Here is a 144,179-nt window from a genome sequence, read left to right as displayed (position 1 = left end):
ATCATGTTTTTAAATTTATTATGCCATGCTCATGCTCAATTTGCTAATTTTTCTCCCTCTTTTTATATCAACAAAAGGATAAATCGAAAGAAATATTATGCAAAGGTGCTAAGGACCAAAAAAATTTGCATTTAGATTGCAATAACAAAGTCCATAATCCAGCATATATTTCAATCATAACATGGTCATCCATCATTCAGCATGTCAAAAAAATATATATAACTTAATCCAACATCACCATGTGAACTAAGATGATCAAGAGAAAACAAATAAAAGAGCTAAGCAAAAAAGAATAATAGTGTCAAACATTTCAACCCAGTTTAGTGTTTGGTTTCAGAAAATTCTTTTGTATATGAATATCAAAATTCATATGGCTTTCCAAATCTCAATACTTTATAAGTTAAGCCTTGTACAATCCAAGTTTTCTTGATTTGTGGCCAACAATACCATTTTTTATTCATTTTTTTTTTCAATATTATAGTCAATAATAAGCTCATAAACTCTTCTTTAAGTTTATCATACCTTATATCAGTCTATGCATTATATTCTCAATCTCTAATATAATAGACATATTTGTTAATAATTTATGTTTTAATCATTTATCTACTATTCGAGCACATTTATAGTCATCACTAAATCTCTTTTTGAATTAGCTACCATAAATCATGTAGGCTATGGAGGCATCCCTTTTCATTTTAGTATAGATTTAACTTTATTAATTCCTAAAAAGGAAATGACTATTCTATGGAGTCCTTGGTTTGTAAATTAGGCTTTCATCTTGGTACCCATACTTTCTTGGTGCAGATAGTTTAACAAGATACATTTCTTTTACTTTCAAAACTTGTTTAGTTTTCACATCCTTTCTCTTTAATGGGCATTCAAACTTTATGTGTCTCTTCTTCTTACATAGGAAGCATATGGTGTGAGTATAAGCATTTGAGGAGGTTCTAGCATAGCCTCTGGAGGCTTTTGCAAAGTACCCTATGTAGAGGTTCTTTTTCCTTGTGTTTTCTACTCCATTGAATCCTATACCTTCTTTATCCAAAGACATTCTTTGTGATTTAATCATTTTATCAAAGTTCTCCTTTCCTTTAGTGAAGTTGTAAATTATTTTATTTTGATCCTCAATTTTTCTTTCAAGGCAAAGTATTTCTGAATCTTTTATTCCTTTGCAGTTTACTAATAAATAATAATAATTTGTATGGAAAAATCACTGCTTTAGTTTATTCCCTTACCTGGGTACTGAGAAAAGCCCCTATAAACTCTGGTCTCACACCCGTAGGATTTCCTATTCAACACCCTGAAATCGAAAACTCGTAGAACTAAACTTCAGTATTTTCATGTGAATATCATTTCCTATAACTGCAGAAAGACCAAATTTGGCTTAAGAAACCTTACCTCAACTCAGGGATGATTTTCAACGGAGTTCCACCGACGATCCGCTCCGGCAGATTTGGAAAGAACTTCCCCAAGAGCGTCATGGTGGCCTCAGATCATCGATCTGGTGAGCGACGGAGCCGAAATCAAAGAGAGAGGAGAGAGAGAGAGAGAGAGAGAGAGAGAGAGAGAGAGAGAGAGAGAGTGAGAGATTTCTTAATTTCTACTTTAAAAATCTGAGTTTTGCTATTTATAGGACCGGATTCATCAACGAGACATATCACCTCGTCGACGAGTCCTGTAGAAAGTTCGTCGACAAACATGTACCTTCGTCGACAAATTTTAGACTTTCCCAAAATCTTCTCTCGGTAACGTCTCGTCGACAAAACTTGGCTTTGTCGACAAGACTCTCTTATACCCTCGTCGACAAATCCCCTGTGTTCGTCGATGAGGCCCTGATGAATTCCCTCGGTTAATACTCCCAAAGTGCAATGTCGTCGATGAAGTCGACTGTCTCCTTCTGTTACTATTTACATTTCCCTTCCTCTTTATTATTTCAATACCATTATTATTATTCGGGTCATCACAAAAACAGCTGAAAGATGCTGGGTAAAATAGGTGAAAGATGTTGGGTATGAAATGAAATGAAATGAAAATGAAAATGAAATGTGAATTGTGAACAATGTAAAATGGTAAAGAGTCTCGTAAAGTGAAATAAAGTGAAAAGAAAAGGATGGAAACATAAACAGTGGAGAAATGCAGAATAAAGGCAAACAAAATAATGTATTATGGTATTATCAGTATTTATGCTAGTAGAACATGTTATGTTTGGACGAGGCAAACTCTTCGCCCAAGGGCTTGCTGAGAAAGACGAGTGCCCTGATTGTATCAGGTGTAGCAGTAGGCTGCATAACGTGTTAGGGCAGAAGGAAACTACTTGTATGGGCAGGTAGATTTCCCTATTCTTGGGAGCCTTCGCTAGTAAACTTTTGGTATGAACTGTGTGAGTACGAGATTAATTTATCACTTAAGGGGTTACTGAGTAAGGTGAGTGCCCTAATATGCTTTAACTGTGACCTTTGGGTTGCCTAATGTATCAGAGCAGAGGGGTGCTACTTGTATGGGCGGGTAATCACCCATATCCTTAGGTAATCTCGTAGGTAAAATACTTTGCATGTGTTTGGAATAGGATCAAAAAATGATTTCAGAAATTATGTTAACAATTTTTAAATATTAAAGTGGAATTTGCGTATAATAATAGTTATCAGACCAACATTGGCATGGCACCGTTTAAGGCTCTTTATGGTAGAAGATGTCGTTCTCCTTTATTTTGAGATGAAGTGGGTAAGTGGCGAGTTGTGGGACCAGAACTTGTGCAGCAGATGTACGATAAGGTTTGACTCATCAAGGATAGAATCAGTGCAACTCAGAGTCGACCGAAGAGTTACATCGATAATCGCCACAGGAATTTGGAATTTGATGTTAGTGATCATGTATTTCTAAAAATAGCTCCGTTAAAAGGGGTTATGTGATTTGGGAAGAAGGGTAAACTTAGCCCTAGGTTTATCGGTCCATTTGAGATCCTAGAGAAAATAGGATCGGTGGCCTAGATATTAGCTTTGCTACTTGTATTATCCAGAATTCATGACTTGTTCCATGTATCTATGTTGAGGAAATACATCCTAGACCCTTCTCATATTATCAGTTATGATGAATTAGAGCTCAGTGATTCACTGGTATATGAGGAGGTACCAGTGCAGATTCTGAATAGGAAAGTACAGGAATTACGTAATAAAGATATTCATCAAGTAAAAGTTTTGTGGAGGAATCATATAGTTGAAGAGGCTTCTTGGGAATCTGAGGAGCAGATGAAGTAGAAGTATCCGCACTTATTCGAAGAAGTTTAATCGGGTAAAATGTAAGTAGTTAGGTAATGTTTTTTTTTGCAGGTACATGTAATAATTTAATTAGTAAGTGATATTTTAGTTTTGGGAGATTTTTCTTTTGTATATGTAATTTCCTAGGACTCAGAATGTAACCACGGTATTCATCTGCCATAAGTGAGGGTAAGTAATAAAATAAGTAGACCCTTCTTCTTTTAAGAGATGATGAGTTACGTGAACAGTAAATTTTCAGGATGAAATTTTATAAGGAGGGGAGAATGTAGTAACCCGAATAATTATATTATTTAAATAATATTTGAGAGGGAGGAAATAGAAATTGGATGGGATAAAGAAAGGGGCATTCGCATTCGTTGACAAAGTTACAATTGGGCTCATCGATGAGGATGTGTCTCGTCAATAAGAAAATACCGAGAAAGGGTTTTGGGTGATTCTGAATTTCATCAATGAGGAGAGAGTTCGTCGACGAGTCTTCTTGTTGGCCTCCTCAACGAGATGACGTGGCTCGTCGACGAAGGCCAGTGTATAAATAGTGGTTAAACGCGTTTTTCAGCTTATTTTGGCCACAGAATTCACTCTCTCTCCCCCCCTTTGGTTTCTCCTCCTTCTCTCTAAGTTTCTAGGCTGAATGTATGCCGGTTTGACGATCTGAAGCCACCACGACACTTCTGGGAGAGTTCTCTTCAAATCTTCTAGAGTGAATCGTCGGTGGGGCTGAGTTGGAAACCATCCCAGATTCAGGGTAAGACTTTCTACTCAGTATTTGGCTATTTGAAAATTTTAGAAAGTATAGTACGCGTAGAAATACAGAACTTTAGTTATGGGAAATGTCGTTTTCAGGGTGTTAAGCAGAGAACCCTGCGAGTGCAAGAGTATTTTTCTTAGGGGCTTTTCAGGAATCAAGTAAGGGAATAAACTAAGCTAGTTATTTTATGAAAATGTATGTATATCATTACAGCATCTTATTTCAGGAAAATAAATATATTTATATATGATTTATATTTGGGAAACACTGCTGAAAATGATGGTATGTTAAATATACGAAAAACCTAGTTCGTGTGGCATGAGTAGAAATTATAAAAAAAAAATACCGTTTCTGAGAATGTGATAAAGATATGGACTTTTATAATTGAAACCAGCGTACAGGCTGAGATTTTTATATGTTTGTCAGCATATGGGTCGTGCTATGGATATGTTTTACCGGCGTACAGGCCATGCTATGTATATGATTTGCCGGCGTACGAGCCGAGCTAGGTATATGATTTGCCAGCATACGGGCCGAGCTATGGATATGTTTGCCGATGTACGGGCCAAGCTATGGATATGATTTGCCGGAGCATGGGCCGAGCTATGGTAAAATATGAAATACCGGTGTACGGGCCGATGATTTTCATGATATACATACATATATATATATATATGCAAAATGATATGATTGATTTGATAATTAATGGTATGAAATATCCGTGTATCATAGTTTCAGTATATGTTATATGTTATTAGAACCTGGTTGACTTGGTTTAGGCTAGCACTTGCACGGTACCGATACTATGTGTTCATGATTCATCATGATATTTGTGTTAACGCCGCTGTACAGAGTAGTGTGAGATTGGATGGTCATTGTGGTTTTAAGAAGTGTGTGAGTGCCCCTGGTGTACCGACCAGGTTTGGCAGACCCATTAGACTTACAGACTATACTCTTGACTTGGCAATGGTCGGCCAACCATTGTCAGGTCCTGCCTTCGGGCCACACAACCCAGTCATGTGGGGGTAATACATGACAACAGCTAACTAACCTACGAGGAATGTTTTTGAATTATTATTATATGAGATGAGTTATGTTATGAGAATATAGTATGTTCTGTCATGTTGTGATTATACATGTTTTTCCTAGAAATATATATACAGTTTTACTGGTTATGTTCATGATATTATATGTATATCACAAAAATGCTCATGTTGCCACACACTAGTGTTAGTTTATTTCCCTTACTGAGAGGTGTCTCACCCCAAATTTTATAAACATTTCAGAAGCCCCTGATAGGAGAGCGGGTAAAGTACCGCTGATATAGTACCATTGATCTGCCCTCTCTGAAGGGTAAGTTTTGGTGGGGACGGTTGGATTTTTTTGGAAATGTCCATAGGTCTTTCTTATTTGGGATGTGTATATAATGGATGTAGTAACTCTAGTATTATGATAGATGGTATTGTGTATGGTGTTATGAGTTATTATGATTTTTTGTGCCTTCAAGCTACACAACCCGTCATAGGGGGTAATACATGACATCAGTTAGCTATACATCCCGGGTAGTTTTCAGTATTATAGATTATATCGGATAATACATGATTAGTATGGTTACTTGGAAATATGAAATTATATGTTTGTCTAAGCATATTACGATTTATGTTTTATGGTATGTGAAATGTACGGTATATGTATTGCAGCATTAAATATTCATGTTGTCACACAGCTGATTTTAATTTATCTACCCTTAATGAAAGGTGTCTCACCCCAAGTTTAAATTATTTCAGGAAACCCGGAGAGACCGATGGGTCAGGGCCGCCACTGAGTGAATTGAGCTTCCCTGTTAGAAGGGTAAGTTCTAATCTAGAATCAGGAGATTTTTGTTGTAAGATCCTAGGTTTATTTTGATGTTTTGGAGATTGTATATAAACACAGTAGCTTTGGGAACACAGTAGACTCTGGAATTATGTACTTTATGGTTGACGAATGTGATTTACATTTACTGCTGCCTAGGTTCCGCTATGTATGACAGGTGTCCTCGCCACCCACGAGTCCAGGTTGACTATTTTATTTATTATGTTTTATTATATAGTAAGATAAGCAGGACGTTACAGTTGTGCACCTTACAACTGTGCTTTGTTCGTGCATGGTAGATTTGGTTCTTTGTCAAATGAATAGCACTATGACTATCATAGAACACAGTAATGTACTTATGAAACAACTACCAAATTACTATGTAAATCATGCAACCAAATAGCTTCCTTAACAACCTCTGAAGTTGTCGTGTACTCTGCTTCTGTCATAGGCAAAGCAATAATAGATTATAAGGTTGGACCTCCAACTCACTGGACCATTAGCAAATGTAAATATATATCCAATAGTTTATCGATGTTTATCTAGATAACCTACAAAATCAGAATCCACATATCCAACAACACATTGATCAATAGTATTGTCTTTCTCAAATACTATATCAACATCAATAATATTCATAATGTATCATAAAATCCATTTCACAACTTGCCAATGTCCTTTATCCAAATCATGCATATACCTGCTCCTCATACTAACAGCTTGTGAAATATCAGGTCTTGTACAATCCATTGCATACACCAGACTACCAACTACACTTGCATAAGGAACTTGTGGCATATACTTACGTTCCTCATATGAATTAGGAGATAAAATGCACTAATTTTGAAGTGAGGAGCAAGCGAAGTGCTATATGGTTTTGATTGCTCAAACATGTCAAAACTTTGTACTACCTTCTTCAAATACTATTTCTGAGTCAAACTAATTCTCCCTCTCATTCTATCTCTGCATATCTCCATGTCAAGTATCTTTTTTGCTTCACCAAGATCTTTCGTCTTGACCTCTTGATTTAACTGACCTTTCAGTTTGTTGATTTCTTCCCTGTTCTTTGAAGTTATCAACATATCATCAACATACAAAAGTAAATATATAAAAGATATATTTTGTAGTTTGTGAAAATAAACACAATGATCATGTTTATTTCTAATGTACTTGTGACAAATCATAAGCTGATGAAATCGTTTGTACCACTATCTTGGAGACTATTTTAAACCATACAATGATTTTTCTCAGTTTGCATACCCAAGTTTCTTTTATAGCAACCTTAAATCCATCTAGCTTAATCATATAGATTTCCTCTTCCAAATCACCATGTAAAAATGCAATTTTTACATGCTGAACTAGTTCAAGATCAAATTGTGCTACCAAAGGCAATACAATTCGAATGGAATAATGTTTAACAACTGGAGAAAATACCTCATTATAATCAATATAATGTTTAACAACTGGAGAAAATACCTCTTTATAATCAATACCTTCCTTATATGCGTAGCCCTTTGCTACTAATCTAACTTTGAAACAAACATTATTTGCATCTGGAAATCCTTCTTTCTTTTTATAAACTCATTTACAACCAATTGCTTTCTTACCTTTGGGCAGTTGGGTTAGCTCCCAAGTCTAATTCTTATGAAGAGACTGCATTTATTAATTCATTGCTCTTGTCCATTTGTCTAATTCAGAGTTTCTCACTACTTCTTTGAAAGTGTAAGGAACATCATCATTTACAACTAGAAGTACATTGGCCACCATGTCAGCATACCGAGCAGGTTTTCGAATTTCTCTTCTTGGCCTTTGAGAAACAATTCATTATTGTTGCTATGAAGATTCTTGGATTGAAATCTCCTCTTCTTGTATATTTTTCTCCACTGTGACTGGAGAGTTACATTGTGTAGCCTCATTTCTCACTGGGTCTCCCAAAATTGCCTCAACCTCCACTTGTTGTTGAGTACCACTGGTCTTTTTTTCAATTGGATTCTCCTTACGTATTATTTTCTTTATCATCACAAGTTCATCAAAAGTCACATCCTTGTTTAGAATAATTCTTTTCGTCTCTAGACACCGCAGATGGTATCCTTTGACTCCTGCACTAATCCCCAAGAATATTGTTATTTTGACTTTTGGATCCAACTTAAATTCTTTAACACAATAATCAGCAACTATACCAAATACATATAAAAAATCATAATCATTAGCAGGTTATCCAGACCATACCTCATAGGATTTCCCCCCCCCCCCCCCCCAATACGAGATGATGGTAGATAGTTGATAAGATGACACGCATACATAATAGCCTCACCCCAAAACCTTTTGTCCAACCCAACATTAGACAACATACATCAATCTTTCTCTAGCAAAGTCTGATTCATGTGCTCTGTCATCCCATTGTGTTGTCGTTTATTTCTGATTGTACAGTGTCGAGTAATACCTTCATCTTGACACACCTTCATAAACGGATCACTCGTGTATTCACCACCATTATCTAATATGAGTCATTTGATCTTTCTGCCAGTTTGAGTTTCAACCAACTTTTTCTACTCAAGGAAAATATCACATATTCATTTTTATTTTTCATAGTATACACCCAAAATCTTCTGAAAAAATCATCAAAAAAAGTGACAACATAAGGCATACCACCCAATGAAGCAATTTTGGTAGGCCCCCATAAATCTGTGTGGATGTAGTCTAAAATACCTTCAGTCTGTTGGGTTGCAGTGCCAAATTTCACTCTTGTATGTTTTCCCAGAATACAATGTTCACAAAATTCAAACTTACATACCTTTACACCCTTCAACAAGCATTGCTTAACTAATTATTGTAAAGATTTTTCACCCGCATATGCCATAACCTGGTTGTATCTGAACCTGCATCTTTCTTAGAAACAACGGTTGCTGAGCTAATAACTGTACTACATTGAAAATAATACAAGTTATTTTTCCTAATACCTTTCATCACCCCAAGTGCACCTAATTTAACCTTTAAGGTTCCATATTTCAAAGTAATAGTGAACCCTTTAGGTTTTTATAAGGCAATCAATGAAATCAAATTTTTCTTTAAGCTTGAAACATATTTAACATTAGTCAAGGTTTTAACAGTTCCATCTTGACATTTCAACTGTACTGAACACATTCCAGTTGTTTAACAGGTATTATCATTTCCCATAAAAACAACCCCACAATCTAATTTTTCAAAATTAGAATATCATTCCCTATTAGGACTCATGTGATAGGAACAACCAGAATCCAAAATTCACTCACCATAATAATGTGTTGAAGATGTTCCAATAAGAGAAAAATATGACTCGCTTCCATCACACTTGTTTATATAAGTATTAAAAGGTGTTTTTCCCTTGTTCTTTAGCTGCAATTTAGGGCAATCTTTCTTTCAATGTCCTTTCTCATGACAAAAGGCGCATTCATCTTTAGCATGTCTCCCACAAGATTTACTCATTCTTCCAAGTTTACGACTATGAGAACGTCCCCTTATTGTCAGTGCTTCTACTACTATTTACTTATGAACCTTCTAATCCTTTTTTTTTTTTTTTCTTTTTTTGCATTAAGTATTAATCAATGCAGTACAAACAACATCAAAAGTAATTTTATCCTTCGCATACAAAAAAAGTGGTGGTAAGGTGTTCATAATCATCAGGGAGAGAATTTAGTAACAATAAGGTCTTATTCTCATCTTTGACCTTTTTCATCCAAATTCAACAAATCAGCTAAAATTTTATTAAAAGCATTTATGTGGTCATTTATAGAATACTTGGTTGATACTAGAAGCGAATTAATTTCTTTTTCAAATAGAGACAATTTTTCAAACTCTTTGTCATAAATGTATTTTCCAATGTCTTTCACAATTTCTTTGTAGATGTCTCCCACATAACAAAATATTTCTGATTTTTAGCGAGATACAAACGAATTGTACCATATCTCTGAGGATTGATCTTTTTCCAATCTTTTTCTCCTATGTCCTCTGATTTATCATCTAAAACAATATCTAATTCCTTCTAGTACAGGATGTCCATCAACTCACATTGCCACATACCAATATTACTGGTGCCGTCAAATTTCTCCACCTCAAACTGAATATTAGCTATTGTCTTTGAAGATGATGATGAAGTTGTTAGGGTTGGAGTTCATGTGGATAGAGCTTCTTCTGCTGTTGCAAGCATAGTTTCTGCCATCTTCCAAAACTATATATCCAATAGAAAACCAATAGAACAGAAGGTCGAGGACGAATAGTACTGCGCAAGCTTATCCCAATTGTGTCTACTCTATATATCCTATGAAATTTTACTTTGACTAGACCAACCTCCAGGTAGTGACTAAGTTGCAATGGTTTCTGAGCACTCGGTTAGATTAAGTCTTTCTTAGGCATAAAAAATTGAATCAAGGATCCTAATAGAGAAACACATTTATATCAGGACTGTTCAGCCAAACTCTGATACCACTTGTTGTGTTGGACGCCCCACTTGTGCCCAATACCAATACAATAACTATTATTATTATTATTATTTAATTTTAAACACATTGAAACACAATGTTGTTTTGGTTTCTATTTAATAGCAATTGAAATAGTCTAATAGCTTTACTAACAAATGATGTCATTAATTTTATTGAATCACTAATTTATTTATTTATTTGTTCTAGAAGAGCATATTAGATGTTGTCCTCATTTTTTTCAAAAAAAAATGAAAATTAAGATCAAAAGAGGTTTAAAAGCAAGAAAAAATAATTCTAATAATTATTTTTTCAATAATTTGTGCAATTTTAAAAGCTTCATTATCTCCCTATTTTTTATAATCAAATCAAATCAATATAACAAATATTGCAATTGACAAGAATTTCACAGTTGTACTTTTCATTATCTCATATCTATAAGTTTATTCTTTGAAGTAATTAGACATACCGGAGCATACATGTACACATACATACATACATACATACATACATATATATATATATATATATATATATAGAAGCCCATTAAACATTGTTTGGCTTGTACGTGTTTGAGTGGAACAAATGTGGAATTAAATAGAAATACAATTCAAAGTAAATGTTTGGTTATTCTCAAAAGTTATCTTAAAATTACGTCATATTAAATGGGAACAAAACTCTTAAAAAGTTAAGATTCGTCCGCTTTAATTAAGTAACAACCCTAAACCTAATATATACAAAAAGAAGAAGGAGTTTTTTTAACTCTTAGTTTACAGCGATGCGTTGCGTTGCGTTGCGTTCCAAAGGAGTCATTGACTTAGTGTCATACAACAACCAAAAACAAAATAGTTTCCATCAATCTCTTTTATTTATTATGTCAAGAAAATGCAATGATGACAGCCATTTAAATTCTAAATTCTTGTCGCTTTTATACTACATTCACTAATCCCCTCAAAACCCTAACATTTTAGTATTACTTTTTAGTCCAAAAAAGTCAAGATAAATGTATGAGATAAATCCATATATTGGAATTTTTAAGGAGCTGGTTTTCGATCCCACCAATGAGACATGCAACCATGTCTGGATTGTCTCCGCAAGACGTGTAAAATATGCAAGTGCATGCATGCATGCCTCCATCGCATGCACATTTTATATTTATCCTTTACTGGGATTAATAATATAAATATAATATTAGGAATAATTAAATAATGGAAACAGTCTTGGTGGTCCTTGCAAAAACAAACATCCGGTGTACGAATCCCCGTAGAAGGCGACAAGGCCAGCGGTGCGGCATTTCCCGATGTGATCCGACGGTCCGGATGGAACCCCACTCTGATCTCGCCCGACGCCCATGTTGGATTCTGTTTTCCCTTTTTTCACAATAATCAAGTTCCCTACTACTGCAGACCTGCTTTGACTGTGCGTGGTGCGCTCCACCGTATCTTGACTTGGGCCTTGTTCGCCTGGTTTGTTAGAATCATTAAATAAATAGTCTTCTTCTGTATCCCATTCTTTCTTGTGGGTTGGGCCGCTTTGGCGTCGCAAAGAGTTGTAGGGCCACTCTCTCTCTCACCAATGGTGGGTTCAAATTAATGAAAATGGAATGAGGAGGAGAGTTGGGTCAAAATATATGTTAGTGGAGCTATTTCATCTTCTGTTAGTTCATTAGTTACTGTCATTTTATTGATGTTCTTCTAAGTATTCCTAGATTAAGAAAATAGGTTGACAAAGTTTGCACATTAGATTGGGTTCATGAGTATGTGCAGTTATAAAGAAAGGTATTAATTACTATTTGTTGTGATATGAATGGGATAAATATGAAGCACGGCGGAATAAATACAATAAATAAATGAAATACAACCAGAAAATGACAAATGACAAGAACAGTAACAAGATTTACGTGGTTCGGCAAAACCTACATTCACGAAAGCAATGACATAAGAATTTCACTCAGAAAACCTCAAAATACATAATACACTTCTCAAATGATCACTCTCAATCACTATATGTCCCGAATGATATATATAACAGTTTCTTTGAGGTTTCTCTCGAATTATCCAACCATCCCAATGTTCAAATTCAAAATTCAAAAAACTGCTCACAAACCAAGCACACTCGTTGATGAGTACAGGGGATTCTTCGACAATCCAGAGAAGGTGACTCGTCAACAAGAATAGGGCATTCGTCGACAAGCCCATTTTCTGCTCTCGGTATCTCTAGAACTCTGAGATTTTTCTGCTCTCGAGATCTACTCGTCGACAAGCACAGGACACTCATCGACGAGTCCCTACTGTGTTGCCCCTTTATGTTTTTCTTCCTTCTTTGTTTAAGAAATCCAAAGTATAAGAGTCACACCATAAATAACAATCTCCACCTTGGCGATTGTACGTCCCTTAGGAGAATCCCGAAAAACATATCTAACTGCTCCACCTTGAACTTAAACTGCTCGATTAGGTTTGTCTCTCTTCTATCAATTTGAGACATGGAGTAAGTCCAAGCAATGCTTGAACTTCTCAAAAGTAACTGATTTCATCAGAATATCCACTGCATTTTTAGACATGTGAACTTTCTCCAACACAATCTCACCCGAAGCAATCAATTCCTGAACTCTGTGGAACCTTACATCAATATACTTGATTCTAGCATGGTATATTTAATTCTTCGCTAAGTAAATGGCACTCTGACTATCACAATGCAGTACCACTCCATCTTACTGTAACCCTAACTCTCTAACTAAACCAGTAAGTCATAAGGCTTCCTTTGTAGTTTCGAAAACTGCCATATATTCTGTCTTAGTCATTGATAATGCTACCACAGACTGTACCATGGATCTCCAACATACCAGTCCTCTGTTAACTTTGGTGTATTCCCAAGAGGGGGGGTGAATTGGTATTTAAAATTTTTCTCTTAGGTTAATTTATCCAAAAGCAGTATTTACACGACCTAGGGTCTGTCTATGCAATTTCCAAATACGCAGGTAAATATGATGTGGAAATTAAATCATACGTATCATTCACACCATAACATACACATGCAATAAATATAAAGTACAGAAATATAAATAGACACACGATATGTTATCGGGGTTCGGCCAACTGTGCCTACGTCCCCGCCTCTAACTCCCAAGCCCAAGGATTCCATTAATGGCTCACTTAATGGGTGGAGCGACACCTAATACAACCAGGTCAATTAGCACAGGGCTGACCTCAACCTGTACAAACTCTCATTGTGGGGCGGAGAAGGCCCTAGGTCAAATTCACAGGGCTGACCCCAACCTGATCCTTTCGGGCTAGATCAAGCCCCCTCAGGTCATGCCTGGAAATACAACAGTATTACAATCAACTGATACAGTGATTATGCTTTCATATAAAGCAAATATGTACCCAATTACACACAGTATAATTAATTAACCACACGTCAACAATGTAGGAAATGTAAGCTCAGTGATGTGTATTTTTTGTGCAAGCTACACTTTACAGGATATGATCGCTAATATGCTCAAGAGTGTTCACAACAAGCAGTATCTTGGAATCAAAACTATTTTAATAGCACATCAATATTCCAAGTATACAAATCAAATAATCAAACTAGTTTAAAAAAATTTTCTTCAATGAAATATGCATAATACTAGTTTGAAAATGTTTTACTTGTTTGAAAAATATTTGCACAACAAAAACCAAGCTATTGGACACTTGCAATAATAATGCAAATATCCTAAGCTTACTAGGTTATCCCAACACAAGATTTAGAGCATAAAAATCTGTGGGATAAACCTAAGCTAAACTCCCCAAAAATAATATCTCAATCACACAAGCACACTGGAGTATTAGCAATACTTAACATACACTAGCATAACAAATATACACTCACAATACTAAAATGTATCAAAGGAATAGAAAATTTGAGAGTATTTGGACAAAGAGAGTATTTGAGATAGAGAGGATTTTTACTAATGATTTTTGTTAATCTGTCACTAATCCTTACAAATGAACCCATATTTATAGGCAAGGGTAAAATTATAACCGTTAGGGACTTGTTGGGAATAATTTAGAAAAGATTCAAAATGTTGAAAGCTCATTAACCCAACTTAACCCAATTTTACCGTGGATAATTTAATATTAACCCGCCCAGGTTCGAGTGGCTGAACCGAGGTTCGGTCGCCCAAACAGACACAGGAATAAAAGTGATTTAAATAGGTTCGGTCGCCCGTGTCATGTTTCGGCAGCCCGAATTAAAGTCAGAAAGTTTTCTTCATAACTTTGGGTGCCCGGTCCAAGGTTCGCTAACTCGAACTCATATGTTCGGTCGCCCGGGGTCCTTTTGAACCGTATGGTTTAGTAGCCTGAGTTGGTGAGGAGTCCATTTCAAGGGATTCGGGCACTCGAGGACGATAAGGTCAAAATAGGTTCAGTCACCCGAAGTCTAGTCAAACTGTTGACTCCTCAAAAGTTCGGGCGCCCAAGGTGATTTGTTCACCTGGGGTTCGGTAGCCCGACCTCACACATTTTATGCCTTTTAAGTTCATTTTCACTTTGATTAATTCTCCTGATATTATAAGTGATACTAGGGACTTTGTGCACTAAGTGTAGGAACCTAGGGTCTTTTCAAGTACGCCAAAAAACCTGGCATCGGTTGACCCCCTAAAGTCATTCGGTCCCTATGGTCAAATTACGGTCTTTTTGAGAGCTTACAAATACCTACATGCATGACATGTAGAGATTATTATAGACCATTTCTCCTAATTACTATTACAGACCCATATTACAATCATTGATTTGATAATACAAATTAAAGTCTTCAGGGTTTTCATGCTTTGCTTTCATGTGTTATCAATTTGATCTTCTTAATATGATCCTGCACACAAACTTGGCAAACGTTAAATACCAAAAATATTTGTCATTATCAAAACTGGGTGTGACCCATGGGGTCAACATCCTCCTACAAGGGTAAATACATATCTCGTTGTAGACCTTCTGTCATCCATATCTCTAGTATAATCAACATCTACAAACCCCATAACTGAAGGACAACCTTGTTGCTTGCCGAACATGATGTCATATCCCGATAGACCTCGTAAGTATCTGAGTATCCATTTGATGGCTTCCCAATGTTGTCTTCTTGGATTAGAGAGAAACTTACTTACCATGCTCACCATAGAGTCAAATCTGGCCTCGTACACATCATGACATACATTAAACTCCCCACAACACCAGCATAGGGGACCTTTGACATGTCCCAGATTTCCTCATCAGTACTTAGGCAATCTGTAGTAGACATCTTGAAATGATTCGCTAAAGGTGTATACACCAATCTTGCATCAGCCATGCTAAACCTTTCCAACACCCTATGCACATAATAAGCCTGAGATAGACATTATCTCCCTGCAGTTCTGTCACAGCAAATCTCCATCCCAAGTATTTTCTTGGCCGAGCCAAGATCCTTTATGTCAAATTCCTTATACAACAAATCCTTTAACTGATTCACCTCAATTAAATCTTTTACAGCTATTAACATATCATCGACGTACAATAACAAGAAAATAAGAGAACCATCCTCAAGCTTGTTCACATATATGCAGTAGTCATACTCACACCTCTTGTAACCAATCTTGATCATGTAAGAATCAAATTGTTTATACCATTGCCTTGGAGACTATTTCAGCCTATAAAGAGATTTCTTCAACTTGCAAACTAAATTTTCTTTTCCTAGTTCAATGAATCCCTCCTAGTGTACCATGTAGATTTGTTCCTTCAAGTCACCGTGAAGAAATGTTGTCTTCACATCCATTTGCTCCAAATGAAAATCATAATGTGTTACGAACCCCAATACAATTTTGATAGAAGTATGTTGGACCACTAGAGAAAAGATCCCATCATAATTTATCCCCTTCTTCTATGAGTATCGTTTTACCACTAATCGTGCCTTAAATTTCTCTCATTCCTTTTCTAAAATTGTCTCCTTCTTCCTATATACCCATTTACAACCTATCAGTCTCTTTCCATTTGGAAGTTCCACCAAATCCCAAGTTTGGTTCTTATGTAATGATTCCATCTCTTCAATTATCACAGTTAGATCGTTACAACTAGTAAGGAAAGCATAAGATACTAATTCTTCAAATCTATACCTTGGTGGAGGTCTAATTGTGTGTATGGATCTCCGTATAGGAATATCGTCGACTTGCTAATTTCCCAAGCTAGAGCTCCTTGCAATCATAGGACTATGATCATTGTCGTTGCCCTGAGCTTCCAACTCCACCTACACAACATGTTCATCACTGCCCCAGCTTTTTTTCTCCTGTTTCTAGTCATCACACTCTTGAGTACGTTTCACCATAGCCTTCTATCAAAGACTACATCCTTACTGATCACCACATTGTTTGCCACTAGATCCCATAACTTGTACCCCTTTTCACGCTCTGGATATCACAAAAAGATGCAACGACGAGACTTTGGGTCAAGCTTAGACCTCTCCTCACTAGATATATGAACATAGGCTAGACATCTGAATACCTTTAATCCAGAGTAATCTACTGCATTTCCCGTTCAAACCTCTTCTGCCACTTTCGTCATGCCCCAAACCCACTAAGTGGGGCCCGGGGTGTGATGTGATCCAATCACCTATGTCTGATACCATGACCTCAATCACGCAGCGAAAAAATAAATAAACATCCTCAATAATATACTAAAGTTCTATATAACATCCCAAAAAGAATTTCCCAACATCCAATGTCCATATATAATTTCAGAAAAATAAAAACATAAACCCAAAAATACATCCAAGATTTGTACCCTCTCACAAAAATGCTACGCCAACAAACCTAGTCCCGAGCTCACTAAGCTCGATCACGCGGAGGTCTTGAAAAAGATGAAATTCATATCAAGTGAGACACATTTCAGTAAGATAGAATAAACTAATACCAGTGTGTGACTATCATAAGGTTTGTATACAAAATATAATCATCATTTACAAATTAATCCACAATTATGAAATCTTTCTCTGCCCCTACTCACACACATACAACATATTTTATTAATGAGAGTTTCCCAAGGATTGGGGTGATTACCCGCCCATACAAGTAGCACCCCTCTACTCTGATACCTTATGCAACCGGGTATGGCTACAACTGATGCTCATCAGGCCACTTACCTTAGTAAGCCCTCAGGTGGATAGTTTGTATCGTATTCACACACATTCACACAATTATTTATCAGTGAAGGTTTCTGAGGATAGGGAAGATTATCCGTTCATACAAGTAGCTTCCCTCTGCCCTAATACGTTATGTAGCCCGGTATGGTTACATTTGATACCGATCAGGGCACTCACATTTCTCACCAAGCCCTCGAGCCAAGAGTTTGTCTACTGAAATTCGGGAAAGAAAATTACTTTGAACTCTAAAATTTAGCCCCCATCTTAAAAATCACTCCAGGTGAATTTAAATGTCCAACTTTCTCTCAATCTTGGATTTTGGAACAAGACTTCACCCCCGAAGCTTTTCTACCCTTAGTTATGGAAAATGAGTTAGTGTACTTTGGGCATCCTCCTTTGTACAAACAACTTACTCTCAAAGCCCAAATCCTCCCTTTGTCCTGAATTAATTTCTATTTCTCCCTTTGTCCAAATATTACTGTGAAATATTTCTCCCCCTTTGTTTCAAAATTTTACTGCGAGATATTTTCAAAATTTTACTATGGGATATTTATCCCCCTTTTGACATCAACAAAAAGGTATACAAAAATATACACAGTTACATATTTCTTCCCTTTAAAAAAAATATCTCTTCCCTGTGTTAAACAATTTATTTCTCCCCCTTTTCTAAAGGTGTAGTTGTTTTGTTAAATCAAATTTCATATTGCACATACACAGCATATCAATGAACATTGATATAGGTAAGTAATTCAGTTCATTAAAGTTCAAAAATTCATGTGCGCGTCAACATGTATCATATATCCATAAAGTATTTAACATGCAATAGTCATTCCTTAATTTTAATTTTAGTTGCTCCCCCTTAGTTATGTATTCTAATATATCCCTAGGCAACTTCTTGACTATGCATCAAGCCTACTTCACGTCTAATTTGGATAAACCTATTCTTCATAAGTGATTTCGTGAATATATCTGCCCATTGTTCATCTGTACACACAAACTTAAGTTCCACATCCCCTTTTTGCACATGGTCACGAAAAAAATGATGTCTAATTTCTATGTGCTTAGTTCATGAATGTGATATAGGATTTTTTGAGATATTGATTGCACTCATATTGTCACACTTTATAGGAACTAATTCATAGTGCAATTCATAGTCCATTAGTTGTTGCTTCATATATAGCGTTTGAGCACAACAACTTCCAGCCGCTATGTATTCAACCTCGGTTGTGGACAATGCAACTGAATTTTGTTTATTGGAAACCCAAGAAACTAAAGATTGTCCTAAAAAGTGACAAGTGCTGCTAGTGCTTTTTCTATCTACTTTGCTACCGACAAAGTCAGCATCAGAATAACTAACAATCTCAGGTGAAGTGTACTTAGGATACCACAATCCAAGTTCAGTAGTTCCAATAAGGTATCTAAGTATCCTTTTAACAACTAATAGATGTGACTCTTTAGATGCAGCTTGAAATCTTGAGCACAAACATATGCTAAATGTAACGCCTCAAACCCTTAAACCTGAGTCCAGTGCGTTATACCTGATAATCCATAAGTCAACATATACGCAGTGGAAAACATAAACAAAATCTCCATACAACATAATCCTATAATACCATAATTTCGTAATACCTGAGTTTACTAACCCTATCTAAATTTCACAATATCCATCCAACACTTGCATTTTCATAAATACACAAATCTCCAAACATTTCAGTATGTTCACAACCATTCCGTTCTCAACAGACTTAAAACATAACGACATAAAATATAAATATTTACATTCCCCAAAATTAACATAAAAATATACCCTTTTCTTTTTCCCAATAATGCTATAAAAAACCTCGAGCTCTCAAAGCTCGATCTTGAGGAAATCCTGAAAAAGATATAATCATATTCGGATGAGACACATCTCAGTAAAGGAAGAAAAAATATATTAAACACAGTGTGTGGCTAATATGAGTTTATATAATAATATAATATTTAACATTTGAAAATCGTTAACAAAATTTCTAAAATCATTATCTGATCCTAACGAAACACATGCAAAGGTTTAACCCATGAGATTACCCAAGGATAGGGGTGATTACCCCCCCATACAAGTAGCACCCCTCTGCTCTGATACTTAGGTAACCCGAAGGTCACTACTGAAGCTTACCAGAGCACTCACCTTACTTAGTAAGCCCTCAAGTGTTAAATTGATCTCATACTCACACCGTTCAACAATAGCTTTTCGGTAAAGGCCCTAAGGACAGGGAAATCTACCCGCCCATACAAGTAGGTTCCCTCTACCCTAGTGCGTTATGCAGCTACGGCCACATCTGAAGCTACTAGTGCACTCGACTTACTCAGCAAGCCCTCAGGCGAAGAGTGCGCCCCACCTAAACGTAACATGTTCTACTAGCATAAATATTGTTAATACCATAATACATTATTTTTTTTGTCATTGTTCAACCATTCACCTATGTTCATGTTCATAACTTTAACATTTTACTTCATTTCACTTTAAGTGACTCTTTCCCATTTTACATTGTTCATATTTCACATTTCATTTCCATTTCATTCATTTCCCTTTTCATTTCATTTCATTTCATACTTAACATCTTTCAGCTGTTTTATCCAGTATCTTTTAGCTGTTTTACCCAGTATTTTTCAGTTGTCATATATTTATTCAGCATCTTTCAGCTGTTTTACCCAGCATTTTTCAGCTGTTACACATTTACCCAACATCTTTCAACTGTTTTACCCAATATCTTTCAGTTGTTTTACTCAACATTTTTCATCTGTTTACCTAACATTTTTCAGCTGTTTACATGGTTGCATTAACACACACAAGTAACATAGTTCATATCATGTTTTATTCATAATGCATTACTTACTTAACTTGCATCTTATACATTTAACATATATTTGCACAGAATCTTATGTCACACATTTTAGCAATAAAATTCATACATTGCCTGTAAAATAAGCCAACCAACATTTAACATTTATATACTGAAAATACCTTTCATTTCTTACATAATTATCCTGAAAATATTTTCCACTTTCATCAGTTTATTTTTGCATATACGTATCTAATAAACAGCCCTAAACTCGGAAAAAACATAATTTAAATGGCTGGCATTTTAGACCCATACCAAAACATATACACATATATATAACACAATTCATTTTTCATTAAATTCATAAAAATTCTAATTTAATATATATTTTTCCTCTTACCTGGTTTCTCGAACTACTTTCATCAGTTCATTTTTGCATATACGTATATAATAAACAGCCCTAAACTTGGAAAAAACATAATTTAAATGGTTGACATTTTAGATCCATATTGAAACATATACACGTATATATAAAACAATTCATTTTTCATTAAATTCATAAAAATTTTAATTTAATATATATTTTTTCCCTTATCTGGTTTCTTGAACTACGCCAACAGGGATAATGAAAAATACCTGCGGCGCTCACTCAAACCCTGGTTCAAAAACGCTAGTTCCATTAAATTATTCCTAAATAAAATACTATTTAATTATTTTCTAGGGCCATAATTTCCAAATTAATAGTTATACCCGTAAATATAACCAAATTGTCAAATTTTCCAAATCCCACTCTCGCTTTGGATTGGGGCTTAAAAAACCCTAATTAGAAGTTTACCTACGTCAAAATGACGACATTCGTGACTAGGACCACATGGTGGTGCCCGATCGTCGATTTAACAGCATATTTAAAGAGAAATTGAAAAAATGAGGAAAAATTACCTTTCCCCAGGAGCAGTGCCTAAGCTATTCCCACAACAAATCTACTCCAGTAGAAATGTCGGCAGTGGAATCAGGAATCCAACGACACCTTTTGTTTCCCGATCCGCTATAAATCCATCGAGAAATTGAGAGGGAGAGAGACGGAGACGGACGCGCAAGAAAAAAAAAATTCCAGGGGCAGGGGGATGCGTGAGCCTCTATTTTTTTTTTAAAACCAACCCAAAGCTTCAGGAGGGTTATATTTATATATATATATATATATATATGTATATATATATAATATTATAATAATATATTATATTATATTAATATATATTAATATGTTATGTTATGTAATTTAACTAATGATTAACATTACTTAGTTAATTACTTAATTTAATTAATTCAATTAAATATCGTTTAGTTAATTTATTAATTCAATTAAATAATATTTAATTAATTAATTAATTAATTTTATTTTTATTATTATTTTTTTTCATACTATTCCTTTTATCTGTTCATTTATTATTTTATTTATTATTTTTTTTTTCTAATTATTTTAATCATTTTAATTTTTCGGGCCTTTACACTAAACATAATATTAGACCTACTTGCAGTAAGATATAATAGGCTACCTATCATTCCACGGTAGAGTTTAACATTCATCGGTATACCTTGCTCATCCTTATCTAATTTTTTAGAAGAACTCATAGGTGTTCCTAAAATTTTACCATCTTCCATGTTAAACTTTTTGAGCAGGTCTCTAATGTATTTTGATTGGTTTGTGAAAATTCTATGTTTTGCCCGTTTGATCTAGAGTCCTAGAAAGAAGTTGAGTTCACTCATCATGCTCATTTTAAATTCACTCTGCATACAACTGGCAAACTCATTACACAACTCTTCATTGATTGCCCCAAAAATGATATCATCTACGTATATTTGTACTAGGAGAAAATTTTCATTTTTAGCCTTTATGAAAAGTGTTGTATCAATCTTCCCTCTAGTAAACCCATTATTTAGATGAAAACCATTGAGCCTTTTATACCAAACTCTAGGAGTTTGCTTCAATCCATTCAAAGTTTTAGTCAATTTATAAACATGATTTGGAAATTTGTGGCTTTCAAACCCTGGGGGTTGTTCAAAAACTTCCTCATTAATATAGCCATTTAGACATGCCCTCTTCACATCCGTTTGATATAATTTAAAATTTTTAAAAGTAGCATATACCAATAACATCCTAATGGCTTCCATTCTAACTACAAGAGCAAATGTTTTCTTGAGCTACTAGTATAGTTTTGTTTCTAACTACTATTCTATTTTCATCTTTCTTGTTCTTATATATCCATTTTGTTCCAATAACTATATGATCATCAGGTCTAGGAACTAATGTCCAGACTTTATTTCTCTTGAATTGATTCAATTCTTCTTGCATAAATATCACCTATGATTCATCCTTAATTGCTTCACTCACATTCTTAGGTTCTTCTTGTGATAAGAATGCAAAGTGACTAACCATATTTCTAAGTGATGTTCATGTAACTACTCCTCGTGATAGGTCACCTATAATTTGATCTATGGGATGATTCCTTACATACTTCCATTCTCTGGGTAGTTCATTAACCTCTTTTTCTGCTTGAATATCCTCTAAAGATGTTTCGTTAATTTCAACGTTATTATTTGAGTTATTTTCAATAGATAGTTTTTTTAATCCCTTATTTATCTCAATTTCATCCTCATCAATCTTTTTGGAGAAGGGATTGGACTCATCAAACACTACATGGATGGATTCAATTATAGTCAACGTTCTTTTGTTATACACCCTGTAGGCTTTACTATCTAAGGCATAACCTAGAAAAATACCTTCATCTGATTTGGCGTCAAATTTTCCTAGGTGTTCATTATCTCTAAGAATAAAACATTTGCAACCAAAGACATGGAAATAGAAAATGTTTGGTTTATGGTCATTCCATAATTCATAGGGAGTTTTATTCAGAGTGGGTCTAATTAGAACTTTATTCAATACATAGCAGGCGGTGTTCACTGTCTCAGCCCAAAAATACTTACGTAATTTATGTTCATTAAGCATAGTTCTAGCCATTTCCTATAAAGATCTATTCTTTTGCTCAACTACCCCATTTTGTTGAGGTGTCCTAGGTGCTGAAAAATTCTGAGAGATTCCTAGTGAGAGTATTCTTCCATACCTTCGTTTTGAAATTTTCTACCCCTATCACTTCGTATGTGTGTGATCATATAACCCTTTTCATTATGAATTCTTATACACAATCTAGTAAATTGTTCACAAGTTTCATCTTTATGTATAAGAAATAGTACCCATGTGAACCTAGAATAGTCATCAACAATGACGAAAGTATATAATTTACCACCTAGACTTTGAGTTGGATTAGGACCAAATAGATCTAAGTGCAACATTTGAAGTGGTCTAGTGGTGGATATAACTTTCTTTTTCTTAAAGCTAGATTTTATTTGTTTTCCCAGTTGACATGCATCACATATTTTATCTTTAGCAAATTTTGTCTTAGGTAATCCCTTAACTAATTCTCCTTTGACTAGTTTGGATAATAAGTCCATATTTGCATGTCCTAATCTTCTATGCCAAAACCAACTAGCTTCATTTAAAGCAGAAAAAGCAAGTTACATGTTGAGAAGTAAGATTATCCAAGCTAGTGGTGTAGACGTTTTCATGACGATTAGCAGTAAACAATATTTTGTTTTCAGATTTATTCTCTACAGTGCTTTTGTCATGTTCAAATGAAACTCTATAACATTTATCACACAATTGACTTATACTTAATAGGTTATGTTTTAATCCATCTACCAGTAAGACATTATTAATAACCAAGGATGGATTCTTACCGACTTTAACTATTCCAATAATTTTGTCTTTTGAGTTATCCCCAAATGTAACGAATCCTCCATCTTTAGATGTAATGGATGTAAATTTAGCTTTATCTCTTGTCATATGTCGTGAGCATCCACTATCCATATACCACTTGTCCTTCGGAGAGGACGATCTCAAACACATCTACAAAACATACTCAGATAACTACTTTTTGTACCCAGATTTTCTTGGGTCCTTTACGATTAGTATCAAATTCTCCTTTCACTTTCCAAATTTTCTTAATTCTTACATCCTTGTTCTTAATCGGACAATCAAATTGTATATGTCCTAGCTTCTTACATTTGAAGCATGTAGTATAACTACAATTGTCTTTAGATGGAGCATAGGATTTTGATTCTAGCTCATGTGAAGATGTTTCTGTTTTAGGTTTTTCTTTCCATTAAAACCAAGTCCTTCTTGAACAAGTGAGTTTCTTTGAGCATTAAGAATTTTATCAAGAACATTTTGGGCTTCTGTAAATTTATGAAGAACTTTTGACTTATCTTCTAACTCTCTTTCTAACTCCATAATTTTCAAATCCTTTTCTTCTATTATAGAAGTATAAGATTCATTTTATCTTTCTACCAATTTTGAAAATTCCTTTAGTTTTAATTTCAACTCAAAATTCTTCTTAGTCATTTTCTCAAGCATTTTAAGAGTATACAAATATTCCTGTTGCAGTTCATCATAAGAAAGCATGCCATTTTTATTTTCTGAATCACTGGAATAATAAGATGAGGCAAAGCAAAAAGATTGTACCTCATGGTCTTCATGAGCCATCAGGTACAGATTCGCAATCTAGTCATCGCTAGATTCAGAGTTGGAACTACTGGTAATGTGTGTATCCCAACCAACCTTTAGTGCCTTCTTCTTCTTCTTCTTTATAGGCACTTTCTTCAGTTGGGGACAATCTAGCTTGATGTGCCCAACTTCTCTGCAGTTATAGCACGTAGGAGGATCATCCTCTTGCTTCTTTCTACTTGACTCTCCCTTTTTCTGGTTTTGAGTCTTGGAATTTTCTAGTGTACTTCCTATTCTTTTTCAGGAACTTTCCAAACTTCATAGTTAGAAGGGCCATATTATCTTCTGATTCTAAACAACTTTCTTCACTGTAATTGCTGGATGATGCTTTGAGGGCTGTCACTTTCTTAGTTTTATTCTACTCACTCTATCTTTCATTTACTTTCAACTTGTATGCTATGAGCGACCTGATCAACTCATTTACTGTCATCGCCTTTAGGTTCCTTCCTTCAGCCATAGCAGTGACTTTTGCCTCCTAGACTGGTGGTAGTCCCCTAAGAATTTTCCTGATTTATGATGTGGGTGAATCTCGTGTACGTAGATTGAATGGATTCATTAGCAGTCATTTTAAAAACTTCGTATTCACTAGTGAGCCTATCTATCTTACTATCCTTTACATCTTTGGTACCTTCATAGGTGACTTCTAATTTTTCCTAAATTTCTTTAGCAGTCTTACAGGTCATGGTTTTATTAAACTCATTTACATCTAATGCACACTACAAAAGATTTATAGCAGTGGCATTAACTTGAATTGATTTCCAATCATCATTTGTGTATTCCTCTTCGGTCTTAGGTACACTTTCTTTATCAAAAATTTTCATAGGGACATGGTCTCCTTTAGAGACAATCTTCAATACTTTCCAATCAACATTTTTAGGGAAGATGCACATTCTTTGTTTCCAATAAGTATAATTTACAACACAAAGGGTGGTTGTATGGATGAGTGTCCCTCACCAATTGGGGTTACACCGATGTGTGCCATTGTGATCTTTTACAAAGAAACGATTAAGTGTATGCAACAAGGCTCTGATACTAAATGTTAATTTAGATGTAATCCCAAAAGGGGGGTGAATTGGGTATTTTAAAATTTGTGTCACTCAAGTTCTAATTTTGAACTACTTATAACCATACACATACAACTTAGATGACAAGCCGTTCAGTATTTCTCAACTTATCAATTTTAATGTGTGAATTTATTAATCAATCAAACTTACCCAATTACTATACTGACGTACTAACCATTTAACACATACACAACAACCACAAAATTAAGGGCAAATGGAAATTAAGAGAGTTAAAGGAAAGAGAGATGTAAACACAGTTTTTATGAGGTTCGGCCATCCCAGCCTACATCCTCGCCTTGAGCAACCCACTCAATGATTCCACTAATCCCGCTCCTTTAACTGGGACGGAGCTTCCCGTTACAATCCGCTGCTTACAAGAGGTGTGGCTTCCTCCTCACTTCGGTTTACAACCCGAACTATCAATACAACAATATAGTTACAATTTTCGGCAAAACTAAAACACTCATTAACAAGCTAATGAGTACGATTGAAATCCTAATACATACTCAGATGATATAACATGAAGCTCAATGAGTGTATGTGATGTTGTCAATGAAATTCTTTTAATAATCTTTGTATAAATATAGATATGACTCTTTTGCTTCAAAGATTAAATTTAAAACAGTTTAGCTCCAAATATCTAAATCAATCAGTTTTGCTCCAAAGATCTAATCTGCTATTTGATCTTTATAAAAATATTTGAAGGACAAGTTTGCTTCAAAGATCTAATCAAATATGTTTTGCAATAATTGTGCTCAAATGAAAACTTTGAATAAAAGTGAATACTTTCAAATATTTAAGTTTTGATAAACCCTTTAAAAATTTCTTCACGTAAAAATATATATGAAGAACTCAAGTTCTTGCTCTCAAGAAATATTTAACAATAGGATTGTGAGAGTACAAAGCTTTGTGAATAAATATCAATAAATCAAAAATGATACTTTGTTTACCAAACCTCAATACCCAAATTGTTTGCAAAAGATATGAGTGAATGCCCTTTGATCTTGAAACTCAATGCACGAAATGTCCAAACTTGATGTGTATGCTTTGGAGTGCAAGCAAGAAGTTTGTAATACATTCAAAGCTCTCAAAAAGTATGCAAAAAGTGATGCCCAAGGGTTTAGAGGTTATGTTCATAAGTGTTCTCACCATCTGAAAGATTTCTAACTGTTGGATCATTTAAAATAAAAGATTTCCATCTGTGTCTGCGCTAGAGCATCATTCAGCGCGACGTACTTGTCAACTAGTGCACATGCTCGTCGACGAATGTTCAACACTCGTTCGTCGACGAGAAAGTGAGTTCGTCACCGAATAGCCTATCTAAGATTTTTGAGCTCTTAGCATTTTCTCGTCGACAAGAGCAGATCACGTCGCCGAGTGGCCTTAAGAATTCGTTGATGAGGCCAGGATGTTCGTCGACGAGGCCTCTATTTTTCAGACTTATTGTGCCTCTACAATGTCCATCCAACTTATAACTAATGTAAATAGATTTTTCATGAAATGCATGTGTCCTAAGGTCAGTTTAGGTCTTTTTGAGCTTCCAACTACATCATATGAGATTTGTAAATACAAACAATACTAAATACCTATTACAATTGAAAACTCGAAGCTTCTTCATCATTTCGCTCTTCTAATTCCATGGAGTGTGTCAGGCTGTATATGCTTTAAGTTCCTCATAACTTCCATGACTTCCTTACCTTTCGTGCATGCTAAGTAATGATCCTATTCACAATCTCAATGACAGGTAAGATACTATGTGATTTGTCATTATCAAAACAGGATTGGACTCATAGAGTCAACAAAAACAGTATTTTCTAACTCAAAGCTCGAAGTTGTAGCTCCACCTACAACTATGTTACCTTACAGTGCATAGAAATTCCTTGCTATCCTTTGTCCCTTCATCACCATCAATACACCATCATACACCATCATCGTCCCGCTTTTAGACTTGTAACTATACCCGTCACAATCTAAAGCACCCAATGATATCATGTTCTTCCATAGATAGAGAACATGCTTTACCCACAAAACATCCTTACCACACCATCGTACATCTTGATCTTGATATCCTCCATTCCGATAACTTTGCAAACTACACCGTTTCCCATCAGAACAGAACTAGGACTCACCAATCTATAAGTGGTGAACCAGGCTTTGTTGGGTGTCATGTGAAAAGAACATCTTGAGTCTTGGATCCAAGAACCTGTGAGGCATTCTGAACCTGATGAAATAGTGAGCATCTCACCATCACTACTCCCCGAGTCCCCTTCTTTAACTACATTCGTAGATTTTGAAGAACCCTTAGACATATATCGACTTTTAAGTTTTTGCCAAACTGATGTCGGAGAATTGTCATCCATGACATGATACAACACGTCATCGACAAGACATAACCTGATCGTAGAAACCACCTTTGCTTCAAGCTCCTTCCAACTTGCGTCATTCATGTCCTTTGACTTCTTTCCATATAACTCCTTCACCACCCCTTGTTGCACTAGTAGATTTTTCACCCTTCATTGCCAAAGCTCGAAATTACTAGTTTCGTCGAACTTGTTCACATTGAACTTAATTGAAGAGACCCTAACCATTATAGAACCAATAGCTCTGATACCACTTGTTGATTCTAGTTCCCCGTTCAACTTGAACACATGTAGCGGAAGCACATAATCAAACACAAAACAATCAATAACCATTAATGCAATCACTCGATGATGAAATATACATAAGAAACAATCAAACAATAATAAGAAGAACAAATAACATAACTAGAACGCACAAGATTTATGTGGTTCGGCAATAGCCTACGTCATCGGGAGTAGCAACTTCAATTTCACTATGATCAATGTCAAAGCTACAATCTTTGAAGCTTACTTGAAGCTTAATCTATTCTATGTTACATAATGATGTTTATCTAACCATCTAATGCCTATAAAGGAGTTATAGTAAACCTAAACTACATCTATAGTAATCCCCTGGAGGAAAATCCTTAAGATAAGCCCAATATACAAGCCCTTGAATTCAAATTACATAATCTGCGCCGACGAAAATCGTCAACAATTTGACCAAACCATCGACAGTTTTGTACTAATCAAACGTCCTCCTGTATATTGCCTAAAACCTCTTCTCATGTAATTGTTCCTCACTTCATGTAACTCTTTTTAGTACATGTGATCAGCTTTGAATGTAAGCTATATCCCCAACAATTCAATACATCTTGAAAGACCAAATATATTCATAAATACTATAAGAGAAAATTCAAGTTATGTTGGTATTGTCGTAATGTCCTGAAAATTGGCGAGAAATAATAATATCGAAAGTTTGATAGAGTCACCACTAGCTTGTTATTTTCCCAGGTGCTGTTAGTTCACCTAATTACTTGTTTATTAGTCTCTAAACTAATTATAGGTCAAGGAACCCATTTACTCAGTCTACTTTCACTAGAGTTGGGACCAGAAATTCAGTTATGCAAGGGGAAGGTACTAGTACCCCCTTCACACCCGTTCTACGAACGATGCCTAATTAATTATGAATTATTTCTAAATTGAATCTAATGGCATTTAATTAATTTTATTTTTTTTAAATAAATATTTAAAATTTAATAAAAAATTATAAAATAAGGTGCTATTTAAGAATGTCTAATAAGATCTCCAAAAGAGGGGATCTTATTAGATTAACCCTCTTTAAAACTAATACAAGTGAGGTCTGAAATACCTCTTTACCCTTTGTTCAATCATAGGAATGTACACACACAAAAATAAAATGCATACAAATAATAAATTCATCAAATTTGGTCAAAAAGAATCTTTAAAATATTCTAAAATTTGTCTTATTTTTTTAGATTTTTCTGAAAAAATTGTCAACGTTTTTTCTAAAATTTTTCTAGGATTTTTAAAGACTTTTTCTTCATTATTGGTATTTTTGTTTTCACATTTTTTGTCATCTGAATCAAAATAACTCAAATAATTTTTACTTATTTTTAAAATGTTTTAAAATATTTTTCTTCTAATTTTTACTATTTTTAAAATATTTTTTTAAAAATTATAATCAATTAAAAATAAATGAATCGACGTATTGACGGTTCAAAATTTAGACTAGTTCAATCGATATGAACTAGATTTGACCCGGTTGAGAAGAGTGGGCCACATGTCAATCAGACATGGTGACACATGTCATTATTTTTATTTTTATTTTAAATTTACTACAACAGGGTGACCTCAGCATGATGTCTCCCGCTATGTGATATAATGCGACTCACCCAGGGAATTTGACACGGACCGCTGATGTGGCTCGTCATTTTAATTTTTCTCTTTAGCTCACATACTAGATCCAACAGATATAAATCTACTAGTTTTACTAATTTTTTGATTGAATTTTAGCTAGTCTAATTTTTCTCCAATAGTTCTCTTTAAATGACTAAATTTACATTTCCCACGTTTTGTCTTGTTTCTACTAATCTTACAACATCTAGATTCTTAAACTTCTTTTTCATAATTTTGAATTATACTTCAGCTCTAATTTCATCAATCCAAACAATATTATTTGCAAAATAACGTATATATGAACCTCATCTTGCATACTCCTAATAAATTCATCCTTCTCGCATAAAAATTCAATGAGTATATTTTTTTAATGTCCAACAAAAGTATTTTATCAAAATTAGTGACAAATATGATAATCAATTAATCTAAATTCAATTTAATAATATTTTTACCACGAGACATATAATCACATACTACTATTTGTGTCTCTATAATATATAAGATGTTACAAATATAATTTGAATTAAATTAATAAATATTTGGTTATCTAGAAATGTTTAAAAATATAAAATATACTGTAAATGAATCACAAATTTTTTGTTTCTTGTTAAAATTTTACTTTTTTAATTCTTAACTATATTAAAATGAATTTTTATTCTTAATAATATTTTATACAATAAAAAATATTTATTTTTTTACTCTTGTTTCCTCTAATATAATCCTTGATATAGATACATCTTGCAAAAAAACTACCTAGAACTTAAGGGCTATAGCTAAAATATTAAATTTGAATATGAAGAATTATGAATTTTTATTAATAACATTTTGGTATTTAAGTGGAGAAGGAAAAAGAAAGGAGCGGATTATTCACGGGACTCCTATCATTTCAAAAATAAAAGAAATCCATCCGAACTTTCCCGCCAATTCCCCGTTCAAGATTTGTCGCTCCCAGAACAACAGAAGGCAGAGATGGAGAGAGAGATGGATGTGAAGCAAGCAGGCTCGTCGCTGGATTCTCTGATTTCTTCGTTCAACTCTCGTATAGCGGAGCTTCAAGAGCTCGTGATTGGTCGGAACAGTGAGTATATCAAACCCTAAGATAGGTCCACTGCTTTTTCTACTACATTTGCGCTTGAATTTCGCCCATGCCAGCTTCGTTTTTTCCTCGTCGCTCTTGCAGTGTACCCTGCGAGCAGTATCGCCGATTTGTCGGCGGTGGACGCCGCATTGAAGGCCATGGAGCTTCAGGTGCAAGCCATCAAGGACCGCCTGCGAGAGGAGACCAGAGCCATTCCCAAAGCCAAGGTATTCTGTGTGCGTGTGGTGTGAAGTATTATCTATTCATTGGTGTTGCTTCTCAAGTCAGGAACCGTTTGGTCACTAAGAAAATTCAGGAAACGAAGGGATATTGTAATTTTAAAGCCTTGGATTTTAAATCATGTCTGCGATAATTTGTTTGGTTAAGAGTCTCATATGCAGGAAAAGAAACTGAACGAATCCTGCCTGACCCCCTCTGTCTGCTTTTGTTTTGTTTTTTTGCCAGCCAACAACCATTTTGTGTATTCCTTTCAAATGAATCAGGTTTTTGGATTTGATTGCAGAAACTCATAGACGCATCTCTACGGCAGCAGAAAATATTGCAGAGCATGTCACTTCATGTTCCCTCTCATTTAGCTGAAAGAGCGACAATCTTGAATGCGGAGCCTAACAGGTGGTAATTATATTTATTTGGTCAATTATTTGGTTGTTCAATTTCTATTAATCAGAATATGCATACATGTTCAGAACTAGTGGTGCTTCTTTGATTTCAGTTTATTTCCAGAAACCTCTAACAAGGACCCTAATTGTGGCTCTTTGAAGCAAGAGGTAGAGCCTGCAGTATTACCCAAGGTAAAAGTCTTTCTCTTTCCAACATTCATAGAAATTAAATTATGATATATGTTTATGAAAATAAAATTGGTAAAAGCAGAAGTCTGATCCTTGAATCAGCAAATGACAACTGCCTGCTACTTTTGTAATCATAAAAGAGAAACACAGTTGGGAGGCTTGTGGTGGCCCCTGGTGGGGACCTCTTATGTGAAATACAGGGAGCTCTTGAGAGTTCCAAAGGAGACTCCCTTAGCTTAGAGCCAAGGAGGCCTTTTAAACAAAATATCACCTTAGAGAAGTGTAGTTTCCTAATATGGGGGAGTGTATGTTAGTTTTGTAATATGGGGGAGTATACGTGAGTTAAATTATAATATCTCCAATTAAGTGTAGTTTCATAATAAGGGGGAGTGTATGTTAGTTTTGTAATATGGGCGAGTGTATGTGAGTTAAACAAACTAACCTTAGATTATTGGGATGTTGTTTATTTCACTTAATGTTAAAACTTATTTGTGGACATCATGGGCATGATGGGCTACTATAATGGCACTATTTTATTGGGAGGATGTTTTACCCACATTTTATGTCTCCTTATTCTTTGTTAGGCTAGATGTCTATTGGAAATTTATTGGGCTCAATGCCCATCAACCCATTTGGGCTAAATTCCTTTAGGGATTCAACTAGGATAAATACCCTTCAACAACCTAGTTAGGCTGCATACCATTGGGTTAACCAAAACTTTATGCCCTTCAGCTTAGTTTGAATTTTTTAGGAATTTTAATAGTCCCAATGCTGCTCAATGTCCTTCAACCCAATTATGTTGAAATTGAATGTCTTTCAGTTTACCAAGATTCATGTGGTTTCAGACTCAACCCCCTTAAGGATATTTTCCCAAGTAGGCTAAATGCCTTTGGAGATTCTATTGGGCTTGATGACCTGCAACCTAAGTACATTGGATTCCTTTGGGGTTTTACTAGGTTCAATGCACAACCTAGTTATGCTGATTGCTCTTGGGAATTTTACTGGGATCCATGTTGTTCAACCCAGTTAGGCTATATGACTGGGAATTCTACTAGGCTTAATGCCTTTCCACTCATTTTGCACTCAATGATCTTGTGAATTTTTCCTAGGTAGGCTAAATACCTTTGGGAGATTTGTTTGGCTTAATGCCCTTTCATTTATTGGCTCAACACCTTTGTGTGTTTTATCTTGGCTGAAGCCCTAATGACTCGCAACAAGGTGGTTGTCATTATATTTTGGGGAAGTGGATTGATTCCAAAGATGTGCCAATCTGGTGTAGAAATTGGTCCAAGCCAAACTTTGATCCTTGTAATCAAGACTTGTTGCTTGCTACAATCATAAAAAAGAAAATACTTGTGAAGCTTGGAGTGGTAGGGGACCTCTTTGATGCTTAAGCCATCCCTCATTTACTTGGAATAGAAAGAGTTCTTGAGAGTTTCTAAAGAGAATCCCTTGCTCTAAAGCCAAAGAAGACCTTTAACTAGAAGGTATCACCTTCATACAATGGGTAATTTCTTGATATTTTTTTTGGGGGAGGGGGTGCATGAAAGTTAAAAAATAGGGCAAAAGACACTAACATCCCCTAAGGTTTGACAAAAAAATAGGGACATCCCTTGAGGTTTCAAAAATCCCATCGACCTCCCTTGAGGTTTTAAAAATGCCACGGACCTCTCCTTAGATTTTCCAAAAAGACACAAACCTTCTCTCAAAAGACTTGTCTTTTTGCAAAATATAAGGGGACATTTGTGTTTTTTTGACAAATCTCAGGGGAGGTCCTTGTAATTATTGAAACCTTAAAGGAGTTTCGTAGGATTTTTGAAACCTTAGGAGAGGTTAGTGCCTTTTCCCCTAAAAAATATCCTTGGATCATAAGGGTTTCTAACTTTTATTGCTTCATTTTAGCCTTTGTTATGGAGATCATGTGATTCAGAACAAAAACATAAACAAATAGAAAATTAAGGGGGGAAAGAGAAAGAGAAAGAGAAGTAGAGAATAAGAAAAAGAAAGAGGAAGAAAGGAGGAGGAACAAATTGATTCCTGGACAGAACACAAAAAGAAATAGGACAAAGAGAGAAATAGAAAGAGAAGGGAAGAAGGAAAAAGGAAGTTGAAGGAGGGAGGAGGAAAAGGAGGAGGGAGAGAAGGGTTGGGGCTGCTCAAGAGAGAGGGCAAAACATGTATGATTCCCAATTCAAATTTGATAATTATCCAATACAACATACACGCAAAGTTCTTATGCACCCAATGTTACAACTAAACAAAACTAATTACAAAAGAACCCCCAAATACTTAAATAGACAAAATGATCTTAAATTAACTAAAATTTTAAGTAACCAAGATTTTGAACTAAAATGAAAATCCTAATTTCAAAAGCTATAGTAATATAAGCATCTAATGTTCTCCATTGGTGGTCCTCCATCATCACCAGCTGCTATGGTGGCACTATTTTGTTGGGAGGTTATTTTCCTCATATGACTACTCTTGTATCATGGTAGTGTTGCGGTCATTCCCGCTCTTTGTTTTAGAAGGGGGTGTTTGACAAAATTTAGCATTCAACATTAAATGCTGAATGCAATTCTGAATATGTGAACCAAGTTTTGAATATAACTAGAAACAGTCTTTTGAATCTGAATGCTTGAAGTTCTTCATCAGTTTGGTAGCTAACCTTTGAATATATATATTTCCAGTTTTAACCCTTTGAGCTATCAAGAAGAGAACTGTTTTTAAAATAAGAGGCATTTCTAGAGATGGTATTTTATTATAGCAAAAATAATAAATAAATAGACATAAAAATTAGTTAAAAATATTTTCTTTTAATACAAATGTTATAAAAATAAAAAAATTGTTTAATAATAAATAAACATTCATAACAATAGCCATCAATTAATAATAAATAAAACCATACCATCTACCATTAGATATAATAAGTATTGTTGATATTACAAATTGTACCATAGTCTAAAATCTCATAAATTAACATAATCCTATATTTTAAAGTAGTTGGAGTGCAATTTCTTCACGTAAAAAAGTTTTAAACTGGCGGTCTTCTATATTCCTATGGGGGCTATTTGCTTCATTATCACCACCCTTTGTTTTCCTCTCTGGCTAGCATCATAGGTTGATCAAATTGGGGAAAAAATCCATCCGACAATGATTTTTTTCTTAAATACCCATTTTGTACCAATTATGGAAGTATTCTTGGGTCTTGGGACTAGTTCCCATACTTTGTTCCTTACAAATTGATTAAGTTCTTCCTGCATAGCCATGATCCAACTTTCATTATTTTCAGCTTCTTCGAAATTCTTTGGTTCACTTTGGGATACAAAGCTATGTAGTTGCATCCACTTTTAAGATGTGATCTAGTGCTAACTCCTCTAGATGGATTTCCTATGATGAGATCAGTTCGATGATTTTTGATGAATTTCCATGCTTTGGGAAGCTCCCGATCTTCTTCATCGGGCTTCGGAACTTCTTTTTGAAGTTGTGACTCTGTTTCTTGATGTTCAGTCACATTATTTTTGGAATTTTCCTCTTTTTCATTGTTGATTTTAAGTTGTTCAAGTTTTTTTTTGATTCTAAAAGTATTTACTTGATCATCCTCATCTATATGAGCCGTGGTTTTTGGGACGAAATGATTAGCTTCATCAAAAACCACATGAGTTGACTCTTGAATAGTTTGGTTCTTTTATTGAAAACTTTATAGGCTTTGCTGTTCATAGCATATCCTAGGAAAATTCCTTCACCAGACTTTGGATCAAATTTTGCAAGATAATCTCTATCATTTATAATAAAACACTTGCATCCAAAGACCTTGAAGTGAGAGATGTTGGGTTTTTGACCCTTCCAAATTTTGTATTGAGTTTTACCAATTTTAGATCTTATGACTACACGATTACTTACATAGCACGTGGTGTTTACCGCTTCAGCCCAAAAGTACTTGGGAAGGTTATGTTCATTCAACATTGTTCTAGCAATCTCTTGAAGTGTTCAATTTTTTCTTTTGACTACTCCATTTTGTTGTGGAGTTTTTGGTGCAGAGAAGTTGTGTGAATAACCATGTTCATCACAAAAATTTTTGATTTCTTTATTTCTAAATTCTCGTCCTCCTTCAATCCAAATGTTGACAATGGATAGCCCCTTTTCATTTTGAATTTTGCTACAAAATTTTATAAAAGCATTAGAAGTTTCACTTTTATTTGCCAGAGATATTACCCAAGAAAATCTAGAGTAATCATCAACTATTACAAATGCGTATAGTTTTCCACCAATGCTTGCAATGTTTTTGGACCCAAATAAATCAAGATGAATTAATTCCAAGGATCTAGATGTGGAAGTTTCCTTTTTGGTCCTAAAGGATGACTTGATTTGTTTACCATACTGACATGCATCATAGACTTTGTTTTTGACATAATTATCTTTTGGTAGACCATTAACCAAATCTTTAGGGGATAATTTTTGCAATAGGTCCATGCTAGCACGACCAAGTCTCCTATGCCACAACTAACTAGATTCATTATTTGCAGCCAAACATTTAATATCACTAGTTTCAATGTCATCAAACTCAATAGTGTAAATATTTGATTCTCGTCGTCCGACTATGATAGTTTTTCCATTTAAATCATTTATAAGACATTGAGTAGATTGAAAGACAATATTAAGTCCCTTATCACATAATTGACTAATACTCAATAAGTTATGCTTCAAAGTATCAACAAGTACTACATTATCAACTAGTAAATGATGAGTTACCTATTTTTCCTTTGCCAATGATTCTACCTTTGGCATTGTCCCCAAATGTCACAAAGCCTTCCTTTTTGTAGGTGAGCTAGGAAAATTTATTAGCATTACCTATCATGTGCCTTGAACAACCACTATTAAGAAACCACTTATTCCTTCGGGCTGTGGTCTTCAAGCATACCTACAAAATAGAATTAAGTAATTTGTTTTGGTGCCCATTCTCTCTTGGGTCCTAAAGGGTTAGTTTTCTTAATAACCCATTTATACTTACTTTCTTTTCCTCTATCATCTCTAAAAGGACAAGAGTAATGAATATGTCCTTTTCTTTCACAATATAAATAGATTCTATGTACATGCAAAGGGTTTAGTTTGGATGCCTTATTTTTATTTGGTAGGGAACTTCTTTTGACACAATGGTTAGCAAAACCAATAGATTTATATGAAGATAATCCATAACCCAAACCTTCTTTGTAAATTCCAATTCTTTGAGCTCCTAATAATTTGTCAAAATTTTCTTTTCCATTAGTGAATTTATAAATAATTTTACAGTAATCCTCAATTTTATTTTTCAAAATCATATTTTCTTCTAAACTTTTATCAATTTGACTTTCATATTTTCAACTTTCATTTGAAAAAGTTCATGATCTTGAGCACATTTAATAAGCTCCTCATTTTTTATTTTGAAAGAGGCATTTCCTTCTTTTAAAATAGAACAAAGACATGTTTCCTTTTGTTTACATTTTGAGTGTTTGTCTTCAAGATGTTTATTTTTTCTTTTGATCACTATTAATTCATCATATAGTTTTCTATCGGTACTTCTTAATTCATCATATGAAGGAGCATATTCATCATTAGAACCTACCTTTTTTGGATCCTCTGCCATGAGACAAAAATGAGCTGCTTCTTCTTCAATTTCTTCATCGGTTGAAAGTCCATCTAGTTCGTCCTACGTCGTTGCATTCATGGCTTTGTATTTCTTGATGTCTTCCTGTCGATAGTTACCTTTGTTTTTGAACAGGGGGCAATCGGCCATCTTATGTCCAGCTTTCTTGCAATTATAGCATCTCATGCTATCATTTCTTCTTGCTTCCCTTTTTACATTTTGCTTTCCCAACTTCTTTTTCATCAGGAATCTTTTAAATCTTCTTGTGAGTAGAGCAACGTCATCTTCACTATCACTCTCGTCCTCCTCAACTATTTCTTTTTGACTTGATGACTTCAAGGCAATACCCATTGCCTTCTTGGGCTTTTCTTGCTCTAGTGCTGTATTTTTATTTTTAATCTCATAGGTCACGAGAGACCCGATCAGCTCATCAAGGGATACCTTGGAGAGATCCTTTGCTTCTTCGATGGCTGTTGATTTGGCATGCCATGACTCAGGCAATGATCGATGAATTTTCTGCACATTATCCTCCACAGAATAGTCCCTACCAAGTGCTTTCAATCCATTTGTAATGTGAGTAAAGCGAGTAAACATGGATGTGATTGTTTCTCCTTCATCCATTTTAAACATTTCATATTCTTTTACTAATATTTAAATTTTGGACTTTTTGACTTGGGACGTACCTTCATATGTGACCTTGAGCTTTTCCTAGATCTCTTTTGCGGTTTCGCATCCGCAAATGCGATTGTACTCTTCATCTCTAAGTGCACAATAAAGAAAGTTTTTTGTCTTAAAATGAAGTTGTACTAACTTTTTTTCTGTGGTTGACATCTCTTCTATTGATTTCGGCTCTTCTTCGTCTTTATCATCTTTCTTGGTGAAGATGAAGTCTCCTTTTGTGATGACCTGCCGCATCTCAAGATCATGTGACTAAATGAAGATGGTCATTCTATTCTTCTATGCTGGGCAGTTATTTCCATTGAACCTTGGTGGACGATCAACAGATTGTCCCTGGTAGGTGGTGTCTATCATATCCGCCATTTGATCTTTACACTTTGGAATTTACTCTGATAAATCAAGCGCCTTGCTTTGATACCACTTGTTGGCCCTAGAGTCATGTCTAGAGGGGGGTAAATAGACTCTTCTGCGGATTATTATTCTTTTGTACAAAATAATAAAACTTGACAAGATACAAGCAATTAAATCACAATATAAGCAAAATGAATAACTTAATAAATATAAGAAGTATAAGGGAGAGAAGCTTAATACCGAAGTTAACGTGGTTTGGTCTCTTGCCTACGTCCACGCCTTGAGACACACTCAAGGATTCCAAAATCCACTAACCAATCTCCTTCAAGGATGGAGAAGCCTTTACACAATCGAGGAACAAATCCCTTTCGCTCACGAAGAGCCTTACAGCAAGGTTCACCAAGAACCCTATTACAACAAATGGAAGTAGAGAAGATGTGGTTGATACAAGTGATGCTCCTTCTATGAGCTGATTACAATGCAAAGCAAATCGTCACACCAATCTCTCTAGTAATAAATCTTCACCAGTATAAAGAGTAAGAGAGATTTTTGAGCAATAAATGATGCACTAAATGTAAGATTGATATTCACTAAATGTAAAAAGATGTATATTTATTGCTAGTAGCTTGTATTTATAGGAAAATAGAAGAACTAGCCGTTATATGGCCTTTGGGCTTATAAAACAATTAAATACTTTGAAAACTAGCCATTTTATGGCCGTTGGGTTCAGAATCCCGACGCAAACCATCGATGGATTCCCCTAAACCGTCGACGATTTGCTCAAATCGTGGACGGTTTCATTTAGGCAAATTCCATTTAACTTGCTGCCTGAAACCGTCGAAGCACCTGGCCAAGCCATCGACGGTTGGCCCTGTTTCTTTACTTGGGTGCTTAATCTTGGTTTAAACTTAAGCGGGACCAAGTATATGAAATATTATAGTACTAAGATCGTTTAAAACTTGTCCCTTATGAAAATACATTTGATTATAGGATATCTTGTATAAAATGCATTTGAAAACTCATTAAGTTTTGTTCTAATAATTTGGTGATATCCTATGTATTAGCATGCATATGCAATTGCTCAACTCTTGCTAAATAAACTTGCTTGAATCAGAATTACAAGAGTTGCAATCAATTCCTACTTCAAACAATTCCCATTTACATTATGACTTTACATTTGCTTTAGTTGGTTGTGGTTGAGTTCTTCCGAGTGAGTGTCTGCTTTGATCTTTCCTACTTGAATGTTCACTCGATCTTTGCATTTGATCCAGTACCTTCATGTTGTACCTGTACTAACTTGATGTGCAAAGATTAGTTTAACTTAAAATCACTAATGGGTTGTTATCATAAAAAAATGACAATTAGGATTATGTAGCCACTAGGGCTAATAAAGCTGATGCCTAAACCAAAGGTCAAAAATGATGGTAACCCAACCTATTTGATTGGAGGTCCGTGAAGTAGGTTCACATGGGTAATAACAAGTCATTGATTTTACTTGCACACATTATCAATGAATTTATATATGCCCATTCTTACAGTGAGAATAGTGTAAGGTTGTAATGTGTGAGGTTGAGCACTTGCTCTTAATGAATTTTGTAGCCCTTATGGATGGTGTGCTTAATTGCAGTGCACACTTGATAGGTTCACCTATATAACTATGGAGTGGGGTCGCTCTTATGTAATCTCAAGCGGGATTGCTAGAGCATTCAAGAAAACCAGGCAAGGTGCATGGCCTATTTGTGCCATTCCACGTTGAACGATTAAGATTAAGATTGTAATGCAGATAGTAAACTTGTTTAACTTACAATAGGAATTATGGTTCATTGAAACTTAATGTTTCACCATATTTTTGTGGGTCACAACTTATCTTCCTAGGTCTGGTTTATAGCTCAAAAGACATAAGTTACAATATATGACATTTTAGTTGGCAAACCTAGATGTACTTTTTGGCAAACCCAGATATAGTTTAGTCTTTTGAAGTAGAGGGGGATTGTTGATATTTTATGTAAAAGTATTTCAACAGCTTTTACTACTCTCCACTAACGGTCGTTTAAATTATTTATTTTTTGATTTTATTGACAATTATAAAAATTGTTATGACCGCTTTGTGACTGTTGCTATTAAACGTTTTTTGACCATTGTTATTAAGCATTTTGTGACCTTTTTAAAATTAATTGTTTATATATATATATATAATATATATATATATATATTATATATATATAATCCTTGAGGTAGAGATTTAGAAGTATAGAAATGCTATGATTTCCTTCTTCTTGACAAAGTCTTATATTTAAAAGTTCTTTTATTATTGGTCTAGTTGGTGATTTCTTTCGTATGATCATTTATATGTGTTTGGGTTAACTAAGTTGTGCTATCCCTGTCTCCCAATTGGTGAGTGCACATTAATTGGAAGGGTTGTTGTATCCTAGGGTTAGACGCCAATGAGCCTTTTGCACCGTATTGGAGGGGCGAAATCTTCTCTTAAGGCAGTGCAATGCACGACTCAACTGATAAGTTTTTTTTTTTTTTTTAAATTTGTTTTTCGCATCCTATTTTTAGATTCATCTTTCCAACAAGTACAATATATATTAAAGTTCCATTTAATGCACCAACGGTTCCATAATTCCAAAATTAATATATTAGTTCATAGCAACACACATGACTTAGTAAAATAAATAATCAAAATAAATGAATTAATTAAACACTTTAAAGATACAACGAAGCCTTTTGTGATAGCTTGGAACATTTGGATTTGGGTCAAATGTAGTAGGAATTATCATCTCCCTTTCAAACTCCATCATTGCATTCAAAACCTTGGGAGAGTAAACATGGATGGTTTGTAGAGAATGATGAAATCTATGTTTCATTTATGCATAGTGCTTATCATGCCCTATAATGTTCATCGAAATTGGCATTTTTTCTTCCATGATGACATGTCAACTATTCACAAGTCATCTTCTTTGTTTGAAGTGAGTACAAATACGAATAAATACCTTACGGGGCATCACATCAACTCAACACACTGGTGATTGGAACTATGTAAAAGTTCTAAAATGTACATCATATAACATGAAATAGCAATATTAATAAAAGAAAACAACAATATTGCAAGAAAACACATCTTAAGTAATACCATAGGAAAATTATCAATGCCTATTTTTGACCGGGTCTTGTTTGCCCTTTGCTTAGCATGCATAAAAGAGGTTTAAAACCTTTTTTTTTTTTTTTTTGTAGCTTTTGTATCTCTCATTGCATTTTGGAACCCTTTTAGGGCGTCAATTTGATGATTTAAACCTTTATTCTAGTTAGGCTAGCTTATCTTGGTATAGTTTAGCCTCTTTGGTGTCTCCAAGTACAGTGAGGGGCAAGGAAGCAGTTTTCCTTACTCGTAAGGGCACTCTTGGGATTAAATTTCTTTGAAGCCTTAGCCCCTTATCTATAAATAGGAGGCTAGGGGTGGGGTGCAAAAAAAAAAAAAAAAAAAAAAAAAAAAAAAAAAAAAATTAAGGGAGACTCCATACGTTAAAAAGAGAGGAGAGAGAGTTTGTGGGGTTCTAGGTTGGGAGTAAGAGGAAGACGGGGTGTATGCATCCTCAAGCTTGTACTTTGAGAATAATTAATGAGTAAGCACATAGTTGGAACATGCATCCTTTTGCATGTTGGAAGAGTGTTCTCTAGTGTGGAAAAAGTCCATATTTGCAAGAAGTTCGTGATAAGCTAGTAATCATAGCGAAATTTTTATTCATCCCTGTGGTGAGAAATCCTTCTGGATTAATCCACCCAAGGTAAGTTAGTTAATCCCCATCAGATTCCATTTTATGTGCTTCAATGTTAGGTTCATGCATCTTTGATTTGTTAGTTTTGTTAGAATCATATTGAAGTTCGAGCATGTGTAAACTTGTTTGGTTCATTTTTTCCCAACCAATGTGAATCTCCATTGATATTGTATTCAAGTGTGCGTGAAACCTCATGGTAGACTTTCATGTAAAAGACCGCTATGAGTGAGGGTTGAGTTAGGTAAACCTTGGGTTGGTAGTCGGTTTTGGCCATCGCTATTGTAGGAGGTAAGGTGACTGGCTGAGGCAAGAGGTATTGGAGGTCTTCTCTGTGAAGTTGCCAGAGTTGAGTGGACTTCAATGTAGTTGAAGGCACGGGTTCACAGGTAGGTAGTGTTGGGCACTAGGGAGAAGAGAGTGTAGTTAGAGGCTTGAGTTCTAGGGGTCCTCTTTGGTTGCAGGGTTTTGAAGTTGGCAAAAAGAGAGAAAAGGGCTGCTGTAATGGCTACAACACCACATATAGTAGGCCAAGAGGAGGTAGGGGATCTTTGGCCGTTTTCTGGAGTTTATAATGTCACCACAGGGTCATTAGAGCTAGGTGATTGCGGCCATGTAGTTGTAACTAGTGAAGGCAACAATGAGTGGCGGGGAGAAGCCTTGGTATGGGAGATTGCGGCTAGGGTTTCAAACGAAACCCTAGCATGCATGAGGATGATGAAGCAGGGGGAGCATGCTTCCCACGTGGCTTATTATAGGGCGGTTGAATCATTGGGCTAGTCTACTAAACTGATCAATTGGATGGTTTATTTTTTTAATTTTTTGTTTGTTTCATTAATTAATGTTTTCTTTTGTGTTATTTTATTCTGTTCTATTTTTATTTTTTAAAAAAATAAAAAAATAAAATATAAATTTGAGAAAGGGAGTCTCCTTCTAATTTGTTGAAATAGTTGAATCTTGTTAGGGTTTTAATCTCATAGGTGTTTGGCCTCATGATATTAGTTGGATCTTTTATTATTGTGTTTAGGTTATTACTTTTGTTTCATGGTTAACGCTATTTGATTGTGAGTGCTCTCTGCTTAGATTCCTTTTTTAGCTTGACGCTTAATCGTGGGAAAGAAGGTAAGAAATTACATTGCATGTTGGAAGTCCTCATTGGTAGCTTGTCTATGCTTGCACGGTTAGCATCTTTTATTGTGGTTCGGTTGACTGCGAGTGTTCTTTTAGAAGTGGGCTCTTAGAGATAGTTGACTTCATGTTTTTCTGTATGAATCTTCAACCTGACTTATGATGGGACGAAAGAGAGAAATCCATCGTACGGTGCCTTTTTCTCTCTCATCCCTAGGCAGGGGTGAGTACTCTCCCTTAAGCTCATATGAGTGAATGGGAGCAGATACTTGCACCACGGGATTGAGGCATAGAGGGAAAACTTGGAATTCCATTTTTTCAAAAATACTCCCCATTTCAAAAGTGACCTTGTGAACTAGCTGATGATGAAACTTAGTAATATTTTTCAAAATCCTCATCATTATGGCAAATATTCTCTTTTCAAAAGGAAACTTCTTGTTTTTTTGAATCACGAGTATTTTTTGCTTTTAAAATCTCTCCTTGTGATTGATTGCAAGTTGAAAGTCTTCTCCATCTCCATTAAATTCTTGGTTGCAGTTAGGAGATTTTCAACTCCATCATCATTAAATTCTCCATTCTAATCTTGGATTTAAATTCCCATCCCCATTAAATTCGTAATTTCAATCAGGAGATTTTCCAACTCATCATTAAATTCTCAATCTCAATCTTGGATTTAAATCTCCATCTCCATTAAATTCTTGATTGCAATCAAGAAAATTTTCAACTCAATCATCATTAAATTCTCAATTTCAATCTTGGATTTAAGTCTCCATCTCCATTAAATTCTTGATTGCAATTAGGAGATTTTCAACTCCATCATTATTAAATTCTAGATTTTAATCTTAGATTTAAATCTCTATCTCCATTAAATTCCTAATTTCAATCAAGAGATTTTTCAACTCAATTAGCATTAAATTCTTCATTTTAATCTTGGATTTAAATCTACATCCCCATTAAACTCCTAATCTCAATTAGGAGATTTTTCAATCCAATCGTCATTGAACGCTTGATTTTAATCTTGGATATAAATCTTCATCTTCATAAATTCCTGATTTCAATCGAGAGAATTTTCAACTCAATCATCATTAAATTCTTGATTTCAATCATGGAATTCCAATCTCAATCTTCATTAATGCCTAACTCAATTAATGATTTCATGCAATCCATTCAATCCCTGATTTAAATTGAGAGATTTTAATGTTGACTTCCCTTGATCCCTGGTTTTAAAATCACTCAACCATAAAATTTCTCCATTTTTATCTTTTAAAAGGGTAATCTTTTTCAAAATCGGATAATCTTTGAATTCATTCATTGCAATTAGTCAAATCTTTTTCATCATTTTTTTTTTTCTATTTTCAAAAATTCAGGGTTACTTGAGGCCAACCCTTTTTCAAGCAAGGGCATATTAGGGTTTTCTAACTCTATTCTTGGGACTCTTGGATGATGATTATTTCATTGGATGATTGAAAGAGGGCATTTTTCCCTTTTTTTTTTCTTTATTTTTCTTTTGTTTAACACACACACACACAGAAAATAGTAACCATTCCTAGAATGAGTGTTGATAGGGGTGCTGGTTGATTGATCTCCCTTGGAATGGTTGGTTCACCACCTTCCTTATGCACAAGTATACACCTGAACCCTCCTCTATTTCATTGATCTCTTAGAGTTTTTTCCTTTGTTTTTCCTAAAGAAAATAATAATAAAGGTGGCGACCCCGCTTTTTCAATCATTTATGTCTTAAGTCTTTGTTCTTCCTTTAGGTTTTCTTATTTGGGGATTGCCATGCAACGTCCCATTCGTCGGCACACCCGCACCAAAATCCAGTGTCAACAAAAACACATTAATATTGATACCAAAATCACTAGCACAATCCATCAAGAGCACCATAGCGTCTAAAGTATATCCAAAATAGAAAAGTACCATCCAAATGAAAGAGTGCAATCCTCTATTGCACGTTGCAACTGCACCTTAATAAAGCGATTTGCATAAATCAGGAAAGGGAAAAGCATGCGTCCTTTAAGGATTTGGATGTGCCTGTGTCCAAAGTAGAAAATAATTAATATTAAAATCAGGATTATTATTTTTTAAATAGTTTTGTTAAAATACAGATGGTCGTACCTTTTATGTATTCATCCCACTCTGCCATTGTCATGTTGAAAGTGTTGGTTATGAAATTATAAATATTTGCTGTCTTGCTAGTAAGTTAAACCCATTCCTGGTACTTGTCTCTTAGATACTTATATTGATTTTTCGTTTGTCTTTGAATAATTACCATGCTAAACTTGGATTTGTTAGCCTCTCTCACTATACTCCATGAATCTTGCTTCAATCTAGCCCCAAGTCTACCACATAGATTCACCTCTTTTATGCATTGCTGCAAAAAAGAATTTAAGAAGCTCTTGGTTTCTCCAGCTAATCCTTTGATTTTCACTAGGGTGCTGCATTACTTATGAAATAAGATATGTAACAAATTATAACACTACAAGGAAGACAACAAAATAGATTATAACACTCTAATTCATACTAGTGTTAAACTAGTTTATAAACCATATTAAACTTCCTAACCACCTTCAGAACATTTCCACTTCCAAGACCTTTCGAGGTTCTTAATTTGCTGCAGGGGAGGTTAATGTATCACTTTTAGGTGTTATGAAATTTGCTTCCAAAGCACCAAAATTGATTGAAAGTAGTGTTGCTCATTGATTCCTTTGATAATTCTGTCCTTTCACAACGTTCAAGGCTAAAACTAGAGATTGCTTTAATTAACAGTTCAGCTTTGTCAAGTGGGATGTTCATGGATAACAATGATGGGTCCTACATTGGTTATGTTAGGTAGTCTGATATGGGATATGGAAGTATGCAGGCCATGCTTTCTGTACGTGATATGAGCATATTTTATTTAAATTTTTGGTGGTTGATTGTCCTAAATCATGCAGCTTTGGCTACATATTTCTCTGATGTGTATATACGCACAAACACACATATAGTTGCCTCACAAGCTCCAGTTTGTCTTTTTTAATTGGACTGAATTACAAAGAAGCATGTTGGCTCTTGGCTGAGACTAGGACTTACCATGGGTCTCATTATTACTAACAAGGCTTCTATAGGACCTTCAACACAATAAATACTAAATTAATGGTTAGGTGCACCCACAGCAATTTTTTTTCTTTTATATCCTAAGGTCAATGAGATACTGAAGTTTGATAGTTTGAAATATAATTCATCATTTTTTTTCTGATACTTGTAAAATGTTCTCCATAACCTGATACAGAGATTGGATCTTATTTGGAGTCCCTCTAGCCTTAAAAAAAAAATCATGAAAGCAGAATCATAATTCCAAGCCAAATTCAATTTGTGCATCATTGTGCAGCTTTGGCTATATATTCATCGACCAAAGATGTTTAGAAAAAAAACAGAACATAAATTCAAAAATGCCCTAAATTCAAATCATCGACCAAGGAAGAATAAGAAGAAGAAGACTTAATATAATACCTCTCAAGCACCTTTTGTCCCCTAGGAATGTAACCATCTCCCGTGAATATTGACATACGTTCATCTTGCAGAATGAATGAATTAATAATTGTGAAAAATCATATTGTAAATCATGTATATTCATGATGGTATTTTGGTTTCTTAATCTTAATAAATGATTTTGAATCTTGAAGAATGGGTTAATTAATAATTATGAAAAATCATATTGTAAATAATGTATATTCCTGATTGTATTTTGTTTTCTTAATAAATGATTTTGATGCTAGATAATTTAATTAGCTGTTTTTTTTTTCCCTATCTAAAACTTTCTTCTGTCCTAAACTTCTGCAATTGCTGCATAATGAGGTTCTGCCAAGGTATTATATCTTTTTATGCTTAAAAGGATACCAAAGAGAAGAAGAAGAATATATTAAAATAATAATACTGATAAGCAACATATTACCAATTTGAATTTCTAGCTACTTTAATTCCCTCCAACTATTCAACTTACCAAGTCAAGATGATCACTTTTCAAGTTTTGAAGAGCTTAACATAATTAAATTCTTGAGTTTCTTATGTATTCACATCATCTATCCATCATTTAAGCCAAGGACTGTAGTCCCCTAAATTCCAGTTTTGTGGGAGTTGACAATTTGACACATTTGTAGTGCATATACTAGATTTTGGTAAAACAAAACTTATATGGATAATTCCTAAATATAGCCACCCTTAATAAGTGTAAATGAATAAATATTACAACTACATCTACAAACTTCAAAATACTAAACCATGGTCATCATTTGCAAGTGTCAGAAGATATTTGATGGAAAGCGATCTTTATAAGGTTCAACAGGTATGTTCTTGATAGATAAACTGTAATATTTGCAGATTAGGGACATGGAAAATTGGCAAATAAAGAGAAAAAAATTAAAAAAGTTTATTTAAATATTCAAAGGGACACTAACCAGAATATTTAAACCCCCCTCCCCCGCGTTTCCACCCAGAGAGAGAGAGAGAGAGAGCTGGCCAAAATCAGATGCAACAGTCATGTACATAATTTTCTCTGAGAATGATTTGATTTAAAAAAAAAAAACTTGGACAATGACTTTTGCATCATGGTATCACCATCATAAAATGATAGTTGTTTTGTTTTGTATGGATAAAAACTTTTGCAATGATTTATTTTTATTATTATTATTATTATTATTATTATTATTATTTAGTATGGTGCACAGCTTAATAAGCATGAGAATATTTATGTCAACTCCAGCCTTTTCCTAAGCTGGAAATTGGGTTGAGCAATGAAAAAATGACACTTGTTAGTCATTAAGCATTTAGGCAACTTTTCACGATATCTGAAAATATGTTGCTGCAGGGATGAGGAAATGTTTTCTATCTTGATAGTTTTGAAACTGCGTCTCATTTGTTTTTGCACTGTTTTGTTTGCTTGGAATGTATGGAGTAGGATTTTTGGTCTTTTGGGAGAAACTTGGGTTTGTCCGGAGCCCTTGGAGGATTTGTTGGCTGCTTCTTTTGCTGGTTCTGGTAAAAGGAAGGATGTTTATGCTTTTTGGATGTGTGCGGTTTTTGCTGTTTGTGAGGTTTATGGATTGAACTATGGAAAAAAAAAATTGACTAATCTTTTGTCATGGGAGAAAATTCATTAGTTTGCTTTGCTTTGGGCGCTTTTGCTGGTTGTTTTAAAGGAGTGAGGTATTTTGATATCCAATGGGATTGGTTGGCATGGTTAGTCTGATTGTTTGAGTTTTGTTTTATTGTTTTTGTTTTATTTTTTATTTTTTATTTCTTCTGTTGTACGATTTCTTGTTCTCCTTGCACATTCTTCTTTTTCTAATAAATTCATCTTATTTTTCTATAAAAAAAAAGAATGAGGAAATGTTTCAAAATTTTATTCTGATCATTATCATTTTTGATTCCAGGAGAAGAAGAGCCGTGCCTCTCCACCTTTGTGGTATGTTACTGCTGATGAGCTTGATTCTCTGTCATCGTAAGTACATAATTCTTGGTTGTGCATTTAATTCACAGATGCCAAGTTCAGTGAGAGAACCATTAAAGAGCAACCTTGTGGAGCCCCAATAGGACTGATGCATGCATTGATTCATATCCAGTCTCTTATTTATGTTTTTGGTAAGCCCCTATAGGGTGAGTGAGTCACTAAAGAACACATCTCTGGATTTAGGAAAGAAAGGTCCTGAAGAGTATCTCAAAGGGCCCAGCCCTTTAGGAATTTTCAAAATTCATTCATGATTCATGCACAAGACTGGGCATTTTTATATAGCTAAAGGATTAGTCGAATCTTGTACATACTTGGAAGAGGGTGGAAATTAAGGGAAAGCCCTATGCCCCAGCCTGCAGATTGGTTGAGCCCTGAAAAGGACCTGGATACCATTGTTTATGGAAAAAAAGGGAATTAGTTTCGCTAGCAGGAGAGGAAATCCCTTTCCCCTAGCGGCCTAGCCCCTATGATGGTCGTTTTTTGAGGGGTGGGGGTTATGGGTTTGGGACCTCTAAATGGGCTAGACATGTCTAATTCTATTTTACATCATATGTTCATATGTCCTGCTTTGCCTAGCTTTATGTTTTGCAAAATGCAGTTACATGAGAGGAAGGCTGACACTAGATAAGGTCAATGCTGCTATTGGTGACATGGCAACATATGCTGAAGCAAATGCTCAGCTCATTTCAGCCCCAAGAAAGAAGGTTCGTATCTATTTATTCTTTATTTTTATTATTTGCATTTAATTTTCCAGGTGTCTTGACTATGGTTACCTTTCTTCATGAAGTTGACAGAAAACATCTTGGAAAAAGCACTGGTAAGTGAACTTTAGTTCAGTTAACACTTAAAATTTCTATTTGTGCTGTCCCGTTGGTGAATGAACTATTACCACTTCTGTCATTTTAAATATTAAAATTGGCTTGTGACTTTTTCCATTGCTGATTACCCTTTTCACCGACTATTTACTTATGGAACTATTATTCGTTATTGTTGCGAAACATGTAGGAACTAAGAGATATTGCAACAACGGAAGCGGTAAAAGGCAAACACTTTTTTCTTGAAACTGACATTAAGGGACCAACTTTGAAGCTTGACAACACTGGAAAGGCGATATTGACTGTGAGTGTTTCTTTTATGCTACGTGACAAGGAATCAATCAATGCCTCAAATAGCATGCAAAATTAAGGAATCACACCTATTGGAGGCACAATTTGAATATTAGGCTTTTTAAAATTTTTTATTTCACATTCATACGACAATTCTGAAATGCTAGGAAAATGTTGAAATTCCAACAAAAAAATTACTCTCTTCTTGGAAAAAAGCCCTTTATGCTGCCTCTACAAGATGAGTATTGTATAGAGTATACTGTATTTGGAAAAGTTGTGACCTGGGATGTCAAGCTGTTATTTGGAAATATATAATATGTAATGGGTTTTATCTTGGGAAAAAGACATTGACCTCCTTGAGGTTAACTAAAAGACACAAACCTCTATGAGGTTTCAAAAATCCTAGGGACCTCCCCTAAAGTTTGGAAAAATGTGAAGGACCTCCCCGAGGTTTCAAAATATCCATGGACCTCCCTTGAAGTTTATTTATATTTGGCCAAAAGACATGACTAAGGAAGGGTATAAGTGTCCCAAAAAATAAATGTGAGGGAAGTTCAGAGGGATTTTTGAAACCTCAGGGGAGGTTCATGTCTTTTTGCCAAACTTTAGGAGAGGTCTATTGAATTTTTTAAACCTCGTGTGAGGTCTGCATCTTTTTGTCAAAGCCAGGTGATGCCAGTGTTTTCTGTCCTTTGATCTATGATTGCTTGATAATTTCAGTTACTTCAGTAGAGATCTCATCCTTTCTGTATTTGATATTTACAGGTCCTTCGTCACCTTGGTCGCATAAGTGAGACTCGGATTGGGCATTGTCGCGTGATAATCCTTGTAAAACCTCAATGAGTGTACTCACATAGGCTAGCCAAAGACATGGTATGCTCTACTTTTCTTGTCTTTTGCAATTTTATTTGTTAGATATTGCTAGCTATAACTTGTCACACAAAGTGCTGAACTCTGGAGCTAAAATATTCAATTACTTTGAAGTTGGGTGTATGAGTTGCAAAATTTTAAGTACATTGTACATTTGATTAAATAGATCTCAATTAGATATGTGCTGTACGAGTGAGGTTGCATTTTTTAAAAAAGTTTAATCCATTCTTAGAGTCATTTCATACTTTCCTTTGCCGAGATTACATAGTACAATTGGATTTACATTGTAGAAGTGGTTTCTATTGCTTATTTAATATTCAAAACTATACAATCTAGATTTATTAAGAAGCCATGTGTTCTAATAATTCAGCTTACAATGCAATAAGTTTTTATCATGTTGGACAGTAACTCTCTTTTACCTATAGGTTATAACTATTTTTTTTTATAACATGTCATATGATTGATTTCCCCCCCTATAACATGTAGTATTAATGAAGGGTGTAAGAGCAAGGCATTGGCTTTGAGGAATGGCCTCTCTCTTCGTCCATTGCTAACCTAAGGAAGGTTACCCATGCCAACATTTTTCCATATTTGATTTTCTTTTGGCTCAAAGTCATTTGATACATTAAATACTCGAACCCAATCCAAACACTCACACCCGCAATGGTGCGAAAAAGATGATCTTGTCTCAAATAAAGTGAATTGAAAAAAAAAAATCTCATGAAAAATATGAGCATTCCATGCAAGCATTAGAGCTAGGAACCTCTTCCTTGATTTTTTGTTGAAATGAGCAAGAACCTCCAATCCCTCTTGTATCCTATGCTTTAGTATAGAGATGCCATCAAGTCGATTCAATGTGTTTAGAGTCATTTTTGCTCCCCTGAAGAAGTTTTTGTTGAGAATTCCACTTATGAATGTGTCCCATATTGGAAAAGTAGAGTAGAGGATGAGTGTTTTAATAAATGGTTGGACCCAAGATCTAATGGCTTAAGCTTTTGGGCCATGTTGGTGCTTATTTGTGCATATTAGTCTTACCTATTATGACTCCCTTAGTCCTAACAAGTGGTATTAGAGTCGATGCTTCAAATTGGGCTCCTTCCATATGTTCTTGTAGATGTAGACTCGACATAAGATGTGTGGTGGATCCTATGGATGCCAATCGCATAGATGAGTGGATTCCCTATGGTTTCATGACCTTTCCCATGGTTGAGTAAAGACTCTTGATTGGTTGCATGCATGGTTTTAAATTGCGGTAGCGGGTAGCGTAATGTAATGGTAATGGGTGTAATGGGAAGCGGGAGTAGCGGATGTTACATAACGGGAAGCGGGTGTAACGGTCATGAATTTTTTTGAAGCACACACAACCTTGTGCATGTTAGCGTACTTGCATCTTTTAAGCTTTTAGCCCTTCTTAGAAAGAGTTTTAGTGTATTTTGGATCATTTAGTTCGAGTAACTAAGTTATTTGGTAAGGGAAACAAGTTTACATTTGTTTTAAACCACCATTGATGGAAAAATTACGTGTTTGTTCTTATCTATGATAAATTCTTATGTGTGCTAATAAAAAAAATGCATTATACACTCAATTAATCTATTAGACATATAAGACATACGAATAATACAAATATAAAATAGTTAGAAAAGAAAGAAGGTTGAAGTTGACAAATATAGAACATAAATGTCACATTACTAATATTATCAAAATAAAATATTTTCCTAACAAGTTAGTATTTTCAAATTTTTAATTAATGCTTCTATTGTGAGTATTTAAAGAAATTGTGAATTTTGCATCATTGTCATCCTCATTATAATCTTTTCCCCATCTTGCCACTTGGTATATTGAGAATGATATATGAAAGAGAGGGAAAAAGTGAGAAGAAAAAGTAAAAAATAAAATATATTTTTTTTCTAGTAACAGTCCTATTGCGGTTACATGACGGCCATAGTGGCCTTTATGTAATGGTCACGGTCTGTAACGGCCGCTACGACCGTGATTTTTCTTCCCACCGATTTCGCAGTGTGTAACGGTATCGGTAACCCAAAAAACCGTTATGTAACAGCATTATCTAACAGTCGCGGCCGTTATTTAAAACCATGGTTGCATGACCTTGAGTGACTAAGAATGGCTTCCGTTCAAGTGAGAGTGTTTGGAACTCATAAATGAGGAGATTGTTGAAAATTTCACTTGTGAGTTTGCCCAATATTGGAAAAATAGTGCAGAATGGATGCTTATAGGCATGGTTGGGAAGAATAATAGAAATTCTAAAATAAATAAAAAAATCGACTTATTGGATGTTGTGGTGTGGAAGGACCATGTTCTTAAAAGTCAATTTCGTGCCTATGGAGAGTGTATCTTTTACAAATAGTCATTGCATGCACAACATTCAAGATTACTCTATAGGCTCGGTTTTGTGTGTACTCACAAACAGTAGAACTATAAGAGCTCTCTGTTTGATTACGCAACAAAATCTAAAATTAAGAAAAAAGAAGAGGATAGCTGCATGTTTTCTTTGGAAAGGACTGGAGCATGCCTTTATTATGGGCTATAAACTGAATAACTCTCGTTGTAATAAACATGAAAAATAATTAAATATAAAACTTAATGTTAAATTTATAAGTGACAAAACTGAAAATTTTAAAAAACTATGTAGTTAATCAAATGAAATAACGACTATTTAATGCCTCATATTTATAGCATGTATTAAATATATATATATATATATATATATCTTAATTTGAAACACTTGAATACCATTTTTTTCTCTCTTTCTTCAGATTTTAATTATTATTTTTTTTTATAATTTGAACAATGTGGGGGATTGTTGGTATTTGGGTGTTTCAAATTAAAATAAAAAAAAAACTTCAATATGTGCCATAAATATGACACATTGAATAGTCATCATTATTTCATTTTAATGACGTACATGGTTTTTTAATTTTCAACTTTGTTGGTTATAAATTTAATATTCAGTTTTAAATTTATTTATTTTTCATATTTATTATAATGAGTTATTCAGTTTATAGACTATAAAAGACCTGCTCTAGTTCTTTCCAAACACAACATGCAACTCTCCTCTCCCTTTTCTTCCTTTTAGACTTTGTTTATAGCTTTGGTGTTGCTAGTTATAGATCAAGCATAAAATAAAGCCTATAATGGTTAAAGTAGGCATATTCGCCTAAAAGTTGTGATAAATTGTTTCATGTAGAGTAATTACTCTCAGTTATGTGAGGTCTGACTTCAAAGATTTGCAGACATGATCCTATGAGTAAAGGACTAGGATGGTGCATAACCTATTTGTACCAATCCGCAGGAGTTTTGTATCTAGAGATGTCATGAGAGAGATGTGTTTATTGTATTACACTAAAAGAATTTGGTTCAAGAATTTAATAGTCACCAAGATTTTGAAACTAATAGCACATTTTCTCTAAGTGCAATTCAAACCGAAAGGTATTGTCACCAATGCATTACATTTCTTGGTTGTTTATTTGTTTATTTTTAAATCTGAACCATGTGGGATATCATTGGTTTTTGAGTACTTCAAATTAAGAAAAATAATAATAATTCATGCAATAAATATGAGGCATTGAATTAGATTTGATTTTAATTAAATATATGGTTTTTAATTTTCAGTTTTATTTGTTATAAATTGAATATTAAGTTATATATTTATTTTTAATGTTATTACAGTGAGAGTTATTTAGATTATAGCCTTTAGATAGGCATGTCATAGCTTTTTCCCAATAGAACATGCAACTCTCCTCTTCTTTTTTCTTATTTATAGACTTTGTTGGGTAGTTGATCACTACATCTCCTATAGCTCTAGTGTTTGTGAGTGAACACAAAACAGTGCCTGCTGAGTAATCTTGGAGGTCGTGTGTGTAATGACTATTGGTATTCAGATACATCTCCATAGGTGTGAAGTTGGCTTTGAGGATAGCTGTCCTTCCATGCCACAACTTTTGATAAGTATATATTTCTTTTATTAATTTATTTTAGTATTATTATTATTTTTTTCCAGTAGTTTTGCTGTCAAGTTGATTTGGTTTCAATTTCTTTTGGGTTTGCTCTGCGAATTAATAAAAGAAGAAAAGAAGAGCTTTTTGAGAGGTTTCTACTATGATCCTTTTTGTCAAGACAGGAAATTATTTTCCTTTGAGTGGGATGCAGTTTTGTGAGCACTTAGAGTAGTGGAGAAATTTTGGAATAGACAATCCTGATGCTTATTGCTTGCAAATGAAGTTAGATAATTCAACAACAATTTTGTGAGTTTTGGTCACAAAAATCCACTCATCCTTGGGTAAAAATTATTAGAAATCCATGAAGGTCTTTGTGTCGAATAGCTTAGATGATTGGTTGCACTTGAGAAGCTTTTATACATTGGAAATTCTAGAGGGAAATGATGCCTCAAGTTGGTGGATGTTCTGCAAAACATTGAATGGTGACGAAAGCAAAATACAACCATTTCCATAGAAAACTATGAATTTTTATGTAGGGGTTGTGATTCTACAAATATAGTGTAGTGTGAGGAAGAAAGTCTTGGGTATAATGCGCTTTCCAATGTTATGCAGAGATGGTGAAGTATGGAGCTTCTTCTTATCAGAGATGGGGAAATTTTGGCAGCACAATCGGGAAACCCAGCAAGGTAAGTTGTCAAGTTTGGAAATCTCCAATTTGGGAGGGAGTGATTCTTGGGCAGTATCTAGGTCAAAATATGTTCAAACTATACGTAGAATCTTGCTAAGAAAGAAATGGGCCGAAGCTAATTGAGTTTGAAAATAAATTTTAAATTATGTTATTAGAAAATAAATCAAAAAAATAAATTTTACATTACATGTTTTGGGCTTGGAGGCCTCACTCTAAAACCTGCCTAACCGATAGGCCTAAGGGAGGAAAACTTTGGGTAGAAAAAGAAAAGTACAATTTAAGTCATAATCTAGTAATGTTAGAGGGGCTTTAGTTGATTGATGGGGGCTTGGATCTACAGCCTTTGGTGAAGAAGAGTATAGAGGGTCATTAGAGATGCTAGAGAAATAGGACAAGAAGGATGATTTTGTGATGGTGGATCCTTGCAACGCTTTAACCCAGGTACCAATTTGGAATTTGGCTTGGAATCACAAAGAGTCTTGTTAGATGAAAAAGATGAAGATGCTGCTACTTCTTCAATTCACTAGTCCACAAGTTGTGGACGTAGAACTAAAAGTAAACTTGTAGGTAGTGCAAAGAATGATGATTAAACAAAGAAGTTTGGGGTTATAGAGAATCTTTTGGAAGATCTAGTAGATTCTGGATATGATATAGCTTGGGAGTTTGGAGTGAAGAGTCTAGAACCTAATAAGCGTAGTTGTAGCCAATAAGTATGCTAGAAACTCAGCAGATGGATCCCATTTCCACCCTTGAAACTGAAGTGAAAGAATGGTATGAAGAAGATAGTAATATACTTTTGAAACATGTTTGGGAATTTGAGGATGATTTTTTGCTCTCTGCTTATTTGGAGGATGTGGAGAATTTAGAGGTTGTGGAGGAACATAGGAATTGTTGAGATTTCAAAGCAAGAGGTACTTCTTGAGGTGACAAGGGGACTTATATCAAATCTCCTTCTTTTGATCAATTTGGTAAGGTTTTTTCAAGTTTTCTATAGGTTCAATAACTTTTTGATAAGGGAGCTTTAGTTTCTGAAAATCTCCTGGATAATTTTTTGTTGTCATCCTATATTTCATTATTCGAGTAATTTTAAATATGGGTTTGTGATTTTTTATGCTCGCAATGAGTTAGTCAATTGTGACAAAGGTGTCCAGTCTATGTATGTGGTTCGCCTTAATGAAAAGAATTATCTTTCTTGCTAAAGAAAATTTGGTTCTGCAGGAAGGACCTTAAACCTTGATACATTAGGAGGTGAGAGGGATGGAGATTCTTGATAGGATGGGCTGTTATGCACTTAATCCTGTAGGGTCATTAAGGTTTCTATTTCCCCTAGAATACATAAGTGGAAAAAAAGGGTGGAGAAAGAACTGCAAAAATTGGCCTCTAATATAAACTTTGGAGGGGGTGGGAGTGGAGGGCAAGATCGTTAGGGTAGTAAGGTGTATAGTCATGATACCGAGTTAGAATATTAGGGGTTTGGGTTGCCCCTGATAAACATCTTAGATTAAATATATTATAGTTAAGGTTGCCCTAGATGTTGTTATGCTTCTAGAGTCTCAATTGGAGGTGATGGATGGTTTTCTTGTTAGGAGTGTCTCGGACTTAAGATTCAAAGATTGGGTTTCATTAGCATCTACTTGTTCTTTGGGGGTGGGGGTGGGGGTGGGGGTGGGAGGGGCATTGTAATCATTTGGGATACTAGATAGCTAGCAAATTGGATGTTTTATTGATTCCTTTTCTATTTCTATTTGTTTAGATGACATAAGAAAGGGGTAGTGGTACTCCTTGGTCTATGGACCGAATAACCCTTGAGGGTATATTGTGGGATGAACTAGCTACAGTTTGGCATTTGTTCCCCATTGTGCTTGAGGGGAGATTTTAATGTCATCAAGTCCACTAATGAGAAATTGGGAGGCTTTAGAATTACCTTAAGCATGAGGGGCTTTGATACTTTTATTAGAGAGTGTGGTTTGAAGGATATTCCTGAATGCTCAATTTACTTGGTTTGCTGATGGCATTCAATCATTGGCCACTAGGATTTAGGCTTATGTTTACTACTAATCGAGAGGATGCATTTCCTACCTTAACTCAACAAGTGCACCTTGAGTTATTTCTCATCATTGCCCTTTGGTTCTTGAGTCTAAACTTGTAAAATCAGGCCTACTTTTTTTTCTTTTTAGATTTGAAAACATCTAATTCACACGTCTTGAATTAAAAAAAAAAAAAAAAAATGATATTCTTAAGGAATTGGGTGTGATTGATTGATTGTCCGAGGTACCTCTTTTTGAGGACATAGCTTGTAGATGAGTTCAATTGTCCAATGAGATTGAACTAGTTATTTTATGGGAAGAGATGAGTTGGAGGCATAAATGATAAATCTAGAATGAATTGGGTTAGGAATGGGGATTGTAACTCTAGACTCTTCCATAGGGTTGCGACTGGTGGGATAAGAAGGAATTTTGTTAAAGAGCTCAAGGATGATAAGGGAGATGTTACTAGGGCTTCTAACCATATTGTTGTTTTATCACTTATTTTAATAGGAGCCTCTTTCAGAGGAGGATGATGGGAGAGTTATGGTTGAGGGGCTGGTTGGTATCCTACATTAGTAAATAAAGCAACTTGGTGATAGAGACCCTTTAAGGAAGAGGAGATTAAGAGCTATGTTTTTAAGATGGATAGAGATAAGGCTCCTAGATCGCATGGTATTGTTATGGCATTTTTTCAGGAAAGGAAGATCTTCCCAAAGTTTTTCTCAAGTTCTTTGCCAATGCAATGGTAGGAAGGAAGTAAAAACTCTACTTTTATATGACCTTGGTGCCTAAAAAAGATTGTGCAGTTAAAGTCAAGGACTTTAGAGCAATTATTTTGGTAACTAGTGTTTATAACATTTTGACTAAGGTGTTTATCCATGAAATGCAATTTTGGAGGACACTCTCTTTTAACTAGAGTGCCTTTATAGATGATAGACAGATCCTGGATGCTACCTTGGTTGCAATGAGGTGGTTGAAGATACTTGTTGAATAATTGGGTAAAATGGAAGACCTAAACTCAATGATAGGTCTCTCCCTCTATTTATAATACATGTCAAGTACAATAGGAATGACCTTAATACTCTTACTAACTCACACTTATCACTAACAAAACTCTTAACACATAATAATACTACTAAATGACTAAATAACCATCAACACTCCCCCTTAACTTGGAGCATATATATTATATACTCCTAGCTTGTTACAGATGAATTTCACACGCGCACCTCCCAAAGCTTTAGTGAACAAATCAGCAAGCTGAAACTTAGACTTCATATGAGTGGTTGTAATGAGCTTCTATATAAGTTTCTTGCGAATAAAGTGGCAATCAACTTCAATGTGCTTTGTTTGCTCATGGGAGATCGGGTTGGAGGCAATATGAATAGCAACTCGATTATCACACATCAACTCCATAGGCTGAGAATGGAAAACCTAGTTCTTTCAACATGTTCTTCAACCGAAAAAGTTCACATGTAGTGTGCGCCATAGTCCTATGCCCTCACTCAGTACTCTACTTAGCCACCACAGTTTGTTTCTTACTTTTCAATGACACAAAATTAGTACTGATAGAGATACAATACTTGGTTGTTGATCTTTGGTTGGAAGGTGACTTAGGCCAATCTACATCTATATATCCCTAAATATAAGTGTGACCTCGATCTTGATATAAAAGACCTCTTCCTGGTGCACCTTTGAGATATCTCAAAATTCAAACTACTACATCCCAGTGACTTGTTCTCGAGAAATTGAGATACAAACTCACAATAGTTGTTCCGAAGGATATATTTGGTCCATTGATTGAGATAATTCAACTTTCCAACAAGTCTCTAGTACCGACTTGAGTTAGGCAACAAAAACCCCATATCTAACACCAAGTTACTATTGGGATCCATGGGTATATGAACAAGTTTGGATCCCAATAGTCCCGTCTCATCTAAAAGATGAAGAAAATACTTCCTCTGTGACAAGACAGTTCCCGTACGAGATCTCAATACTTTTATACCCAAGAAGTACTTCAATGATCCCAAGTCCTTGGTTTGAAACTTACATTGTAGGAAAAACTTGAGGTCCTGGATGCCTCGATCGTCATCACCAGTGATCACAATGTCATCCACTTACACAGCAAGCAAAATCCTTCCAAATGGAGTATGACGATAAAATACATAGGGATCTACTGCACATTGATGGAGGCCAAACTCAAGTAATACAACACTAAAATGGCCAACCATGCTCTTGGAGATTGTTTGTCCATACAATGATTTCTTAAGCCGACATACTGAGCTTGACGCCCTTTGAGCAACAAACCCAGGTGGTTGCTCCATATATACGTCCTCATGAAGATCACCATGTAGGAAATCATTCCTCACATCTAATTGATGTAGAGGCCAATGATAAGTGGTGGCTAAAGAAATGAACAAATGTATCGAGGCAAGTTTAGCGACCGAAGAGAATGTGTCTGAATAATCCAAACATACACTTGAGTATACCTCTTAGCAACAAGGTGGGGTCTTCAAACGAGCCACATAACCATCAGGATTGACTTATCTTGCACGCCCAACGACAACCAACCACAAATTTATTAGGTGGAAGAGGTACCAAATCCCAAGTATCATTATCATGTAGTGCATGCATCTCTTCAACTGTTGTCGTCCCCCATCTAGAATGGGATAGGGCTTTAGAAATAGATTTTCGAAGAGCAACAAAATATAGATTACTAACAAAATAGTCATAAGAGCGTGACAAGAAATCATAACAAACAAAATTAGAGATCGGATGTTGGATACAAGTGTGCTTACCTTTCGAACAAGAAGATCAACATAATAGGAAATAAGATCATTCGACGAGGGAACTAGGGCCATAGTAGTAGAAGCTGGAGAAGGCACTTCCCCCTTGAGTGGGCATGTGTATACCTGCAAATCGGGATGATCCAAGTGATGAGAAGGACTCAAACTGGATGAAGATGTAGGAGGATTGGGCATAGATAATAGGTTTGGATATGAAAGGCAAGGTAGAGGAAGGGAACATCAAGGTCAACAAAACTCAAGGAATTAGAGTAGTATGATGTAGACTCAGAAAATGTGACATCAACAGAGACAAAGAATCGATGTAAAGTAGGACTATAACATCAATACCCCTTTTGAGTATAGGAATAACCCAGAAAAATATATTTGATAGCATGAGGGTCCAACTTATCCATTCCTGGAGTTAACTGATGGACAAAGGACACAGTTGAATATACGAGGAAGGGAGAACAAAGGAGCCTTAGGGAAGATAATTGAATATGGGATTTTACCAAGGACAAATGATTTCATTATATTGATGAGGGGGCAAACTGTGAGCATAAAATCACTCCAAAAAACTTTGGGGCATTCATTTGATATAATAGGGTATGAATGACTTCAAGAATATGTTTGTTTTTCTGCTCTGCAACTCCATTTTGTTATGGAGTGTGGGCACAAGAGGATTGATGGATCATACTAAAAGTTAGTCGTATAGGTATTGAATTGGGTATTGAAGTACTCATTAGCATTGTCACTACGAAGTATCCTGATTGGCATATCAAATTGAGTCTTTATTTGGGAAAAAAAGGCACAAAAGATATCGAACAACTCGAAACAATCTTTCATTGAATATAACCAAGTCATCCTAAAGTAGTCATAACAAATGTAACAAAGTACCCAAACCCCAACTTTGATGTGACCCGACTAGGACCCCAAATATTGGAATGGACTTGCATGAAAGGACTAACCACTTGTTTGTTGACTTGAGAATCAAAGGGAACACGATGATATTTCTTAATTGGCAAGACTCACCACTCAAATTAGACACATAATTCAATGTAGGAACTAGCTGTTTCAACTTGTCCAAAGACGGATGACCAAGACAACAATGGATTTGAAGTGGCATAGCTGCGATTGTGCAGGCAATGGGTGGAGAAGGCGGCTTAAAGTAGTAAAGTCCATGAGCCTCACGTCCTATGCCAATCATAGCTCTCGTCTTTAGATCTTGAATAACCACAAAATTTGGAAAAAATGTGACTGAACAATTTAGTGACTTTGTAAGCTTACTAATTAACATGAGATTGAAAGGAGATTTAGGAATATACAAAGCAAAAGAAAGAGAGATGGAAGGAGTAGGATTTACTGTTCCTATCCCCTTGACAGCAATAGTAGACCCATCAACAAGGGTAAGTTGAGGTAGATTTTTAGAATACTGGAGGTTAGAAAAGAAGTTGGTTGCACCTGTTATATGGTCAGTGGCAGCAAAATGGGTAACCCAAGGACTAGTAGGAAGGATACTAGATGGCATACAAACTGTAAAATTACTTTCTTGGAAAAAACGCAATGTGATAAGATGCTTGTTGAGACGATTAATACTGTAGAAACCTTTAATACTCCTTCTCTGATACAATCATAGTATGCGGTTCACTCAAACAAGTGACTAACGAGGGAACCATACTTTTGGGATTTGCAAACTCCATTTCAACATTCATGAAATCAGACCAATGATCACAAGATTAATTGCTGGAACATTCGAAACAACCACAAACAAGGTGACCCACCACGAACAAGTCGCAAATAAATCAGTAAAAGGCTGCCACAGCACCAAGAAACTCAAACGCAGCCCCAAGAAAGCAACACACAGCACTGGAACAATTGGTGTGGTGAACCACTGAAACTACCATGGACAAGTCACCAACAAACTTATATAACACTGCCATAGCCTCACAAAAAACAACTTATAAGCACTGCCACTGCTCCAAGAGACCAATGATTGTTACTAACACTGAACAACAACTACCGAATTACCACAAGTGCTTGGTCGCAACAAAGATTGGATCCTTGAGCAAAACACATGCCCAACAGCTTGATATTTCAGTAAATGGAAGGAATTAGAGCATTGAATCCAAAAACACAGCAAATCCCACTGTTCCAGACCCAATAACCTCAATAACCATCGATAAACAGCTTCATGAAGCATCAAACAACCATTCCTTGGGTGCTGCACGTGAGCAATTAAAAAAGGTGAGATCTTTGGACAAAAAAACATCACGAAAAACTCCAATAACATATTAATAGAGGGATTGGATCTCTGCTGGATGATTTCAGGTAAAAAACAACAACAACAATAAAAAAACCAAGCCTTAGTCCCACTAAGTGGGGTCGGCTATATGAATCCTTTTCCGCCAATTTATGCGATCATGGACCATTTCTTTTGATAGATTCAAGGATATTAAATCCTTACTATCTCCTCCCAAGTTATTTTAGGTCTACCCCTACCCCTTCTACTGCCCCCCACAGTAACTAAGTCACTCTTCCTCACAGGTGCACTATAAGGTTTACGTTGCAAGTGTCCATACCATTTGAATCGTCCCTCCCTTATCTTATCTTCTATAGGAGCTACACCTAACTTACCACGAATATGTTCATTCCTTAATTTATCTTTCAATGTTATACCACTCATCCATCTAAGCATCCTCATCTCGGCAACTTTTACTTTTTGGATATTATGTATCTTCGTCGCCCAACATTTCGATCCATATAGCATAGCTGGTCTTATAGCTGTCTTATAAAACTTCCCTTTCAATTTAAAGGGTATTCTACGATCACATAGCACACTTGAAGCACTTCTCCATTTTACCCAACTTGCTTTAACTCTATGCATTACATCATCTTCAATTTCTCCTTCAGCTTGCATAATAGATCCAAGGTATCGAAATCTACAAGTGTTATTTATTTCTTCATCATCAAGTTTAACTTTGTCTCCAATATTCCTCTTATCATTACTAAAATTACATTTCATATATTCTGTTTTATTTCTACTTATCCTAAAGCCTCTAGATACCAAAGCTTCTCTCCATAGTTCTAACTCAGCCTTTACTCCATCCCTAGTTTTGTCAATTAATACAATATCATCTGCAAACAACAAACACCATGGAACCTCCTTTTGAATACTCTTAGTCAATTGGTCTATCACTAAAGCAAAAAGATAAGGACTCAAAGAAGATCCTTGATGTACACCTATGGTAATTGGAAATTCTCTAGTTTCTCCATCTATAGTCCTTACACTAGTCATTATTCCATCGTACATATCCTTAATGACATCGGTATACCTACAACATATACCCTTTTTTTCTAAAATCCACCATAGAACTTCCCTAGGTATCCTATCATATGCTTTCTTAAGGTCAATAAATATCATATACAAGTCTCTCTTCTTTTCCCTAAACTTTTCCATTAATCTTCTTAAAAGATAAATAGCTTCTGTGGTAGATCTCCCAGGCATAAAACCAAATTGATTTTTTGAGATCTTCGTTTCTAACCTTAATCTTTGTTCAACTACTCTTTTCCATAGTTTCATCGTATGACTCATAAGTTTAATTCTACTATAGTTATTACAATTTTGAATATCTCTTTTATTTTTGTATATAGGTATTAAAGTGCTTTTCCTCCATTCATCTGGCATTTTCTTAGTTTTTACAATTGTATTAAATAAATTAGTTAACCATATAATTCCGTTATCACCCAAGCATTTCCAAACTTCAATTGGGATGTTATCTGGTCCCATAGCTTTCCCATTTTTCATCTTTTTTAGTGCAAACTTAACTTCGTTAACTCTAATTTTGCGAATAAATTTTATTTTTTAGTCTTTTCCTCATTTGACAACTCTAAGTTTAAGCCTTCTATTTGGTTTTTGTTAAACAACTTACTAAAGTAACTTCGCCATCTTTCTTTAATATCTTCGTCCTTAACCAAGACAATATCATCCTCACTTTTTATGCATTTTACATTTCCTAAGTCCTTGCTCTTCCTTTCTCTAGCTTTAGCAAGTTTAAATATATCTCTTTCCCCTTCTTTTGTACCTAAGCTATCATACAAACTATTAAATGATCTATATTTAGCTTCACTAACGGCCCTTTTTGCATCTTTTTTTGCCTCCTTATATTTTTCAAAGTTATCTCTATTTCTACATTTTTGCCACGTTTTATACCAAATTCTTTTTGTCTTTATGATTTTTTGTACATCTTTATCCCACCACCAACTTTCTTTGCTATTCGAGAATCTTCCCCTTGATTCACCTAAAATTTCTTTTGCTATCTTTTTAATAGAGCTAGTTAATCTATTCCAAAGAGTATTTGTATCTATCCCATCCTCTAAGGTCCAATCCCCATCTTTGATCATTTTATCTTTAAATTTAATTATATTTTCTCCTTTCAGGTAAAAAACATGCTTGAAATTAGCTTCATGCGCTGGCGCGTGGGGTTGGCCTTGGCACCCTTCAACTGGTGCGTGAGGGCAGATGGAACATTGCCTGGAGATGGGATTTCAGTGGGGGGCAGATCAGCAGTGTCTGTGGGTGATTTTTGCAAAATCTATAGTAGATTTGGTGTTCTTGAACTTGCAGTGTCGCCCAGAAAATTTCCAGCAACTGGTCTGACTTTCGGTTTCTGCTGGCTGTTTTCTAGGGCTGTAGTGTTGCTGGAAATTCTTCTATGATGGTAGACATGCATCAGATTTTGGGTTTTAGGCTTCGGTTTTGATGGTGGTGGTAACAATTAGGGTTTAGGTTTCAGAGTCATGTTCTAATGCCATGTTGAATAATTAGGTAAAATGGAAGACCTAAACTCAATGATAGGTCTCTCCCTTTATTTATAATATATGTCAATTACAACAGGAATGACCATAATACCCTTTCTAACTCACACTTATTACTAACAAAACTCTTAACACATAATAATAATGCTAAATGACTAAACAACCATTAACAATATTCTTCGAAAGGGAAAAGAGAGGAGGTCTGATGTTGAAATTCGACATTTAGAAAGCTTGTGATAGGTTGCCACTTATTACCATCAAAACTCTTAACACATAATAAGAATGCTAAATGACTAAATAACCATTAACAATATTCTTCGAAAGGGAGAAGAGAGGAGGTCTGATGTTGAAATTCGACATTCAGAAAGCTTATGATAGGTTGAGCTAAAGCGTCCAGGACAAGGTTATGGGCAGAAAAGGTTTTGGTTTGAGGTGGAGAAAATGGTTTAAAGGATGTTTATGTTTTGAAATCTTTTTAGTCTTGGTGAATAGTAAGGCTCTAAGACAATGATATGCTTGCTTCTTTAATCTGCTAACCATCTTATAGGTGTCTTGAGAAAGTGTTGGGTTGAAAATTAACTTCTGTAAGAGTTGTGTGGTGGGCCTTGGTATTAATGTGGATCCTTTTGTTAGGCTAGCTGGTTGTGCAATTTTGACTCCATCACCTGTTTAGGTGTCCCTTTAGGTGGTTATCTTAGCGCTAACTCTTTTTGGGACCCAATTTTAAAGATAGTGGCTAGGAGATTGGATGGGTGGAAAGGAGTGTTCTTCACTTTAGGGGGTTGATGCCGGGGTAGCATCAGGGTTCTGCAGCAACGGAGAAATTAGAAGAGGTGGAAGGGGAAGAGAGGAGAGAGGAGATACTGGGGGGGGGGGGGGGGGGGGAGGAACTCACATTCACTTCAATTCACATTCATCAATAACTGGCTACAACATGGCTGTCATACACTATTTATAAGAAAGCCTCTTTACATAAAATTACACCTAAACCCCTAAAACAACATTACATTACAAATATACCTCTACTTTACACAAATATTTCAAACAACCCCCAAATACACATAATCCTATTTTAATTAATACTGAACACAGATAATAAACTACTAACCACACATAATAAACTACTAACTTAACCCCACAATTCCTTAACCCTACTTTTCTTAATTATTTTCCAGCAAGGATCTTTCCAAGGTCTTACTTCGTGTCCTACATCAGGGGTCATATTACTCTTATCCATGCTTGTTTGTCCTCCATCCCTTTATATTACCTTTCTCTTTTTAGAATTCTTGTGAGAAATGGTTTGGTGCTTTCCTTAGTTGTGGAAAACATTTTTCATTTTCCATTCAAGTTTCCAAGAAATTACAAAGAAGTTAGCTAATTTCTTTTTTAGTTTTACAACATTTGTTTGAAATGAATGAACAATTATAACCAAATTTGGTACTATTTGCTTGTAGAAATAGTTTTATTTTTCATTTTAAAATTTCCAAAAAATTATTAAAATTTCACCTTGTTTTCCAATTTTCTAATCATATAGAAAAGTTGGAAAACACCTTTTCATATTTTTTTTAGATTCCTAACTCTTACTTTGCATATGGGAGCATGGAATTCGAATCTTGGGCCTTAATTTGTGTGGATTTTGTATAGAGTTTCTTTTAATCAACACATCCAAATTCAAGCCCCAAAATCCATGATTTTAAAGATTATCTTATATAAACTTTGGAAAATTCGAAAACAACTTATCTTTTTCTATGATTGTTTTGAAATCTAGAAATAAAGAATGAAAAATTGTTTTGCACATTTAAACAAACTCTTCATTTTCTACCTTTTTAATGTCAGTTGAAAAATTGAAAAAAAAGCTAAAATTTGTATGGCTCTTGGAAAACTAAAAATTGGAAAATGGAAAATGTTTTCTACAACTAGATAGACCTTAATTCTTTTTTGCATAAGGTAAATCCGTACAAAATTTGATCTACTACAAAATGGATGGGATGCCAAAGTGGGAGTTAATCTTATTCAAGTCCTTGAAAGTTTGTATCTCAAATTTATCATCATTTTTTCTTGCTAAAGTCCATTATATGGTGGGTAATAGGGTGTGAATGCGTTTATTGGAAGGCCTTTGGGTGGGGGAGATGCCTTTGTCTCTTGCATATCTGCGTCTCTTTTGATTATCAAATCTTGATGATACCCCAATTTTTGCATTTTTTCTTTTGCAAGAGGATGGGCATTCTTGGAACTTCCACTTTTGGAGAGATCTTAATGAGAGAGATTAATGAGTTGACATTTTTATCTGCTTGCTAGACCCTTTTCATGTTCATTTTGGGAGTGATAAAGGGTTTGGAGCTTAGATCCTTCTAGGAAGTTCACTTATAAATCCTTCCCCCACCACCACCCCCCCCCCCTATTTGACTCTTCATCCTAATGTGGACCCTTTTCCCTGAATTCTTTGATTTGGGAAGCTAAAGCTCCCTGAAAAGTAAAGCTTTTATTTGGATTGCAATATATGAGAAAATCACACCAATGCTTTGTGTCACGGACCTCTAAAATGGGACTCAAGTAAGGGTCGTGTGGCACTCGTTGAGAGCTCTCCCTCGACAAGTCAGTCAAATCTGACACGTTCAAGCCTGCAAGCACGAGCACTAGGTGAGTCTCAATACTCAAGGAACAATAGGATTTCACACGAGCAATATATTCTTATACCCCGAATAAAACTATAACCATCAGAGACATCACAATCCAAGGCAACAAAACACCACAATGAAAAGAACTACTTGTATTATTCAACTACAAGAGAATCACCATACAAATAATAACACAGATAATCATATATTCATTCTAAATCCCTGGAGAATACAATTATAGCAGTATCTCTCTCCCCTTTTCTCCCATTACATTGTCACTCCCTAACATTTTGCATCAAAAGAGGAGGCCTAATAAAGCCCTGTCACCTTGTGTTTGCGTCCTTCGTATGAGGAGTGGGTAGACTTGCTCAAATTTGTTTCTTAACTGCCCTTTCACTTCGGCTGCTGTTTGGAATAAATTATTTGGTATAGCTGGTGAAAATTGGGTTTGGCCCTCTATATTGAAGACTTTTTGTACTAATATTTTAGGGGATTTGGCAAGGGAAAGGATAGGAAAGCTTTGTGGCGGGCCACTGTTATGGCTATTATTTAGTTTGTTTGGTTGGAGAGGACTGCTAGAAACTTCAAAGGAGTGGCTAATACTGACAATTTGCTTTGGAATAGAATGGTTTATCTTGCATAGCTGTGGGTGTTGGCAAGTAGGATTTTTTTTTTTGTCATGTTTCTTTTGGGGGATTGCTTGGCTAACTTGGCTCTGCTTCATTGAGTTTCCTTTTTCTTTTGTCTTTTTGTTTTTGCTATGTAAGGTTGCGTACTATAGACCCATCATGGTCTGCCCCTTCCCCAGACCCTGCATACACGAGGGCTCTGTGCACCGGGCTGCCCTAAAATGTTATGTTCCTGTAACTGGTTTTTATTGTTGCAAAGAGAGGATATCTTATTCTCTTGCTTTGTCCCGTTTTTTTTTTTTTTGATGTACACTTTTATCTCTTCTAATATAATTCTGTTTATCGAGAAAATAAAATTATTGAAGGGTGTAATTTTCTCTGAACATTTTAAATTAATTAATACATCCTGTAGTGAGCAATTGGCCCTTCACTTTTTATGCTGTATGAGAGTTCATTTTGGATACCCCACCTGAGGATGCCAATTGCATAAGGATTAAGGGTTGTATAATTGGGCTTTCCCAAAACAGAGATTAAAATTGATTTTTAGAGGATCAAGGAGATTAGGATGGTTGAATACTATTTAAAGCAAACACAAGTATGCATATTGCTATATGGCTGACCAAAAAAAAAAATATTTGAAAAAAATTGAAGTTATATTTAATGAGTGTTAATAAATGCAAGGAATGCTTTGTCATAAATCCCACATGCTGGCCCTTTAAAGCTCATATTTTCTATCCTCTTACAGTGTAACCTGATTCATAGTTGGCAATGGGAATCTTTGTTCAATTTTGGTGGATGTTTGGGTGTGTGATGTTTCATTGGAGGTGGTTCCGTATCTTTTTAAACTATCTTCTAAGCATAATGCTTTGATTAATTCTTTTTGTTCTTTAGAGGGGGGCTTGTTTTTGTTGAGATTTCCATTTTTACAGAAACCTCAATGAGAGAGTTTGATGCGCTTACTATTTTTGTTGAAAGCTTTGGATCTTTAGTTGAAATATTCTATTCCTTATTTTATTCCTATGAATAATGTTATTTTAGAAGGCTAAGGCTCCTTTTAAGATCAAGGCTTTGATGTGGACTTTGGCTCTCAATAGGACTGATGCCTAATGACTTGTGGCAGGTGAGGAAGCCTTATAAAGCTACCAGCCAATATTTCCATTGTGTGTTTAAAGTCTGGTGGAACTACCGAGCATCTTTTCCTCTATTGTAGTGTGGCTAAGAAGCTCTGGACAATTTTTTTTTCTCTATTTTTTACAAGGAATTTTCACAAGTATGAAGCTGTTTTTATGGTGTGTTCTGAGTTTTGGGAGGAATAAGAAAGGAATGGCGTTATGGAAATGGGCAGTATTTGCTCTTTTTTTGGACTTAGTTCCATCGTAGGGTCAGTAAGGAGCTCTGGAACAAACTTCATTTTTATATTTGATGAGATGAGGGTTTTAGAATTTTTGATATTGAGGTTTTGGGTTTCTTGGATTAGTAAGAAAGGGATGGTATTTGGTCTTGGTTTGGACTCTGTGACTCGAGAGGAATGCCACTATGCTAGCATCTTCAATGGAAAATCAACACCTTCACATTTATTGTGGGATAGGTAGTTTCCCTTGCCACTTTCTGGGCACATAATTTTAAAGAGGGAATTTTGTTGAGGGGACTTTATAGTAATTGCTTGTCTGGTTGTTTTTAGGAGGATGTCTCATTCTGGATGTCGTTATCTTTCTTTTTTGAGAATGAAATTCTTTTCTATGTAAAAAAAGACACATTTTGCACACATCGTATTAGTGTTTGGCATCTCCAGTCTCGCACAAGAGGCCAAGGCCTGCGATCGACTGTCCTAGTGAAAAGAAGTGGGGAATGGGATTAAGGGATACCTCAGTAGGGGGACAACAAAAAACAAGGTAGGAAAGCGACAAAGGTTTGGTGATGAAGGTTGTTAATTTTAATATTCGTTTCACCTTTCTTGTCATTTTTAGTTGTTGCAACCAATATGTAATCTAATCTAGTCGAATGTTTTTTATCTGAAAAAGCAATCCATTAATATTTTTACCTATTTATATTGTGATAAAGAACCCATCTCTCTTTTTGTGTATACATAATACATGTGTGGCTGGGTGGCTTACATTTAAAGTTTCTCAACATTTTTTTTGCTTGTGCAGTCAAAGGTTTAGTAACTAAGAAATGCAAATTGATCAAAGCAAGTTAGATATGTGAATGACTCTTTGCATGCAAAAAATATTGTATCTAAATCTTGTAGCGCCTACAAAAAAAAAAAAAAAAAAAAATGCTCAAGTTGTACTTGAGAGCATATATTTTAGGCCTTGAATTTGGACTTGTGTGGATTTGTACAAAACTCAATCCAATTTGGTATTGCGTTTTGCCCAAATTCACACATTCAAATCCAAGATCAAAACTTCAAACTTCCAAACACTAAGCCAAGGTATATATATTGCTGAAGAGAAACAAATATTAGTGAAATCACTAGTATCATGTAAAAATATGATCTCTAAAGGATATGATATGCACAGATTATGGTTTTCCAATGATATGATATATTCACACAATGCTATTTTCCTAACACCCTCGTAAGTTGGAGAACAAATATTTTCAACTTGCAAGAAAATTGTTCTTTGCCAGTCTCTAGTGAATATAATTATAAGAAAACAGTTTGAATTAATCCAAATTGAAAGTTTTTTTCTTGAACTAGCTGGTAATTTGAACCCTGTTTTGTTTGTTCTTGGAAAATTGGATTTGAAACAATGTTGGAGGTAGCTTGGTATTGGTGGTAGATTGTTCCGGGAGAAGGATGGAAAATGGCTACATCAGAGCAACTATCTGTTTGTTTGTTTTCTAGGATCTGGGACTACTGGCTGATACTAGCCAATTGAAGATCTTCGAATGCTTGGGCAACTAGCCAATTAGCATCACCTGAGTTTGGAATGATTCTGAGAATGTCAGGATATCAGAGTAGGTGGATAGCAACTTGATAGTGTGGTTCACGAGGCTGATGCATAAATTGAACAAGAGTGTAAAAAACACAATGCCAGAATGAGCGATTGTGAGATAAATCGAACTGTTCTGGCAGCCCAAGCGCAACTGGGGAACTAAGCGTGCGTTCAGCATTCAGAATGGCCATTAAGTTTAGGGTTTTTTGTGTTGGGAGGTAGAGCATAGCAGAGTGTCCAAGTGTCAGAATTCCAATGCAGCAATTTCAGTAGCCATAGTGCCATATCAACGAGGATATTCAATATTGCTTGGCTTCAGAGCAAGACTTACGTGGCGTTTGGTTCACAAAATTGAAAATATTTTTATGCTTTGATATGCTTTAAATTTGAATAAGATATAATATAAAATTATATTGAAATTTATGTAAATTCACCCAAATGCAAATTCAAAGTTCAAAATTCATGCTTCCAAGCAATTTTATGTCATGATATTTTTTAGAATTTTATTTTTAGAAATGAGATGTTGGTGCCATAATTTTTTTTTTTTTTTTTTATGCACATGTCAGTATTTAGTTCAATATGAGAATCTTTGTTGGTATTTAAAAAAGATTACTAATACACACTCGACTTATATAAAGATTAATCATATTTTTAGCACAAAAAATTGTAAGTAAATGTGCCAAATTAAATTTTTTTTCCTCAAAATTTCAATCATGAATAAAAAAATTAACAAAATTATTCAATTATCCAAAATATTGAAGGGCAGTGTGGGTTTAAAATTTCAACTATGTTGTATTATTACTATATAATAATAATATATTTTTTTCTTGATTTCTACTTTTGTTACTATACTAATTTTTACTATAACGTAATATTATATATACTAATACTATATTACAAAGACATTATTATCCAATTTGCCAGAATAGTGGTGATAATTTAGTTTAAAAAATAAGATTTTCATGGACAAGCTTTTGATAAAACTTGCCCATCAGGGAGCATAGAAATGAGGTTTTCATATTTTGTGAGAATTATTTTTAAAAATGTAAGATTTTAGCCTCAAAACATATTGGAATGGAATACCATGAATATCATGTTCTTGTTAGGATCTTGTGAGCAATCAGAAAAATTTGAAATACCTGAAATTTACGTGGTTCGGTCAAGATTGACCTACGTCCACGGAGTACAACACAATTCACTAAAAATTCACTGGAACTGAAAGAAATACAACTTTCTCCTCACACTCTCTTCTTCCTCTCCTTTCTTCTCTGTTTCTTCTCTCTGTGCATATTTCAACTCTCCACAACTCCTCTATTTATAGGGTTGATAATCAATTACAATTTATTACAATAAATCAAAAAATTTAGAGGTTACAATCATGGAGATAAATGACATAGCTTGCACATTTTGCAAACTGCGTTTCTAGCTCATCATCTCCAGCTCTTGGCTCCAGCTACAACAATCTCCCACTTGGAGACGGAGACGCCTTCTCAACCAGTATCATGAATAAATGATGTACTCAAAATATGTCTTCAAACATGAAGACCAACTGAAGTTGAACACAACTTTAGTTTCTCTGTAGTCACCACCTTAGTTAACATATCTGTTAGATTTCTGCTACCTTGGATTTTTTCAAGTGTCAACACGCCGTCCTCTATTAGGGATCTAACAAAGTGATAACACAATCCAATATGCTTACTTCTGGAATGAAATGCGGAGTTCTTTGCCAGATGTATCACACTCTGACAGTCATTGTACAAAACATTCCTCTCCTGCTTTAATCCAAACTCTGGTAACAAACTCTGAAGCCAAATCATCTCTTTACTAGCTTCTGTCACTCTTACATACTCAGCTTCTGTAGTTGATAAAACAACAATCTTTTATATCTGTGACATCCAACTAACAGCTGTTGTGCTAATAGTGAATATATACCCGGTGATGCTTCTGTGATGATCAATTTCACCTGCAAAATCAGCATCTACAAATTCTTGGATTTTCAAATCGCTTTTGCCGAAACATAGACACTTATCAATAGTGCCACGTAGATATCTCAAAATCCACTTTACTGCTTCCCAATGTGTCTTCCCTGGATTTGACATATACTTGCTAACTGCTCCCACCGCTTGGCCAATATCCGGTCTAGCACTAATTATAGCATACATTAGACTTCCAACAGCTGAGGCATATGGTACCTTAGCCATGAAGTCTTTTTCTTCATCTGTCTAGGGAGATTGATCCTTGGAGAGACGGAAGTGACTTGCCAATGGTGTATTTACTACCTTGGTGCTGCTCATGTTGAACCTTTGTAAAATACGACTAATGTACTCTGATTGAGATAATCACAACGTTCCTCGTTGCTTATCTCTAGAGATTCGCATCCCAAGAATCTGCTTTGTAGGACCCAAGTCTTTTATATCAAATTCTTCTGACAATTGCTGCTTCAATTTTCTAATCTCTTCTATATCTGATCCTGCGACTAGCATATCATCAACATATAACAGTAGAATAATATAGTTAGCGTGATACCTTTTGAAGTAGCAATAGTGGTCGGCATTGTACTTCTGAAAATTGTTCCTCTGCATACAGTTGTCAAATTTCTTGTACCACTGCCTAGGAGCTTGTTTGAGACCATACAAACTCTTTTTCAATTTGCATACAAGATTCTCTTCACTATTTACTAAGAAACCTTATGACTGTTGCATATAAATTTCCTCATCAAGATCACCATGAAGAAATACCGTCTTCACGTCCAACTGCTCAAGATGTAAATCCTTTGAGACAACAATACTCAAAACAAATCTGATGGTTGTCAACTTGACAACTGGTGCAAAAATATTAGTGTAGTCAATTCCTTCCTTCTGTTCGAAACCTTTGACTGCTAACCGAGCTTTATACCTCTTGGATCCATCATGCTCTTCTTTGATCCTGTACATCCATTTGTTGTGAAGAACTTTCTTACCATTGGGCAACTTAACTAGTTCCCATGTTTTGTTGGAGTTAAGAGACTTCATCTTGTCTTTCATTGCAAGCTCCCATTTGCTCGAATCTCTTGCCTGACATGCTTCAACATAGCATTCAGGTTTTCCTCCATTTGTAAGAAGTAAATGGTTCACATACCTCCTGTTTGGTACGTGTTGCCGAGAAGATCTCCTAAGCTCTGGTACTGGAGTAGGAGGTGGTGGTGCAACAATCTGCTCCACATGTTCCTCTGCCTAAGGAATCTCGGCATTCTGCTGAGAATTTTCGGTGTTCTGCTGACGTGTCCTTACACCTTTTAAAACATCATCCATATCTACAAAGGTTGTTTCAGATTCTGTAGATTTTGTTGTGTGTTTATCTTTGTACATCACATTTTCATCAAAAATCACATCTCTACTTCTAATCACCTTTTTGTTTTCATCATCCCAAATGCGATATCCATATTCATCTCCACCATAACCGATGAAAGTGCATTTCTGGGATTTCAGATCTAGCTTATTCCTGGCATGATCATTGATATGTACATATGCAACACAACCAAAAACTTTCAAATGTGAAAGTCTTACCTCTTTGTTACTCCAAACTTCTTCTTGTAGACTATAGTCCAAAAGTACTGATAGACACTTGTTAATCAAATAAGCTGCTATGTTGACTGCTTCTGCCCAAAGCATCTTTGGCAAGCTTGACTGCATACACATGCTTCTGACTTTTTCTATCAACGTTCTGTTCATCCGTTCGGCTACGCTGTTGTGTCGAGGCGTACCTAGTACGATTCTTTCCATTCTGATACCATGCTCATAACATAATTTCTTGAACTCGGTGTCAAGATACTCACCACCGTTATCTATTCTCAGCTTCTTGATTTTCAAACCAGTTTTGTTTTCTACCATTACTTTCCAAATTTTAAAAGCATAAAAAACATCAGATTTATATTTCAGGAAGTAAACTCATACCTTTCGTGAATGATCATCGATAAATGTGACAAAGTAATGCTTCCCATCTGTGGACGAAATGGTTATTGGTCCCCATACATTTGAATAGACTAGCTCAAGTCTCTCTTTCTTTGGGGTACTAATGTTTGTCTGGAAACTGACTCTCTTCTGTTTCCCAAATATGCAATCCTCACATGTGTCAATCTTCACCGACTGTAAATCACTCAACTTACCCTTTGAGTGCATCACCTTGAGTCCCTTCTCACTTAGGTGTCCGAGTCGTTGATGCCATAAGTTGCTATCATCATTTCCTGTAGCAACTGTAATAGATATGCATGCATTAGGAGTTACATAAAGAGTACCACTTTTCTTACCTCGTACAATCATCAATGCACCCTTCGAAATCTTCCATTCATCACCAATGAAGGTTGTATTATATCCTTAATCTGCCAGTTGACCGACTTAGATCAAATTCTTCCTCATGTTTGGAATATATCGGACATCTCTCAGTTTCCATACAGACCTATTCATATTGATCTTCACTGTCCCCTTGTCGGCAATGTTGCAAGGTTGATCATTGCCAATATATACTTTATCGAAATTACCTGATGTATACTCCTCTAGGCAATTTCTGCTGCAAGTGGCATGGAATGAAGTTCCAGAGTCTAACACCCAAGACTCCTTTTTGCTCTCCAAAGAGTAGATCAACAAATCATCATTTTCTGAAGCATCGTTGGCTTCTGTCTTTGCCCTCGTCTCGTATTCTTTCTTCAGACTTCTGCACTGGTTATTGTAATGACCAGTTTTTCCATAGTTCCAGCACTCAATAATTTTTGTGCCCAGGGAACTTGTGTCCTGAGAACCTCTGTGTTTTCTGGATTTAGTCCACCTGGGCCTAGATTTGCCGCGGTTGTTTGATCGTCCATGCATGTTTCGTCTACCTTGACTTTCCATGTTCAAAGCTAAACTCGAAGTGGAGTCATGGTTTAACTGCATTTTGATTTCCTCCATTAAAATCATGTTGACGACCTCATCGTACACAAGCTTTGATTTCCCTGCGGAGCTACTGATTGTAGTAACAATACCATTCCAACTTTCGGGCAACTAACTGAGAGTCAGTAGGGCACGAATCTCACTATCAAATGTTATCCTGACTGAAGCGAGTTGATCCGACAACTCGTTGAAATTATTCAAATGCCTGTTAAAACTTTCATCTGCAGACATGCTCATAGTAAATAATTTTTTCATAAGATGTACCTTGTTAGCGGCTGATGGTTGCTCGTACATATTAGAAAGTGCATCTATCAGAGACTTGGTGGATGATATATGCTTGATATTGAATGCCACATACTTTGACAACTTCATTCTAATGGCTCTGAGAGCTTTTCGATCAAGCAACTCCCACTCGTCCTCGTCATAGATGCTGGCTTACCATTCAATGGTAAGTGCAACTCCTTCCCAAACAAATAATCTTCTATCTGCATATTCTAGAAACTGAAATTGTTGCTGTTGAACATTCGATTTTTGAGCTTTTTTTGTTCAACATATTGATTCACTGATTTAGAGATGGAATTAGCTCAAATGGATAGGACGGTTGGACTCGGAACGGTCGAAAACCTTAGAAATGGTTCAAGTCGTTCGAAAAATGAACCCAAAATGACTCCGAAAAGCTCGGTCAAAATCAGGTCAAACTTGGTCAACTATGCTGACGTGGCAAGGATGCTAACATGGTAGGGAGATGACGTGGCAGTGGGGCTCCTGTTGACGCGGCAGATAATGTGTCACTAGGCCCACCTGCTGACGTGGCAGGTGACGTGGCGCTGACGCGACGCTGTTGATGTGGCCGGGTCTAGAGTGGGCTGGGTTGGATACAGATCCTAGTCGGGTGCAGACCGGGTCTCAGATTGATTCGGTTTGAGTGAGTTGTCTGGTCGGGTCACCGGGTTGGAGTCGGGTTGCCGGGTTGGGTTGAGGTGGTCCAGGCGAGGAAGACGCGTGGGGGGCGTGAGCGGCAAGTCACCGGCGTGTGACGAGGCGTCCTGCTCCGGCGAGGTGCGTGTTGGCGTGTGTACCTTCGTCTGATCTCCTTTCAAGCTCCGGTTTGCACCGTTGGCTTCGTCTCGGCAAGGTGAACGTGATAATGGCCTCAAAATTCAATTTCGAGCCACTAGACAGAGCTCTGATTTTAGTGAATACTCCGATCTGGTCTTTTTGCTCCAACTAGAATCTGATACCACTTGTTAGGACCCTGTGAGCAATCAAAAAAATTTGGGACACCTGAAATTTACTTGGTTCGGTCAAGATTGACTTATGTCCACGGAGCACTACACAATTCACTAAAAATTCGCTGGAATGGAAAGAAATATAACTCTCTCCTCACACTCTCTTCTTCCTCTCCTTTCTCCTCTGTTTCTTCTCTCTGTGCATATTTCAACTCTCCATAGCTCCTCTATTTATAGGGCTGATAATCAATTATAATTTATTACAATAAATCAAAAAATTGAGAGGTTACAATCATGGAGAAAAATGACACAACTTGCACATCTTGCAAACCGTGTTTCTAACTCAGCATTTCCAGCTCCTGGCTCTAGCTATGTCTCCTGGCTCCATCTACAACAGTTCTTGGTAATGTTGAAAGATGTTACAAATGAAATGCTAGTCAAATATTCCCTTAAGCTTATGAACTATTCTATTTGCCCTTTCATGCCTCTGTCTTTAACACCCTCAAAATCATATAATCGTAAGTATTTTTATGGATTTTTGTAAGACTAAATCTTAGAACCCACAACACAATAATTCTTTAAAACATCTTAAAGAACTTCTAGTGCGCTAGTAAATTTGTCACACATATTAAACACAATTTCTAGTGAATAATTATTGAGTAAATATATTTGAAGGAAATGTGATACTTGCAAGTGTAGTGGATATTAAACATAATCATGCTTATCTCATATTTGGGAGCTTGTAATTGGACTTTAAATTTGAATTTGCATGTATTTAAATAAAATATAAATAAAATTTTATTGAATTTAGTTTAAATTCACACTAATTTAAAATTAATCATTGAAATCTATACTCTCAATATAACCTTATACTCCTTTTTGATGGTCTCTTATAAAGTAAAAGTAAATTGTTATGATGTTTTTTCATTTTTTATTTTGGCGGATATCTAAATTATAAAAGGATTTGGGGAAATAAATAAAATAGAAAATGTTTGGTAAATCTTTTCATAAGTATGCATTTACTCACTAAGAGTTTCTTTCACGTAACATTTAGGACTCAAATTTGTGATTGAGATAATTCTAGATGCCTTAGGGTTAAGTAGCAAAAAAGAGTATAATTGTCATTCTATTTGAATGTAAGGGGAGGCTAATTTTATATTTTGAACATTTGATTATGTATATTTTTATTGGCAAACTTTAGAAAGTTTTAGTGTATTGTCTTAAAAATTTTAATGTATCCATTGTGACGACTTGATTTTTCTACCATATTTTTTTTCTTATTTCATACAATAATAAATAATAACATTCCATCATTTATCCCATATTCCTGATACCATATATCAATACAGTTCGACCCGAAATGGGATACCGAGTATCTGATCATCAATACACACAAACCATGTAGTGAAATACATAAAGTGTCTGGGTTCCAAAATACAATACCAGAGTGCTATAATCTCTACACACATACATATACATCTCAAAAATCCACAAAATACTCTGGGAATCATACAAAACACATCCCCAGTTAAAAAATGCTTATCCTGACTACTAGGGTACTATGGTCTCCTCTCCTTCATATCTTTTTGCTTGTCTGTTTTGGTTTCTTGAAATGTTTACATTCTGGGTGAGACATCTCTCAGTAACACAAAATAAATTATTCACAGTGTGTGGCAACAAGAGTTGGGTCATATCATAACACATTCATTTAAATAATTATATCCATTGGGAAAAACATACAAAGTATATCATATACATATTCATTTCTTATATCATATACATACTCTTTCATTTCTCATTTTCATAATCACATTCTAGCCCATAGGTATCCACCAACATATAGCACAACGTGTTTGTAACTCATGGCTGTTCGTTTCACTTTTCACTTTTTATAAACATTTTCCAACTCATGAGCATCCGCTAGTATATAATACACGCCGCGTCTATAGCTCATGGTTTTCATATCTGTCATATAATTATCACATTTATAATAAGTAACCATCTTAAGGATATTTACATCACATCGTCATGTATTCACCCCACATGACAGGATTGTGCAGCCCGAAGGCTGGACCTAACCATGGTTGGCTTACCCAGTTAATTAAAACGGGGAACATGTCTATAGTACGATTGGCCTACCCAATCCTGGTCCGGACCCCAGGGGGTAGCACAACCCTTCTCAGGCCCAATCGACTGTCTCGCCACACTTTGTACTAGATGTGTGGTTGCACTAATCACAAATACTGGCAATAGTATTGTGCTTTGTATATTATGGTCCATCAGGGTTCTCATTTCCACATTTCTATATTCACATTTTATTACATCTGTATATTTCATTATATCAGTATTATTCTCATCATTTCTATATCATTTCCATCATATCTGTATTCATTTCATCTCATATCTATATGTATTTCAATTCAACATTTCTATATAAAATATCTCTATGCATATCACGCATATCATTATTTTAGTAAAAAGTATATGTATCTCACATTTTATCATATTTCTGTAAAAACATAATCTGTATATCATATTTCATCATTTATCTGAAAAACATATCTGTATATCACATATATTATCATTTCTCAGTAAAACCTATTTATGTTTCTCATATTTTATATTTGTATAAAACATGTCAATTTATCTCATATTTATCATATCCATACAAAAACATATTCATATATCTCATATCATATATATCTCATTTCATCACATTCCTAGTATAGAGCAGTTATTTCATATTTCTCATGCCACACAATTTTTGTCTGATAATCATAATATAATAATCACTGGGAAAATATTCATATTCTCAATTTCACATACTTTAATCAATCGGTTAATTTCCCAAAACTATCTGTTATAATTTATTCCCCTTATATGCTTATTGAGAGAATTCCTACGAAGATCCTAAACCCACACCCGTGGCGTTCGGAGCTCAAAAACCTTGAAATCATATTTTCCTCAATTCAATCAATTCAATTCCATAATAATGATTACATTCACATTTTCCAAAGCCCATATACTCCAAATAACCAGTTAAATTGAATACAACTAATAATTTATCTCCCTTACCTCAGTTTTGGAGTGGTGTTTAGAATGCCTAAATTGAAAATCTGCTCTGAATAACTTGCTCAGGGTCGCTCCCAGGACCTCGTGGTAGCATCTGATCGTCAATTTGGGTTGAAATCGGAGAGAAATCGAAGAGAGAAGGGGAAGGGTTTCGTAGGTTCCTTGAGAGAGAGATTTATTTTGTTTTAAATGAAATGAGCTGCAGAATTTCTTTTAATTCAACATTGCCAGACAAAACCGTCGACGATTTTCTTGTGGACTTCAAAACCGTCGACGGTTTAGTTTTTGACCAAACCATTTTAACTGTTTTACCCATTTACCTGGATGCGGTAACACATAACCGTCAACAGTTTTTCTGAGCTCCATGAAACCGTCGACAGTTTGATCTACACCAGACCAAAAGTCCTCTTTTCTTTATTTTTCTTATTATTTAAATTTTCCAAGTCTCTACATCCATAGTAGTCCAAGGACCCCATTCATGATTAATTATAAATCCAAAAGGGAAATTGAGAAGAGAATAACCAAAAATATAATTGTTTCAAACTTTTGATTGAACTCGTTTCTTAACCACACAGTTGCCTAACCCTCTAAGTTTGAGTTCACATGTAAAGTATGAAAACAAAAAAACAAAAATCCTCCATAAAATACTTATTCACTTGTCAAGATAGGGAGAGAATTCGCCACATGGCAGAATACGATGGGCTCTAGGAATATGAAATAGATCATTGATGAGGCTGCGATCCGGACGCTTAGAGAAAACAAATGTTGTACGTCCAAGATTGTGCCACGTCACTCCCCAAATACGCAGTCTTGGTTGTGCCACGTGTCATCGTCCGTAGGATGACACATGTTCCATTAATTATATGTTTTTTTTTTTGAAAAAATCTAATATAAAAAAAAAAAACCTTTTTTCCTTCCTTTTCTTTTATCTCTTCTTTTCCTTTCTTTTTCTCTTCTTCTCCCCAATACTCTCTCTCTCTCTCTCTCTCTCTCTCTCTCTCTCTCTCTCTCTCTCTCTCTCTCTCTCCATTTTTGAATTATTCTCTCTTTCCTTGATCTTACTCTCTCTCTTTATAATTTCTCATTTTTTTTTTTTTTCAATTTTTGCAGATTCAAATGAAGGAAACGACAACGATAGTTTCTTATGGATCTGAAACCCACAAGTAAGTTTTTCCTTATATTTTGATTTTTATTTCAATTTTTATCTTTGATTCTAATTTTTTTTAATAAAAATTTTCCTTTTAAATTTTCTTAGGAAGCAAACACAGTTTAGGGTTATTTGGGATTAGGCCGGTATAGGCATTTGGTTTGGGCTAGATTGGGCCTTTGCCGGGGTAAATTGGTAGGTTGGGCGTAGGATAGAGCTTAGCCCAATTAGGCTTTGAACTGAGTTGGATATAATTGGGCTTAGTTCTAACAATTAGGTTGATACGTTGATCTGGGTCTAGGTAATCAAGTGGGATTTGGTTTAAAGTTTTAACGGGCTTAGTCTGAATTCAATTGGGGCTTGGTCAATTGGGTCGAACCCAATATGATTTGACATGGGCTTTGGGTTCTAGGATTACTGGATTTGGGTTAATGGGTCAATGCATCCACATCAAGGTTGACCTAGGTCTTGTGTCTTCAGGTTATTTGATGTAGACTTAGGTTCAGTTGACCTGGGTCTCTGGGTCAGACCACGAAGTATTCGAATCCAAATTTGGACCTAGGCTTTCCAATATGGTAATTTAGATTTTGGGACAATGTTAAATTCTGTTTAGGGTTCCGTTTCAAACAAATCCCAATTTGAACTAAAAATTTAGCAATGCCAAAAATTGCAAGAGAATTAAACTGATTAATACCAACCTCTATTCTAGAATTTTGCCAACCTGCTCTTCCTTTGCTTGAACTCTCTTCAAAGTCTCTACTGCCAAGTCTTATCTAATTTTAGCAACTCAAACCCTTTAGTCTTCGATCACTCAATTTTTCCTTCACCTTTTTGCATTTCTTTCTCAAAAATATTTTTCAATAACCAGTTCCTCTCCAAATTTCCTTCCATCAACTCTTTTTTTAGTGAGCAATTCCTTCTCCCATTTCCCTTTTACAATAACTAGTTCCTCTCCAATTTTCTCCTCTATTGTTCTCCCTCTAATTTGCTTCCCCTTCACTCTTTTGAAAATCTCTATTTATAGGCCAAAAGAAGCATTTCCAATTAAATTTGATCGATCAAATCAAATTTAATGGATCAATCAAATATAAAGTCCAATTGATCAATTAATTTGAATTTGTCCAATCAAATATAAAGTCTAATTTATCAATTAATTTGAATTTGATCATCAAATTCAAAGCTATTTGATTGATTTTATTAACTTAAACTCTCTTGTGTGTGTGTACAGATGCAAGCATGGAGGAATTGGCCTACTAGACCCTTTATTTTATTTTTTTGTTTTTGTTTATTATTTTTCATTTTCCATATATTCATTTTTTTATTTCTATGAAATCAATTTTGTTATTTCCATGTATTCAATTTTTATTTTCCATTTGAAACTGTACAAAATGAATATAATTAAATTGAATGGAATAGTCCAATTTTTGCTCTATAGAGCCCCAGAAAAAAGAAGGTGTTTATAGTTATTCTTTTTTATTGGTTTGCTACTTAAGATGACAGGAAGACTTGTCTTTTGGCATCTTACAGTAAAAAATCTATAAAGACAAGAGACACAAATTTTAGACTGGGCATTATATAGAAAAATCCTACCAAAAAATAATATGTGGATTTACAAAGATGCATGGAAGCACAAATTAAGGTGTAAATTGTCCTACTTTATGAAGAGATCATTACTCTGGATTTGGGAACTATGCCACATGCCTCCAAGGTAGATAAATCATCACAACTTGAAAATGACTATTCGAATTCGAGAACTAATGGCTCATAATTTCGAGATAGCCAAAACATCATAACTTGAAAATCACAACTTTGAAAAGTGACTACCTAGATATCTAAGGTAGATCATAACTTTGAAAGTGACTACTTGAATTTGAGAACCAATGTTATATGGATTCAAAGTAGATATCACAACTTGGAAATGACTACTTGAATTTGGGAACTAATGACACCGTAATTCGAAATAAACAAAAATTTGGAAGCGATTGCTCAGATTTGGGAACTAATGACACCATGCCTTAAAGATAGCTAAAATAACTTGAAAATGACTACTTGGATTTGTGAACTAATGCCACATGCCTCCAAGATAGCCAAACAACTTGAAAGCGACTACTCAGATTTGGGAACTAATGTTACATGCCCTTCAAATAGTCAAAACAACTTGAAAGGGACTATTCAAATTTGGGAACTAATGTCACATGCCTCTAAGATAGTTAAAACAATTTGGAAGCGACTATTCAAATTTGGGAATTAATGTCACATGCCTCTGAGATAGTTAAAACAACTTGGAAGCGACTATTCAAATTTGGGAACTAATGTCACATGCCTCTGAGATAGCCAAAACAACTTGAAAATGACTACTCGAATTTGGAAACTAATGTCATATGCCTCCAAGATAATCAAAACAACTTAGAAGCGACTATTCAGATTTGGGAACTAATGCCACATGCCTCTGAAATAGCCAAAATATCTTAACTTTGAAGGTGATTACTTGGATTCGGGAACTATGCCACATGCCTTCGAAGTAGACAACATAACTTGAAAATAATTACCTGGATTTGGATACTATTACCACATGCTTCCAAGGTAGACAAAACAATTTAAAAAGGACTACTCGGATTTGGGAACTAATGCCCTCATACCTTAAGTAGATTGCAAATCTTTCCAATTTATAGAAGACGATGAATTAAAATGTGAGAAGTGAAATGAAAACTATTCACAAAATCTATGAAAGAAATTTGAATGATATGAATATTATGATGCATGAAGTGAAGACACATCCTAATTCTACTCGTGCAATGATTTTACAAAATGCATGTGGATTGCGTCCTATCACTATTGATACTATGCATGCAGTGCATGAAGATGCACAAACTTCCTTTTTAGGTATGCTCGTGAACCAATGCCTATTCAAACAACAGACAAGATTTTGAAACCAATCTTTGCCGTATCTCAATTTTGCTCATCATTTTTCAAATTCTAATATGTGGAGAAGAAAGTTTATGTTTTTCCAATGATGCCCCTATTAACAATCTTCGAGAAATTATAATCTTGAGTAAAAAATATCACTCGCGTTGTCTAATGTGAGTGCCCTTGGATTTTGCCTTCTCACAACTTGGCATGTCATCTGCCTCAGGCTACTTATGACCAAGTTATTTAACTTGACCTCTTTATCTCAAGCATGTTGATTAACCAATACATCCTTGAACTCTTGTGGCAACAACACCCATTTAGGGACCCTATTCTTAATGTTTAAATCAATTTTAAATTAAATGAATAAGTATGCAATCAAATAACATAATCTCATTAGGAATACAAATGAAATACTCAAACTTGTCTATTTTCTTGGTTTCCATGCTTATTGTTGTGATATGGATTGAAAAATTAAGATGCACGGCGGAATAAATACAACAAGTAAATGAAACACAACTCAATAAGATTTATGTGGTTCGGCAAATCCTACATCCACGGAAGCAATGACACACAAATTTTACTATAAAAATTACAAAGTACACAATACACTTCTCAAATGATCACACACATATATCAATACATGCTCAGAATGACATATATAACACTCTCTTGGAGGTTTCCCTCTCCGTTTACCCAACCACCCCAACATTCAAATTCAAAATTCAAAAAACTACTCGCAGCCCAGAACTTCTCGTCGACGAGAACATGGGATTCGTTGATGAGACCATTTTTATGCTCTCGGTATCTTAGAAACTCTGAACTTTTGGGTCTCTCCGGATCTTCTCATCGACGAGCACAGGACACTCATCGACGAGTCCTTGCTGTCTCCTCGTCGATGAGTCCCTGCTATGCTACTCCTTCATGTTTTTCTTTTTTCTTTGTTTATGAAATCCAAAGTATAAGAGTCACACCACAAACAACACTTATCTAACAAGAAGTGGCTTTACTAGTACTATGATGTCGTGCAACCTTAATATTAATTTAGAGAATCAAATCAATGGGCGAACTCTTTCGATTTTTCTTTGATAACATGCTTCTCTACTATATTGGCCATATTTTGATTAACCCAAAAGTTCAGTTGGTTATCGTTAGCTGAATTTGCAGATACATTCTTCCCTCTATCCCATGATTCCTCTATTCCTTTAGGTTTCTATATCAAACTCAAATCCCAACTTGAATTTAAAATTTAGCAATGTCAAAAATTGAAACATAATTAAATTGATTAATACCAACCTACATTCCAGAATTCTACCAAACTGCTCTTCTTTTGTTCGAACTCTTTTCAAAGTCTCCACTGCCAAGCTTCTCCAATTTTAGCAACTTGAACCCTTCAGTATTTAGTCTTTGATTACTCAATTTTTCCCTCATTTTTTTGGATTCAATTTTCTCAAAAAAAAAAAATTTTTTTTTTTTTCAATAACTTGTTCCTCTCCAAATTTCCTTCCTTCAACTCTTTTTTCAGTGAGCAATTCCTTCTTTCGTTTCCTTCTTACAATAACCAGTTCTTCTCCAATTTTCTCCTCTATTGTTCTCCCTCTAATTTGCTTCCCCTTCACTCTTTTGAAAATCTCCATTTTTAGGACAAGAGAAGCACTTCCAATTAAATTTGATTGAACAAATCAAACTTAATGGATCAATCAAATATAAAGTTCAATTGATCAATTAATTTGAATTTGTCCAATCAAATTTAAAGTTTAATTGATCAATTAATTCAAATTTGTCCATCAAATTCAAAGCTAATTGGTTGATTTTATTCTGATCTTATTAACTGAAATTCTCTTGTGTGTACAAATGCAAGCATGGAGGAACTGGCCTACTGGACCCTTTATTTTATTTTTTCTATTTTTTTTTTCATTTTTCATGTATTCAAATTTTTTTTTTTTTCCTTTGCAACTATACAAAATGAATATAAATTAAATGGAATAGTCTTATTTTTGCTATATAAAGCCCTAGATAAAATAGGGTGTCTACAAGTTCCTTTTAAAGTTAAAAGAAAAAAGTTATTTACCAACTGAATTATTTGTAATTTGTATTATACAAAAATAGAATTTCTTCCTTTTAAAAAATATACTTTGTGTCTATTTGGAATTTAAAAAAAGCTAGGAAAAAATGAAAGAATTTATTTTTTTTCTATTTAATGACCAAGAAAAATGAGAAATAAAATAAAATATATAACAAAAAATTAATAAATATTAATTTCACTCATCATTAATATTTAATTTTTTCTTAATTTGCAATCATATTTAAACAATTAAGTTTGATAACATTTAATATATAGAAAAAATATAAAGAAATATATATATATATATATATAAATATTTGTGTGTGCGCGTGTAGGACCATCAAATAAGGAACATAGGCGCCTAGATTCTAAGACTATGGCTCTAATTGAGAATTGGTACTCCCAAGGACTAAGTTTGGTCCATGGTCTGCCCATTCCTACCCATCACCCACCCACTATCACTATTTTAAAAGCTTTGACAAAGAAAGGTCATATGAAATTTATTATTTTTTTCTTGTAATACAAATGTTTCTTAAATTAAAAATCAAAGTATTAAATCTTAAAGTAATATGTACATTAGCCACGCTTCCTTTACTAAAATTGTATTATATTATGCATTATTTGATAACTCAAGAAGTCTTTTATCTTTTGTTCAAATCTAATTTCAAGTGGAGAAATTTCAAAGATATTTAGGACGAGATAAATCTCGAAAATATGACTTTCTATATCCATTTATTTTTTTAAGAGTATTTTTGTATACTTGTTTATGATGGTACATTAACTTTGTTATAAAATGTAGACTATAAATAAAATTTCAACAAACTTTATAAGTGGTTTGTAATTTGTCTTAATTTTTATGTATTCCACTTTAGTATATGCAGAGAGAGAGAGAGAGAGAGAGAGAGAGAGAGAGAGGAAGAAAAATCATACTGAAGCCTTTTTCCAAGGAGTGCATCTAGAAAATGAGAACTGAATGTAGAAGTAGCATAGAGAGTCAGCCAGAATTAATCTGCAGAAGTATTAATATGTGGGGGCTGATATTCTCCATGAATTAATTAATTATATAAGCTAGCAGATATTTTCAACATTCGTACTCCTCGACCTTTCTGTCTCCAATGCTCCATCACCACAGCTATTCAAACTCAAATCCGCGGTAGCCATCGGCCCACAGATTCCAGATGGTATTGACATTTCAACAGTAGTATTCCACGACGATCCCTTCTTTTCCACGCGTGGCGCATGCCCATTGGCTGGCGACAAATGCTCTTGTGGACCCAACTATCTCCCAACTGCCATAGACAATTACCTTCATCTTCTCTATATAATGACAACCAAAATGAACTGATTTGCTATACATTCACATAATCGATTACATACAAGCAATAACATCCATGGAGAAAAGCCCTTCTTCTTCTTCTCTGGGCCCAATGGGCCTCGACTTCGCCGGCTCTTTCTTCAGGCCCATCCAACTTGCCGCCCCCCCGTCCCCCACCAAGCGCCACACCAAGGTCTCCGTCGTCGGCGCCGGCAACGTCGGCATGGCCATCGCCCAAACAATCTTAACCCAGGACCTCGCCGACGAGCTCGTCCTGGTCGACGCCAATCCCGACAAGCTCCGCGGCGAAATGCTCGACCTCCAGCACGCTGCAGCGTTCCTGCCGCGCACCAAGATACTCGCCTCCGTCGATTCCTCCGTCACGGCCGACTCCGACCTGTGCATCGTCACCGCCGGCGTGCGCCAGGGAGTGGGCGAGACCCGGCTGAACCTCATCCGTCGGAACGTGACGTTGTTCTCTGAAATTGTGCCGGCGCTCGCGAAGCACTCGCCGGATTCGATACTGATTATAGTGTCGAACCCGGTGGACGTGCTGACGTACGTCGCATGGAAGCTGTCGGGGTTTCCGTCGAACAGGGTGATCGGCTCTGGAACGAATCTGGACTCGTCGAGGTTCCGGTCCATGATTGCGGATCATCTTGACGTCAATGCCCAGGATGTTCAGGTACCTACGTGGTTAATTCTCTTGCTTGGCATGGATTGAAAAAAAGTGGGCAGCTTTTCCTAGCTTTTTATAATTCCATTTAGTTGCTTGCAGATGCACAATTATTATCCTTTAATTTGTTGTCTGTAAGTAAATTTTTTTGGGTACTCCAACTTAATCTATTTTGCTATTGCTGGCTTCTCATTGTTTACCAAGGAGGAGGGGAACAATTTAAATAATTTTTAAACTTTTTTCAGAATAAAAGAATTGGTGCATATGTATGCATGCATGGATGCATTTAGGCATACATATCTATTGGGAGTTCTAACATATTTCATTTGGAATTTAAGATTGTGAATTTGGTGCATCTCCTCTCACAATTTTCTATTCTATTCATGCTACACTCTAGAGTTCAAACTTATTGATTTAGATGTTATTAAAATGTAATATAAAATTATATTTAATTTTTTTTAAAAAAATGATATTAATCAAAATTGAATACATACATATATTCTAAATTTGAAAAATACGAATTTTGAGTATTCAATTTGGATTAATATCATTTTAAAAAAAAAAAAAATTGAATATAATTTAGTCATACAATTTTGGGCAAACCCTTGTCATTGCTAAATTTCCAACTCATTAGCTTGAAGCACCAAAGTATTTGATATTTGACATTTGTCTTTAGGCTTATCACTTTTAATAAGAGATTTATGTTTTTTTTATACCTCATTTGACTTTATAAAAGAAAACCTTTTTAGACATTTAGCAAAATGTTATTTTAGCCTGTTAAAACAAGCATTTTTTAATTAAAAAATAATTTTTAATTAATTTAATGATTAATAAATTGCATACATGATTTTCATAAATCACTTGAACGTCCTAACATTATTTCTTTTTTTTCTTTCCTTATGTACAAAATTTGCAAAACTTAATTAGGCATACATTGTTGGGGAGCATGGCGATAGTTCAGTAGCACTATGGTCTAGTATAAGCGTGGGAGGAGTTCCAATTCTAAGTTTCTTAGAGAAGCAACAGATTGCATTTGAGAAAGAGACTCTCGAGAACATCCACAAAGAAGTGATTGAGAGTGCATACGAAGTTATTCGCCTCAAGGCTTACACCTCATGGGCTATTGGTTATTCAGTGGCAAGCTTGGCTCGAACCATCCTTCGGGACCAAAGGAGGATTCACCCAGTCTCTATCCTTGCCAAGGGCTTCTATGAAATCAATGGCGGTGATGTGTTCTTTAGCCTCCCAACACAGCTTGGAAGGAATGGAGTTCTTGGTGTGACTAATATTCATATAACAGATGAGGAGGCTCAACAACTTCGAGACTCGGCAAAGGTCATCTTGGATGTTCAAAGTCAACTTGAGATATAAATTAAAAGAGTAAAAAGTGAAAAACAAATTACTTTTATATGGTGAATTATTTAATAAGTTCCAAATAAAGTTAATCAGGTCTTGTTAAAAAATTTGTACCAAAGAACAAAATTGGTTCGAAGGTTCGCGATTTAGCCCATATGTCCAGGAGATTATCATTCACGTCTAGGTGACTAATAGTCTTGTAGATAGGGATAAGGTAAACTAGGAAGGGCACAAATATTGTGATGCAATTAATTTGCAGCTACGCATAAATAAAATGTTTATGGTGTTGGGTGATATTTGTCAAAGTTGTTTTACTATATATATATAAATTTTCTTGTCTTGTAATGGAAGAAAGAAAAAAGAAAACAAAAACAAAAGAGCAATCGGGCCTTAATGGTTCTATCCATATTTAATTTTACAGATCCTTGGCATACATGGTAAGCCCAAGGCACAAATATCACATCTTTCTTAAGGTGCAATGATCCCTTATCATTGAATTAAACGCGATCCATAGCTTCACTCGTTGACCAAACAATGAACAACATGGCATCAATCTTTCTATTTAAATGTGAAACCACATAGTGATTAAGACAAGCTAGAGGATTCCCCTTCACCTCTATATACGCATAAAATTTTCCATTAACTCTTAGTTTTCTCTTATACAAGTCTAATTTAGGCATTGAAGGGTTGTCACCAAAGCATCCTTCTGCTGAATTTATATCAAATACCATTTCTTACAGGAGTAAGAGAAGATTGTGGCATGGTCATTGACATCCTTTTGTAAAAAGAAGATCTATTGCAATTATTCATGGTGGCTTACATATATATTGCAGTTACAATCATAGGAAAACATCTAACATATTGCATTTAATTGATTGTTTGGTGGCTTTCAAGGATGCATACTTTAAGGAAAAATTACGAATTTTTTTTTTTTTTTTGGATTGATAGAATTATTGACATCTTGTGATACCAAAGATGTTTTTCTTCTCTTTGAAAAAATGCCACAAATACATTGTCAATAACTCAAATTTTTTTTTTTGCATATTTTTGCCAATAAAGTGTATGTGTGGCCAGTGGTGCTACTTGTAATTAGGGAGATTGGTTGTGATTTTTTATTTTTTATTTTTTTTTACTATAGTTAATGAAGTGCGGAAAATTGTTTAAAGATTTTTTATGAGACAAGGATTTTTAGGGAACGCTTTTAAATATGGTTCACGTGAAAATACTCCATTGTGCAATTTTTTGAACCCCAACTGAATTTTTTTTACAAGAATTAATGCACTTCTAATGTTCTTTCTAGTTATAATTCGGATATATAGAATTTTCAATGACAATGATATAATGGAGCAAGCAAAATAGATGGTAAAACTAAAGAATTAGACACTTGGATTTTAAATGACTATGAATACGTTAACTTTATTCATTCTTCAAACATTAACCTTAATTATTAATAGTTGAAAGTAGTTAAATAAGTGTCCCCAACTATCTCATACCCCTTCTCACGCCCTCTTAGGCAGGTAAGAACCCGAAACCTTAGACGAAAAATTTGCAAATCTAACAGTCGAAATGTCCTTGAAAGAACACCTCACCATGTTTTTCTCTAACAATTAACCATACGGAACTTTATCAGACATGTCTTTGGTCAATTGGTACAATTAATTCATTACAGCTATATTTAAGCCATTGGGTCAATCTGAATCTGTCCAATTTCAGCCTACGCGCCAAGCGAATCGCATGGCTGCTTGATCATCAGTACTCTTCATATCGCTTAATTCTCTTTTCTCCATCTATAAAAGCCCAAGCCCATCCCCTCCATTTCCCCACCACCACCCCTTCCCCAGTTGGAGACTGATAATCTCTACTACTTAACTTGATCATCCCAGCTTAGCCAGCTAGCTACCAATCCCAACCTAGCCTTGGGCCTTGAGCGTTCAGCGGTGGCCGGCCGGTGCGTACACATCCCTAAACATGGCTTCTCCAAAGGCTGCAGCTGTTGCAACAACCACTGCTGCCCTCATTTTCATCCTCTTGTTCGCGACGGCAAGCGGTTCGAGGGATATTGCTCACGCCTACAATACTCAAGACCCCGCGGCGGAGGCATCGTGCCCTCAGGACAGCATCAAGTTTGGGGTATGCGGCGGACTGTTGGATGACTTGTTGCACTTTGCAGTGGGAAACCCGCCGTCCGGCCCTTGCTGCTCCGTCCTCGAGGGACTCGCCGATTTCGAAGCTGCCATTTGCCTTTGCACTGCCTTTCAAGCCAATGTCCTTGGTGTCAACTTAGGCATTCCCATTTCCTTGAACTTGCTCATGAATTACTGTGGGAGGAATGCACCAGTAGATTTCCAATGCGCCTAGATTCCATATCTTTTTTTTATTTTTTATTTTTCAAGCATAGGTAGTAGAGGGGTTCAATCGTAAATTGATCGACTATTTGGGATAAGGTAGTGCATTGGATACGATAGAAAAAGGAGGAAAATTAAGTTAGGTAAAAGGTTTTATCTAATTTTTTATTTTGTAGAATTTGAATTTGAATTTGAGTGGATTTAAATAAATTTAAATATAATTTTTTATTACATCTTATTCAAATTCAATCTCTCTCCAAATATATGAAAGATAAATAAAAATAAATTTATTTTACTTTTACAAAAAGTAACTAGTAGGAGAACAATTGACAAAAAGTTGAGAAGTAACATTTCATATATATATATATATATATATATATATATATATTTGTTTATAATCATTTCTCTATACTTTCATGTTCTTCAACTCAAAAAATGAAATAGAAAAGTGGGTTTTTATTGTTCTTCTTCCATATCCTTTTTTCTTGCATTTTTCTTTTATATAAATATATTTATTTTAAATAGGTACAATATTAAGAGAAGTGTTTCTTGGCAAGTCTTAACCTAATGCTTGTGCTGGTATAATAAAGGTAAAAATAATAAATGGGTAAGGCTATTTTTGTTTTTTAATGATTTGGAACTTCAACCTGAATAAGCCCTTTAGATCCAATATGGGGAGATATTATACAAGGATTCTTCCCCTCCTCATGTCCGTTTACCTATATTTAGATGTTTAACATGTGACAAATTGATCATATATCCATTAAAAAACATATAAATAGGGGATCTATTTTCAATATGTTTAGAATTTAAGAAACAAGCACATGGATATGGGGAGGAGGAGGTCCATTGACCATGTAAAGGTGTTATGTTCGGTCAAAGATCAAAAAATTTGACCATCTCAAATTATATGTTAAAGTAATCCGAGTTTGGATTTGCATTCTTTAAGATTGAAAAATTGTCTACCCTGACCTAACAAAAAATGACTAGTGGATAGCCCCCAAAAACTCATTGATTCATTTGGATTAGCGGATCTAGAATGTGCCAAATGATCTAGAATGTGCCAAATGAAAATCAAAATCGAAAACATATATAGATGGTGTGTCATTTATTATACTACTCTATGAAATAGATTAATTCTATTGGACTTAATTATTATTATATGGTAGCATGAAGAGAAAGTTGAATATATATATATATATATATATATATATATATATATATATATTAATTTGAGTTAAAAAATTGTAATGCTACTTGAATTTCACATCATCAATTATGATTGACGAGTCTTGTGTCTTAAAAGATTATTGAACAAATCCAATAAAATAAATAATTAATTTAACGCAAATATTTTGTAAGCCAAGAAGTTTTGGTGCTCCTGACTGATTTATTGAATATTAAACTTGTGGGACTGCAGTGGAGACATCCACTATAGGAAAAAAGGTTATTAGTTGTAGATGCCTCAATTTTAATTAGGCCATTTTCAGGAAGACCCGACATAATTGAAGTTAACCTTATCCCCGGGAATGGGAGGATCCAATTGAGTCCCTTTCAAAATCAAGCCCTAGAGTCTTGAGTTTTCGGTAATCAAGTCTCGGTTATTTTCAAAAATAAGTCCCATTTGTTTTCAATAATCGAATACCGGTTGTTTTCAAAATGAGTCCTGTGTCTTCAAAATAGAGTGAGTTTTGGTTATTTTCAGCAAAGTGAGTCCCAATATTTTTAAGTCGAGTCCCGGTATTTTCAAAATAAATCCCGATTATTTTTTTTTAAATTAAGTCTTTTAAACTTGAGTCTTTCGATTTGAGCCCCTTAATTTTTAAATTGAATCTTTCAGATTTTTGAATTGAGTCATCTAATTTTAAAATTGAATTCATTAAATTTTATTGAGTCATTTTTATTAAATCGAGTCTGGATCCTTTTATTTTTAGGAATTAAGTTTATTTTTAAACCCCACAGCCCTGACTCGGCCTAAAAACGGTTGACCCCCGATTAACAAGTTCTTTTTCAAACCGGTTTGGGTCCATCAAACCAGTCCTGGACCAGGTCATGTTTTGTTTCTTTGCTATTTTATTGTTTTTAACAGTTTAAAAATTCACAAAAAATCATAAAATTCACAAAATTTCCCAAAGATTCTAAAAATCACAAAAATTCAGAAACACTAAAAAAAAAAAAAATTCTAAAAAGACATTTTTGGGTCTTTATTTTCATTATTTTGCTTTAATTGTCTTTTTGTTATTTCAAAATTCGGGAAAAACATGAAAAATCATCAAAAATTCAAAATATTTAGAGGAAAATCTAAAAAATATTTTTGAGATTGAAAATCATTTTTGGCACTCTTTTCTGTTATGAATAAATTCCCAAAACCTTTCGGAATATTATTTTTCATATTTAGAAAATTTTACAAAAATTTCAAAATCCAAGGAGTGTATTTTTGTAAATGTTGCAGCCAAAAACTGAACGACCTTCACGATCCCTGATCACGACCACCTGAAAAGAGATAAATAAGCAAGGCTTGGAGGACCTGGGGTGTACTCCGGGGGATCGCTCCGATGCCTAAGTCAGGGATTGACTTGAGAGGTTTTTTATGCAACAGTAAAGTAGAGTTTAGAATGAGATACCTTAGCCTCTTCTCTGAATCCCTATTTATAGTGATGGAGTTTGACCCAAAGGTGATGTGCCATTTATTAGCGAATTATGGCGCAAACGTGAATCGCTCCAGTTGTTATAACGTTGGCGTAGATTGCTCTAGTCATCATGGAGTTGACGTCAATTGCTCTGCCTGAGCAGTTGACTTAGGTGGTAATTGCCCTCATCAATGCTGGGCTCTAGTCTCCTTTGGATTTATGGTAAGTGATATATTTGAGGTATATCAGTTGTCCCCCCTTCAGTTTCGAATTTTTGAAGCTGGCTTCCAAAGTTCGAAAGTTGTATTTTTTTTTTTGTCGAGCAGCTCTTCTTGAGGCATTTTGGGTTGCTTGTGGTTTCATGAGTCGCGCTCTTCTTTTGTCATTTTTGGCCTAATGAGCTGTGCTCATATTTTGGGCTGTTTTTAGGCCTCATGAGCGTTGCTCGTCAGTTGGGCCAATTCTTCTTTGCCTAATGAGTTGTGCTCATTTTTTGGGCAGTCTTCTGGCCTCACGAGCGTTGCTCATCAGTTGGGCTGATTCTTCCTTGCCTAATGAGTCGTGCTCATTTTTTGGGCAGTCTTCTGGCCTCACGAGCGTTGCTCGTCAGTTGGGCCGATTCCTTTTTGCCTAATGAGATGTGCTCATTTTTTGGGCAGTCTTCTAGCCTCACGAGTGTTGCTCGTCAGTTGGGCTGATTCTTCTTTGCCTAATGAGTCGTGCTCATTTTTTGGGTAGTCTTCTGGCCTCACGAGCGTTGCTCATCAGTTGGGCCGATTCTTCCTTACCTAATGAGCTGTGCTCATTTTTTGGGCTATATCTTCAGTAACATTTTGATAATTTATGATGCTGGGATGGTTGTTCAATTCGACAGGTTCTTGCAGTTTTAATTTCATTAGGGTTAAAATGTGAGTTATGGTATTTTCAATATCAGTTAGGATTCTTAATCGGCTCGAGATGGATTTGTTTCAAAGGGTTTGGATGTGTATGCACCAAGTGTTCGATCATTTATGGCAAAGGGAACTGCAAGTAAGCGTGCAATGTTATAGATTTCGCAGACTATTTTTGTGTTGTCTGTGTCATATGTGTGGTCTATAAACTCAGATTATTCAATTGTATCCCAGTTGATTCGTGAGTCCCATGTTGGATGAGGTTGTGAGTGCAATGGTAGATTGAAGTTTGAGATTGAGATCTGCGAGATGTCTACCATTGACGACGGTGATTTTGTTACTATTTGTTTTGATTATGGTGTGGATTGTTCAGCTGATTGGGCTCCAGGTGCTCAATAGAATGTCACTAAGGAGCTTGATTTTTCTGTTTGAGGTTTTGCCGATTGTAGTTGCTACAATTGTGCAATTTCAATGTGCGTTGTAATTTCAACTCAAATTCCCAATAGCAATTTCAAATTCACTATTCAGAGCACTGTTCAACGCACATGAATGTGCAAAAGTCATTATTGCCAAACCTATGGTGCATTCGGCCAACCCATTGGAATTTCAAAGTTTGGCTTTGTTTATTTGACTTGCAGTGCAGCTATCATGACCCCACTATGCATTTGGTGCATAGGTCATTGTTCAAATAATTAAATAACTTGAATATCCTATTAATTACTATTAGCCATTAAGATGGAGCTTTTCAAGGGTTGACACTATGACATCTATTTGTTTTTTTTTTTTTTTAGAATTATTATTGTATGATGGAGAAAAAATCATACCTTGAGAATAGGCACGTTAGCTACATAAATCTTGCGCATAGAAACATCAATTGTAGTTGGATTCATATTAGATCCGGAATTTCCCAATATCGCAAGCTGGGTCCCGGTTATTCGTCCGTCAATTTTATTACTTGGCTTTTTCAATGCGAGTAAAGCGTCATTGATGTGCTTGAACGTAATAAACCCGTACCCTTTACTTTTCCCAATGACCTTGCTACGAATCGTGACGGCCTCTTCGAGGTCACCGTAGGTGGAGAAGCAATTGTGGAGGTTCTTGATGGTAATGTCCCATCCAATTCCACGAATGAAGAGTTTGCACTGGGTAGGGTCCCAAATGGTGATGGATCGGACGACGTCGAGTATGTCTAGGTGTCGAACGGTGGCATTTCAGAAGATCTTAATTGAGCCAATGCATCGACCTTCAATTATCTGATGTAGTCATGATCAAGGATTGAAAGAGAAAATCTCTCAAGAAGTTCCCACAAACGGCGCCAACTGTTGCAGCCAAAAATTGAACGACCTTCACGATCCCTGATCACGACCACCTGAAAAGAGATAAATAAGCAAGGCTTGGAGGACCCGGGGTGTACTCCGGGGGATCGCTCCGATGCCTAAGTCAGGGATTAACTTGAGAGGTTTTTTATGCAACAGTAAAGTAGATTTTAGAATGAGATACCTTAGCCTTTTCTCTGAATCCCTATTTATAGTGATGGAGTTTGACCCAAAGGTGATGTGCCATTTATTAGCGAATTATGGCGCAAACGTGAATCGCTCCAGTTGTTATAACGTTGGCGTAGATTGCTCTAGTCATCATGGAGTTGGCGTCAATTGCTCTGCCTGAGCAGTTGACTTAGGTGGTAATTGCCCTCATCAATGCTGGGCTCTAGTCTCCTTTGGATTTATGGTAAGTGATATATTTGAGGTATATCAGTAAACTATTTTCTTGATTTTCCAATCCCGATGATTTAAAAGGGAGGCATGAGCTCTTCAGAGTATGGTATGCCTTGCTTATGAGGGAATACTTATATAATATTCATTTTGTACATTTCTTCACAATTTTTGAAAGGGAGTAATTTTCTAAGACTTATTAAGTTTATTTTGGGATTATTTTTTATTAATTAGTTACTGTTCGTAAGAACGGGTGCGTATTAGGAGGTGTAAATACCTTCCCCTCGTGTAACCGAACTCCCGAACTCGATGCTAATAGGGCAGACAGGTTCTGCCCTTAATTGGATAGTAATCGAGTTTTCTAACCACATTTCAAAAGGTTAATGACAACTTTATACACCATTGTTTTTTTTTTTTTTTTCATGAAAATCACATTTTCAAAATCCACACACCTCATTTCATTTATTAGTTGTCCCAAGTTCACGTCTGCGAAGTCGTGACAACTTGGCAACTCTGTTGGGGATGTTTGAGAGTCGAGCTAGTAATTAGTCAAAGATTATCCCAAAATTCAAATTTGATAAGCCTTTGCGAGTACTCCCTTTCATTTTTGTACAAATTGATAATTTGATTGTACATAGGTGAACAATTGTGTATATAGGATTAACTGTAAGTGCTTGACTTACTTTTGTGTTTGAATAAGCATGTAATTAGTTTTGAATGCTTTATTTCTATGGCTAAGTATGTGATTAAAAAAATAAAAATAAAAAGTACGAATAATTGTGAGTATTTTGTTAAGCATGTGATTAATTGTACATACTTTTACCCATGTGGTTACTTGTAGAGACCCGAAAAATATGAATAATAATAAAAACAAAGAAAAAGAAGGAATTTGGTTTGGTGTAGACCAAATCGTTGACGGTTTGGTGGTGGAGCAGAAAACCGTTGACGGTTTTGTCTAGCAGTGCTTAATAAAATAGGTCCTGCAGCTCATTTTTTTAAAAAAAGAAATCAAATCTCTCTCTCTCTCTCTTTCTCTCTCTCTCTCCTCTCTCTCTCTCTCTCTCTCTCTCTCTCTCTCTCTCTGTAACGACTTGCCTAATTTACCAAATATTTTTTTTTCTACATAATAGCATGCCAATAATCATGATAACCATAAACATAATCCACCCAGAGCCGTGGGTACTGGGGAATAAACCTATCATATATCACTGACACTCTAGTAGCGGTAAACATACATCATATACATAACAAACCAACCGTCCAAATACAATACCAGAGTTTTACAAACCTGTCATAAAAATATACACACATCCCAAAATGATCATAAAGTTCCCTAGGTCACTACCCAAAAACCCATCTAACCCTAGCATAGCGACTTACCCTTCTGGAAAGGTAGATCGGGTGACCACTAACACTGCAGAGCTTTATCCGCTCCTCTACCTAGATTCCCTAAAATGTTTTAGAGTTGGGGTGAGACACCTCTCAGTAAGGGAAATAAACTAATTTCAGTGTGTGGTAACATGGATATTTCACGTGTCATAAGCATATACTGTACATAAATCATATCTGAGAAATCTGTCTGATAAATATTGAATAAACATATTTGAAAGTAGTATACATGTCACGCTATATATATGTGCATGTAAAACATCTTATATCACTACATAATACGTGAAATAAATCTCAAGATGGATAACTAGCTCATGCCATGTATTACCACTACATGATTGGGTTGTGCGGCCCGAAGGCGGGACCCCTAGCACTGGCTGCCCGACCATGCTAGATCAATATAAGTCTGTAAGTACGATAGGCCTGCACCAACCAAGTACAGACTGTTAGGGGGACGTCTACAATTCTGCACTGAAGCTACATTGACTGCCAATCTCCCATAGCCCCTTGCGACATGTGGTAGCACTAACATAATCAGAAAACATATATAGCTACGGTACCGTACTGCTGAACTGAACTAAACTAAGCCATCCGGGTACTGATATCATATACTGTATTTCATATGTTGAATATAACCGTTTCACCATAATATCTAACGTAATAATATTTTCATAAAAATAACATATCTTTCATTACGGCCCTTGCGCCGACATTTCATATCATATAATATAAATTAATGGTCCTTACACCATTTTATATAAACTATGGTCCTTGCGCCATTTCACATAAATTACGGCTCCTGCATCGTTTCATAAATAACGGCTCTTGCGCTGTTTTATAAATTACGGCCCTTGTGCCGTTTCACATAAATTACGAAAAATATAATTCCTGTACTATTTTAACCATTTTCCAAAAACAATAATAGCATGAAAGTTCTGAAAACATAACATTTTGTCATCACATAAATCATAAGATTTTATACCCATGCCACGCAAATTAAACCATTTTCCCTGATAATATATATATAAACATTCCCTATAAAAAACAGTAATTTTTCCAAACATAATTTTATATCATACATAATTTTTGAAATAAAATGTTGTAGAATAATAAGAATTTCCATGAAAATGATATTAATCAAAATTGAATACATACATACATACATACATACATATATATATATATATATATATTCTAAACTTGAAAATACGAATTTTGAGTATTCAATTTGGATTAATATAAATTTTTTTTTAAAAAAATTGAATATAATTTAATCATACAATTTTGGGCAGACCCTTGTCATTAATAAATTTCCAGCTCATTAGCTTCAAGCACCAAAGTATTTGATATTTGGCAATTGTCTTTAGGCTTATCACTTTTAATAAGAGATTTATGTTTTTTTTATACCTCATTTGACTTTATAAAAAAAAACTTTTTTAGACATTTAGCAATATGTTATTTTAGCATGTCAAAACAAGCATTTTTTAATTAAAAAATAATTTTAAAATAATTTAATGATTAATAAATTGCATACATGAATTTCATAAATCACTTGAACATCCTAACATTAATTCTTTTTTTTTTTTCCCTATGTACAAAATTTGCAAAACTTATTAAGGCATACATTGTTGGGGAGCATGGTGATAGTTCAGTAGCACTGTGGTCTAGTATAAGCGTGGGAGGAGGTCCAATTCTAAGTTTCTTAGAGAAGCAACAGATAGCATTTGAGAAAACGACTCTTGAGAACATCCACAAAGAAGTGATTGAAAGTGCATACGAAGTTATTCGCCTCAAGGCTTACACCTCATGGGCCATTGGTTATTCATTGGCAAGCTTGGCTCGAACCATCCTTCGGGACCAAAGGAGGATTCACGTAGTCTCTGTCCTTGCCAAGGGCTTCTATGAAATCAATGGTGGTGATGTGTTCTTTAGCCTCCCAACGCAGTTTGGAAGGAATGGAGTTCTTGGTGTGACTAATATTCATATAACAGATGAGGAGGCTCAACAACTTCGAGAATCGCTATTGTACGGCTCTCTGTGGTGTAATATGGTGTTGGGTGATATTTGTCAAAGTTGTTTTACTATATGTATATATATATATATATATATATTTTCTTGTCTTGTAATGGAAGAAAGAAAAAGGAAAACAAAAGCTCAAGAGCAATCGGGCCTTAATGGTACTATCCATATTTAATTTTACATTTCCTTGGCATACATGATAAGCCCGAGGCACAAATATCACATCTTTCTTCAGGTGCAATGATCCCTTATCATTGAATTAAACGCGATCGATAGCTTCACTCGTTGACCAAACAATGAACAACATGGGATCAATCTTTCTATTTAAATGTGAAACCACATAGTGATTAAGACAAGCTAGAGGATTCCCCTTCACCTCTATATACGCATAAAATTTTCCATTAACTCTTAGTTTTCTCTTATACAAGTCTAATTTAGGCATTGAAGGGTTGTCACCAAAACATCCTTCTGCTGAATTTATATCAAATACCATTTCTTACAGGAGTAAGAGAAGATTGTGGCATGGTCATTGACATCCTTTTGTAAAAAGAAGATCTATTGCAATTATTCATGGTGGCTTACATATATATTGCAGTTACAATCATAGGAAAACATCTAACATTGCATTTAATTGATTGTTTGGTGGCTTTCAAGGATGCATACTTAGAGGAAAAATTACGAATTTTTTTTTGGATTGATAGAATTATTGACATCTTGTGATACCAAAGATGTTTTTCTTCTCTTTGAAAAAATGCCACACATACATTGTCAATAACTCAAAAAGAAATTTTGCATATTTTTGCCAATAAAGTGTATGTGTGGCCAGTGGTGCTACTTGTAATTAGGGAGATTGGTTGTGAATTTTTATTTTTTCTTTTTTTTTTACTATAGTTAATGAAGTGCGGAAAATTGTTTAAAGATTTTTTATGAGACAAGGATTTTTAGGGAACGCTTTTAAATATGGTTCACGTGAAAATACTCCATTGTACAATTTTTTGAACCCCAACTGAATTTTTTTTACAAGAATTAATGCACTTCTAATGTTCTTTCTAGTTATTATTGGGATATATAGAATTTTCAATGACAATGACATAATGGAGCATGGATTTTAAATGACTATGAATATGTTAACTATATTTATTCTTCAAACAATAACCTTAATTATTATTATTTGAAAGTAGTTAAATAAGTGTCCCCAACTATCTCATACCCCTTCTCACGCCCTCTTAGGCAGGTAAGAGCCCGAAACCTCAGACGAAAAATTTGCAAATCTAACAGTCGGAATGTCCTTGAAAGAACACCTCACCATGTTTTTCTCAAACAATTAACCATACAGAACTTTATCATACATGTCTTTGGTCAATTGGTACTATTAATTCATTACAGCTATATTTAAGCCATTGGGTCAGTCTGAATCTGTCCAATTTCAGCCTACGCGCCAAGCGAATCGCATGGCTGCCTGATCATCAGTACTCTTCATATCGCTTAATTCTCTTCTCTCCATCTATAAAAGCCCAAGCCCATCCCCTCCATTTCCCCACCACCACCCCTTCCCCAGTTGGAGACTGATAATCTCTACTACTTAACTTGATCATCCCAGCTTAGCCAGCTAGCTACCAATCCCAACCTAGCCTTGGGCCTTGAGCGTTCGGCGGTGGCCGGCCGGTGCATACACATCCCTAAACATGGCTTCTCCAAAGGCTGCGGCTGTTGATACAACCACTGCTGCCCTCATTTTCATCCTCTTGTTCGCGACGGCAAGCGGTTCGAGAGATATTGCTCACGCCTACAATACTCAAGACCCCGCGGCGGAGGCATCGTGCCCTCAGGACAGCATCAAGTTTGGGGTATGCGGCGGACTGTTGGATGACTTGTTGCACTTTGCAGTGGGAAACCCGCCGTCCGGCCCTTGCTGCTCCGTCCTCGAGGGACTCGCCGATTTCGAAGCTGCCATTTGCCTTTGCACTGCCTTTCAAGCCAATGTCCTTGGTGTCAACTTAGACATTCCCATTTCCTTGAACTTGCTCATGAATTACTGTGGGAGGAATGCACCAGTAGATTTCCAATGCGCCTAGATTCCATGTCTTTTATTTTTTATTTTTCAAGTATAGGTAGTAGAGGGGTTCAATCGTAAATTGATCGACTATTTGTGATGGGGATAAGGTAGTGCATTGGATACGATAGAAAAAGGAGGAAAATTAAGTTAGGTAAAAGGTTTTATCTAATTTTTTATTTTGTAGAATTTGAATTTGAATTTGAGTGGATTTAAATAAATTTAAATATAATTTTTTATGACATTTTATTCAAATTCAATCTCTCTCCAAATATATAAATAATAAATAAAAATAAATTTGTTTTATTTTTACAAAAGGTAACTAGTAGGAGAACAATTGATAAAAAGTTGAGAAGTAACATTTCATATATATATATATATATATATATATATATATATATTTGTTTGTTTATAATCATTTCTCTTTCCTTTCATGTTCTTCAACTCAAAAAATGAAATAGAAAAGTGAGTTTTTATTGTTCTTCTTCCATAGCCTTTTTTCTTGCATTTTTCTTTTATATAAATATATTTATTTTAAATAGGTACAACATTAAGAGAAGTGTTTCTTGGCAAGTCTTAACCTAATGCTTGTGCTGGTATGAGAAAGGTAAAAATAATAAATGGGTAAGGCTGTTTTTGTTTTTTAATGATTTAGAACTTCAACCTGAACCAAGCCTTTTAGATCCAATATGGGGAGATATTATACAAGGATTCTTCCCCTCCTCATGCCCGTTTACCTATATTTAGATGTTTAACATGTGACAAATTGATCATATATCCATTAAAAAACATATAAATAGGGGATCTATTTTCAATATGTTTAGAATTTAAGAAACAAGCACATGGATATGGGGAGGAGGAGGTCCATTGACCGTGTAAAGGTGTTATGTTCGGTCGGAGTTCAAAAAATTTGACCACTTCAAATTATATGTTAAAGTGATCTGAGTTTGGATTTGCACTCTTTAAGATTGAAAAATTGTTTGCCCTGACCTAACAAAAAATGACTAATGGATAGCCCCCAAAAGTTCATTGATTCATTTGGATTAGCGAATCTAGAATGTGCCAAATGAAAATCAAAATCCAAAACATATCTCGATGGTGTGTCATTTATTATACTACTCTATCAAATAGATTAATTCTATTGGACTTCATTATTATTATATGGTAGCATGAAGAGGAAGTTGCATATATATATATATATTAATTTGAGTTAAAAAATCATAATGCTGCTCGAATTTCACATCATCAATTATGATTGATGGCTTAAAAGATTATTGAACAAATCAAATAAAATAATTAATTAATTTAACATAAATATTTTGTAAGCCAAGAAGTTTTGGTGCTTGTGATCGATCAATTGAATATTAAACTTGTTGGGCTGCCGTGGAGACATCCAGTACAAGAAAAAAGGTTATTAGTTGTAGATGCCCCAATTTTAATCAGACCATTTTCAGGAAGACTCGGCATAATTGAAGTTAACCTTATCCCCAGGACTGGGAGGATCCAATTGAGTCCCTTTCAAAATCAAGTCCTTGAGTCTCGAGTTTTCGGTAATCAAGTCTCGGTTATTTTCAAAAATAAGTCCCATTTGTTTTCAATAATCGAATACCGTTATTTTCAAAAATGAGTCTCGAGTCTTCAAAATTGAGTGAGTTTCGGTTATTTTCAAAAAAGTGAGTCCCAGTACTTTTAAGTCGAGTCCCGGTATTTTCAAAATAAATCCCGGTTATTTTATTTTTTTTAAATTGAGTCTTTTAAACTTGAGTCTTTCGATTTGAGCCCCTTAATTTTTAAATTGAATCTTTCAGATTTTTGAATTGAGTCATCTAATTTTAAAATTAAATTCTTTAAATTTTATTGAGTCATTTTTATTAAATCGAGTCAGGATCCTTTTATTTTTGAGAATCAAGATTATTTTTAAACCCTACAGCCTTGACTCGACCTAAAAACGGTTGACCTCTTTTTCAAACCAGTTTGGGTCCATCGAACCGGTCCTAGACCAACTCATGTTTTGTTTCTTTGCTATTTTATTATTTTTAACAGTTTAAAAATTCACAAAAAATCATAAAATTCAAAAAAATTCTAAAAAATTCACAAAGATTCTAAAAATCACAAAAATTCAGAAACACAAAAAAATATTTAAAAAGACATTTTTGGGGCTTGATTTTCATTATTTTGCTTTAATTTTCTTTTTGTTATTTCAAAATTCATGAAAGACATAAAAAATCATCAAAAATTCAAAATATTTAGAGGAAAATCTAAAAAATATTTTTGAGATTGAAAATCATTTTTGGCACTCTTTTCTGTTCCGAATAAATTCCCAAAACCTCCCGGAATATTATTTTTCATACTTAGAAAATTTACAAAAATTTCAAAATCCGAAGAGTGTATTTTTGTAAACTATTTTCTCGATTTTCCAATCCCAATGATTTAAAAGGAAGGCATGAGCTTTTCGGAGTATGGTATGCCCCAGTTTTGAGGGAATACTTATATAATATTCATTTTGTACATTTCTTCACAATTTTTGAAAGAGAGTAATTTTATAAGGCTTATTATATTTATTTTGGGATAATTTTTTATTAATTAGTTACTGTTCGTAAGAATGAGGGCGTATTAGGAAGTTTAAATTCCTACCCCCCCCGGTGTAACCGAACTCCCAAACTCGACTGTCGCGATATCCCGGAGCGCATGTGCCCCGGGCGGCGAAATTAAAAATCGATTTTAATATTTTCAAGGAAAAATATGGAATGTCGGAGTCGCCACTAACCTTTTCGTGTGGTTAGAACACATGATTACTACCTTGTTAGGGGTAGAGTGGGTCTTCGTTACCAGAGCTGGGGTCGGGAGTTCGGTTACGCGAGGGGAAGGTACAAGCACCCCTTACGCGCCCGTTCTTACGAACGGTACCTAAATAATTTAGAATTATCCCTAAGTTAATTTAAAAAATCTTTAAATTACCTCTTTTATGAATTTATAAATACACATGAAAAATAAATAACTAAATAAATATAATATATACATATATATTCCCTTAGAGCTTAAAGGTACGTGAAGCCCGAAAGCTCATACCCTAGCATTAAAATCATAGGGATTAAAAATCAAAAATACTTTATAAAATACATTCCCAAATTTTAGAAATTTTATGGGTTTTCCTAAGTATGAAAATACTAGTTTGGGAGGTTTTGGATAATAGATATAATAAGTTAAACATAATAATAAAGATAAAAAATAGTAATAAATTAGAATATTAGGATACCACAATACATACTAATCAACATACCAAAACTAGCACAATACAAAATACTAGATATAAATATATGGTATTTGCTAAGATTCTAAACATACTATCATACTATAAGACTAAATATATAACACGAGTTAAAATATCCAACATACCAATAATAGTAGAATATAAAATATATAATATAGACTAAGATAATGACAATACCATAATATTAAAATACTACATGTACGTTATAAACAAAAATACTCAAACATACCATAATACACATGATCACGATAATAATAATAAATATCCACAAATACTATAATACGTAACAAATTACTATGACACTATATATACTAAAATAGCATGATACCAAAACACCAAATATATTATATTACCTAAAATATTAAACTTACCATAATAAATAATACATTATATATTAACATACTAAAAATATCATAATAATAAATATATAGTATTACTCAAGATGCTATATTAAAAGTTACCTCAAATACTAAATTAGATGTATGATGTTACTTATAAATCCTAAGTTGTTAAATACCTAATATGACTAACATTCTAGAATATTAAATACACATACAACTATAGTTCTAAAATACCACATATACTACAACTAATCTACTAAAAATCCTAACATGATATATAACATGACCAAAATTCTAAAATACTAATAATATAATATAAAGTTAACATACAATATAAGCATGAATAAAAAAAAAATATATCTTACACATTAGAACCACAACAAGATAACAACCCGAAATCAAAGAATACATATTACACATACCTGCATAAATAAATAATAAAAAAAAACTGAATATTAGATATTAGTAAGACCAAAACCAGAAGAGAAATAAATAAAAATACAATAACACAAAATGACGAAAATAAAATAAAATGGCATGTGTGTGTGTGTTCTGTACATGTGTGTGTGCGCATGTATATACAGCAGAGGCCGGAGAACTGGGGTTGGTGGCTGTTGTTGGTGCTCGCGATGGCTGGTGGGAGTAACGGCGACGGTGACGCCGTGCTGGGTTACTGGATGTGGAGAGTGGCCGGAACTGAGAGAGTTATCGGAGCGACAACAAACCTCTCGGCCACAAATGCAGGGTAGCTATGGTGGTAGAGACGTAGACGGAGATGATGGCGAACTGCGGGAATGAACAGATCTAGTCTGACAGCGGAAATGAACAGCGGGGGCGACAGCGATGGTGAGGGATATGGACGACGGCGACGGGGACGATGACGGAACTGCTGGGTTGTTGTTCCTACAGCCACTGCTAAGTCTTCTGCGTGCCGCAGTGCTCACGACGGTGTATGAGAGGCTGGTGTTGGAGGTTGGTGGGCGTACGTTGGTGCTCGGTTGCTGGCTTGGCTGTGGGAGGCTACCGGAGTTGATGGGGTGCAGTGGTGTGGTGACAGAAGTATGATGACGGAGCTGCTGTGTGGAGAATAGAATAAGTGAGATAGAGGGTGGTGGTTGCAGGTGAGGCTGGGAAAAAGGCGTTGCCGCGGGAGAGATGCGTGAGGTAGAGATGAGGATGAGAGCTAGGGCTTTTTTTTTGTCCTCTCCATGCGCCGCCTATCGGTTGTGCTGCCCCCTGCCCCCCTTATATAAAAAAAAATTTTGAAAACCCTAAAAAAAAACTTCCTTTTTTGATTTTATTTTCCTTTTTTTTTTTGCTTTTATTCTTATGGTAATAATGAAAATAGAAATAATAATAATAATAATTATTATAGTAATAATATAAGGATAATAATAATAATAACATCAATAAGGTAATAATAATAATAAATAATAATAATACTACTACTAATAGTAAATAATAATAAATAATTATAGTAAAAATAAAAATAATAAAGATACTATCAGTAAAATAATAATAATAATAATAATAATAATAATACTAATAAAAATAAAGTAATAATACTAATATTAAAAGTAATAACTAATAATAATAATAATAATAATGATAACATTACTAATAAAAATAAAGATAATAAAAATAATAATAACCAAAATAAGATACTAATGCTAATAATAATAATAATAATAAGGTAAAAATAAATAAATAAAAATAATAGTAATAATAATCCAGAATAATTATAGTAAATTAATAATAATAATAATAATAAATAATAAAAATAATTATAAGAAAGTAATAATAAAATAACGATAATAAAAATACTAATAATAATAAAATAATAAAAGGGAACCCCTTGTTCTATTTGGTTAGGGCAAAAATAAGGTGTCTACATCGACACTGGTAGTGCAGATCGATTCAACCCTTAACTGGGTAGTAATCAAGTGTTCTAACCACACTTCAAAAGGTTAGTGACGACTTTATATATCATTGTTTTTTCATGAAAATTACATTTTCAAAATCCACACACCTCATTTCATTTATTAGTTGTCCCAAGTTCACATCTGTGAACGTCGCGACAGCTTGGCAACTCTACTGGGGATATTTGAGAATCGAGCTAGTAATTAGTCAAAGATTATCCCAAAATTCAAATTTGATAAGCCTTTGTGAGTACTCCCTTTCATTTTTGTACAAATTGATAATTTGATTGTACATAGGTGAACAATTGTGTATATAGGATTAATTGTAAGTGCTTGACTTACTTTTGTGTTTAAATAAGCATGTAATTAGTTCTAAATGCTTTATTTCTATGGCTAAGTATGTGATTAAAAAAATAAAAAATAAAAATAAAAATAAAAATAAAAATAAAAGTACGAATAATTGTGAGTATTTTGTTAAGCATGTGATTAATTGTACATACTTTTAACCATGTGGTTACTTGTAGAGACCTGAAAAATATGAATAATAATAAAAACAAAGAAAAAGAAGGAATTTGGTTTGGTGTGGACCAAACCGTCGACAGTTTGGTGTAGACGAGCAGAAAATCGTCGACGGTTTTGTCTAGCAGTGCTTAATAAAATAGGTCTTGCAATTCATTTTTTTTAAAAAAGAAATCAAATCTCTCTCTCTCTCTCTCTCTCTCTCTCTCTCTCTCTCTCTCTCTCTCTCTCTCTCTCTCTCTCTCTCTCTCTCTCTCTCTCTCTCTGTAACGACTTGCCTAATTTACCAAATATTTTTTTTTCTACATAATAGCATGCTAATAATCATGATAACCATAAACATAATCCACCCAGACCTGTGGGTACTGGGGAATAAACTTGTCATATATCACTGACACTCTAGCAACGGTAAACATACATCATATACATAACAAACCAACCGTTCAAATACAATACCAGATACATATATCCTAAAATGATCATAAAGTTCCCTAGGGTCACTACCCAAAAACCCATCTGACCCTAGCATAACGACTTACCCTTCTGGTAAGGTAGATTGGGTGACCACTAACGCTGCAGAGCTCTATCCGCTCCTCTACCTGGATTCCCTAAAATGTTTTAGAGTTGGGGTGAGACACCTCTCAGTAAGGGAAATAAACTAATTTCAGTGTGTGGTAACATGGGTATTTCATGTGTCATAAGCATATACTGTACATAAATCATATCTGATAAATCTGTTTGATAAATATTGAATAAACATATTTGAAAGTAGCATACATGTCATGTTATATATATGTACATGTAAATCATCTTATATCATTGCATAATACATGAAATAAATCCCAAGATAGATAACTAACTGATGCCATGTATTACCCCCACATGATTTGTAACGACCCTAAATTTCTTAATATAAAATGTCACATAATAGATAAAATGGTCAACCTGAACCCGTGGGTAACGGGGACACCTGTCAATCACAGTGGAAATCTAAGCAGCAGCAATCATAAAATTGAAATCATCCATTCATCAAGCATAACACCAGAGTTTATTACAACATCATAATACTGTAATTTTTATATATCCTCATAAACATCAAAATAACTCTAGGGTCAAACACAAAATAATTCTGACCCTAGTACAAAAATCTTACCCTCCTAACAGGGTAATATCCCTAACTCAATGGCGGCCACGACCCACCGGTCACTCAGGATCTCCTAAAAAATTAATTAATGTTGGGGGTGAGACACATCTTAGTAAGGGAAAATAAACTAAATACAGCTGTGTGGCAATATGAACATTTAATGCAATTATACATATACAGTACATTTCATATTTCTATAAACATTTAACACAACATACTGAATAATCATATACTTTCATAATTGCTGATAAATCATATCGTACGTAAACATCTGTTATACTGATAATACTGAAAACATACCCACGATGAATAATTAGTTAATGTCATGTATTACCCCCCATGACGGGTTGTGCAGCCCGAAGGCGGGACCAGACAATGGCTGGCCGATCACTGCCGAATCAAATATGTCTGTAAGTACGATGAGTCTGCCACAGCCTGGTTCGGACTGCCAGGTGGACGTCCACACTATACTGAAAGCCACATCGACTATCCATCTCCCACCCCCTCGTGGCGTGGTTAGCACTAATCTGAACATAGATATCTGATCTATATAGCTACGGTACCCGAGCCCCTAAACTGAGCTAAACTAACATCTGGGTTCTGATAACATATAATACATGATCATATATAACATCATTACGGCCTCGTGCTGAACATATCGTAATTAAGGCCTCGTTCCGATACGACCTTGTGCCGAACATATCATAATTACGGCCACGTGCCGAACTCATTTCAAGTATATACATTCTAAAAATAAATCAATTATCATGTATTCGTCAAAATCATCATAACATCACATATCTTTTCATAATACCTGAAAACATACTTTGCTCATAAAATCTTTCATATCATAATACGTTTCATGTAAGATAATATTCATGCCACACATGCGCTATATAAAATCATACTTCTTATTCAAAAATTTTAATTCTCTGGCATCTCATACATACATATACATTTCAACATAATAGCAGTATTTCTCAAACGTACATTTCAACCATAATATACAAATATAACATATGCTTTTCTGAAACTAAATTTACTCATAAATAATAATAATTTGTATGAAAAGTAACTGCTTTAGTTTATTCCCTTACCTGGCTACTGAGAAAAGCCCCTATAAACTTTAATCTCACACCGGTAAGGTTTCTTGATCAATACCCTGAAATGAAAACTTCCAGTATTAAAATTAAGTATTTCTACGTGTACATCATTTCCTATAACTTTCGTAAGACCAAATTTGGCTTAAAAAGCCTTACCTCAACTCAAAGATGATTTCTAACTTACTTTCACCAACGATCCGCTCCGGCAGATTTGGAGAAAACTTCCCCAGGAGCATTGTGGTGACTTTAGAATGTTGAACCGGTGTAAATTCGGCCCAAAATTGATGAAAGAGAGAGAAAGAACTGAAGAGGAGAGAGAGAGGGCGAAGGTTGCTTAATAATGAAGTTAAAAATCCAGATTTTTCTATTTATAGAACTGGATTCGTCGACGAGCCACGTCTTTCGTCGAAAAATCCTTCAATAATTTCGTCAACGAAATTCAGTCCTCGTCAACGAAATTCAATCGGCTCAAAACTCTCTCTGTATTTCTTCGTCAACGAAATTCAGCTTTTGTCGATGAATTTTCTTAAGCCCGCGTTGATGAATCTCTTGTATTCGTCGACGAAGTCTTGATGATTTCTTTTTGGTTTTTCCTTCCAATAATGCAATGTCGTTAATGAATGCTAAGTCGACTTCCTTCCTCTATTACCGTTTCCATTTCCCCTCCTCTTATTATTTAAATCTCATTATTATTCGGGTTGTTACATGATTGGGTTGTGCGGCCTGAAGACGGGACCTAGCACTAGCTGGCTGACCATGCTAGATCAATATAAATTTGTAAGTACGATGGGCCCGCACCACCCTGGTCCGGACTGTCAGGGAGACGTCTACAATTCTGCACTGAAGTCACATTGAGTACCAATCTCCCACAGCCCTTTGCGGCATGTGGTAGCACTAACATAATCAGAATACATATATAGCTACGATACCGCGCTGCTGAATTGAACTAAACTAAGTCATCCGGGTACTGATGTCATATACTGTATTTCATATGTTGAATATAACCGTTTCACCATAATATCTAAGATAATAATATTTTCATAAAAATAACATATCTTTCATTACGACCCTTGTGCCGACATTTCATATCATATCATATAAATTAATGGCCCTTAAGCCATTTTATATAAACTATGGCCCTTGCACCATTTCACATAAATTACGACCCTTGCGCCGTTTCATAAATTACGGCTCTTGCACCGTTTTATAAATTATGGCCCTTGCGCCGTTTCACATAAATTACGAAAAATATAATTCCTATACTATTTTAACCATTTCCCAAAAACAATAATGGCATGAAAGTTCTGAAAACATAATATTTTGCCATCACATAAATCATAAGATTTTATACCCATGCCACACAAATTAAACCATTTTCCATGATAATATATATATATAAACATTCCCTATAAATAACAGTAATTTTTCCAAACATAATTTTATATCATACATAATTTCTGAAATAAAATGCTATAGAATAATAAGTATTTCCATGAAAATTTTGACTTAATTTATTCCCTTACCTGGCTTACTGAGATGCCTACACAGTTCAATCTTGAGCCCGTGGCATTTCCAACACAAAATCTATAATTTTCATTTCCCCAGAACATTCAACATAATTTCCATAAAACATTTCCTAGGCTCCCAATAATCTAAATAAATTGTTAAACTTCAAAATAATCAAATTACCTTGGTTTTCCTGAACTATGCCCGCAGGGTCCCGAAATTACACCCGCAGCGCCTACCTGAGCCTTGAATCAAGAATCCTAATTTCATTAAATCAAATCTAAATAAAATACTATTTTAATATTTTCTAAGCCCATAAATTCTAAATAAATAATTATACCCTCAAATATAACCAATTTACTTAATTCCCCAAATTCCACTCTCGCTTTGGAATGGTGTTTAGGAAACCCAAATTGAAAATTTACTCCAGTCAAAATGATGACGATCGCGACTAGGACCTCGTGGTGGTGCCCGATTATCGATTTGGCTTAAAATCTAAGGAGAAATTGAGAAAATAGGGAAAGATTACCTTATCCAAGGAATGGTGCCTACGCCGCACCTATGACAAATTCATTCCGGTAGAAATGTTGGTGGCGGAACTAGGAACCCAACGGTATTTTCGGTTTTTCAATCGACTGAATATTTGCTAAGAAATTGAGGAGAGAGGGAGAGGAGATGAGAAGAGTACAGAGAGAGAGAGAGAGAGAGAGAGAGTGGACGTTATGCTTATTTCCTGAGGAAGATTCAGGAAGATTTGATATAAATAAATAAATAAATATATATATATATATATAACTTTTATTATTATAATATCATATACTTATATATATAGGTATGTATGTATATCATTTTAATTATTTAATTAATTAATCCAATTTAATAATTAATTAATAATTAATATTTAATAATAATTATTATTATTTTCCACACTTCTATGCATATAATTTTTTTTGGGCTTTACATTATCCTCATAAAAATTTCGTCCTCAAAATTTTTTAAATACAACCCCAAGTAAAATCCATCGTTAACCTACCAAGTTTTAAGTTAATCCTTTAAACAACTATATTAAAATTGGTAACTAATATAAATCGATGGATGATACATTCTATCCTAATACACCTTGCTTTAGCACCAACACTCCACAACTTCAATTTTCATCTCCAATCTTCCAAAAATCTAACCTCGTCATAACTTTAGAAGAACCAATAGATAATTATCTTTTGATTGTGACATGACCCAAAAATTTCGTATTAGTTGTCTAGAACCCACATTTTCTATTTAGCATGTAATTGATGCTCTCATAGTTTTTGTAAAATTAATCACAAATGTTATTCATGTCATCTTGAGTCTTTAAATACCCCAAAAATCATCCATAAAAATTACAATACACTGATCCAAGTATGGTTGAATGACTTGATCCATTATATCTATGAAAATGTAAAATGTATTGATAACCGTCAATTAGTAACACTAGAAACTTATAGTGATCTTACTGTGTACTCAATTCTGTCTTTGGAGTGTATAATTTCCAATTCTTACTGTAACGTGATTCAACTTCCAATGATTAATGCATAACCTCAAGACCTCATTATGTCTATTAGTGAATAACACAAGTGCAACCTATAATGACATACTAGGTCGAACGGATTCCTTGTTAAGGAAATCTTCTAGTTGCACACTAAGTTGCTTTAGTTTAGTTAATATCATTCTATATGAAATAGTTGACATAGCTTCGTTCTTAACACCAAATCAATATTAATTTCAATATCCTCTAAGAGGTAACCTCAATAAATCATCTGAGAAGAATATCTAAAAATTCATTACCTATGGGTAAAGAAGTTTGGAATTCATTAACTCGTATATTTCTTTCATTGCTGCTACAAACCTCAGACATGTACCCAAATTCACAAGCTCTCAAGATGGAGGGAAACCACCACTCCATTTGAATCTCTGAGTACTACTTCTGTTCGGAAATAATCAACTAGGTGTATGATCAATAGATAACCACCAATGGTTAGCCTCATTTTAAATAAAGAACTTGTAATGATGACTTATACTCATCAATGATCATACCTGCTGAGACATCTCAAACCAGGACGTGTAATCATTTACTTATCAGATCAATGTATAAAAGGCACTTCAAAATTCTCATCATAACTTTGTAATTCGTTTAAGTAAAAATTATATGAGCTTCTAAACATTCCCTAGAATTCTAATCATCAAATTCCTTTTCAATGCCAAACTAATACACAGGCTTACACTTTTAAATCAAGGTAAGGTATCATTTTCCTACTAAATTGGTTCCTAGATTTTTCTTGCTTCCAATAGTTTTAAGATTCCACTTTTGGCTTATGTTGGCATACGTTGAATATCAAAATATAGTTGAAAAATATCCTCAATGAAAAACAGGGATTGCAATTATGGCAAGTCTAAGTCCTAGTATACTGACTTCAAATCAACCATTACCTTGCTCCAATGACTGGACAAATATGCAATAAACACGTACCTTGGTTTTCGGTACAAAATACATTACAAATAAAGTTGTTTAATTAGCTATGATTAGTGATCAAATATTTTCTGGCAGCACAAATCTTGTGTGGAATGGACCAGGAAGGAAAGGGTGACGTTTATTTGTACAAGAGAGTTGCTAATGGAAGAAAAATCAAATTCTGAGGATGGCCTCAAAAGCCACAATCAATTATAGACAACAACAGAAAACTCCACATTAGGCTGTATACAAATCAAATCCCAATCGAGCCAATGCTTAAGCGGTTAAATTAGTGTCCTATTGTCAAGTAGGATTCGCATATGATAGAGTAAAAAAATAAAGCTTAAGGTCCTAGCATGTATGGTTTTCCTTCTGGATGGTAGATTGCTAAGGTCCAATTATCATTATGATTTTTCTTTTAGGTAAGTTGCTAAAGGTGATTCGGTTAGGTGTTATTTGATTCAAAAGATCCTTCAGATTACTTGGCAATGTGATGCCCATGACATCTTATTCTCAGGTTTGTTTTCAGGTTATGGTGATAACATCACTTACTAGGGAATAAAAAATTTCCACAGAACATAGAAGTCAAATTGTTGCCCACTTAGTATCTTACACTCTTATGGCATCTTAATTTCAGGATTAAACAGTCTCCACTATTTTGGCTGACTTATGGAAATATGAAATTATGTAGCCAATGCACATTCTCATCAACCCATCTTTCTTTTTCACAACCAATATTGGCGCTTTCCAGGGTGACACACTGGGCCTGATAAACGCCTTATCCAACAGTTCCTACAACTGTTCCTTTAACTTTTTTAACTCTACCGGTGTCATTCTGTACGGCGCCTTCGAAATCGGCGTTGTCCCTGGAATTAGATCAATAGTAAATTCTACCTCACGTTGAGGAGGTAGTCCCGAAAAATTCTCAGGAAATACATAAGGAAAATCCCTCACTACCAGGATATCCTCTAATATCAACTCCCCTTTTGGTATTTCCTTCACACAGTCCACAAATCCCTGACAACCCTCCAACAACAACCTCCTCACCTGAATGGCGGATAGCAACTGTGGTGGGACTTGCACACATGACCCCACAAATCTATACTCCTATCCTCTTGGAGGTCCGAACACTACCTCTTTCTAATAATAGTTAATACTGGCCTAATTGACAGCGAGCCAGTCCATTGCCAAGATCAAAATAAACTAGTGCCTATAAAGCATTACAAGACCAGCAGACAATATCCTTACCCAAATATTCCCTGGACCATCCTTAAACACCCTTCTACATTTTACCATTGTTCCTATTGGTGTGGCTACAAATAATTTGATGTCTAACAATTAAGTTCTCATCTTACACAGTCTGATATATTCCCAAGAAATAAATGAACACATTGCTTCTAAATCACACAAAGCAATAATTTTAACTGAAATTATAACTTTACTACCTATCACCATGTCTCCTGCCGCCTCAGTATCTCCCGGCGTCAGTACATAAACTTGCGCTAGAGCAGTATTCATCTGCTGTTTGCCTCGAGGTGCCTAATAGCCTCCTCTATATGGTTGAGGAGCAGCAGCTATCACTGGAGGTACCTGACAGTTTCTCAAAATATGTCCAGACTGATAGCACTGATAACATACAACCTCCCTCAGTTGGCACTCTCCTGGGTGTCTCCTGTAGCATCTAGGACAAGGAGGTGGCATTGGTCTATCTTTCACTGCTCAACCTCCCATCCCCTATCTTTGACCTCCTCTACTATCCTACCTCTTCCACAGCTCCCGGCAGAACCCTACCTGAAAATCTGGAGGCGCGACCTCTCTATAGGCCACTCTCAATCACTGTGGCTCTATCAACTATCTCTGAAAATTTTGGGCCTAGAAACCTACAACCTACTCATAAAATCCCTGGATCAGGCCCTCCCCAAACTTTCTTACTTTTCTTTCCTCACCCGACACCAAATACAGGGCAAACCGGAACAGCTTGACAAATTTAGCTGCATACTGTTGTATCATCATCTACCCCCGCATCTAGTGCAGAAACTCTACTGCCTTCGCACTTCTAACAGTAGCGGGGAAGTACCATTCAACAAAAATCTCCTTTAAGCAGCTCCATGTTACCACTACAGGGTCAGGTTTCTACTCTTCTAATAGTCTCGCGGATCTCCACCAACGTTTTGCTTCCCTAGTCAACTTGAACGTTGCAAACAACACTTCCTGCTCATCTGTACATGAAAACACTGCTAACATGTCCTCAATATCCTGGACCCAATTCTCAATCACGAGTGGGTCAGCCCCCTTCCAGAAAACGACGGGGCTTTATATGCGTGAAATGCTCAATCGTGCAGCTTTATTCCCCTAAACTCCTAGTCATTTCTACCATCACTTATTGGGTGACGCTACGTAATACCACAAATACACTTAACACACTAGGATCCAAAAATAATCTTCTATGACTATTCATTTTATCATCCTCAATCCCAATTTAGGATTCAATCCTACCACTCCGAAATAAGAACCAGCGATAGTATCCATGGTTCTCCTGAAATCGTCAGCCTATGAAAAACACAGAAACAGCCACGGAACTCTTGCCTCTAAGCCGCAAGATAAAACCCTAAATTCCCAATCTCATCCTCTAAAAATAACTTATATTTCAATCTACCCATCTCCTACTCTCATCAAAATCCATTCCTATAGTCTAGTATTGTTTCCGCTGCACTCTAAAGTCTACAGAATCTAGCAACCTAGGCTCTAATACCAAACTGTAACGACCCACCTAATTTACCAAATATTTTTTTTCCACATAATAGCATGCCAATAATCATGTTAACCATAAACATAATCCACCCAGACCCGTGGATACTAGGGAATAAACTTGTCATATATCACTGACACCCTAGTAGCGGTAAACATACATCATATACAAAAAAAACCAACTGTCCAAATACAATACCAGAGTTTTAAAAACCCATCATAAAAATATACACACATCCCAAAATGATTATAAAGTTCCCTAAGGTCACTACCCAAAAACCCATCTGACCCTAGCATAACGACTTACCCTTCTGGCAAGATAGATCGGGCGACCACTAACACTGTAGAGTTCTATCCGCTCCTCTACTTGGATTCCCTGAAATGTTTTAGAGTTGGGGTGAGACACCTCTCAGTAAGGGAAATAAACTAATATCAATGTGTGGTAACATAGATATTTCACGTGTTATAAGAATATACTGTACATAAATCATATTTCAGAAATCTTTCTGATAAATACTGAATAAACATATTTGAAAGTAGCATACATGTCATGCTATATATCTATACATGTAAAACATCTTATATCGTTGTATAATAAGTGAAATAAATTCCAGGATGGATAGCTAGCTGATGCCATGTATTACCCCCATATGATTGGGTTGTGCGGCCCGAAGGCGAGACCTAGCACTGGCTGGCTGACCATGCTAGATCAATATAAGTCTGTAAGTACGATGGGCCCACCCCACCTTGTTTTGGGATGCCAGGGGGACGTCTACAACTCTGCACTAAAGCCACATCGATTGCCAATCTCCTACAGCCCCTTGCGGATGTGGTAGCACTAACATAATCTGAATACATATATAGTTATGGTACCATGCTGCTGAACTAAACTAAACTAAGTCATCCAGATATTGATATCATATACTGTATTTCATATGCTGAATATAACCGTTTCACCATAATATCTAACATAATAATATTTTCATAAAAATAACATATCTTTCATTACGACCCTTGTGCCGACATTTCATATCATATCATATCATATAAATTAATGACCCTTACACCATTTTATATAAACTATGGCCCTTGTGCCATTTCACATAAATTACAGCCCTTGCGTCATTTCATAAATTACGACTCTTGCATCATTTTATAAATTACATCCCTTGCGCCGTTTCACATAAATTACGAAAAATATAATTCCTATACTGTTTTAACTAATTCCCGAAAACAATAATAGCAGGAAGGTTATGAAAACATAACATCTTGCCATCACATAAATCATAAGATTTTATACCCATACCACAAAAATTAAACCATTTTTCCTAATAATATATATGTATGTATATATATAAACATTCCCTATAAACAACAGTAATTTTTCCAAATATAATTTTTTATCATACATAATTTCTGAAATAAAATGTTGTAGAATAATAAGTATTTTCATGAAAATTCTAACTTAATTTATTCCCTTACCTAACTTATTAAGATGCCCACACAGTTAAATCCTGAACCCGTGGCATTTCTAACACAAAATCTACAATTTTCATTTCCCTAGAACATTCAACATAATTTTCATAAAATATTTCCTAAGCTCCCAATAATCTAAATAAATTGTTAAACTCCAAAATAATTAAATTACTTTGGTATTCCTAAACTATGCCCACAGGGTCCCGAAATTACACCCGCGGCGCTTACCCGAATCCTGAATCAAGAATCCTAATTCCATTAAATCAACCCTAAATAAAAATATTATTTTAATATTTCCTAAGCACATAAATTCCAAATAAATAATTATACCCTCAAATATAACCAATTTACTTAATTCCCTAAATCCCACTCTTGCTTTGGAATAGTGCCTAGGAAACCCAAATTGAAGATTTACTCCAGCCAAAATGACGAGGATCACGACTAGGATCCCGTGGTGGTACCCAATTGTCGATTTGGCTGAAAATCTAAGAAGAAATTCAGAAAATAGGGAAAGATTACCTTATCCCAGGAATAGTGCCTACACCTCTCCTATGACAAATCAGTTCCGATAGAAATGTCGGTGGTGGAACTAGGAACCCAACTATATTTTTGGTTTTCCGATTGACCGAATATTTGTCGATAAATTGAGGAGAGTGGGAGAGAAAATGAGGAGAGTACACAGAGAGAGAGAGAGAGAGAGAGAGAGAGAGAGAGAGAGAGAGAGAGAGAGTGGACGTTCTGCTTATTTCCTAAGGAAGATTTGATATGAATATATATATATATATATTTGATATGAATATATATATATATATATATAGCTTTTATTATTATAATATCATATACTTATATATATAGGTATGTATATATATCATTTTAATTATTTAATAAATTCAATTCAACAATGTTTACTTTAATTAATTAATCCAATTTAACAATATTTTATTAATTAATTAATAATTAGTAGTTAATAATTAATATATTATTATTATTATTATTATTATTTTCCACACTTGTCTGCATATAATCTTCCCAGACAGTCAACATATTATAGAATAGCACTCACTTGTGTGGCATGAGTATAAATACTTTATTGCAGATATTATCATGTCAGATTATTTTATGGTTACACAAAATAAGCATGTTTTTATAATGAATTTTCATAAAATCTATAAACAGCACAAAACTTATGATATTATCAGTATATCATGATAATTCAGCCGACCCAGATGCCATGATATTTCAGTTGGCCCAGATGCTGTGACTAGATATATTTATAACAGTTTATTCAAAAACATTATTATGACATATTTTACACAAAACCATGAAACAATTATATTACAGTTATTTATGAAATGTACTATATGATAGCAGAACCTGGATGACTTAGTTTAGTTTTAGAGCACGGTACCGTAGTTATCAGTTCATATTAGTGCCACCACACGTCTCAGATGAAGTGTCGGTGAATGGATAGTCGATTGAGCTCAGTGTAGTAGTGTGCCCCCTGGCAGTCTAGATCAGGCAGGGTAGGCCAATTGTACTTACAGACGAGTTGGTTTTGGCTTAGCATGGTAGGCTAACCTTTGTTAAGTCCCACCTACGGTCTGCACAACTTAATCATGTGAGGGTAATATATGATATCAGCTAGCTATCCATCCAAGGGAGAATTTCAGTATTATACAGATATAGAAGACGATTTATATGCATACATAAACTTATTATGACATAGTATGTTTATGTTGAAATACGATTTCTTTAGACTTATACAGAATAGATTTTTCCCTAACTTATCCATTATAGTAAATTGTGTTACAGTTAATTATGTACAGTATATATTTATAACGCAAAAGAACTCATATGCCACACGCTGATGCTAATATATCCTACTTACTGAGAAGTGTCTCACCCCAGAATTCAAACATTTCAGGAAACCCAGACAAATGAGCGGAGCAAGCTCCAAGATAGAGGAGGTTTTAGTACAGCCCTAGCTGCATGGTAAGTGTTTAAGTGGGAAGATGGATTTTGTGTGAGTCCCTAGAATATTTCTATGGATTTTGGGGATGTATTTGTATAATTATGAAGTTAGTAGGACTATGGTATTGTGTATAAGGTTTAGGTATATCATGTTTTCCGCTGCACAGTTGATATCTATTTATGAACAGGTATATCCCTGGTACCCCACTTTGGGTCCGGGTTGGCTTTGTTTACAGTTTGTGGTATCAGAATTTATCAAGTAAAATGGGAAAAATAATAATAATAATAATAATATAGCCTGAATTAATTGTAAATACTTTGTTTCCATTTTTTTTTAATAAACATGTGATTATTTGTGAATATTTTGTTTAAATAAATATATGGATGAATGTGGGGTAGGGGGATCATGTAAGAACCTAGAAAATATAAAATGGATTTTTGCAGATTTCGTCGACGAAGCCAGATTTGGTCAACAAAGGCAGTAGACTTTTCGTCGACGAAATTCAGAGGTTCGTCGACGAAGAGAAGTCGAGAGGTTTAAATATCAGACTTCGTCGACGTGGCTGCCGACATGCTCGACGAAATCCTTAACTTTTCGTCGACGAAGGCACTTTATTTCGACGAAAACCGGTCGGGTCGAAGGGGTATAAAAGGAATTTTCTCTTTCTTCTTCATTAAGAAATCTCATATCTCTCTCTCTCTCTCTCTCTCCTTCACTCTCTCTCTCTCCCTCTCATCTCTCTCCTCTCCCTCATCACGATCGAGTCTCTCCGTCCTTCTAGATTTCCCCTCCCGGTCAATTGATAGAATCGGAACTCCGAGTTACCCCCGATGATGGTGTAATGATTCTCTACACTTCTGTCGGATTGGAATCTCGGTTCGGAGATTTGGGTTTCGGGCCAAAATCAAGGTAAGGCTCGGTTTTTTCATTTCTGATTCGGTTAGTGTAGAGTAATGGATTATAACATGTTTAGTATTTTGATTTTGTAGATTTCGTAGTCTTGGTCGTATTTGGAGGGCCGTAGATTTCGTTGGTTGATTCGAGTTGTAGGTAGGATTTTGGTTTATAATCAGTTCATTGTTGAAATCAAGAATTGGGTAAGCTTTGTAGGCAAACATCGTATGTATGGTTTTGACACTTATTTGGGGAAAGCTATCAGGTAAAACCAAACGGGATTTTCTGGTACAGTTTTTGAAAAAATTGGGGATTTCGGGGATCATCTCTTATTTGATTGGTAAAACCATTTTTTGTTGTTTAAACTTATTATGAGGTGACCATAATCCTATTTGTCATAAACTGTATACTTGAAATTGTAAATGAATATGATTGCCTTAAACCCAAATAGTTGTGTTGTGTGCAGAGGTAAATGTTCTAGGTATTTGTGAAAAACAGTTATGTGGCGGCTTATTATTATATACCGTACCGCTGAACGTATAGGGACCTGGGTTTTCCAAAAGTGATTTCAGGTTTTTGTGAAAAAAATGGCAGGGGTCGTCTAACTATCGTACGCCGTAAGACTAGGGGGCCAACCTAACCTAAAACTACCATATGACCCGTCAGCTATTGGGGGCGGCTAACTAACTTAACCCGTATGTTGTGCCCTGTAACGTTTTAACTAAACTACTACCCGTGGGCAAAAGTGGGTCGCTCTATATCATACGGTTGCGAAACTATCACCAAAAGTGGCCCGGCCTCTATCTCCGGGGTTGGCGAAATAATCACCAGTAAATTATTCGGCCGGCTGGTCCCAACCGAATGTAATCAATAGCAATCGGGACCACAGTGGGCCTAGGTTGACGTAGCCGTAAGTTTTGCATAATTGTAAATGTACTCGGGGTTAAGAAGACCAGGTGACCTTTGTGTAGTTGCGTAATAGCATGAATTCAACTAAATTGGGCTTGATGAGTTGAGGAGTGAGTCGAAAACCTTCATAGTTTTATGAAATAGTTTAAAAATGTGTTTTGGGAACATAACCGCTGTGAGACCTAGGTGAAACCCTTGTGGTTATTTTTGATTAGTTGATTGACGAACCTTGGCCATATGTAATGTATTGTAAATGTATTTGAATAAAAATATCGTATGGAACTGGATGTTTTTTTTGTGACATACTGAACTGTAAAATGAAATTGTAATGTAAATTGTAATGGAACTTGTTTTTGAAACGATACGTATTTATTGAAGAATACTTATTTTGTTTGACAGCATTTTCAGACTGGATCCGTAATGTCATTGTGTTTATAAAGTTAAGTTGAAATGACACCGGGTATAATAAAACCAACACTACTGATATCACATGTTTTTTCTTTTTTTTTTTTCCCTTTTTTTTTTCCTAAGCACTCATTTTTGTTCTTTTCCCTCCCTTTTCCTCCCTTTTTCCTGATTTCCTCGCCCCACCGGGCAAGACTCCCATCCCGCCCCCGCCCTCCCCCCCCCACCTCCTATATACAATGTTTTTTTTCATGTCCTTCTTATCGGGTTGGCCCAAACTATAAACTAGCATCCCTAGCATCTGGAAGCGTAGGTTTTTGTTTAAGCTACTGTTAGTACCTGCATAGTTAAGATTTTTTAACCTACCGGGTTGTCCCTTGATGGATTTTTTTTTTGTTGACAACCACCCGTGGTAAAATGTGGTAAATAATAAGTATTTTCATGAAAATTCAACTCTTAATTTATTCCCTTACCTAACTATTAAGAATGCCCCACACAGTTAAATGCCTGAACCGTGCATTTCTAACACAAAAATCGACAATTTTCATTTCCCTAGAACATTCAACATAATTTTTCATAATATTTCCTAAGCCCCAATATCTAAATAAATTGTTAAACTTCAAAATAATAAATTTACTTTGGTATCCTAAACTAGCCCAAGGTCCGAATTAACCCGCGTCGCTACCCAATCCTGGAATCACGAACCTAAATTCCATAAATCAACCCTAAATAACATATTATTTTTAATATTTCCTAGCCACATAAAGTCCAAATAAATATTATAACCCTCAATTAACCAATTACTAATTCCCTAAAATCCCACTCTTGCTTTGGAATATGCAGGAAACCCAAATTGAAGATTTTACTCCACCAAAATGACGAGAATCACGACTATGTCCCGTGGTGGTACCCTATTGTCTATTTGGCTGAAAATCTAGAGAAGAATTCATAAACTAGGGAAGATTACTTATCCCAGAGCTAGTGCCTACACCTCTCATATGACATCAGTTCCGATAGAATGTCGGTGGTGGAACTAGGAACCACCCAACATATATTTTTGGTTTTCCGATTGACCTAATATTTGTCGATGAATTGATTAGAGTGTGAGAGAAAATTGAGGAATTAACACAGAGAGAGAGAGAGAAGAGAGAGAGAGAGAGAGAGAGAGAGAAAGAGAGTGGGACTTGTCCTGCTGTCTTTCCAAGGAAGATTTGCATATGACTATAATATATAGATTATTTGATTTGAATCTATATAGATATATATATAGCTTTTATTATTATAATATCATATACTTATATATATAGGTTTGTATTATATCATTTTATTATTTAATAGTTTCAATTCAACAATTTTACTTTTAATTAATTCATCCATTTATACATATTTTATTAATTTTAATAATTAGTAGTACATAATTAATGATTATTATTATTATTAATTATATTTTCCACACTTGTCTGCATAGAATCTCCCAGACGTCAACATGTATAGAATAGCACTCACTGTGTGGCATGATTATAATCTTTTGCCGTATTATCCTGTCAATTATTTTATGGTTACGAACAAAATAACAGTTTTTATAATAATTTCATAAAATCTAATAACAGCACAAAACTTCTGATATTAGCATAATTACTCAATAATTCAGCCGACCCATATGCCATGATATTTCCAGTTGGCCCAGATGCTGTACCTGATATATTATAACAGTTTTATTATTCAAAACATTATTATGACTATTTTCGCACAACCATGAAACATTATCTTACATTATTTAATGAAATGTTAGTACTATATGATATAGCAGAACCTGGATGACTTGTTTAGTTTTGATGCCCGGTCCCGTAGTTATCAGTTTCATATTAGTGCCACCACACGTCCACAGATGAGTGTTCGGTGATGGATAGTCGATTGAGCTCAGTGTAGTAAGTTGCCCCACTGGCAGTCTATATCAGGCAGTTAGGCCCAATTGAACTTACAGACGAGTTGGTTTTGGCTTTAGCCTGGTAGCTAACCTTTGTTAAGTCCACACGTGTCTGCACAACCTTAACATGTTAGGGTAATAATATGATGATCACTAGCTATCCATCAAGGGAGAATTTCAAGTATGATCAGATATGAAGAGATTTATATGCATACATAAACCTTATTATGACATAGTATGTGTAGTTTAAATACGATTCTCTTTAGACTTATACAGAATTACAGATTGTTTTTTTCCCTAACTTACCCTTATAGTAATTGTGTTTACAGTAATATGTACAATATATATTTATAACGTAACAAAAGACTCATATGCCACCACGCTATGCTAATATATCCTACTTACTGAGAATGTCTCACCCCATAATTCAACATTTCAGAAACCCGACAACTGAGCGGAAGCAAGCCCAGAAGAGGGAGGTTTGAGTACAGCCCTAGCTTGCAGGTAATGTTTAAGGTGAATATGGATTTTGTGTGAGTCCCTAAATAATTTCTCTGGATTTTGGGGGGGATGTTCTTTGTATAATTAAGGAAGTTAGTAGGACTATGGTATGTGTATAAGGTTTAGTTATATCAATGTTTTTTCCGCTTCAGACAAGTTGAATCTACTTTAAATGAAACAGGTATATCCCCTGGTACCCCCACTTTGGGTCCGGTTGGCTTTGTTTACAGTTTGTGGTATCAGAATTTAGCAGTAAAATGGGAAAAATAATAATAATAATAAGATATAGCCTGAATTAGTTGTAAATACTTTGTTTTCCTTTGTTTTTAAGAAACATGTATTAGTTGAATTTTGTTTAAATAAATATATGTATGAAGTGGTGTCTGGGGATCATGTAAGAACCTAGAAATATAAAATGGATTTTTTCAGATTTTCGTCGAGAAGCCAGATTTGGTTCAACAAAGGCAGTAGACTTTTCGTCGACGAAATTTCAAGGTTCGTCGACGAAGAAGTCCGAGAGTTTAAATATCAGACCTTCGTCGCCGGGGCTGCCGACATGCTCACGAATCCCTATCTTTTCGTCGACGAAGGCCTTTATTTTCGACGAAAAACACGGTCCGGGTCGAAGGGTATAAAAGAATTTGTCTCTTTCTTCTTCATTAAGAAATCTCATTCTCTCTCTCCTCGCCTCTCTTCTCCTCTATCTCTCATCTCTCTCTCTCTAGATTTCCCTCAACCGGTCCCGTGATAAATCGGAAATCCGAGGTTACCACGAGGATGTGGGAAGGATTCTCTATCACTTCTGCGGATGGAACTCGTTTCTCGATTTTGGGGCTTCGGGCAAAATCAGGGAAGGCTCGTTTTCATTTCTGATTCGTATATGGGTAGTAGTATGGGATTATAAGCCTGTTTAGTATTTTGGATTTAGTAGATTTCGGAGTCTTGGTTTCGTCATTTTTGAGGGCCGTCAAAAAGTTCGTGGGTTTTGATTTCCGAGTGAGGTAAGGGGAATTTTTGGAGTTTATAATCGAGTTTCATTTTTGAAATCAAGATTGTAGCTTTAGGCTACGATCGGTATTAATGTTTTGACTACTTATTTGGGGAAATCTAGCAAGTAAAACACTGGATTTTCTGGTTACAGTTTTTTTTTGAAAAATTGGGGATTTCGGGTCATCAGTCTCTTATTTGGATTGGAAAACCCTTTTGTGTTTAAACTGTATTATTGAGGTGACCATAACCATATTTGCATAAACTGTATACTTGAATTGTAATGATAGATTGCCGTAAAACCAAATAGTGTGGTATGTGTGCATGGATGTAAATGTTCTAGTATTGTGAAAAACCGTTTGGTGCGGCTTATTACCCGTACGCTGAACGTATAGGGACTGAGTTCCAAAGTGATTTCAGGTTTTTGTGAAAATGGCTAGGGCGCTAACTATCTACGCCGTAACGACTAGGGCAACTCACTACCATCATGCGTAAAGCTAGGGGCGTCTAACTACCGTATTTTGTGCCTGTAACGGTAACTACCGTGGGCAAAGCGTTGGGTCGGCTCTATATCTCGGGTGCGAAATATCAACCAAGATGGCCGCTCTATATCAGGGGTGCCGAAATATACCATTATGATTCGGCTGGTCACACCCGCATGTAACAGCAACGGACCAACAGTGCCTAGGTTTGAACGTAGCGTATTTTGCATGATGGTAATTACTCGGGGTTGACCAGGTGACCTTGGTGTAGTCGTATTATATCAATGAATTCACTATTGGGCGTGAGTCGAAAACCTTCATAGTTTAATGTGTTTAGAACTAACCGCTGTGAGACTAGGTGACCTTGTGTAGTTGTGAGTAGTGTGACGACATTGGCCATATGTATGTATGTATGTATTTGAATATCGTATGAACTGGAATGGTTTTGTGAAAATACTGGAACTGTATGAATTGTATGGAAATGTATGGAACTTGTTTTGAAACTATACGTATTGTTTCAGACTGTATCGTATGTATGTGTTATAAAGTATGAAAATGACACCGGTATACCACATACTGATATAACATGTTTTCTCCCTTACTAAGAGGTGTCTCACCCCGAATATATACAAATGTTTTTCAGGTCTTTCGGGTAGCCAAAACTAGCATCCTAGCATCTGGAAGCGTAGGTGTGTTTAGCTACTGTTAGTACCTGATAGGTACGAATTTTATAACCGGGTTGTCCTGATGGATTTTGTTGACACCCGTGGTATGTTTGGTATTTGTAGGTATGTTTAACCATGTATGGTATAGACTCTGGTATGGTACAGTTTGATGTAAAGAGAGACCGTATTCCACTGTGTATATTGATGAGTATGGACATGTGTATGTATGTATATAGGGCATCCATTACCCATGGGGTCGGACCCTCTTGTATGTGGTATCATGTATGTTATAATTGATACAGAGACAGGTTAGATTACTTAAATTCACCCCTGGGTCCCATTTCCGGGTTCGGGGTGTGACAGATCACGTTAAAATTAAATTCACACACTTTCACAGCACTATACCCGAGCTTTCCCTGCTAGGATTATAAAGAAGTGTAATAGTGTTAGTCCCCATGTGGCAGAGCTTATGGGGACTTGCGAACCACTCCGCTCAATGCGAACTTTGTTTGGACCTCTGTAAGGGAGGATAGAGTCTCAATATGGGAACCTTTTGTCAATAGGGGTTAGAGCCTAACTTAATATATTTGGTTGAGTAATGATATTTCAGGACTCACAAGGATTAAGCATGTAAATGCAAAGTCAAGGATCCATTGCAAGCTTATACTTTAAAGAAGGATGATCATATGAAGCTTAAAGCATGGATTTCAAGATGATATTTTAAAGCTTGAAGAATATGAAAGAAATCTTAAAAGTATATCAAAGCTTAAAGAAAAGCGAGAAAGGCAAAAGAAAGCAAAGTAAGAAGAGCTCAAAAAAAAGATAAGCATGGAGACTAAAGCGCCAAAAATGTTGAAAGTCCTAGAAGTCTTTATGTAAGTACTTCATATTTTAAATATCTTTTGAAATATCTTTGAAGCTCTTTTAGGGTTGAATATGGACTTAGAGAAAATGTTTTTGACAAGTTACATTTAAGTCTTTCAAATAACAAAAGAGTTTAACAATAAAAAATAAATTTTTTTCAGAAAATGGATTGGTCGGCCGACTGACCAGAACACACTAAGATTGGTCAGCCGACTGACAAAACACCAAGAATGAATAACTGCCCAGCCGACTAACAATTTGAACTGATATCAGGCAACCGACTAACAAGGCCAACCGACTGACAAATTAATGGAACTTATTTCTAGAAGATAGAAAGGCCTAACCCGCCTATCCAGCCGATTGATCCTACGAAAATTTGAATTTTAAACTTCAACGGGAAATTTCTAAAAATTAGTTTTTCAAATGTGAACGTTATAAAAACTTGGTGGACACTCCAAGTAACTTGGGGAACAAGGAAACTAATTCTAAAAAGTTAATAAATAATCCCTCAATCCCAAGAAATTAATAACCAAGGCAATTACACAACATTCTTGTATTCAAACTCTTAATCTCTCTCAAAGTTCTCTATTGCTCATACTCTTGCTGGGGGGAATTCATCTAAATTGATGTTGAATTATCAACCTACGGTTCTAATACCGAGTTTTCTCAATCACTAAAGAACCATTGGTGATCTCCACACTTGAGCTTCAATTCTATTTCATCTTGATATTTAAATTCTCGAAGTACATAATGCTGAATTTGTACTGATCTGCTCTATTTGAGAGTGTTATTGTACGCAGTGTTTACTTCATATTTTTTGTAGTTCTTGGACGATTTTAGGTGTTCAAATCGTTGACTAAGCATGGGGTAACGCTTGGAGAGGTGCAGCTCTGGCCTAATTGAAAGAATGACCTAGTGAGGGGTATCACTCGGAGAGGCGGGCTCTAGCCTACTGAAGGAGTGTGTAACGGTGTTGTTCTGCTCAGAAAGGAACTGGTTTAGTGGAATCCTTTGGTAGTTTGCCAAAGCCAAGCACATAGGTTAGGAATAAGCTGAACCTCATAAACACCCAGTGTCACTCTTTTTCCCTTACTCTATTTAATTTCTAGTAAACATATAAACTACGTGGATGTTTTTAATTCCTTAATCATATACCCTACGTGGATTAGATATTAAATAAACTTAAGCTTAATTTGTTTTGGGATAAAAAGTGGTTGCAACTGGCCCGTCGGCCTCTGGTGCTTAGCCTTAATCTGCTGGCACGTCAGGCACTACTGCACAAACTCGGCAATTTCTCTCTTTATGCCACTCCACCAGATTAACTCCCGTAGATCCCCATACATTTTAGTGCTATCTAAATGAACAGTATACAGGGACCTATGAGTCTCCTCAAGGATCGTCCTCCTGATATCAGCATCTGTAGGCACGCATAATCTAGAACGGAATCGCAAAGTTCTGTCATCTAAAATACTGAACTCCACCCCTTATCCGTCCTACACTTTCTCGATCAATTCCACCAACTCTATGTCATTCTTCTGGGCTACCTTAATATTTACATACAACGTAGGTTGCACCACCAAGTTGACAACAAAAGCCTGGTGATCACACTCAACCAACTCCATGTCAAATCTCTCCAGATCCATCAGGATCGGATGCTGAATTACTGCTGCTAACTATGTTGCACCCCTTGATTTACGATTCAATGCATCAGTTACCACATTTGCTTTACCTGAATGGTAGCTGATGGTGCAATCATAGTCCTTGATAAGTTCCAACCATCTTTGTTGGCCTAATAAGGCTTACAATTCTTATTTTTACGATAACAAATCAATGATATGTTTAATATGTTTCAAGTAAAATTTTTTCAGGAAAGTGACAAAGCCCAAGTGCATAAAGAAGCCTATGGATTACAAAGAATTCTTGAAGAATACAAGTATAGTTTATGGATTACAAAGAATTCTTGAAGAACACAAGTATAGTTTATGGATTACAAAGAATCCTTGAAGAACACAAAGAAAAACTTATGGATTACAAAGAGCATGAGGAATAAAATTATACTGGTGAAAAGCTCAAATAAAAGATTGAAACAACAAAGATGATGGAAGAACAAGATTGAAGATTAAAGAATTATATTTTAGGATGTTCTTAATGGAAGTACTTCAAAGATTAAACTCAAATATAAAGTGGTTTGAAGCTCATAGAAAATCAAAAATATTTTTTTTTAAACATATATACTCTAAAAAGTTTTTTTTTTTTTATAAATAAAAAGGGCTTAAGAAGAGAAGATTTTTTAAACCATGTTTTTAAACATATTTATTTCAAAATATTTGGAAAATCAAAAATATTTTTTTTAAACATGTATACTCGGAAAAGTTTTTTTTTTTTTTAATAAATAAAAAGGGCTTAAGAAGAGAAGATTTTTTAAACCATGTTTTTAAACATATTTATTTCAAAATATTTGGAAATGAATTTTAGGAATCTTTGGGAGTAATGGATGGCTTCTAAAAACATTTATAAATAGTTAAAAACTTCAAAGGTTTAAAATAATGATCATAGAGGCAATATTGAAAGGTTTTTGAAATTAAGCAATTCTCAAAAGTTTCAGATTCAGAAATCTTCAAAAGTTTCAGATCCAGAAATCTTCAAAGTTTCAGATCCAACAATCTTCAAAGTTTAAGATCAAGCAACCTTCAAGATTTTAGATCAAGCTACTTTTCAAAGGTTTTTAGATCAAGTGATTTTCAAATATTCAAATTTCTCAAAGGATCTAAAATTTTCTTGTGCTTAAACTTTTTGATCTGATATTGATTTATATTTTTGAAGCAAAGCTTTAAAAAATCAGAATCTTTCTTTTTCTTTAAAAAATCATTTGGTAATTCATACTAAGCGTTGAGTTTCAAATTTCTTATATTTGAATTACTTTAGAGTATAAGTGAGCTGATCATTGTACTAATCTACTCTATTGTCAGAGTTCTCTTTTGTACACAAATTTCTTTATCATCATTCTTAAACGATTCAGAGTTGTTCAATCGTTGGACTAAACAAGGGGTTATTGTTTGGAAAGGCGGGCTCTAGCCTGACAGAAGGAGTGGTTGTAAATTGGTATTGTTCCACTAGGTAACGGAACTGATATAGTGGAATCCTTTGGTGTTTTGCCAAAGGCGAGGACGTAGGTTGTGTTGAAGCCAAACCTCATAAAAATCTTGTGTCTTTCTCTCTACTTTACTTTATATTATTTACTTGCTATTGTGGTATGATTTAAATGTGCAGGTTGCAGATTCTTAAGTGAGAAAGAAACAAAGGTACTTGATATTTAGAAAGTACGTTTTGATTAATCATTTGCGGAAACCCAAAAAGGGAGTACGTTGGTTAATCTGTAGAAATCTTGATCAAGTAAAGTGCATACTAAGAGTTTACAGAAAAATCAACTAAAGCTCTAATATTTTTGGTTGAGTGATTGAATTACGTTGATTTCATTAATTGACTTGTGAATTTAAATTTTAGTATTTTTAAGTGTAGTTATCGTTTATATATCTTGTTTTCTGGGTAATTAAAATCAATAGCTTAAAAATCATTAAAATTTAAAAAGAATCCAATTTACCCCCCCCCCTCTTGGGAAGCTATTCCTCATTTCAATCTTCTTTGCCACATATTCAATTCCTTCTGCGTAAAGAAGTACTTTAGACTTTTGTGGTCGAAAAATATCTCGCATCTTTCACCGTACAAGTAATGCCTCCAAATCTTTAGCGCGTGTACCACTGCAGCCAATTTAAGATCATGGGTAGGGTAGTTCTTTTCATACTATTTTAACTGCCTGGAAGCATGCGCTACTACCTTGCCTCGTTGCATCAACACACAACCAAGTCCTTTCAAGGACGCATCACTGTAGATAACATAACTATCACCCTCTAATGGGATGATCAACACTGGTGCAGTGACGAGCCTCTGCTTCAGTTCCTGGAAACTCTACTCACAGCTGTCACCCCATTCAAACTTGACATTCTTTTAGGTCAGCCGCGTCAGAGGCCCTGATAATGCTGAGAACTCCTCAACAAATCGACGATAATAACCTGTTAGCCCCAAGAAACTCTTGATTTCTTGAACATTCTTCGTTCTGGCCCACTTCACAACTGCATCAATCTTGCTGGGATCCATTGAAATTCCATCACCTGAGATAACGTGCCCCAGAAATGCCATATTCTCTAACTAGAATTCATATTTACTGAACTTAGTATACAAACTCTTTTCCCTGAGTGTCTGGAGTACCAACCATAAGTGTGCTTCATGCTCCTCAAAACTCCTTGAGTAGACCTGTATATCATCAATGAAAACCACAACAAACTGATCTAAGTACTGATGAAATATTATATTCATCAAATCCATGAATATAACAGGAACATTCGTCAGACCAAAAGGCATAACAAGAAATTCATAATACTCATACCTAGTCCTAAAAGCTGTCTTCGAGACGTCTTCTGCTTTAACCTTCACCTAATGATAACCTGATCTGAGGTCAATCTTAAAATAAACTCATGTACCCTGAAACTAATCAAATAAATCATTTATACTAGGTAGAGGATATATGTTCTTAATAGTTACCTTGTTTATCTCCCTATAGTCTATAAATATTCTGATAGACCCATCTTTCTTCTTTACAAATAACACTGGAGCTCCCTAGGGCAAAACACTAGGTCTGATAAATCCTTTATTCAACAGATCTTGCAGCTGGTCCTTTAATTCCCCCAACTCTACTGGAGCCATACGGTAAGGAGCTTTAGAGATCGGTGTTGTCCCGAGAAGTAGATCGATAGCAAAACCTACCTCACGATCGGGAGGCAACCCTGGCAATTCCTCTAGAAAAACGTCTAAAAACTCCTTAATCACTGGTGTGCTGCCAAGCTTCAATTCATTTTATAACACCTCCTTTACAAAGGTCATAAACCCTTAACATCCATCCTGGAGCAGTTTTCTCACCTACATAGCTGACACTAACTGAGGTGGAGAACACACCTGCGACCCCACAAATCTAAATTCTTGCTTACCTGGTGGTCTGAAAATCACCTCTTTCAGAAGATAATCAATATTCGCATAGTTAGCTGCCAACCAATCCATACCCAGTATTACATCGAACCCATGCATATCTAACACAATCAGGTCAGCTGGTAACACCCTCCCTTTAATTTCTACCGGATAACCCCCGAGCACTCTACGAAACCTCACCACTAACCCTGACGGTGTAGCTACATACAATTCTACCTTCAATGACTAGGTCTCACCACCAAACAATTTAATATAATTTGTAGACACAGAAGAATGAGTAGCACCCGAATCAAATAAAACAATAGCATGCCATGATAATACAATAAAGGTACCTGTCACTACGTCTGCTACAGTCTCAACACCTTGTGGCGTTAGAGCATAAACCCTCACTGGGGCTACATTCCTTTACTGGCCTCCATGGGGCACCCGATAACCTCCCCTGAATTTCCTGGGAGCAGGAGTTGTACCATATGGTGTAGGAAAATCTTGTGCCATATGTAGTGACCCGAAAAATAATAGTATTTAAATAATAAGAGGGAGAGAAACAGAAACAGAAGGAGGCCGTATACTTCGTTGACGAACGCTCCGCGTTTGTTGACGACATTGCATTTGAGGGATAATAATAATTTTAAGGAATTGCTTGGATTCGTCAACAAATACAGGGGTTGGTCGACGAGTGCATAAGAAAATTCATCGACGAATACAGGGATTCATCGACAATAAAATACCAAGCAAAGAATGGGCTGCTCTAAATTTCGTCGACGAATACAGGGTTTCATCGACGAATTTAATGAAGGACTCGTCGACGAGGTGACGTGTCTCGTTGACGAATTTGGCCCTATAAATAGCTAAAAATCCTATTTTTATCACATTTCAACGCTCCTCTCTCTCTCTCTCTCTCTCTCTCCTCTCTCTCTCTCTCTCTACGTCTCTCTCACTTCTCTCTTCGTTTTCGGGTTTGTTTCTCGCCGAATCAAAGATTTGAGGCTACCACGACACTCCTGGCGAAATTCTCTACAAGTTTGGCGGAGTGGATCATGGGGGAAACGAAGTTGGATTTCATCCCAAATTCAGGGTAAAGCTTTTTAGCCTATTTTTGGCCTTATGACAGTTATAGGAAATGATGTAGGCGAAGAAATACTAATATTTTGTTCTGGTAAATCTAGTTTTTAGGGTGATGTGTAGTAGGACCTGCGGGTGTTAGGCTAGTAAACCATAGGGGCTTTCCAGTAGTCAGGTAAGGGAAATATGCTATGCTAGGTATTTTTAAAATATTATACAGTTTATTAAATTATGAAAATTATGTATCAAAGTATGGTGTGGCTCGTAAATATGAATATAGTATGGAGATATGTTTTACGATATTTCAGTATCCTGATTTTACGATATTTCAGTACCATGATTTTATGAATTTCAGTACCATGATTATACTAATATCAGTATTATGATTATGCAGTTTCAGTGTTATGATTATACAGTTTTCAGTATTACGACGTATGAATTATAGTACAGTTTATGCAACATCATGGTTATTATGATTATTTCAGAATCATGGTAAATCAGATAGTGGTATATAGAGATATATTATATAGTATCAGACCCTGTTGGACTATGCAGTTATAGAGTACGGTACCGTTGCTACAAATATTATGTTACGTTACGAGTGCAACCACCTATTTAACTAATACGTGGTAGTAGGTCGATCACCTAGGCCCTTGACGTGAACTGGCTCCCCATCAGATATGGGTTGAGGTGGGCAGATCAGATCGATGGAGTATAGTGGTTTATTCCTGGTTGGCTAGCCAGGGTAAATCCTGCCTATGGGCCGCACAATCCTATCATGAGGGGTTAAATCATGACACATAGTTATCCACAGAGGAAGTTTTCAGTTACTATTACGTATGTACAGATTTACAGAAACAGGGAATAGACTTATGTATAATAGAAGTATTTTGAATAGTAACCTACGATACTGTTATGTTAAGAAACATGGAAAGGGGGTGAATTTTATTACTTATATAGTACTTACATATTCAGTTATACATGTTTATATGAAAACGAATTTTCTTTATATTGTAGCTCATTTACCACACACTAGTAATAGCATATTTTGTCTTACTGAGCGTTGGCTCATCCCAGTGTTGAATCATTTTTTTCAGGTGATCCAAGTAGGCGAGCGGACCAGGCTCGCAAATAGAGGGGCTTCAGTAGTGCCCTGTCAGTGAAGTGAGTATTATGGAGGATTTTTGTATACCCTAGCTAGTTGAGGGTGTTTTGGGAACAGTGATATATGTATATTTTTGGAAATATGTTAGTACTCTAGTATTGGTTTGTATATATTTACATATGGATATGTTTATTCGATTTCTGTTTCTTACTGATTAGGTTTATGGTTGGGTTTACCCTAGTTTGGTATCAGAGCATGTAGAATGTCATAATAAAAAAAAAAACAAAAACAAACCCAGTTTATTAAGCAGGTCGTTACACCATATACCCCGATCCGCCATAACGATAACATATGCTTCTCCCCGCTCGGCACTCTCCCAGATGTCTTTTTCCACATGTCTGACATACAGGGTAGGTCTGAACACCCTGAACCTCATAACCCCCAGACTCCTGCCTCTGACCAGAACCCTGCTGAAAGCCTGAAGGAGTGGACCTCTTCTTTTGTCCCTGCTCCTTAACACCCATCCGCTTTTTGGCCTCAGCCAAAGCGGCTCTATCTACCAACTCAGCAAAATCCTGTATTTTCAATACCATAACTTGTCTATAGATCTCACGCCTTAACCCTCTTTCAAACTGTCTCGCCCTCCTTGCTTCATTAGGTATAATAAACAAGGCGAAGCAAGACAATTCTATAAACATCACCGCATATTGTTGGACTGACTGCTGTCCCTGCTTCAGATTTAGGAACTTCTCCACTTTGACTTCTCTGACAATGGCTGGAAAGTATCTGTCAAAGAACAATTCTCTAAATCGGTACCACGTCATAGCTATCAGCGTCATCCTCTGCTGTTCCAAGAGTTTCACAGTAGTCCACTAGTGCTCTACCTCTCTTATCAATTTATAAGTATTGAATAGAACCTGCTACTCCTCGATACACTACAACACCACCAAAACCTTCTCTATTTCCTGCATCCAGTTCTCGGCGATTGTAAGATCAACCCCTCCTGAGAATGTCGGAGGATTCATCTTACTAAATTTCTTAATCGTATAGCCAAGGCTTGCAGACGGGCCTCCCTGCTCCCTGGAGCTTCTAGCGATCTTAGCCATAACCTGTTGAGTCACGCTGTGTAGCGCGGCATCTGGATCACCCCCGCTTGCACCCGATGGTCCTGTTCCATCACCCCCAACATTCATACCACTACTTCCTAGGTTCATTCTGAAAAGAAAATAACATGATCCAAAGACCCGTTCTTATAATTTACACATCTAACCAAAAACCCCCTATCTTGACATTCTTATCCTTATTCAAGGTTCAGTACTACACTTTAGAAACACAACTCGGCAATAATTTACTATGACTTTCTTGAAATTTTTACCCCATAAAAGACACAGAAACCACCACGGAAGTCCTACCTCTAAACTGCAAAACCAAACCTCAACTCCTTTCCTATACTCTGGTATTGTTTTCGCTACACTCTAAAGTCTATAGAACCTAGCAACCTAGGCTCTAATACCCAACTGTAAAGACCTACCTATTTTACCATATATTTTTTTTCCTTCACATGAAAACATAACATCATTCATAATTACCTTGTTTCCCTGTTATATTGACATAAACATGGTCCACCCAGACCCGTGGGTACTGGGGACATATCTGTCAAACAACTTTGACACCTAAGCAGCAAGAAACATAATTTACATACAACCAACCAATCAATACCAGAGTTCTATTAAATCCGCTAATTATATATATACAATCATCTACCAAAAGACTGAAATGTATCCTAGGGCCAATTCCCAAAGTAAATATGACCCTAGCACAACAACTCACCCTTCCGACAGGGTAGCACAGTCCAACTCTATCGTCGTGGAGCTCTATCTGTTCCTCTACCTGGATTTCCTAAAATTTTTTAATGCTAGGGTGAGACACCTCTCAGTAAGGGAAATAAACTAGTATCAGTGTGTGGCAACATGAGTATTTTCGTGTTGTACATATAAATAATACATAAAACATAACTAGAAAAGTATGACTGTACTAAACTGAGTAAAACATGATTTGCAAATTCATAATGTAACATACTGCATACTATACATGGAAAACATCTTATATAACTGTACTATACTTAAATAACACCCACGATGGATAGCTAGATGATGTCATGTCTTACCCCCACATGACTGGGTTGTGCAGCCCCGAAAGCGGGACCTAGCAATGACTGGCCAACCATTCTAGATCAAAACATGAGTTTGTAAGTACGATGGGCCTGCCCCACCTGGTCCCGGACTACCAGGGGGACATCACAACTCTACACTGAAGCCACATCGACTGCCACTTCCCACACTCTGGTCATGTGGTTGCACTATCATAATGCTGAACATATAGCTACGGTATCGTGCTCCTGAAAACTGAACTATACCATACCATCTGAGTTCTGATAGCATATAATATGTTTCATATACTGAACATAATTGTTTTGTGTTTCGCAATAATATCTGACATGATAATATTTCATGAATTCTTTAATATCATACATGAATATGGCATCTATGCCAACATGAATTACGACATCTACCCCGGCATAATATAATATACTAAACATGATTTCTTTGTACTGTTTAACATAATATTCATAAAATCATGGTTCCTGTATTATTTTACAATTTCCCTAAAAATTATCATATCGTGCTTGTTCTGGGGAAAACATATTAATATGATATACGTAATTACATGGAATTTAAACTCATGCCACACATAAATGAGTAACGTTCTATACGTAAAATCTTCTTTAAAAATCATATTTTCTTATAAACATACTTAAATCTTATCTATGTTCGTAACAGTAATTCCCAAATATAATTATACAATATACATATTTTCCAAAAATTAAAGGCTCCAAAATAATGAATAATTTCAGGAAAAATTTTGACTTAGTTTATCCCCTTACCTGACTTACTGAGATGGCAACACAGTTCAATCCTAAGCCTATGGCATTTTCGGCACAAAATCTACAATTTCCATTTGCCCAGAACATTCAATAGAATTCCATTTCCATAAAACATTTCCTAGGCTCCCAATGTGACGACCTACTTAATATATATATATATATATATATATATGTTTTTTTTTAATTTCAAAATCACAAATCTCAACTCAACAGATCATAATCCACATGGACCTGTGGGTACCAGGGATACATCAAAACACATAACGGAAGCCTAAGCAGCAGGAAGCAAACAATCACAATATTATAAATACGAAAACATCCATCACATTACCATAAATACCAAAGTCACTATAACCACTGTACTTCAGTATATACATCCCAAAAACAAGATCTAGGTACATTTCCCACAAAATCCAACTATCCCTACTAACACTTACCCTTCAAAGAGGGTAGACAAACAACACTAGATCAGCGGGGCTTTTCCTGCTCTCCTATCTGGGGCTCCTAAAAAGTTTATAAAATTTTGGGGTAAGACACCTCTCAGTAAGGGAAATAAACTAATACCAGTGTGTGACAACATGAATATTCCGAGTTATACATATACCATATAGAACAGATTTAGTAAATGTTTTGTCAAATCTAGGAAAACATATATATCATCAAAACATGGCAGAACATACTGTATTTTCATCAACATATATCATCTCATATAATAATAATACAAAAACATTCTTGGTAGGTTAGATAACTTTTGTTATGTATTACCCTCACATAACTGGGTTGTGTGGCCAGAAGGCAGGACCTGACAATGGTTGGCCGACCACTGTCAAGTCAAAAGTATAGTCTGTAATTTTGATGGGTCTGCCTGACCTGGTCCATACATCAAGGGTGCTCACACACTTCTTAAAAACCACATCGACCATCCAATCTCACACCACTTCGTACAGCGGCGTTAACATAGATATAATGATCATGATGACCATAGACACATAGCAACGGTACCGTGCAAGTGTTAGCCTAGACCAAGCCAATTAGGTTCTGAAATCATATAACATATACTAAAACTGTGATACATGGATATTTCATATCATTAATTATTAAATCAATCATATCATTTTGCATATATACGTATATCATGAAAATCATCGGCCCGTACACCAGTATTACACATCTTACCATAGCTCGGCCCGTACGCAGGCAAATCATATCATAGCATAGCCCGTACGCTGGCAAATCACATCCATAGCTCGGTCTGTACGTCGGCAAATCATATACATAGCTCAGCCTATACACTGGCAAATCACATCCATAGCACGACCCGTACGCCGGCAAAATATATCCATAGCTCAGCTCGTATATTGGCAAATCATACACATAGCACGGCCCATATGCCGGAAAAACATATAAAAAATCTTGACCCGTATTCCGATTTTGCATCATAAAAATTCATATCATTAATACATTCCCAGAAAACAGTATTCCTAACAATTTCTACTCATGACACACTAACAAATTTTCCGCATATTTAACATACCATCATTTTTTAGCAGTATCTTCCCAAATATAAATCATATATAAATATATTTATTTTCCTGAAATCAAATGCTATAACAATATACATATTTTCATAAAATACTAGTTTAGTTTATCCCCTTACCTGATTCCTGAAAAGCCCCTAAGAAAATCTGTCCTGCACTCGCAGGGTTCCCAACTCACCACCCTGGAAAAAGCATTCCCTAGAACTAAAGTTCAGCATTTCTATGCGTATAACACTTCCTACAACTGTCAAATAACCAAATACTGAGTAGAAAGTCTTACCCTGGATTTGGGATGGTTCCAACTTAGCCCCACCGATGATTCGCTCTGGCAGACTTGCAGAGAACTTTACCAGGAGCGTCGTGATGGCTTCAGATCGTCGAACTGGCAGAAATTTGGCCCAAAATCGAAGAGAGAAGGAGAGGGAACCGAAGAGAGGAGAGAGGGATTTTCTGCGCTGAATTTCATCAAAAATCCGAGTTTTTCACTATTCATAAGGCTGGATTCGTCGACGAGCCACGTCATCTCGTCGACGAGTCCTTTAATAATTTCGTCAACGAAACCCACTCCTTGTCGATGAAATTCAAACTGCCCAAAACCTCTCTCAGTATTTCCTCGTCGATGAATCTTGCTTTCGTCGACAAGGTCCTCTTATACCCTCGCCGACGAATCCCCTGTGCTCATCGAAGAGGCCCTAATAATTTCCCTCGGTTATTCCTTCCAAAGTGCAATGTCGTCGATGAACGCGAAGAGTTCGTCGATGAAGTCGACTGCCTTCTTCTATTTTTGATTTCCATTTCCCTTTCTTTTTATTATTTAAATACCATTATTTTTCGGATCGTTACATTCTCCCCTCCTTATAAAATTTCGTTCTCGAAATTTACTATTCACGTAACTCGTCATCTCTTAACAAGAAAAGGGTCTACTTATTTTATTACTTACCCTCACTTATGGTAGAGGAATACCGTGGTTACATTCCGAGTCCTAGGAGATTATACATAAACAAAAGAAAAATTCTCCCAAAACTAAAATATCACTCACTACTAGAATATTACATGTACATGCAAAAGAAACATTACATATTTACTCACATTCTTAATTATGTATGGACTTCTTGGAACAATTGTGGATATTTCTGTCTGATCTGTTCCCCGAGTTCCCAAGAAGCCTCTTCTACTGCGTGATTCCTCCATAGAACTTTTACCAGAGGAATCTTCTTATTACGTAGTTCCTGTTCCTTTCAGTCTAGAATCTGCACTAGTACCTCCTCATAGACTAGTGAATCACTGAGCTCTAACTCACCATAGTTGATAATATAAGAAGGATCTGGGACATACTTCCTCAATATAGATACATGGAATACATCGTGCATCCTGGATAGTGTAGGTGGCAAAGCTAGCCTGTAGGCCACCAGCCCCACTTTCTCTAAAATCTCAAATGGACCGATGAATCTAGGGCTAAGTTTACCCTTCTTTTCGAATCTCATAATTCCTTTCAATGGAGCTATCTTCAGAAACACATGATCACCAGCGTCGAATTTCAAATTCCTGCGACGATTATCAACATAACTTTTTTGTCGGCTCTGAGCTGCATTTATTCTTGCCCAGATAAGCCTAACCTTGTCATATTCCTGTTGCACCATCTCTGGCCCCACTACTCGCCACTCACCCACTTCATCCCAAAATAAAGGAGAACGACATCTCCTACCGTATAAAGCCTCAAATGGTGCCATGCCAATGCTGGACTGGTAACTGTTATTATAAGTGAACTCCGCCAGTGGCATGAACTGAGTCCAGCTACCCCCAAAATCGAATACACATGCACGGAGCATATCTTCTAGTATCTATATCGTCCTCTCAGTCTTTCCGTATGACTGAGGATTCAATGTCATGCTAAATGATAACTGAGACCCTAGTGCTTCCTGCAAACTCTTCCCAAAACTTGACGTAGAACGCGGGTCTCAATCTGACACAATCGATACTGGCACCCCATGAGAACGAACTATCTCCTGAATATAGATCTCCGCAAAAAGTTTGAGGGAGAAGCTGATCTTAATAGGTATAAAGTGGGCCGTCTTAGTCAAACGGTCAATAATCACCCAGATGGCATTTTGGCCATGTAATGTCGTCGGCAGTCTTGACAAGAAGTCCATAGATATATGATCCCATTTCCACTCTGAGATAAATAACAACTGCAATTGACCTGCTGGCCTTTGGTGCTCAGCCTTTACCTACTGGCACGTCAAACACTGGGCTACATACTCGGCGATTTCTCTCTTCATACCACTCCACTAGTACGACTCTCGCAGATCCCTGTACATCTTTGTACTACCAGGATGAACTGTATACAAAGATCTATTAGCCTCCTCTAAAATAGTCTTCCTGATCTCAGTATCGGTAGGGACGCATAATCTGGAACAGAACCGCAAAGCTCTGTCATTTGCAATACTGAATTCCTCCCCCTGACCACTCTGTACTTGATCTATCACCTCTGCTAATTTTGGGTCTTCCTTCTGGGCGGCTTTAATTCTCTCTTACAGAATAGGCTACACCACTAAACTGACAATGTGAGCCTGAGAACCACTCTCAACTAATTCAATGTCGAATCTCTCTAGATCCATTATAATCGAATAATGGATCTCCATAGTCGCCAACGTTGATTCCCTGGACTTCCTGCTCAATGCATCAGCTACCACGTTTGCTTTCCCCGGGTGATAATTGATGGTACAATCAAAATCCTTAATTAACTCTAACCACCTTCTCTGCCTCATATTCAGTTCCTTCTGCATGAAGAAATACTTTAAGCTCTTGTGGTCGGAGAAAATCTCACACTGCTCACCGTACATGTAATGCCTCCAAATTTTCAATGCGTGTACCACTGCAGCCAATTCAAGATCATGTGTAGGGTAGTTCTTTTCATATTCTTTCAACTGTTTGGACGCATACGCCACTACCCTGTCATGCTGCATCAATACACAGCCAAGTCCCTTAAGAACGCATCACTGTAAATGACATACCCCTCACCCCCCCCGATGGGATAACCAATACTGGTAGTGTGACTAATCTT

The 144,179-nt window shown here is 35.5% G+C and overlaps 5 protein-coding genes across 9 annotated transcripts; all 5 read left to right on the top strand.

The window, feature by feature from the left end:
* Positions 1-31,051: 31,051 nt before the first annotated feature.
* LOC131166020 (spindle and kinetochore-associated protein 1 homolog) lies at positions 31,052-83,397 on the top strand. 5 transcript variants are annotated; one of them, XR_009139708.1, is made up of 11 exons: positions 31,052-31,318; positions 31,421-31,545; positions 31,842-31,951; positions 32,052-32,130; positions 49,092-49,159; positions 49,767-49,872; positions 49,956-49,985; positions 50,174-50,287; positions 51,040-51,147; positions 81,912-81,964; positions 83,177-83,397. XR_009139708.1 is itself a non-coding variant. In XM_058124238.1 (10 exons), exons 1-9 carry the CDS (start codon positions 31,210-31,212, stop codon positions 51,115-51,117), a joined length of 819 nt encoding a protein of 272 aa, XP_057980221.1. In that variant the 5' UTR covers positions 31,052-31,209; the 3' UTR covers positions 51,118-51,147; positions 69,781-70,702. The 5 variants fall into 5 exon arrangements, 3 of the variants coding, with proteins under 3 accessions (XP_057980221.1, XP_057980219.1, XP_057980220.1); XR_009139709.1 differs by having other exon boundaries at positions 31,154-31,318; positions 49,092-49,123; positions 83,177-83,376; XM_058124238.1 differs by lacking the exons at positions 81,912-81,964; positions 83,177-83,397 and adding an exon at positions 69,781-70,702.
* Positions 83,398-88,267: 4,870 nt separating this feature from the next.
* On the top strand, positions 88,268-90,563 carry LOC131166040 (L-lactate dehydrogenase A-like). Its single transcript, XM_058124266.1, has 2 exons — positions 88,268-88,920; positions 89,839-90,563. Exons 1-2 carry the CDS (start codon positions 88,312-88,314, stop codon positions 90,280-90,282), a joined length of 1,053 nt encoding a protein of 350 aa, XP_057980249.1. The 5' UTR covers positions 88,268-88,311; the 3' UTR covers positions 90,283-90,563.
* A 1,672-nt stretch (positions 90,564-92,235) lies between these two features.
* LOC131166622 (pEARLI1-like lipid transfer protein 3) lies at positions 92,236-92,625 on the top strand. Its single transcript, XM_058125205.1, has one exon. It carries the CDS (start codon positions 92,236-92,238, stop codon positions 92,623-92,625), a length of 390 nt encoding a protein of 129 aa, XP_057981188.1.
* An 8,142-nt stretch (positions 92,626-100,767) lies between these two features.
* LOC131166621 (L-lactate dehydrogenase B-like) lies at positions 100,768-102,715 on the top strand. The gene is made up of 2 exons (XM_058125204.1): positions 100,768-101,290; positions 102,639-102,715. Exons 1-2 carry the CDS (start codon positions 100,768-100,770, stop codon positions 102,713-102,715), a joined length of 600 nt encoding a protein of 199 aa, XP_057981187.1.
* A 222-nt stretch (positions 102,716-102,937) lies between these two features.
* On the top strand, positions 102,938-103,327 carry LOC131166619 (pEARLI1-like lipid transfer protein 3). Its single transcript, XM_058125203.1, has one exon. It carries the CDS (start codon positions 102,938-102,940, stop codon positions 103,325-103,327), a length of 390 nt encoding a protein of 129 aa, XP_057981186.1.
* Positions 103,328-144,179: the final 40,852 nt, after the last annotated feature.

This window comes from Malania oleifera, chromosome 10, assembly GCF_029873635.1.
Source record: "Malania oleifera isolate guangnan ecotype guangnan chromosome 10, ASM2987363v1, whole genome shotgun sequence".
NCBI classification, from domain to species: Eukaryota; Viridiplantae; Streptophyta; class Magnoliopsida; order Santalales; family Ximeniaceae; genus Malania; species Malania oleifera.
The sequence above is the reverse complement of the archived record's forward strand: the minus strand, read 5'-3'. Positions and strand labels throughout refer to the sequence as shown.

What these genes read in the sequence shown, in the direction of transcription:
- LOC131166020 (XM_058124236.1), top strand. Translation starts at nt 31,210, where the DNA reads ATGGAGAGAGAGATGGATGTGAAGCAAGCAGGCTCGTCGCTGGATTCT. An exon ending in GCTCGTGATTGGTCGGAACA is followed by an intron (nt 31,319 to 31,420) that starts GTGAGTATATCA and finishes TCGCTCTTGCAG; the next exon opens with TGTACCCTGCGAGCAGTATC. An exon ending in ACATCTTGGAAAAAGCACTG is followed by an intron (nt 49,986 to 50,173) that starts GTAAGTGAACTT and finishes CGAAACATGTAG; the next exon opens with GAACTAAGAGATATTGCAAC.
- LOC131166040 (XM_058124266.1), top strand. Translation starts at nt 88,312, where the DNA reads ATGGAGAAAAGCCCTTCTTCTTCTTCTCTGGGCCCAATGGGCCTCGAC. An exon ending in TCAATGCCCAGGATGTTCAG is followed by an intron (nt 88,921 to 89,838) that starts GTACCTACGTGG and finishes AAACTTAATTAG; the next exon opens with GCATACATTGTTGGGGAGCA.
- LOC131166622 (XM_058125205.1), top strand. Translation starts at nt 92,236, where the DNA reads ATGGCTTCTCCAAAGGCTGCAGCTGTTGCAACAACCACTGCTGCCCTC.
- LOC131166621 (XM_058125204.1), top strand. Translation starts at nt 100,768, where the DNA reads ATGAATTTCATAAATCACTTGAACATCCTAACATTAATTCTTTTTTTT. An exon ending in GTGGTGTAATATGGTGTTGG is followed by an intron (nt 101,291 to 102,638) that starts GTGATATTTGTC and finishes AATTCATTACAG; the next exon opens with CTATATTTAAGCCATTGGGT.
- LOC131166619 (XM_058125203.1), top strand. Translation starts at nt 102,938, where the DNA reads ATGGCTTCTCCAAAGGCTGCGGCTGTTGATACAACCACTGCTGCCCTC.